Source organism: Medicago truncatula, chromosome 1 (assembly GCF_003473485.1).
Source record: "Medicago truncatula cultivar Jemalong A17 chromosome 1, MtrunA17r5.0-ANR, whole genome shotgun sequence".
Taxonomy (NCBI): Eukaryota; Viridiplantae; Streptophyta; class Magnoliopsida; order Fabales; family Fabaceae; genus Medicago; species Medicago truncatula.
Genome location: NC_053042.1, coordinates 29,110,066 through 29,254,244, shown reverse-complemented (window position 1 = coordinate 29,254,244; position 144,179 = coordinate 29,110,066). Strand labels below are relative to the sequence as shown.

Here is a 144,179-nt window from a genome sequence, read left to right as displayed (position 1 = left end):
CTGAACCATACAAAAAGTGAATTATAGACGGTGTTTTAAAAAACAGAACAATAGGTTGCCAACACAGTGTTAAGATATAAATCAACAAAATATCATGCAATAAACTTCAAGATGGCTCTTTAAATTTGCTGCACTCAATTCTTCTTCGTCGGAAGAGGAGCTGTCATCAGAATCAGATTCCTCTGAAGTGGTCTCTAGCTGGGTTTTCTTCACATTCCCATTTTTAGCTGGGGTCTTCTTTGAAGGAGCGGGAGCTTTTGCAAAAGGTTTCTGAGCCCACGTAAAATTAACATGACATAAATCAATAATAAAGCATATGTAGTGAAATATAATACCTCATCTTCAGATTCATCAGAGGATTCCTCCGAACTACTTTCCTCCTTCTTGACTACCTTCAAGGCTTTTTGCTTGGCGGCAACCTCTTCTACTTTTTGCTTATTTGTACTCACTGCCTTAACTTCTTCCTCAGCCCGCCTCTTGCCTGTATCAAAGTCAAAATAGTCAAAATAGTTCAGAGAAAACAGATGAAAGGGTAAATAAAAGATGGACTTGAATAGATGACAGATCAATTCTGCTTTGTTGAAAAATGAAGAAAAGTAACGTGGGAGACAAAATGGTAAATGCTTATAGATGAGAGTAAATGCATGTTATTTCCGATGCAAACAATAAGTTAAGGGAATTTGAAATTCAAATTTGGAAGAGGGAGGGTGCCATATTTTTAGGGTTAGAGGGTATGCATTATGTACCTTTGGATTAGATATAAAGATTAACTCAGAGGGTTGAGGATTGGAGTATTGCAATTTGCAAGAATTATTTTGGTTACGTTTCTACATAAAATGTTAGATATAAACAAACCTCATTTTCAGCTATGAGATTCTGACAAAAACATCACATAAATAGAGGTTTCGTCCTAAAATAGAGAAACTCTTGTGTGGTCACAAGAATTTTGAACACAATTTGAAAACACTCACAAAAATGGAAAAAGATAAAAAGAGAAGAAAAATTCAATTGAAAGTAATTTTTTAATCATTAAATGATATGTATTTTATATGAGTGTGTCTAAATGCTTGTGTCCATTCAAATATTTCCCGAACTTGTTCTTTATATTTCTAGTGACTTTGGAAGTGCTACCTGTGCTCAATACTTTTCTAGCAGTTCATTAGTAAAGAAATGCATCTTATAACTTTTTCATCATTTCTTCTCAAATTTTAGTCTAGATTCTATCTAGAAGCGTTTTTTATATTGAATTGCTAGTCATCAATATTGGAAAATGTTGGACAAAGGATGTAGATGCAGCTTAAGCTCAATCTAATTGTATATTGTATTGTCCAGTACCAAGTACCATTTGGATCCTCTCTATTTAGCAGTGTTTCCATTTGGAACGATAAATACACACTAATTGGAACGATAAAGACACACTAAAGTTGAAAAAATATAAATACGTAATTAATAATAGTGGAACTGACTTAATAGTTAGATTTGCTGTCTATTTTTTTGTATGAATCTCTCACCAAACTACATTCCCCATTTATTTTAAGCAAAAGGAGAAGATCTTTACTCGTGCAGTGCAACTCCTCTTGAGCCGTAGGGATATATATATATATATATATATATATATATATATATATATATATATATATATATATGCATTGATAATATTTTTGGGTTACTTTTAGTCGCATATGTGGGTGGCAATTTGAACTATCAATCTACCATCCAATCCATCCACTCATTCATCCATCCAATTCATCCGACCAACAAACAACAAGTTAATGGAATGGTCGTTTTAAACATTTTGAAGTTCCCTTAAGAAAAAAACATTTTGAAGTTCATATTCTAATTTTGGACGCCAAAATTAGTATATATGCAGGAGTTTCAACTTTTAAAAATTTGTGAATGTAGGATTTAGGACCTTTAAACACTTTATAGTCGTCGATATTTGAGATTAATTAATATAATGAAGTTCAAAACTTTAAATTTAATTAAAATCTGGACACTTTTTTTTTGAACAATAAAATCTGGACACTTAATTTCTATTTAATGTTTTTCGGGGCATTTGGACTCTCAAAATTTTAAAGCCCTGTGCAATGTTCCACCTCACCGTCCATGTTAATGGATTGAATTGAATATATCTATTTTATAATATAGTTGACTATTATTCTCTCCGTCCCAAATTATAAGTTGTTTTGTAAAAAAAAATTGTCTCAAATTATAAGTCGTTTTACAATATCAATAAAGTATTAATGTTACATTTTCTATTATACTTTTAACAATGTATTACTCCTTCTTCTTTGAATTCTTTATTTTATCTTTCCAATACCATAACAATTTTGTAAAATAACTCATAATATTCCTTTACCATACTAAATTAATTACATTTTTTTAATACGTGTGAAATTCCAAAAACATCTTATAATTTGGAACGGATGGAGTAGTAAATTATCCCTTCGACATAAAAGAATTTAATGTTGACTTTTCATATGTCATGACACATTGATAGTATTTTTTTTTCTTCTGAAAAATGCTAACAAGTGTTGTAACACCTTAACCCCAAAAGCATTTTTCTAAATTAAAAATACAATTAACATTTAATCATACAAGGGTGTCGCACATTCTCATACTTAAAAACACTTCAATTCAATTAAAAATGACTAATACCTCAAATTCGTCCTTGAATTTTCAAAAATCAGCCAAATTCGTTCCTAAATTTTGCGAAATATCTATTTAGTCCCTGAATTTTACAGACGTCCATAAGGACTTTGATGTCGTTAACGTTGCAGATCCGAAGAAATGACTAAATAGATATTTCGCAAAATTCAGGGACAAATTTGACTGATTTTTGAAAATTCAAGGATGAATTTGAGGTATTAGTCAATTAAAAATAGTGCAGCGGAATTAAATTCAAAAGATAAATCATACCATCTCAATAAATAAATCAATTTCAGATTGTTTAGGTGTTTGTTCGATTCAGATTGATATATCAACTTCGATTTGATGCAAATTCAATCAAGGACTTTGATGTCGTTAACGTTGCAGATCTGAAGACATGAGTATTCCAGAGACTTGAATGTAGTCATATTTGTAGGATTTTGTATTTAGCTATTTTATGCTATCAATATGTATGTTGTGAGTTTGTTCGCAGATTCATCCTTTTTGTTTTTAACAATTTGTATTTTATCGTTATAATCTATCAATTTGAATGAGTTAATATCGTTTATTCTTAGTAAAAATATTGACTAATACCTCAAATTCGTCCTTGAATTTTAAAAAATCGGTCAAATTCGTCCCTGAATTTTGCGAAATACCTATTTAGTCCTTGAATTTTACATACGTCCATCAAAATGGTCCCTCCGTCCAAAAGCTCCGTTAGTGGTGATGACGTGTCCTCTTGCATGATGTGCTGTCATGTACACGTGTCAACAAGGCAGCCACGTGTATAAGGACTAAATTGATGGAAATGGTAAAAATTCGAGATTTAACTTTTCATAGTAATTTTTTTGTGTTTCCAATTACACCCCTTTAAAATATGGATCGATTTGAGACTTACTGACATAATTTGAGGACTAATTTGATGGATTTTGTTATAATTTAAGGGCTGATATGATTGATTTTATTTGCAGAGAATGAGTACAAGGAGATATGGCATGAGAGGACCAGTGATTTCAAATGACATGCATAAACAAACACTACTGAGGGGGTCCTGCTGCACAAAATCCAACTGCCCCTAGAGTTATTAGAGTTTCAAATCCAAATTACGGGTCATCCGCTTCTACTCAAACCCCAATACATGGAGTTTATCCCAACTCCAGGATTTCCAAAGCATTGATGCTTGTTTAAATTATGATTTTGGACTAGTTTAATTAAAGCTTTTTGGACTTGTTTAGTTTATGCTTTTTTGGATATGTAATCATTTAAGAACATCAAATGATTTGATGACTTAATGACTATGTAATGTTTTTTTTTTTTTTTTTTGCTATGTAATGGCTTATGAATATCAAATATATGACTTATGATGGTATACAAAATGTCTATCTTTTACTTTTTACTTTGTTCAGCAAATGTATGCACCAAGGATCACAGTGATGTCTGTTGTGAAAATTCAAGGACCTATTTGATGGTATTTTCACTAATTTGAGGATCGATATGATGGATATGCATATAATTGAAGGACCAATTTGATTGAATTTTTTTGACATAAGGGTTTGGTTCAGTCATTGACAACCTCTTTTCATTACAACATTACAACATTACATGGACTTGACACAATACAATAGCATTTTAAACAACTCAATCAAACAAAATACTCATATCAATATCTTAATCAACCTAAGCTCACTTCCTACACAATCAACTTTATCCATCAACCTTGCCCTCCAAACCTCTTCTTTGCCCCTATCCTTTGGCTTCTCCATCAACCTTGCATTTCTTCCACCCATCATTTCTGAACACCGAATCTTCAACAATGACCACTGATTTTTGAATTTTGAATTGAATCAAACAATTAGGGTTCTAAGTTTTTTGAATTGGGGAAGAACATTGACATAGCCCTTAATGAGGAACAAATAGGGTTCTAAGTTTTTTGAATTGGGGAAGAAATAGCCCTTAATGAGGAAGAGGAGAAAGAGCTATTACTCACAAAGAAGGGAAAGAGCCGTTGCCAATTTTCTGAAAATCCATCAATTTGGTCCTTGGAAATTTTATGTAAATCCATCAATTTGGTCCTTGGAAATTTTGTGTAAATCAATCAGTTTGGTCCCTACTTGCGTGGCATCTGACGTGGTAAGCTTTGTCAGAGGTTAACATTACACGTCACCTCCGTTAACAGACCAACTTAACGGAGGGACTGATTTGATTGACATTTTGTAAATTCAGGGACTAATTTGATATTTCGCAAAATTCAAGGATGAAATTGGCCGATTTTTCAAAATTCAAGGACGAATTTGAGGTATTAGTCAAAAATATTACTAAAGATGTTATGGCTCCAAAATTTGGCCTTCTGGCTACTACTCACTACTGAGTTGGCAACTTGGAAAAACAAAGTAAATGCCAACATAAGACAATGGTTCTCCAATTGCACTCGTACGAAGCTTTTACTCCATCAAGTCACACATCACAAATACCCTTATAGAGAAAAACAGTTAAGTGTGTCACATATCCATGTAATGTCCAAGGGGTTGCACGTCATGATCATGCATGATATTCGGGCTCATATGGAGTATCAACACAGACACAGCTGTTTTTTTTTTTTTTTTTGGAAGAAGACAGACACAGCTGTTGAACATAAGATACTGATACATTAACATTTCTAGTAATTTAAATATACCTGTCAAACACTGACACGTGAGGTGTGGGATATTGGAAAAACCTTTGATATGAAGTGTCAGTTCTATATTCTTTTCGAAATTACGGGAGCCATTGGCACCCGGCTTATTATTGACGCCGAAACTCAGAAACGCACATTTGGCCATTACACGCAGGTGCTGGTGGATATTGATATTTCAAGGCGTCTCATCTACGAAGTCATGGTGGAAAGGGAAGGTTGGTTGATTATGAGTGGCTCCCGGATTTCTGTTCACACTGCAAAAATCCCCTTGGTATTGATTCCTCGCTCGCTTTTTACAAGTCATGGTTAACTCTGAAATTACGGCAACAGTTGCAGCTTAACATTCTGATGCGCCTACTCATGATGTTACTGCCAATACTTTTAGCTTTGCATTGCAAAATGTTTCAGACGCAATTCAACAGGGTTTGTTTCCTCAACCTGCCTCTCCCGTGTTGGAATTAGCTACTGTAGTGGCTCATAATGACGTGCATTCACTTGGAGTCGAGCAAACACATCCAGATGATCAGAACATGAGCGTTCCTACTTCTCCAGCTGCTACTCTGGTTCCATCTATTATAGAGCATGTTGACGTGCATGAGGATATTTTTTCGGCCACCGGAAGTGAGTAATTTGTCGGTTCAGCACACTGTAGCGCAAGAGCAAGTACCTTCTGCCTCTTCTGGGCAAGTTAAATGTCTATAGTCGAGCACAATAACAGCGTGGTACAAATGTTGGAATATTTTATTATATTTTATTATTTAATAATATTCCAATATCATTATGTGGGCAAATATCGTAATAATAATTATATTAGCTATTTATCAATTGTGAGCCTTAATTGATTAGTGATCAAATTAAGTAATAAGGCTAATTAGATTTCTATTTTGGATAATTAATTATTTAATTAGTTGATATGGACTCAACATGAGTGGATGTCCGGATGACCCATTAACGGAATAATGGGAAACCCTAATGGCCATCCAATATAAAAGAGGCTATGGTCCCCAATACACCGTACACGGCAAACTCTCTCTTCTCCCCATCTGAAGAGAACTTGAGGCATAAAGGTACCGGTTGAGGAAGAACCAAATCAGCCGCCGCTAACTCTATTGTGTGTTTCAGATCATCTCCTCTCTTTGGTTATCGTTGTTGATGAGAGGGCTGCCTTGAAAGCTTTATCCAGGTATTCCTAATAGCCTAATTCTTAATATCCTTGATAAATCAAACATGTCGTAGATCCGATCATAATCATGTTCAATGTTTTGTTTGCTTCCGCTATTGATTCATAATTGTTGAACATGTTTTATGAAATCTGTTTATATCAAGAGCTAAATTTCCAACAAGTGGTATCAGAGCCGTCTTCATGTTTGATTTATTAGGATTGATTGAGTTTTCCAAAATTGTTTATTCCGTACAATTCTTTTAATTTGGGGTTTGTTGGTTAATTTTCCATACCATGTTATTCGTATCATATATTTCATATATGATTTTTTTATTTTTTATTTTATTTTTTTAGATCATTTACGTAAACCTTTTGTGTTCCTTTTGTTTGGTTTACTAAATACTATTTTGTATGGCAACGATTGTTTATTGTCCGGTTGTACGTTCTCCTTTGTTTTTCCATGAGAACAATCGGTTTTCGAATCGTTTTATTTTTTATTTTCTCTTATTTCTGGTTTCCGATAACATCTAGTGTATTATTTGTTATTAGTTTTAATTTTGAGTCCAGAAGTAAAAGGTATGGAAATATTGTAGAATTATTTTTATATTCGGTTTTTCGTATTCTTTTGATTAAATATGATTAAATATTATATATGATTGAGAGAAGGTCTTTAGTTTACTTTTGAATTGTGTTTTTTGAACACATGACGTGATTTTCCTTCCTTCGTGAATTGTTTTATATTTTATGGTTCACATACTTATGTGTGATCAGATTTATTTGTTTCTAATGATTAAAATTTTCTTGTGGCCATAATCAATAAGGATCATCATTGTGTTTATGTTATAGATCCTAACACTATTATTTGTGTGTGTGCCAGTGTGGATAATATACGTGCTACATCCATTTTTTTTCCAGTAAAAGAGATGATCCTTTATATTTACACTTTCTGCTTACTCAAGGATTTCATAAAGAAAATCGTTTCAAATTCTGGATCATGTGTGACCTTTTGAAAATATATGAGCATATTTGGATTTTATTTTGTTTTTGTGTGATTTGCTTGGAAAATTGAAGGAGTTAGAATCAATTATTTACTTTTGGTTTATTTTTCAAACAATTTTATCATATCCTTCAATTTTGATTCAAGTAGATTTTGTGCTTAAAGTTTTATGTTTGAGAAGCAAGACACATATAAATTAGTATATATATTTGGCTGTTATATATAATTGTAGAAAATTTAGTGTCTTTATTCTTTGCGTATAATAACGCATCTCAAATATACACATAAGACAGGGATTTGATTCTTTAAATATTGAAAAAAATATTAATATTGATTCTCTAGTTTTCTTTGTTTGTTTGTTTATTTATAAACATAAAGTATATTTCCTTATTTAGGAAATAATTGAGTTTAGACTTATTCATTGTTTTATTTAAAGAATCAATTGGTATATGTGAATCTATTGTGGTATAAATATTTTGGTGTATATATGATTCAATTTTCTTTTGTTTTGAAATTGAATTATAGCATGATTATGGTGTTAGAGTTTATTATTATTAAGTTTTCTACAATGATATTTTATCTTATCATGCATTTTGAATATATTTCATGCTATGTTTGTTGATGCTTTCAAGCGATATCTGTAACTATGTTGTCATACATACATTGGTGTTATTTTTTGACTTACATCTTTTCAATTATTGTGAATTTGTCTTCACACTTAAGGGTTGTCGAGTGACCTTATAGTTACTTAGCAACATAATGGACTAATTCGGCCTACATTATGTCCGTAGTGCCTTGTAAATTTAGACATTTCCCATTTGCCTTGTAAAATTAAGACCATTCCTATTGAAATTCATTTATTGAATTGTCTAGTAATTTTGGTTGAGTTGGTTGAAACAACAAGTTGCAAAAGTAACCTCTATTGCGTAGATTTGATTCAGTTGGAATTACAAAAGATGTAGTACGTAATTATTCATGCGAGCTGTTTTAGTCGGCCAAAAGGAAGACACAGTTTGGCCGGATAATTACATACCTGCGATGGTAAATATGCGGTAATTATTTTTTCCATGTGGATAATGAGGATGTCAAAAGACACTCATTATCTGACCGGACTTCTTAAAATTTTATCCATGTGGACAATGAGGATGTCAAAAGGCACCCATTATCTGACAGGACTTATTACCATATTTGATCATTGCATTGAGATTACCGTTTGCAGTTAATTCTTAACAGTCAAAAGATTGTGTTTTAATGGTGCTTTGGTATCTTGTTTTTTGTCTTTTAATTTACAACTTGTGATGACAAATATGTGGTAATTCTTAAATTTTTCATGTGGGTAATGAGGATGTCAAAAGGCACTCATTATCTGACAAGACTTATTAAGTTTTTCCATGTGGGTAATGAGGATGTCAAAAGGCATCCATTATTTTGACAGGACTTATTACCAATATTTGATCATTGCACTAAGAGTACCGCTTGCAATTAATTCTTAGCAGTCAAAAGATTGTGTTTTAATGGTGCGCTTGGTATCTTGTTTTTTTTGTCTTTTAATTTACAAATAAAGATAAATTGTGCATGTCTTATAATTAATTAATTTTGACATGTCGACTAATGTTGTGTGAGTGTAAACTCATTTAAGTATTTAAGAGTTTACATCCACACATGTGATGGTAAACATTTGACAATTATAAGAATTTATTCTTTGTCAAAGTAAATTGTCATTGTTTGATCAGTGTTGTAAAATACCACTAGCAATTGATATTAATGTTTGAAGACTTGATATTGATGATGCACTAGGTATTTTGGTGAGTACTTTTACTTCTCCTATTCTCTTTAAACTAATATAGTTTATGTATCTGTTAATTTGAGTTAAATTTTAACTCTTAAAAGTTCTTTTAGGAATTAAAGAATAATATTAATATTGTTCTTGGATCTAGACCTTAGATAAGGGTGGTGAAACTCACATTCTCTCACAAATTCAGCACCTAATGTGAGAATCAAGTTTGACAAGTGAATATACACCAAATCTCTTAGGTCACGTAAGATCATAAAGCCAAAATATCATACGTATTAGAGGTGTTATTTAAAATGACAAAAAAAATTTGTCATATTTTCTTTGCTTAAACTAAGGTGTTTTTTAAAAGCAATATAGAGAAAGACAAGCTCTCATTGGAGAGTGGGTATTTCGTTAAGGTTATTAGGCAAAGAAAATGTTAGGAGCACATTATGTAAACATTTAATCTTGCTAAGACGCTAAAAATTCGACTATCATATGACTTGTTCGGAAATTCAGTAATTTCGACTATCATATGACTTGTTCGAGAATTCAGTATTTTGTATTATCTTTGCACAATTAAGTTTATAACTGTTATAGTTAGAAATGATCGTTTAAATGATCAATTTATAAAGTGTGCAAATAAGAAAGGCTGAAGCAAGAGAAAATAAAATAGTGCTCATTCGGAAAATAGCTCAAAAGATAAGGACAAATAAAGAAAGGTAGTCTTGATTGACTTATGTCCAATGATGTTGAAAGATATATCAATTTAGAATGGACAAAGTTGATAAAGATTGCTTTATTCATTTTTTGAACCAATTTTAGATTGTCCTCACTAGTTTTTTTTTTTTTTTTGTATTTAAAAGACAAGTTGGTGAATCATAGTTTGAATTTTATTTATTTATTTATTTTTCTTTGAATAAGTCAAGATATTTTGAGTTCTATTTTCAATTGATGATTCAATGTGTCTTTTAAGTTCAATTATTAGAGTCAATTCAGTTATGACTTGTGACATTCTATATTGTTTAAGGTTTTGAATACTATAAGTTTTTCGTCCCACAAATTAAGAAATTCTTTTTGAGACATAAATTGTTATGGTTTCTTGAGGATTTTGAGTTTGGGGGAGAGATATGGTTTTAGAACAAAATTGAACGAGGAAGAATTAATTCTAAACTAATTCATATAGTTACTATTATTATAGTATATTTGGATCCTCGTGAGGACATTATTGTTCTTTCTCTCAATCAAGTTAAGAAATGAATTCATATAGATCAAACTCAACACCCTCAAGAAATATGGCTTCTAGTGTCATTAAGAATTGACTGAAAAGAGAAGTTCTATTTAGTTTAATTGAAAGACTCTATTAGGACAGTCATGATACTAGTTTGCTGATTATAATTTTGGAGCTGCATAAGATGGATTATAATATAGTGTTTCTTAATGGTGACATTAACGATACAATATGGTGCATCTGAATAAAACTTTTGTGTCAATTGATACAAAGTAAATGGTTTGCAAAGTCATGAAATCCACTTATAAGTTAAGAAATTTGTCTCTTTAGTGTTACCAAAAATTCTCATAAAGTAATTGTCTTATTTGGTTTTGAGATAATATTATGGAGAATTGTGGATTTAACAAGTTCAGTGGGAGTAATTTTATATTTCTAGTTTAATATGTCAATTTTATTTTATTCAGTCAACGATGATATATGTTTGTTATGTGAAACCAAGGAAATCTCTAACAAAGTTAGTGATGAAAGATCCTAGGGACACCTCTTTTGTATTAGGCATTTCAATACTTAGAGATTCTTCTCAAGGTATTATTCGGATATCACAAAAGAGTTATATCAATAAAGTTGAAAATGAAATGACATAATTTTTGGATGACCTCAATCACCGAGAGAGACTTTTCAGTCTCAAATATTGCCCATTAGAAAATTTATGAATTCATAAATTTAAGTATTTTCCTACACTTTGTCTATAGGATTTTTATGAATAATATTATTATACGCATTTTGAAATAGTGTATATGATAAAATTGTTTGGCAGATATTTGAGCAATTCAAAGTTTGAATTGTTTAAAAAGCAACCATAAGGATTATTAAAGAGAACAAGAGAGCTTATGCTCACATCAGAAATCTGACAATTTGGAGATCATTAGTTTGTCAGACTATGGTTTTTTGGATGTAAGTAGATAATAGACATTCTAACTCAAGAAATGACTATAAGTATTTATGTCACTTGGTTGCATATAGTAAAAGGTATTGAAAGACAACTTAAGATATATAGTGACATAATTTAGTCTTGTTAACAAAGTTTATAAGGTTCATTACCTTATAGATTTGTTAAATGATAGAACATGTAGAGATAAACTTATGCTAGCTATACCACTAATCAAAGACATGACACCTAAAGGTCTTTCATATGGTTGTTGTCATTAAGGATGTTTTGGATTAGTGGGAGTCTCTTTTATTTTATATTCTATATTTTGTTTTAGAATCGATACAGACTTTATGGTATGATTTTCTGCAGAAATAAAGTTCATAAGGTTTTTTGTTATAACCATTTCTGTATCATTTTGTGCAAATATTGAATTTGCAAACTTCAGTTTGATCTCACTAAAATTTTCAGTTGGACCAGTTGGAAATAGACATGATTTAGAGATCACATTACATGAAATTTCCATGTCACTCATCCATATCGATCTATGTCATCAAGTGCATTGATATGGTGGTCGTCGGGGTTCCATCACGTTATATGTCAGTGACGACAACCGCGGTGGTCCCATTATTAATGTATGAGGTGGACCAGATTGTAAAGTTGAAATCTAAAGATAAATAGCATTCAGTTGCGCGCCTAAAGAATTCTGATATAATTATTAAGATATGTAACCCAAGTGGGAGATTGTTGGAATATTTTATTATATTTTATTATTTAATAATATTCCAATATCATTATGTGGGCAAATATCGTAATAATAATTATATTAGCTATTTATCAATTGTGAGCCTTAATTGATTAGTGATCAAATTAAGTAATAAGGCTAATTAGATTTCTATTTTGGATAATTAATTATTTAATTAGTTGATATGGACTCAACATGAGTGGATGTCCGGATGGCCCATTAACGGAATAATGGGAAACCCTAATGGCCATCCAATATAAAAGAGGCTATGGTTCCCAATACACCGTACACGGCAAACTCTCTCTTCTCCCCATCTGAAGAGAACTTGAGGCATAAAGGTACCGGTTGAGGAAGAACCAAATCAGCCGCCGCTAACTCTATTGTGTGTTTCAGATCATCTCCTCTCTTTGGTTATCGTTGTTGATGAGAGGGCTGCCTTGAAAGCTTTATCCAGGTATTCCTAATAGCCTAATTCTTAATATCCTTGATAAATCAAACATGTCGTAGATCCGATCATAATCATGTTCAATGTTTTGTTTGCTTCCGCTATTGATTCATAATTGTTGAACATGTTTTATGAAATCTGTTTATATCAAGAGCTAAATTTCCAACAACAAATACAGTATGATCATGGCCAGGTATAACATCGGTATGTTGCAGGAGAAAATCAAGAGGTTGTCCTTGTTGAGCGTGAAGTTCGAAATTCAGACCTAGCCACTGATGACAATAACACAATACGACATGGCGATGGTCTAGTACAGCATATTAATCCTAACATACAACATGATATGGACCTTTGGCAAAGAATATGTGAGTATGATAAAGGAACAGCGGAGGTTTCTTTCACTCCAGTTCTTTCAAATAAACAACAACAAAAATTGAAACAAGCATAGGTTCTTGGGAAGCCGCTACATCAAACCCGTTATAGGGGGACTCCACTTCAACTGCTCAATAAATATTTTTTATTGGAATGTGCGAGGTATTGGTAACTCGGATTCTAGAGTTGCTTTAAATAATTTTCCATGTGTGATGGATCTTACATCGATTGATTCTCTTCTTTCTTGTATTCCGCAAGGTGTTGCGCTGACAAGTTAGCTAGTATGAGTCATTTAGTTAAGGGCTCTGTTTGGTTGACTGAATTACTGCCTGTTTTACACTTTGATTTCTAGAAACATATGTGGTGCCTACTTACAGATTCCCTTAATATGTTGTTTCTCTTTTCTTTTTTCTTTCTTGTTTTGAAGGTTTTTGACCTAATCCCCCCTTCTTGTATATACATTTTCTCCCTTTTTTATTTTTATTTTTTTGAGATTGGCGGCATAAGATGGAGGTTAATCGGGGTGCCAACCTAATTGAAATGTCGTTTCTTCCTCTTGATGCTTGTCCTTTCTTTTGGCTTATAAAAAAAGTGTCAGTCTTATATCAAAAATAGTGTTTCTATTGTCACTATTTTTTTTTTTTAAAGAAAAATAGAGGAACATTTTTGTAACAAAAAATTTGAGTTATGTGGTTAACCATTTTACAATCTCATTAAGCATACAAATGAATGTTGTTAAGTGTTAACAATTATTTTAACATGAATTTCACTAACCACTTTAAATATTTCATTAACCATGAAAATGTAAAGCATTTACCACTTATTTTATATAAATATATGCATTCGGTCATTGTGAAAGAAAAATAATAAATTATGTTTTCCTTCAAAAATAATAAATTATGTTTGGTATATTAAAAAAAATATAATTATGTTTGCAACTGTTGAAATATTTAAAAATTTACCCTTGTTTCAAAAAAAAAATTATTTAACCTATAAGAATTATTAAAAAAATTGAAGATCAATACGTTAATATGGGATCTCATCTCATATATACTTTAGATGAAAAAAATATATTAAGTGATAATATATTTATTAAATAATTAAGACTAAGTTCAGTTTCATATGGTTTCAAAAAATAATTCAATTTCTGATTGCTTTTAACAACATTAAGAATATAAAAATACATTCATTGAAACTTGGTTTTGTGTAATTTCTAATATATTTAGACTTATTTTAAATTTGTATTTGGATATATTAGAATGTACAATCCTACTATTAATTGAATGCACCTATAAAAGTACTCCATTTGGTCTCATATATAAGCAAAAATTCTTTTTTTTCTTTCTTTCAAAATCATCGAATAATTAATGTATATGATTTATAATATCAACTAAATACATAAGTTATTGAATGAACCTGAAAAAACTATATTTCCTTATATATGAATAAAGTAGTATACTATTCAAACAATCAATATTATAATAATCGTATTTAATTACCGGTCTATATATGTAATTAGGAAATTTTAATTAATTTAATAATCCTTTAAAAAAAAATTAATTTAAGAATATCATTTTTAAATTAAATTTTATTTAATAAAATTTAATGCTTTGTAACTTTTTTATTTTAGTGGAAAAATTTCCAATGAATGTCACTTTGAAAATACAATTGTTTTTGTGGTCAAAATATTCACTCTATTATTCTCACAATAAATGTCACATTTGACTATTTTATTGATATTAATATTATAAATGAAGGAAATTCAATTGTGATCATACCAATTATTCATATTTTTTGCTGCCTAAACAAATAATAAATTGATATAATCAAAATGAAAAACTAAAACTTGAGTTAATTTGATGCATTAATTAAATGGTACAATTGAAAGAAATAAATAAAACTATATTGCAAATTAAAAGTGACACTCTTTTTTAAGACCATTTTTTTCTTCCAAATATGACTGTTAGTATATTAGTTTAATTCAGACTCCCTCAGTCAGCTGAGTGCGTGGCCCGTTTAAAAAAAAAAAATATATCGTGTTAATGGTCGACCATTTTGATTTTTAAGGTTATATTATGATAATGGTGATCAGAAAATAAATGATATTTAGTAAAAATATTATAATCACTCATCTATTTATACATTTTTTTAATCTGTATGAAAGTATCAAATGAGTCACTCATTTTAAGACGGAGGGAGTAAGTCTTTTAATTTTACAACACAATTTCCTACGAACATGAACTTGTGAAAAGCACACTTGTTTTTAAGTGTGATATACATTTTTTAATCAATATAAAGTAGACTATTTTACTTGGGTAAAAAATAAACGAAAAAAATATTCATAAAAAAAAGAAAAGGAAAGAGAAGGAGTGATATGATATATTGATGATAAAAATCTTTTTGGCGGTCGATCCATTCACCTACTTTAAAATCCTTTTCAATTCTTATGAATGTTCACTTCATATCTTTTTTTGTGCCCGTACGCGGGTTCGTTGGGTTACGTCCGTGTGTAATTGTTTGTTTTGTTAGGATTGTCCAAGGTTGATCGAATAGTCTATATTATCATGTTGTATCCCCGTTTTGGTTGTACCTGGGTCATGTCTAATGTCCCCCATTCTCTGTATCATTCTACTTTTATTTATAAAAATGTTTGCTTAAAAAAAAAAAGAAATTATACCAAAAAAAAAGATATTAAATGAATATTAAAAAATTTGAGGTGTCCAGTTGTATAATTCACTTAACCTCACACACACACTCACACTTTTATACACCCCTCTACCTCTTTATATAACACTTATAACTTCATATCTTCACAATACATTCAAACACTAGTAGCATAACCATGACTTCATTTATCAATGCAACATGCATTTCAATCATAATTGACAAACTTAACTTTCGTCGCCTTAGTTATTCCGACTTGAAGTGCATTGCCTTCACTATCTCTACCATGATCATATACATATCCTTCTTGGTTTCAAGCCTAATTATTTTCAGCTTCTTCATAGCCAACTTCAAACCTCAAATTCCAACCGTTGATCTTGATTCCGTTAACATCACCAACCTTAATACCAAAGCCGTTAATTTAACGGCCACGTTTGATTTATCGTTTATTTTTGAAACTCCTGACAACCATAAACGAAACGTTTCTTTCAGTGACCTCGAGGTTAGGGTTTTGTGGTCTGGAAAAGATAAAATTACACTTGCCAAGAAGATCTTGCTCCCGTTTTCCCAAGTGGAAAACAACGTGACTAAGATCCGAGCTGAGTTAACGGTGATTGAAGTGTTTACTAACAGCAGTGATGTTTCAACTGGAATTGGTGCTGAAAGAGATAGTGGATCGTTGCATATTGGAGTGAGTTTGACGGGTTCGTTTATGTTGAGGGATGGTTTTTCGGAAGCTTTGAGACACGATTTCGATCGAATTGTTGTGAAGTTTCCACCTGGTAGCAACAATGGTACCTATGTGCTGGTTCCTCGCCCCATATTCCCAAATTTATGGTCTAATGTTATGTAATAGGATGTCATTTCTATGGATCTTCAAATTTATTAGATGATTTGTTACAAGATTTAGGATTTATTGTAGTACTATATATCTTTGTAACGAAAACTTGAGTGTGCTGAAATCTAGCATGTTTCTGTAACATTGAGTGATTAATTACAAAGTTGCAATTGATATTAATTAGCAAATTTATTCGGTGGATTTATAATCTCTTATACAACAAACAGTATCAAGCTTGACTTTATAGCTAAATTACTAGACTCATTGGCTGTGTTTTTTTTCCTCTTTCTTATAAACACCAAAATATTGAAATGTTACTGAGACACACAATTTAACATGAACATTTGTATTTTTATACAATTTTAGTTTTTTTAATAATTTTTTCTCTCCTGTAGTCCAACTTCAAAACTTATCTTAAATGTATTTTATCCATGTTTTTTTTTTTTTTACGATTCCCATCTATCTATGTTAGACAAGAATAATTCAATAGAAATTTTATTATTGTTTTTTTTTAAATGCCAAAGAATATATATATATATTGAACAGCAAAATTTTATTAATAAACAAGTCCCTACACAAGATGATCAGGGACCGATAAGACAAAAACTACAAAACAAAGAGACCCAAAAATAATATGCATACACCGTACATCTTAAATACAAATAAAAAGCAAACCTCCAAACCAAATCAACACCAAAACCATGTAAAACCCCCACAAACCAACATAAATCAAAAGTTGAGCTAAAATCTCACCCAACCGTGAATGGGCACATAAACAAAATCCAAACATCTGTCGCCCACTACTCACACCAAAGCCACTCCAAAAAATCATCACACCCGGTGAACCCCCCTAACAACAGCACCTCACCTTCTCATCACCAAAAACCTCAACTCACCTTCTCATCTCCTCAACTGAGCTAAATTTATGAACTCATTTGGATTCCACCACCAATCAATCCTCGGTTTGTTAGAGAAGACACCAAAACAAGCCAAACAACTTGAGTCAAGAAACTGACTCTCGATCTCGAATCAAAACCAATAACCAGAAATAAATCTTTGAGTGTCTTGTTCATTTGTGAGATTGGAAAAAAAGATATAAATTAGGGTTTGTTCTTTGTGAGCTCTTGTGCTAATTTATTGTAACCATTTTGTATCTCTTTGTAAGAACTCGTTGATAGTGGATTGAAGAGATCAATCTCTCCTCCAGAGTAGGTCAAGTTGGACCGAACTGGGTAAACATTTCTTGGTGTTGTTATCTTTCCTCTACTCTCTTTTATCTTGTTTATTCTTTGATTAGATTGTAGTTTTACTATACACTTGATTTCTAGATTAAATCTAGATTGTTGTTGTTGCTTGTGGTTATTTTCTTTTGGTTATCGGTTGTCATTGATACTTTCTCCACAAATCTAAATTTCATTGATGTGAGGTTTGAAATTGACCGAATTCACAACAATTAGAAACAACACTACTACAATGGGAATTTAATTCATTAATTAAAAAATAGTTAAATCTCATTGAAATAGAAACAACATCAATTTAATAGAACAATATTTGATAATTTATTTTAAAGCAGATAGACGGACACACACATCAGTGCTTATCTTTCTACTAGTTAATAATAAATACAATATTTAAATTATGGTTAAATTAATTTAAATACTAATAAAAAGTTAAATAGCATTTTATTAAAATAGAATGAAATTATTGTTTTACTTGAAAAATAGTTTTTTATAGTATGAAAAACCTATTTTTTAATAAATATAAAATATACTTTATGAAAAAAAAACTACATTTTTGTATTAAAAAATGGTTGGTCCCTTAACTATTTAGGTAGTATTGCTTTCGTCCCTTAATTAAAATTCGATTTATTTTGGTCCCTTAACTTCTCTCTGTTACACATTTTGGTCCTTTCCGTTAGTTTTAATTCAAAAACGTTAGGTTTTCTTCATTTTCTTCTGGAATTATTCTGGGATTCTTGTTGTTGAAGGTTGATGGAGATGATATGAAGATGAAAAAAGAGGAGAATAAGATGAAGAAAACCTAACGTTTTTGAATTAAAACTAATGGAAAGGACCAAAATGTGTAACAGAGAGAAGTTAAGGGACCAAAATAAATTGAATTTTAATTAAGGGACCAAAGCGATACTACCTAAATAGTTAAGGGATAAAAAATGCAATTTAGCCTTTTTTTAATAATAAATAATTTTTTTTAAAACTAATAAATTAAAATTAGTTTAAGAAATAATAAAATTATTATTATTGTATAATATAATTAATTAGAATGCTCAAAAATAGAAAATTGCATGGATTGGATTGATATCCATCCATTTAGAATATGATAATGAATGAATTGAATTGTATTTTACGTTTAAATTTTTGAGTTGGATTTGATATTTTTACTATATTTAGTGGATCTTAACAAATTAATGGATTTTTGCAGTTCATCCATCTATTTTACCACTCATGATGATCCAAAGTTCTCATGCTCCAACTTGTATTGTATATCTATACGGAGGTAGGCTAGAGAAGTGATGCTTCCATAGGCCTATTGTAGAATTTATTTATATGAAATATGAAATAAAAACTTAATTATGTTTAGGAGAATATTCATATTCGATCTGAATTAAACAGTACACAAATTTTATATAAAGAGCATGTAAAAAAGGCATGCAAATGCAGAATGAGACTCAAGAACGACTAACTCGAGACTATAAAAGGCATGCAAAGGCAACTTGTATAAGTATGAGCTTATATGTTTAGTAAGAATGTTGGCCAGAATATGATGAGTTGGCTCAAGCTATACCAATGAAGAGTTGTTTCCTTATACCAATGAAGATTTGTAACCAAATGGAAATGATTATTTGCAGATTCTGGTGGGGGTCAGAGAATGGATTAAAAGAAATTGCACTGGACAAAGTGGACCACTTTGTGTACATCCAAGAAGGAGGGGGGCATGGGGTTCAAAACTTTTAGAGACTTCATTGAAGTTATGTTTGCCAAATAGTCTTGGAGGTTGATCAATTATCCAAATTCTCCTATTGCTATGTGTTTTAAAGAAAAATATTATCCTAATTGTCATTTCCTCAAAGCTCACAATGGGCACAAGCCTTGCTACACTTAGATAAGCATAAATCATGCTAAATGGATTATTGAAATGGACAGTTGCTCGACTATAGGCAATGGTGAATCCGTTAATATGAAAACTGACAACTGGATTATTTATCATAAAGGGTTTAAACTCAATGGATTTGAATCCTCTCCAGTCAAAATTTCACTGGATACTCTGCAGTGTAGATCTGAACCTTTAATTACCCTTTTAATAATTATAAATGTTTGAAATGAAAAAAATTAAATGGAGAGGATCTCATTGGATTCTCTAGTCACACGAGAGAATCCCCTCCCAAACTCTTAAACCCAGAATCATCTGGAAACAGGGGTTCTCTTGGCTAGGGACCTTTTGGATAAAGATAACAAGCATTGGAACATGGATATTATTCACATAAATTTCAACTCTTTAATTTTGATAAAGAACCTATGCCTCTTATGAACTTAAATGAGAATTATGCCTCTTATGAACTTAAATGAGAATGATAAACTTTGCTTGATGGAATCTATACTATTAGGTCAGGTTACTACATGATCAAAGAATGGGAGAAATACCAATATGAAGGCACTTCTGACGTAAATAACTACAACTAGGTAAAATTATGGAAAAATCATGTATGATCTTTAGGGTGATCGAGGAGCAACTTGATATCTAGAGGGACGTTAGATCCCACCAAACTAACCTCTTAAATAGAACTCTTAATTTATAAGTGATAATTGTTTGCATTAATCCAAAAAAGAAACAGAGAGGATTCAAAGAATCTTAATCGCCGCTAAAATTTGCAATCAAAACCCTTTAATTTTCCACAAGGAAACGTACCCAGACCACTATACGTTCAAACTTGGCATTTGGTGAAGCAAACTCTGGAGACCATTTAGAGACTGCTAGATAATGATAAAAAGTCAACCAATGTCCTCCAGTCATGATTTTTTCTTTATCTGATGCTTTGTCGAGTTTCACCATATAAAACGTGTCGAATTCCACCAAACTCGAGAGACCATTGAGAGACTGCTAGACTCTTGAAACCATTAATATTAAACCTAATCACATCTGACCAAGAAGGTGATCAAACAAAAATTTAGAGTCTCGTTACATAAAACGCTTTAAATACCTCATGGTCGACTATAATCCTCGTTATTCATTAGAGTATGTTTGACCATCTTTCTATATACTCCATCCGTTTCTAATATAAGTAAAATTGACTTTTTAGATTCATTCAATTAATGATGTATGTGGTCCATATTATGACCACATACATCATTAAATGAATGAATTTAAAAAATCATTTTACTTATATTTAGAAATCGGAGGGAGTAATGAATAGAGTATGAACAACGTTGGTATAAAGAAATCATGAAGCCTCTTTGACCACTCATATAGATATAATTTCATATAATGAATATGTGTTAGAAAGATGGTTGAAAATAGTATTTTTTTTATTAAGATGGTTGAAAATAGATATAATTTCATATAATTAATAAGTATTAAGAGCTTTTTTTTAAGCCCGTGGCCACTACTCAGAACTAAGTTTGGCGACTTGGGAATTAAAGGTAAATAAATGCCAAAATAAGACAAACATGACTTGCTTATATGAAGCTTTCACTATAGTACAAAATCCCTTATAAAGACAAACATTTTTGTCTGTCACCAATCCATGCAAGGGGTTGTTCTTCATGAAATCCTTGATTTCTATGCAAAAAGTCAAAATTAGTATTTCCTCCGTTCCTTTTTAATTGTCACTTTTGAGTCTTTTACAGAAATCAAGACAACAAATAATTTTTACTACTTTTGATGCAATAATTTATTTTTTTCCTATAATAACCTTCATCATTTAATATCTCATTTCATTTACTTCTCTCTCTACAATAAATAATCAAGGGTAATAAAGACAAAACAACATTTAATGTTGTATTGAACTTTGAAAATGACGCTTAATTAGAAATAAAAAAATTATGCAAAAGTGACAATTTAAAAGGAACGGAGGGATTAATAATTTAAAATATACTTCAACCGTCCCAATATATAAACAAAAATTAATCAATCAAAGTTAATGTATTTGATTTAAAATTTATATTAAATACATGAACCTGGTTGACTCATTTTTGCTTATATTTTGAGACGATAAAGAAGTACTTTTTTAACGTAACAACGTGTGTCGGTGTTAGTGTCATCTCAAGGTCCGATAGTCAAACGTAACATAACAACAAAGTCCCTCTCAATAATTACTTTTCCATTTAACTCATCTTACCTCTTCTACCTCTCTTTGTATTTGCAATTTGCAATTGCAATGGCACCTCTATTGAACTCAAAAACAGCATCCATGATTGATGAACTACTTAAAATCTTTCGATTATGCTTCCGTGAAATTCCTTCTGATGTAAGAGGAATTGTTTACTTTCTTTGCAGCTTCATCTTTGCCATAATTTTTGTCAATTGTTCTGCCTTCATTTTCTTTTTCATACTAAGTCCCATCCTACCTCACTACCATCCCACCATCAAACTAAACTCTATCAACGTTACATCACTTGATACTCATGCTGTTAATTTAACGGGAACATTTGACATAACCTTTGATTTCAACACTTCCAAATGCAATGATCGTAGTATTGTTTCATATCATGACATTGAGGTCAAGGTTTGGTGGAATGGAAATAAGGATATTACCCTCGCCACAACCCGGCTGTCTCCTTTTAGTCAAAGAACCAATAGTGTGACTAAAGTCGGAGCTATTTTAAAGGTGGTTGATGGATTCAATAACGACGGTGATGTGGTGAAGGGGATTGCTTCTGAATTGGCTTGTGGATCGGTTAATTTTGGAGTAAGTTTGTTTGGTTTGGTTCGGTTTGAGGATGATTCATCGGAGTCACTAAAATATGTGTGCAATCAAGTTGTAATCGTGTTTCCACATGGTAGCAACAATGGTATTTGGAAGACTTTAGGGTTTCCTTGCCCCAAATTGTATCGTAAATTAGTAATTTAGTCTAAATTTGACTGTATTATTCATTAAAAGTGTGATTTGTCTGTTGTTTTTGCTCTCCTATTTTCAATAATAAAAATAAAAAAATTTAAAAAAGTTTGTTTATGCATGGATAAAATAAAGTTTATGTATCTAGTTGATAATTTGGACTAAATACATCAATTTTTTTGACATATATTTCATTACTTTTTTTTTGAGAGAATATATTTCATTAATTAGTAAGTTTATTAGTTGGTAAAATTGTGCATTATAGTAGATCTAGCTATCCAAAGAGTTTTTAGTGACCTGAAAAAGAAAATATCTTAGAATATATTTTGATTAAAATGCACTTTTGACACTTCCGGTTTCCAAAATTAGCAAGTGGCCTCCTAGTTCGAAAAAAATGCGTCACGTCATCATTAACCGAGTCAAAATCAAGGGAATTATAGTTTTGCAAAGGAGGCAAAACATAAAGGGTCAAAAATGCATTTTAGCCTATATTTTTCTATAGTTATGTGTAGCACTAACTCCTTCAAAACTTTTGTGTTTGTTTGCTATTCTAAAAAGCCTTTTTTTTTAAATAAGTTTTTAATCTTTATAAATATTTTAAATATTGTTTTTTTATCCATTTACTGAAGTGGGGTTGTTCTTGGGTGTCTTTGAACGTCGTTTTGAGTTTGTTTTTGAATCTATTTGCCGTCGCTCGTAAGGCAATAGGCTTGGTCCATGTATAATGTAGGAGGGTTTCCTTGGTAATATTATTTCATCCCAATTTTAATAATTTTTGGTTTGTTTTCTGTTTTGGATTTTCGGTCCATTAGGGTTTTCCTTAGTATTTAAACATTTCGGTTGTTGCCAGAGAGACAATTTTTCACTCAATAATAGTTTAGAGTTTTCTCGATTTTCGATTGATTCGGGAACTCTATTTTCTCAAGTTTGTCGCTTGCAAACTCATTTTTTTTAATCTAGGTTTAGTGTTTACTAACCTACGCTTTCGACTACGTCAAAGTACTAGGGGGTTGTCTTCTTTGGATGGTTTCCAGGCAATTGATTGTTGGGGGGTTGGTGTTTCCTCTCGGTGGCCTTTCTTTTCATTGGGTGTTTTGTGTGTTTTTCATCTTTTTAGTTTTCTGGTTGGTTGAAGGGTACACTTTTTTTTTTTTTTTTGACAAAATGGGTACCCTTGGTTGTAGGGTACATTTGACTTTTTTGATTCATTGCATAAAATATGTATTTGGTCTATATTCTAGACAAGATACATCAATTACTCAATGAATTTAAAGTCAATTTTTCTTATAAATAGGACCGGAGGGAGTATTTCAATTAGGAAATTTTAAGGAACTAACTCCAACTTGATTATAATCTACTTTTTTAAAATATATCACACCTTGACATAAGTCACGTTATAACATTTGAATAACCGTTTAGAGCTGAGATCATTTTTTCCTAAAATAAATGGCAATGTTCATTTGTATAGTTTTGTAGTAAATGCATCATATAAATGCACACTTTTCTATGAGTTACACATTTATACACCAAATTTATACAGCAAACATATAGTAATAAGATGTCTATTTCTATTAATAAATGGAGAAGATCTCTGCTCGTTTAGAATTGATTCAAATTCATAGCAAGATACAATCACATGACTACTAAATTGTGACAAATGTCTTGACCAGTTCAATGATTTTAGAAGATACATACATGTGCCTTGAAATTGAATATTGTTGAGTGTTTAAGCATCTTCTTAATTGTGACAAATGTCTTGACCAATCCAACACTTCTAATTATTTTTATTCCTTAGCTCAAATCAGATGAGCTATTCCATCATTCACCGTTATTAGTAATAACCAAAATGCTACTTAGTTATTACTTATTATAATTTTTAAAATAAGTATAAAGATGCTAACACATATGGTATTAAAAGAGGACAGAGTTTATGGGAAAATGGTACAGTCATTATATCTCCAATTGTTTTAATAGTACTATCTCCGTCCCTAATTATAAGATCCTTTTGAAAAAATAATTTGTCCCTTTTTATAAGACCCTTTTGGTATTTCCAAGTACATTAATTATTTCTTTACTAACATACCCTTATTTATTTTGCATTTTTTTCTTCAATCAACAATAAATATTATATTGAAAATATAAATTAACTCTCTCTCTTAAGGATAAAATTGTAAAAACAATAGTAATTATATACAAATTTAATACTACAATCAACTTTCTTAATCTCCGCAATTTTGGCAAAATGCTCCTATATTTAAGGACGGAGGTAGTACCTTCAAAACTAAGTTTTATTTTATGGGTTGCTTCCAGGACACTGGTTAAGGAAGACAAAAAAAAAGTTTTAATTTTAAAAATACAACTTTTTAAACTTTTGAGGAGTTGATTACACAAATTCGAATATTATAGTACTATATTTACTTCTTTAACCAGTACTCCGAGGACACCGGTTAATATTTTCCTTATTTTATTACCACCTAATTAAGCAAATGCTTTAATGGCACTTATTAACAAGACATTTTAAAAAAGAAAAAAAAAACATAAAACAAGACCCGAAGTAAACGATACTCCCTCCATTTCACATTTTTACACATATTACAAAAGATGTATAATGAATTAGAGAAAATGATAAACTACCTTTTATTAGGTATTAGTGTAATCACCATTACCATACTTATATAGTGAAATGTATTCTTTGTGAGTGGTAAAATTAGAATTATGTAGAGAATATAAAAAAAAATAAAAAGAGAAGTTAATATTGTCTTACAAATCAAAATTGTCGTTCATTTTAGAACATTTTGTTTTACAAATGAAACACTCATTATGAGATGGTGGAAGTATTACAAAATAAAATATAAGCAAACAAAATAGTTGAAATATTGATGAATCTGAACTAAATTTGTGACCATGTTTGTTGACATTTCAACTTTCATTTTTGTTTATATTTCATTCCAAATGAAATACATCATAACTCAATTAATTATTAATTCAAAGATAATTTATACCTAAACTATAGTCTTTTTGTTATAAAATAAAGATTAATTTATACCGAAAACACTGATTTTTGTACATATATCTCGTCTTATCTTTAAGTAACTCTTTTATATTTTTTGGCACTATTTCCCATGTATGTTACTTTTCAAAATGCATTTCTTTTTTTGTGTGGTCAATTTTTTTTTTTCTTTTTATATAATGAATTAGTTTTTTTAAAAGGAAACTGAAATTTGATATGATTGTAAAGTAAACCGTTTCTACTTTTAAAAATGAAATAGATTTCTTTCAATTTGAAATTCTTCATTAGTCACAACTCACAAGCTTAAACGAAAATTACTCTCTCTGTTGTCTTTTAAGTGTTGTTTAAGTATTACTTTTGTGTTTCTATTTAACTGTCATAATTTACCAATTATATTTTGGTCAATTACTCCTACTTACTCATGATCAATAAAACTATTTAATGATATCTATTTGAAAAATTCATATATTATTTAAACAAATATCTTTTTTTTTATTGTTATTTAAACTTCTTTTAAACATATATTTGTTACATAGAACAATAGTTCCATGAAGAATTTAAATTCTATAAACAAGATGATAAACATTGTTAAAATATCAAGTGCAAAATTAAAAAAAATTAAAAAAACAACTTTGATGAAAAAAAATAAAAGACTTCTTGAAGAAGGAATATATTTTAATTTAGTTTGCTTTACAAACAATATTTAGATTATTCACAATTGTTTATTATGGAGGATAGAAAAAGGTGCGTGTGCCTGCAAAAAGATAGAAATATGTTTGAGAGAGTGAGAGTAAATTGAATACCTTGTACAGAAAAACATGAAATATATTGGAAAGAGATATTGTGTGCAAAAAAAAAAAAAATATTGATTGATTAAAATGAGTATAATAGAAATAAAAAACCCCAAAATTTCTTTTCTTTAATTTGAATGGTCTATTCTACATTTAAAAAAATTGTTCCTTAGAAAGAAAGAAAAACTTAAAAGAGAACAAAGATTGCAAGAGTACATTTAATTTGATTTTTTTTTTATTAAAAAAATCATTACTCCGGATAAGGATTCATTTGATGTGCCCTCGGATAAATTAAGTAATTATTCTTTAAAAATGTTAAAGTTTTCAATTTTTAATATATCGATTACACAAATTTTCATAAAAAGTTATCATTTAAGGTCTTTAACTAGTGCCCCAGGCACTAGTTAACATTTTTCAAAGTTAAATACCGAATAAAACAAAGAACAACACATGTGAGAACAACCCAACAAAAGACAAAACATCATACACAAACTTTTATGATACTAAATAATTTTTTGTCTTGTACGATTTTTTGCGTACAAAAAACTATTTTTGAATTTTAGACAATTTTTTTTTTGAAGAAGTTAAAATGAATTATATTACCATCTCAAAAGAGTGTTTCCTAGCACAAGACGTATCCAGGAAAGGACATCAGAGTCAAGAACAATATTTACAATAGTTGCCTGAACAGAGCATAAAAACAGAAAAGAAACTCTTAGTCTATGCCAATATGGTAAACTTGTGTGATTTAATGAGGGACAAAAATTTCAGCCCCTGTCTTGTCTCTTGCCTCCACGTTTATCAGTTTTACAATAAAACAAAATAAACAGTTGTTTTACCCCTCCCCCTTAGAACACTTATTAAGAAGACTAGAGAAGAAATTTTGTCTTGGAAATGATACATTCAATATATTGAAACTTTAAAAAATAACTTTTTCTACTTAAAATTTATCAACTATTTTCATTTTTGTAGTAGCTTAATACTCCCTCCGTCCCAAATTGTATGCCGCTTTGGAAAAAAAAAATTATCCCAAATTATATGTCGCTTTACAATACCAATAAAATATTAATGTTACTTTTTCTATTATATCCTTACTATTAACTACTCTCTTTTCTTTCAATTATTTCATTTATCTTTTCCATACCATTTATTAAGGATAATTTTGTAAAACAACTCATAATTTCTCTTCCTCACACAATATTAATTACATTTCTTAATACGTGTGAAATGGCCAAAACGTCATACTCGTCAGCAATACCCTTTATTTTTTGTAGCAAATCAAACGGGTGAATAATATTTGGGGTTGTGAGGTGCAACCTCACACACTCTACTAACAACAAAAACACGCACTTTCATGCATTCTTCTCCCTCTATTTATAACAACACTTTTAGTTCATTTCTTCACATCACCTTCAAGTAACAACAGTATCACATCCATGGCATCCTTCATTGCAAAATCCATATCCATCATGTCTGACACCGTTTCTTCACTCACTTCCGATGTGAAGGCCATTTTCTTCACTCTCTGCACCATGTTCCTTTGCCTTTTCATTGGCATTACAAACCTTGCTTTTCTTAGCCTATTTATAACCCCCCTTAAACTCAACACCCCCCTTGTTCATCTCGACTCTATCACCGTAACATCCCTCAATACTCAAGCCGTTGATTTAACGGCCACATTGAATTTAACATTATTTTTCCATGCTCCCAACTACGATGAAAAAATCGTTTGTTACAAAAACGTTGAAGTCATCGTTTGGTGGTCAGGAAAAGATGATATTTTTCTTGGCAGAACAATCTTGTCACCATTTACCCAAGCGCCCGGTAGTGTGACTATGATTAGGGCTGGGGTAACGGTACCCCCCGGTATCAGTAACGACCGTGATATTGCTATCGGACTTGGTGCTGAGAGAGATCGAGGATCGGTGCAAATTGGGGTGATTTTGTTGGGGTATATGGTGACGGATAGTGCTTCAGTATCAATGACGTTCAAGTTTGGCCCAAATGCTGTAAAATTTCCAGCTGGTAGCAGAAATGGTGCCTGGTCTTGGGCGATTCCTCGCCCAATATTGATGCATAATTTCATGGTGTAGTGTTATCTAGTGGCAGGGTGTATCATCTTTGTAATCTTTTTTGTTCACCTTGTTTCATGAATTAATTGATATAATAAAGTTCGTATTTTGAGTTAAATATTGGTGCTCTTATTCGCTGTGTTGCATTGAAGTTTATTTATTTGATCTGCTATATATGCTATGTTCAATGGAGACTTAATTGGCTTATAAATCATAGCATATGCAAATCAATTTTAATCGATCTCTTCTGGCAATTATGGTGATTAATTGATAACAAAATTAGTCTTATAATTATAGATACCAAATCGCTAATCATCACTCAAGATCATGTTTTTCTTAACCCATCATTATCCGATTCAAGATCTAATGTCATTGTTGGTGATTTTATGATTTCCTTGTTATTTTGCTTTGCTTTATTTTAGTAGTTTGTATCGGGTGTGTTTGGTATTTGAAAGTGATTTGGTTTACTAGTATTTTGAGTAATTGGATTATAGCGGCTTTAGCTAAATTCACCATCCTCTTGGCCTTACAAGTAAAATTTCAAACAATAAAAATAACTGAACCCTAGTCTTTCTCAATCTCTGATCTTCCATTTTCTACGACATCTAGTGTACGTTAGTGCCTTTTCAAGTTGCCATTCCATGTGCACGACACTTCTCTATGTGCTATCTAATCTCTGACACGACTCTTCTTTTTCTGCAATTCATAGTCCAACGGCTAGACCCCTTCTCTTTGTGTCTCTGTGTGTGTGGGTGGGTGAGGGGTGGGGGAGGGGTAGCGTTCTTGCTTGACTTAAATGATGGATTAAATAAAGGAATGAAAGAGTTAAGAAATTAAAGCGATTAACTTAGTAACATTTTATACTAAAAAAGAAAGACCGCTTTTCTATGCAGAACAACGTGACTTGGCACGACCGAATCTCCTACAAATGCAACCCTTATCTAAGATAATCTTATAATCTTTTTGCTCGATTACCTTGTTAAAGTTTGTTTTTAAATTGTTTCTAGTTTGTTGCTAGTCCCACATCGCTTAGGTTCCCGGGATGTTCAGTGTATAAATATGCTTGAGTACCTTCATCCTTTGAATTAGCTTTTGGGATGAGAACCAAGCGTATATAACATACATTTTATCCCTGAAGTTATATTTTTATGAAAATTTATTCTTTTATGATACGCTATTTAAACAAATTCTCATTTAATTAGAATTTTTCTTTAAAGTAAATCTGTGTTAAAATAAATAAAGCAAATAATATATACTATAAAAATCTTTTATAATTGATAATTTAAGATACACGAACGCATAGACAATTATTTCACATACTTGATAATCAATTTTGTTCTTAATTCTTATTACAACATGGATTTTTTCTTTATATATTATAGTTTCCCATATGAATTTTCTTTTTCTGGCTCTGCCACCAAGCCTACTCATTTGTGAAAAGAAAAAAAAAATTAGGCTTAATTGCACTTTTGGCCCCTTATCTTTCCAAAAGTTGCGATTTTGGCCCCCCAACTAATTAAAATACAAAACAACCCCCTATGTATTGGATCTTTGCCAGTTTTGGCCCCCAAGGCCACTTTTGACTTAGTCTTCGCTGACGTGGCACCCACATCCCTTTAGTGAGGTGCCACATGTCAACCATTATGGATGCCACATCAGCGAAGACTAAGTCAAAAGTGACCTTGGGGGTCAAAACTGGCAAAGATCCGGTACATAGGGATTTGTTTTGTATTTTAATTAGTTGAGGGGCCAAAATCGCAACTTTTGAAAAGATAGAGGACCAAAAGTGCAATTAAGCCAAAAAACCAATATGGCTATTCAAATTCAATGTGAATCATGATCATTTACTATTAAGAATTTATGCAGTATAACAATATATCTTAAGTTCAATATATGTATCAACCACACAATTTTTGAGACTTCATCATCTTTATCTCCACAAAGCCATTAATCCTTACTTAACTCTTCAACTGCAGGTCCATAAGCCCAACTGCAAACTAGATAATAGAGTATATTAAGGGCACTAATTCCAGCTATAAGCCAAGAGTACTTGTCAAAATGACCCTTGTTTATATCATCAGAAATCCACCCATCTTTTCCTCCTCTTGAAGTAGTGTTTTCTACAATGCTGAACAATAAAGAAGATACCAAGCTTCCTGCAGCCATTCCCAATCCAGAAAGCGAAGCAGCGACACTAGACATAGTACTTGGAAACTCTGTGTAATAAAACTCATTTTGGCCTATGAATTTGACTGCTTCAGATATACCAGCCAGACAGAGTTGAGGTGCAAGCCACAATGCCGAAATTTCCAAAACTCCATCATTCGCATTTCTTCTCCTTATAGTCTCAAAAATTGCTGCATTTACTAAGTGGAGAAAAGATAAAAACAAACCAATTCCCATTCTTTTCTTTGCACCGATCTTAACTGGTTTCCCTCTTATCTTTGATGCTAAAGGAATAAGAACGTGGTCATAGAGAACTATCCATATAATTATTGTAACTATACTAATAACGCTCAAAGATCCCGCTGGAACTTCAAAGTTGGAGGTGATATGTCTGTTCAAGGTTTTAGCTTGAAGCAATCCAAATGAACCTCCCACGCTAAGGGTCATCATGATCCCACTAGACCATAATGGAATAACTCTAACAATGGCTTTTAGTTCTTCTACTTGATCTACTGTGCATAGATTCCAGGGGTTTATTCTTGAACCATCACATGCTATATCTTGTTCAAATTCCTTAATAACACAAGCTTTGTTCAGAAACCTGAGATATAAAAGTTTGTTACAAATATTTCACCAAAATTTATGGAATATTCAAAAGATAAAAAGAAAAGTCTACCTTAGTTTATCAGTTGGAACCACAAGATTTGAGTCCTTGTTGTGATGGTAAAATTGAGGTGAATTTTTAGGCGGTAATGTAAGTTTTCTGTTGTTACAGGAAGCAACAGTTACTTGCGCAAAACTAGCGAACAAGTTGGTTCTTTTTTGAATCTTTACATAAAGAGGAGAAGCAAGAAAGAATAACAATGTGGATAAAAACATGAGTGCTGCTGGAACTCCAAAACCAATTTTCCAACCAAGATGATCTTGGATATATACTATTACAGTGAGAGCTATTATGGCAGAGATACTTGCAAAAGCATAATACCAGCTGAAAAACATTTCCAAGACCCTATTGTTATTAGGGTTATCTTTTATATTTACTTGGTCTGCACCAAATGCCATGGAACATGAAACACCACCACTTGCAATTGAAATGAGAATAAAGGCAGATATTAACATTGCCATTTCCCATGATGTTGGTGTTTGAACGCCTTCCGTTGGTTTGATCATTGCTGTTAACCACAACAATGCCATTCCCTATAACCACAAAAAAGGATAATTTGTTACCAACTTTTCTCATTACATCATGAAGTTCAGAGCATACTTTTTTTTTAAGAAGTTAAACTAGGCCATCCAAATTGGCTCCAGGGACAATCGAATCTGAGACCTTGAGGAGGAGCAAACTCCAAGGCCCCAAGTCAACACCACCAGGCCAACCCAAGTTCAGAGCATATAGTTTCAACTCTCAAATTGCGGTCTCCATCCGCAATTGCTGTTGAAATATTGCCGATGCGTTAGCCTCTACGATGGCATCACACCGCAACTACGGTGTGAACTTTAATTACGTACGTGTATAGCCACACCGTAACTGCATTGCTTCACGATTTGCATCACACAATTTCGGCCATGTTCGTTTAAATCTTTCCAAAATTAAAAACTAAAGCACCCCTCAATCCGTATTTACAAGGTTAATTAAGACCGCTATGGTGGGTAAATAGTGTATTGAAACCAGTTCCACATTATATGGTTTGTGAAAATTTTAAATTATTTAACGCCGCAGCAGTTGAAATGCAAGTCACAGCAAGCATAATGACCACAATTGCAACGATTGCAACTGTAATTTAAAACCACGGTTCAAAGTATTGATTGAATATTGAACAAGTTTGACACATATCAGGATAGGCTCTGATCTAGACGTCTGTTTATGTTGGTCTAAATTATCTGTTTGGATTTATTCATGTTGGAGGTTTACCCATTTGTCGGGACTTGGAGAACATTTATGTTGATGTATTTTTGATATCATGCCATGTATGCTTCGAAGTATTTGGTTTATATCCGCTGCGACTGTTGAGATTTTTATGCATGCATGTTGAATTTGAATTTTGTATGATGATGTAGCGTCTATTTCTTGAATATATGTATTATTCGCATGTTTTACCGCTTTAATAGAAATAAGGCGTTACATAAAGCACCCTTCAATCCCTATTTACGAGGTCAACTAAGATTTTTGTGGGTAAATAGCTATGAAGCACGTGCACTCTTCGGATTACACGTGTCCTGACTCCCGATGTCAGACACACGACACCGACACTTATAATTACACTAAATTATGTGATTTTCTCTAATTATTAACCGTGTCAACGTGTGTGTTGGCACCCGTGTCACTTTATATGGTTTGTAAAAAATTTAAATTATCTAAAGCAGCAGCAGTTGCAATGCAGGTCCAGCAACCGTAATGATCAAAATCGCAACGACCGCAACTGTAATTTAAAACCAAGGTTCACAGTATTGATTGAATAATTAACAAGTTTGAATTTCAATATATATATATATATATATATATATATATATATATATATATATAGACATACCAGGAAACTGACAGCAGAACCTAATCCAACACTTAAGAATCGACCCAAATAAGAATCTGCAATAAAAGCACCAACCACAGGCATGAACTTGCTGGCTGCAGCAAATAAGAGGAGTATCTGGTTAGCTTGGCCAAGATGAAGGTTGTAAGGTCCCATCAAATACAATATCATGTTGGGCAAAATTCCTATGCTTGCTGTATTGCTAAGTGCCTCATTTGCTGTAAACAATCACATCAACAAAACCTTATTATTACTCAACAAAATGCAGCTCATTAAATGTAAGCAAAAATTCAAGTATTCTCTTTGATGTGAATGAGAAAAATAAGTATAACTAGTAAAGATTCTTGTGCAATATATAGTGCATTATTTTATTTTATTTTAAGCAAAATAGAAAGCATATTAAAAAAAGAGAACAATACAATAGTCGTAAACTATCTTAACTTTGGGATGTCATTTGATCTTTTCATTTTGTCTGGTGTAAATATTGGCAAAAATCCCTTTTTGGTTAGTCTTTGAAACTTGTAATATCTTTTATAAACCTAAGTATTATGTAGCGTTAATCTGCACATTGTTGATTCTTTCATTGATTCCAATTAGTATCATGTTAATTGTAATGTTGTTTTCCTAATCTCTTGAACAAAATAAAACATGCTCTTTTCCTACGGTAAATCTTTATAATGCTTTGCTAAATATTTTAGAAATGTACATATATATAACTTCTAATTAACGCTTGTCGCGTCATTTTTTCGGAGATCAAGGCTATTTGATTAGCTTTTGACTCACTAATTTATTTCACGACCGAACATTTAATTTTTAAGGAAAAGGGGAAAAAAGTTCAAAACACCCCATATTGAAAAGATTTAGGGTTCGGGGGTTAGTTACATAAAGGGAAGGTATTAGCACCCTTTACGTCCATAGTACTCTACGGGAACCTCTTGGTTTTATTTAATTCAATGTGCTATAACTTGCTTGCTTATTTTGAAAAGAAGGAATTAATATGATGAAAAAGAAAATAGAAAGTGAGACCTAATTTATCTACATTTTTTATTGTTTGAAAGGACATGGTCCTCTGCCTACGTACCCGTGAGGGATCAAAACCTCGTAGTTCGGGGTAGAAAACAACGTTTGATTGGTTTTGTGTTTTTTTATTAGTTTTTTTGAAAAAGGTTTTAAAGATAAAAGCCAAGTGGCAAATAAGAATTTGTTTGTGTTTTTTATTAAAAAAAAAAGATAACTCGAAGTATGATTAAATTGATTGATATTTGATTGAGAAAATAAAATGAAAAAAAGGACGATCACTTGATTTAGGATCAAGGTTTATTATGGAAAAATGTTTTTTTTGTGATTTTTTGGTTATTTGCATGTTTTTGTGATTTTTGAATAAACATATAAACTAACGGAGCATAAAGAATAAAAGCGCGGCTACCCTAAGTTAGAAATATAAAATCTATGACTATTACATAAAAAGCCTATTTACATTCTAAGGTCTGCAATAAAATTAAAATGCTAAGAAAAATAAATAAATGCGAAAAAGAATAAAAAAAAGGTCCAAACACATGGTGGGGTGCAGAAAGCAAAAAAAAAAAAATTGGGCTTTAAGGAAACGAAACGGGTCGCGGGTCATGGGTCATGGGCGACCCGGTTTGAAGAGTATATAAGGGTTGTAAACCCTAAATTTCTCATTTCCTTCCCCTCCTTCTCTCTCTTCCGTCTCCTTCTCTCTCTAAATCCCTATCCTCTCTCTTCTCTCTTCTTCTCCGGTGGAGGTGAGGGGCGGCCGGCGCGGCGGTGGGCCGGCCTAGGCGGCGGCGCCGCCGTGCCGGAGCTAGAAGCTCCTATTTTTTTTTGCTGTTTTCACTCGACTCTCTCTCCTCTATTCATTTACAAACTTGAAATTTCCAGAATCAAAACCAACAACCCTAGATCTAAAAGAAAGAGATACTACTACCTTTATTCGTTTGGTTCTGTGATGTTTGTTTCTGGATCGGCCGCTTTGAGTGAGGTTTGCGATCTGTTTGACGAAACCTGTTGTGTAATAGCCCGAAATTGTGCTGCGATGCCGTGTTGCGTACGTGTGTGTGTACGTGTGTGTACGTGTGTACGTGTGTGTGTTGTGCTGCGATGCCGTGTTGCGATTCCGTTTCCTCTGTTGTTCCTCGTGTTTTGCTGTATTTCCCGTGTTCTGTTGTTCTCTGTTTTTTTTCGTGTTTTTCTTTGTTGTGCAGGTCTCTACTTATAGAGTGAGTTTGAGGCTAGGATTTGTTACTGATGAGCAAAAAATCAGTAGTTTGTGGAGGAGAAAAAGGGAAATGCGTTTGTTTTTTTACTGGATTTGTTTCAGATGAGGCAGTGTGAACTGGATTTGGACTGGAACAGCATACGCGTGATGCTGTTATTCTGCACCTGGACCTTTTTTGGATTTTGGACTTTTTGGACTTAAAAAGAAAAAAATAATTAAAAGGATAATATCTAAAAAATAAAAATTTAAAATGGGAATAAAAGAAATTTAATCTAATCTTGGACTAAAATTAAAATTAGAGTTCTAAATTAAAAGATGGAAATAAATAATTAAAGGCTGAGAGAAGAGGGCCCGATTCGGAATTTTATGAGGTATTTCAAAATACCTCCCTGCCGAATTTTTCACTGAAATGCGAGTCTGGTCCGAGTTCGGAGACGTGTGTCAGTGGGATCTTAGGTCAAAATTTGGGGTATGACAGATGCCCCTATTTAAGTTTTCTTCGCTCAGAGGTTCGAAGGTAAAATCTTTGACTCGACGAGCCGAAGAGACTTAAATACAAAAGTGCACCAATTTTGACCTAAGAGGTTTATGAATGCTCATGATTTAATTATGAATGCATGATGACAGTGACGGCTCGACTGGAATAAAAAGACACTAGGATACCCGAATTCTTCGAAGAAAGGGATCCGACTTTACTGGGGAATCTGGTTTCACTGGGGAAGATGATTGTTCCTCATTGTCTCGACATCTCGAAACAAAGTGCAATGGTTCAGACTTTAATGTCCATTTGTGGACTTGGTTTTGAAAATGAAATAAAAGAAGGATACAAGCTATTTGTTGGTTGAAATTGGCCACTTGTTACAGGCTGTTCGTTGGTTGGAACTGGTCGCTGAGCATAAAGATAAAAGATTGACATGAGTTGTTCGTTTGTTGGAACTAGTTGCTCGGAAGGTAAAAAACATTGGCATAGGCTATTCGTTTGTTGGAATCGGTCGCTGGGCATAAAGATAAAAGATTGACATGAGTTGTTCGTTTGTTGGAACTAGTTGCTCGGAAGGTAAAAAACATTGGCATAGACTATTCGTTTGTTGGAATCGGTCGCTTGAAAAGTTTGGATTGGTGACATCTCTAGAACAGCTACGCTGGGGATGATACCTGGAGTTTGAAGTTGACATCGAGTTTAACTAGCGTTGTGACTAGTACGGCTTTCCGCCGGGGATGATACTTCGAAACTAAAGTTGAAATTGGCATTGATTAGTGACATGACTTAGCACGGCTTTTCACCGGGCATGACACCTTTGAAATATGGAAGATAAAACGGAAGATGTTTTACTCGTAGAAACTTGCGGCTTGACGCAATGGTGAGCTTTGACTGATGCAATTATGTGTGAATTGATGTTATGCATATGTCGTGTACGCGTAAACGTATGATTATGTGAAAATATTGGTGAATGCATGATTGCATGAATGTATGGATATATGAATGTACATGACACGTGAATCGATGAACTGAGACAAGACAGGTAAGATGGGAGTCGGACCGACATTGCATTACAAACACTCGGCAACCTTCCTTGGAGATGATATTATTGTGAGCAAATCGAGCCGTTGATAGTGTAAGAACCTGGCACTAGGTAGCCACCGGTGCCTCCTGGGGGGTGAGCCCATTGTCGATGAAAGAAGTCTGGAAGAAGTCGCCATTTGTAAACCGGCATAGAGTGTCCTTCCATTGGTATGCTTCAGCAGTCATACCTTTTGTTTTATTTGAAAAAATCCCTAATTTTTGCCTGGACCGCCCTTTCGGGTTTTCAGTCCACCGGGAATATTTTTGCCCCTAATTTTTGCCTGGACCGCCCTTTCGGGTTTTCAGTCCACCGGGACGCTCTTTGTTGCCTAAGTCGCCTTTTCAGGTTTTCAACTTAGCGAGCTTCTTTGTATTATTTTTGTATTTGTTTATTCAGAGACTTTCCTTAGTGTCGAGCCACGCTTTTAGCAGGATCTAACCTCTCTTGAGTTGATATACGCCTCTTTTACTCCCGAGTGCCAAGCTGTATCTATTTGTTTATGCTTCTTTTTTTTTTTTTTTTTTTTTTTTTTTATTTTTTTTATATAATGTTTTAGAAATCTGTTTCAAAATATTATCATCAATAAAAGAGGAAAAAAAAAAAAAAAATCGAGAAACAAAACAAGTAGGAGTCAAAAGAGAGGTAAAAGCTCAAAGTTTATTAATCGAATGACGCTATGCCAATGGCATGACTTCATGGAGTTCTTTACAAAGTTTGAAAAGAAATGGTAATTTAAAATGGAAAGGTACGTTGAACTTCATAACTCTATCGTTCTTAGGGATGGCAATTGGACCCAGACCCAATGGATACCCGCAAAAAATACCCACAATAGGTAGGGTAAAACCCCGCTTTTATGGATCTGGGCACGGGTACGGGTAATACCCACAAAATTAAATGGGTATGGGCACGGGTAAGGGTACTATACTGCCCAGACCCGCATACCCGCATATACATATTTATATAATATCATAAATTATTTATTTATTTTTTATGTATAATTAATTAATTTATTTAGCTATTTAAGCCTAAACCTAAACTTAAACCAAACAACTACTTAATACAATAACAACTCCATCATGCCGGTGTATAATTTTTTAGGAATATTTCGGATGTTTTCTATTTGACTAAATACCACGGTTCATATTATTTTATGAGTTAATTTTAAAAAATTGGGATCGTAGTTTTATTTCATTTGTGATGTTTTTTTTGTTTTTCCATAGTTAAAGTGCGGGTAATGGGTGTGGGTATGGGTACTTAAGTACCCATAGGGTATGGGGAAGGGGACTAAAGTTGTTGCCCACGAGGGTACGAACACGGGTACGGATATTTTTTGTAAATGCGGGTATGGGGACGGGCATTGTAGTACCCTACCCATTGGATACCCATTGCCATCCCTAATCGTTCTCTAACAACTTTGAAATCCGTTATCTTGTGGCTCGAATACTTTTGATATCAGGTATGCCCCAAGTGTATCTGTGTTCGACTGGATGCAGTTACTTTGTCTCTTTTTTATTTTTTTATTTTTTTTTTATTTTTTATTTTATTTTTTTTTCTTTTTAAATCCTTAATTTTTGCATAGACTGCCCTTTCGGGTTTTCACTCTATCAGGATAATGATCTCTGTTTATTGTCTCTAATTTTTGCCTGGACCGCCCTTTTCGGGTTTTCAGTCCACCGAGACGCTCATTTTTGCCTAAGTCGCCCTTTTCGGGTTTTCGACTTACCGAGCTGTTCTTTAAAAATTTTTTTTTTTAGACAAAGTATTTCTTGACTGCATCCGTGTTCACAGGTCGTGGAAGTTCTTCACCGTCCATGGTTTGTAGAGTCATGGCACCACCTGAGAAGGCCTTTTTAACAACATACGGTCCTTCATAATTAGGAGCCCACTTGCCTCGGGAGTCTGGTTGGAAAGAGAAAATCTTTTTGAGCACGAGATCACCTTCTTTAAACTCACGGGGACGAACTTTCTTGTCAAAAGCCTGTTTCATCCTTTTTTGATATAACTGTCCGTGACATAGGGCTGTCATGCGCTTTTCTTCGATTAGATTCAACTGGTCGTATCTATTCTGAACCCATTCAGCTTCTGATAAGTCAGCCTCCATTAGGACTCTCAATGATGGAATTTCGACTTCTACAGGAAGTACTGCCTCCATACCATATACCAGGGAGAAAGGGGTTGCCCCTGTTGATGTGCGTATAGAAGTACGATATCCATGTAATGCAAAGGGAAGCATTTCATGCCAATCTTTATAAGTCACCACCATCTTCTGGACAATCCTCTTTATATTCTTATTTGCAGCTTCGACAGCACCATTCATTTGGGGTCTGTAAGGTGAAGAGTTATGGTGCTCGATCTTGAAATCATCACACAATTCTTTCATCATCTTGTTGTTTAGATTTGTTCCGTTGTCGGTGATGATCCGGTTGGGGATGCCATAGCGACAAATGATATGATTCTTGATAAATTTGACCACTACTTGCTTGGTCACATTGGCATATGATGCGGCCTCAACCCACTTAGTGAAGTAGTCAATAGCCACTAAGATGAAACGGTGTCCATTCGAAGCTTTGGGCTCAATCCTTCCGATCATGTCAATGCCCCACATAGAGAAAGGCCACGGAGAGGAAAGTAAATTGAGTGTAGTCGGCGGCATATGAATCTTGTCGGCGTATATCTGACACTTGTGACACTTTCTGGTATGCTTGTAGCAATCTGATTCCATTGTCATCCAGTAGTAGCCTGCTCGCAATATCTTTTTAGCCATTGTGTGCCCATTAGGATGAATTCCGAAGGATCCTTCGTGTATTTCATGTATCAATAAATCAGCTTCATATTTGTCTACACATCTGAGCAAGACCGTGTCAAAGTTTCTTTTGTACAAGATATCTCCATTCAAGAAGAAATTACTAGATAATCTTCTGAGAGTCTTCTTATCTTTGTTGGATGCTCCAGGAGGATACTCTCGAGTTTGGAGAAACACCTTAATATCATGAAACCAAGGTTTATCGTCGAAAACTGCTTCAGCGGCAAACACATAAGCGGGTCTATCAAGGAATTTGACGCTGATTAGTGGCACGTCATTGTGATGATTCACCTTGATCATTGAAGACAAAGTAGCCAAGGCATCAGCCATCTGATTCTCATCTCGAGGGATATGATGTAATTCCACTTTGTTGAAGAAGGTCAATAAACGTCTTGCATAGTCTCGATAAGGTATTAGTCCTGCATGAAGAGTTTCCCATTTTCCTTTGATCTGGTTGATTACGAGAGCTGAATCTCCATATATTTCGATGTTCTTGATTCTCAGATCAATGGCTTCTTCAATACCCATGATGCAGGCTTCATATTCAGCGATGTTGTTTGTGCAGTCAAACCGGAGTCTTGCTGTGAAAGGGATGTGAGTACCCTTAGGAGTAAGGAGTACTGCTCCTATGCCGTTGCCGTATACATTGACAGCCCCATCAAATATCAAACCCCACACTGAATCTGGATCAGGACCTTCTCCGAATAGTGGCTCGTCACAATCTTTCATCTTTAGATACATAATCTCTTCATCAGGAAAGTCAAACTTGATAGGTCGATAGTCTTCGAGTGGTTGGTGAGCCAAGTGATCAGCAAGAATACTGCCTTTGATTGCCTTCTGGGAACGGTACTCGATATCATATTCAGATAGTAGCATCTGCCACCGTGCAATCCTTCCTGTCAAAGCGGGCTTCTCAAATATGTACTTGATTGGATCCATTTTAGATACCAGCCAAGTAGTGTGATTAATCATATAATGACGGAGGCGTTTGGCAGCCCAGGCTAGAGCACAACACGTCTTCTCGAGCATGGAGTAGCGAGATTCACATTCAGTAAACTTCTTGCTTAAATAATAAATGGCGTGCTCTTTTCTTCCGGTTTCATCTTGTTGTCCGAGCACACAACCCATGGAATTTTCTAGCACTGTTAGGTACATGATCAAAGGTCTTCCTTCAACTGGAGGGATGAGAATCGGTGGTTCTAGCAAGTACTTCTTTATGCTGTCAAAAGCCTTCTGGCAATCCTCGGTCCACACAATACCTTGTTCTTTGCGGAGTAGTTTGAATATCGGCCCACAAGTTGCAGTCATATGAGAAATGAACCGGGAGATGTAATTTAGTCGTCCAAGAAAACCTCTTACTTCTTTTTCTGTTCTCGGAGCAGGCATCTCTCTGATGGCTTTGACTTTGTCAGGATCTACTTCGATGCCTTTCTGGCTGACAATGAAGCCTAGAAGCTTTCCGGATCTGACACCAAAAGTGCATTTGTTGGGATTTAGACGAAGTTTGTACTTCCTCAGGCGCTGGAACATCCTATGTAGATACTTGACATGGTCTTCTTCAGTAATCGACTTGACTATCATGTCATCCACATAGACCTCAATCTCTTTATGTATCATATCGTGGAAAAGAGTAGTCATACCCCTCTGATAAGTAGCTCCTGCATTGATTAAACCGAACGGCATTACTTTGTAACAGAAAGTGCCCCAAGGTGTAATAAATGATGTTTTCTCTCTATCTTCGGGTGCCATCTTGATTTGATTATAACCGGAGAATCCATCCATGAATGAGAAGACTTTAGACTTTGCAGTACTGTCAACCAACACGTCAATATGAGGTAAAGGAAAGTCGTCTTTCGGGCTAGCTTTGTTTAAATCACGGTAGTCAACACACATTCTGACCTTACCATCTTTCTTTGGAACAGGCACTATGTTAGCTAACCACTGGGGGTAATTTGATGTGATGAGGAAACCAGCGTCGATCTGTTTCTGTACCTCTTCTTTGATTTTGAGAGCCATGTCAGGACGTGTTCTTCTCAACTTTTGTTTGACTGGCGGACACTCAGGTTTCAAAGGTAGGTGATGTACCACAATATCAGTGTCTAGACCCGGCATATCTTGGTAGGACCAGGCAAACACATCAACATATTCTTTGAGGAGCTCTATCACTTGCTTTTTAACACTTGTTCCGAGCGATGCCCCAACCTTGATTTCTTTCTTGTCTTCTTTGGTGCCCAAGTTAATCACTTCTAGTTCGTCCCCATAAGGCTGAATGGTCTTCCTCTCTTGTTCGAGTAGTCGAGAGATTTCGTCAGGGATCTCTTCATTCTCTTCTTCCTCCGCCTCATACACAGGGAGCTCAAAGTTGGGAGAGATCATAGGGTTATGTTGTTCAACGGGTTCGTCGATTTCTAATCTGCACATGTGATGGATGATTTTTAGAAAGAAGATACATGCAGATTTTTTTTGAAAATTCATGTTGGGTTTTTTGTATTACCATTTTTCAGAAAAGCATAAAAGAAAATGGGACAAAACATCGGAAAAAAAACGACGTTTTTATTTTATTGATGATAATTTCTTGAAATGAAAAGCCCTAGATAAGCTCACTTTCGCTTGGGGCGGGGCGAAAGGATTTTTTTTGAAAAAAAAGCATAAACTAGACAAATGCATTACTTGGACAAGTGAGCAACAAAAGGAACATCTATGGCAACCCAATTGTGGCTGGATACTCCTGGTGTTATAAAACCTCGTGGCACACTTTCAGGATCATCTTCAATGATTGCATGGATAAAGCCCGAACTGTGGAAAGTGCCCTTCTTTGCTGTGGACAAACTAGTAGATGGGAAGAAACCCAAACCTTCTCGGTGCTTGTTTTCTGGAAGCTCTATCAGCTTTCCCCAGCTTGTGGACCCCCCTGCTTGTATGACCTTCTGAGCATCTCTCAGAGACGAGATAGAGGCTTCATTCCTCTTGGTATTCTTATCTTCGATAGTAAACCCTTGAAAAGGTGTCCCTTCGACATCGTCTGCCCCAATGAAAGAGAAAGACGACAAATGACTCACCAATAAAGCCTCTTCACCGTTTACAGTTACTAGCTTCCCATTCTTCACAAACTTCAGCTTTTGATGCAGCGTGGATGTGACAGCCCCTGCCTCGTGAATCCAGGGTCGACCCAGCAGGCAACTATACGAAGCTTGAATGTCCATGACTTGAAAATTAACTTGGAAAACTTGTGGCCCAACTGTGATGGGTAGAACCACCTCTCCAAGGACATCCTTCCTCGAGCCATCAAAAGCTTTCACCATTACCCCACTTCGTCTCAAAGGTGCGTTTTGGTAAGCGAGTTGGGTATAAGTTGTTTTGGACAATACATTCAAAGATGATCCAGTATCCACCAGCACTTTTGACAAAGCATCGGTTTTACAATTCACAGATATATGCAGCGCCCGATTATGGTTCCTTCCTTCTGCTGGGAGCTCTTCATCACTGAAACTCAAGTTGTTGCATGCAGTGATGTTCCCTACTATTCCGCCAAACTGACCCACCGTTACATCATAATCCACAAAAGCTTGTTCTAAAACCTTCATTAATGCATCTTTATGGGCCTCAGAATTTAGTAATAAAGACATTATGGATATTTTGGATGGAGTCTGCATCAGTTGGTCAACAACCTTGTACTCGCTCTTCTTTATTAACTTGAGAATCTCATCAAACTCTGCACTTGTACCATCCCCATTGGGTTGATCCACTTCTTTGGCGATACCAGCATCTTTAGTCCGAACCTCCTTGTTTATTGTAGCATCAATCTTCTTTGGGAACACTATGGGAACAACGCGCCCATTTCTCAGAACTCTACTGTCTTCAACAATATTATCCACACTAGACAAAGGCGGTATTGGAACCTCACGACCCTCTTCAATCATGGTGGCATTGTATTTGTATGGAATGGCTTTTTCAGAAGCATATGGCAGTGGACCCGGTAAGCAGATCACCAGAGGGGTGATAGTTGACTTTCGACTGTCATAAAATACCTCCAAAGGTCCTTCGGGAGTTATTACACACACATCATCACACTTCCTTTCGACCACAAGCTCTCCTCGGTCTAGAAGCCCTTGAATATCATTTCTTACTTTCTGACATCCTCCGGAGTTCATAAGGCATATTTCACAGAGATCATGATCATGCTCAAAAAGGTCGACTTTGCATAACTTGGCATGTAACGGAACCAAGGGTGTTTTGATATGTTGAACATTCTGAATGGGACGAGTCTTTTGACAATCTTCGATCATGTTGACTGTTGCGGCACCATGATTCGGCAATGGGTTTGTTTGAACATTTGGCGCCGAGTCTGTGAAAGTTATTTTTCCATCATTGATCAACCTCTGCACTGTGCTTTTAAAGGCATAACAAGTTTCAATGTTATGGCCACGGCCCCCTTCATGGAAGTCACAAGTCTGGTCAAGTCTATACCAAGATGGTAGTTTTTCTGGGATAGGAGGAGCTGTTCTAGTTTGGACAAGGTTTTTCTTGAGTAAGCCGGGAAGTAATTCTGCATAGGTGACTGGTATTGGGTTAATCGGCATTCTTGGTGGTCGCGGTTGTTGTGGGCGTTGTTGATAAGGTTGTTGTTGGAAATTTTGTTGAGGGTATTGTTGATATGGGTATTGTTGGTATGGTTGTTGTTGGAAATTTTGTTGTTGGAAATTTTGTTGTTGGACATTTTGTGGTGAAGGATTTTGTGGGAATTGAGGATATTGTGGTATTTGAGGATATTGTGGTATTTGAGGATGGTTATTTGTTTGTTGAAAAGGGTGAGAGGTGGGTGTGATGGCAGCAATGTGTTGATAGGCTGGATAAGTTTGTTGAGGCCCTCCATGAGTCACCATACCGACTTCTTGTTCTTTCTTCCTCGGGAAATGGTTCCCGGTCTTCTTGGTCCCACTGGCAGGAGTTGTATTCTTTACTAAGCGTCCTTCTCGGACTCCTTCTTCTAACTGTACTCCCATACCAACCATCTCCGCGAAGCTCTTTGGTGTACTCCCGACCATCTTTTTGTAATAAAAATGATTCAAAGTTTTTAGGAAGAGCTTGGTCATCTCTTTCTCCTCAATTCGTGGGCTGACTTGGGCAGCGGTGTCTCTCCACCGTTGGGCATACTCTTTGAACGTCTCTTTATCTCCCTGAGTCATGGCTTGGAGATCACTTCGGTCCGGAGTCATGTCTACATTGTAACTGTACTGTTCCACGAAAGCTTCGCAAAGGTCACGGAAAGTTTGAACCCTTGTTTTGTCTAGGTTTGTGTACCACTTTGAAGCAGGGCCGGTCAAGCTTTCTTGGAAGTAGTAAATAAGAATCTGATCATCTTGGGCATACGCAGGCATCCTTCTCACATACATTTTTAGATGTTCCTCAGGGCAAGAACTCCCTTTGTATTTCTCGAAGTCTGGAATCTTGAATTTGTGAGGTACCTGCACACTCGGTACCAAACAGAGATCGTACGCAGTCTTCCCAAATTTCCCTTTTTCACGGAGGGCTTTCATGTCTCGGCGTAGTTCATCATACTTTTCTCGTAGGTCGCTTACTTCCTCGTAAGCCTCTACATTCCCTGAATGAAAGATAGGTTCTTCAGTTTGCGGGATTGTATGTATCACAGGTGCTGAGTAGGTCATGGTGGCTGGAGTGACCCTCATGGCAGGTAGGGGTACTTGAGCCGTGTACTGGTGAGTGGGCATCTGAGCTTCACAAGTGATAGGACGAAATATCTCCCCAGCAGTGAAAGGTGGAAACCAAGGCGTGGAACGTTGCGGAGCGGACTGCGTTGGAGTGTCAGCACATAGTGTCCAAGAAGAAGATGCCTCGGCCTGAGTTCTGATAGGAGGAGGGGGAGGTGCTTGTGATCGGGCCTGCGCTTCTGTTATGGCCTGAGCTTGAGTTTGCGCTTGTGCCAATGCTTGCGCTTGTGCTTGAATCTGTGCTTGAGCTTGAGTCTGAGCTTCCGCCATTGTTTTTATTAATTCAGCCATCTCGTCCATCCTAGTCTGCATGGCTGTCATTTCTTCACGAAGTACCCGATTTTCCTGCTCAAGATAATCCATCTTCTTCTTTACGTTTGCTCGAGTGTAGTGAGTACGGGTTGACTTGTAGATGATACGTGGGGCCACCGTATGAAACGAGTTGACCCTTTTTCTGGAAAAGGAAGTTTGTGTGAGACTTTGATTTGAGACTATGAAATGCAGGATGATGCATGATGTTTATGCAAAAATAGACGTATATTTTTTTTATCGAAGGACTTATGAAAGTATTTTTGTAAATATCATAGTTGAGAGTTCCATTGAATAATTCGCATACTATAAGATAATTCCCTTTCTAAACAACGAAGCCAAGGGATAGACTTTGCAAAAAAATAAGATAAATATCTAACTTAAAGCTAAAAACAAAAATAAAAGAAAAACTGGGAACTCTCAAGCTCTTTGAAGTAGACTATTCATCAGAATCTGAATGTGCATCTTTGAAGAACTCCCAACGCTCCCCTGCGCTGATAAATTGTGATAGCCTTGTGCTCTGAGCTCGGATCTGAACATTCTTTTTTACTATTTGTCGTCTCAACTTGTGAACCTCATGCTCTCGTTGCTCTATCTCACCACTCATAGTCTCCATCTTGAGCATAGCTTCATCATACTTCCTCTTCCAAGTAGCACCCACATATTCCGATCGGGCCAACTTCTCTTGACATTCCTCCACAGTTGCGGGGGCCAAGGGTAAAGCCGGAGCTGGGGTTGTTGAAGATAGGTATCTTGGCAAATGATATGGTAAGACCAGATCGGAAGCTCTATTGATGACCCATTGAGTGTAAGACCCCTGTAAAGAGTCTGATCTCCTCGCCAACTGGCTTCTATTGAGTGTGCGAATGGCATGCCATGCTTGGACAAATCTCCCTCTTTTGTTTGAGGGATCTTCATGGTTGAAGTAGAATTCACCCTGTAAGTAGATGTTATCTGGCTTAGCTTCCATTGGACATCCGAACTGACGTTTGGCAAGGATAGGATTGTAGCTGATTCCTCCTTGCGTACCGAGAAGGGGTACATTTGAGTATTCTCCACAACTGACAATGATGTTCGTGAAGTTACAAGTGGCACGGTACCAGGTTATGTCGGATGGGGTAAGGGACATGATTCTTTTGGGCCAGGAGAGATTTTCTGGGTTGGCTTGAAAGGAGTGGGTCTGAGGTAAGTGAGAGGTAAACCATTTGTATAGTAAGGGTGCGCAACCAAGGATAGTTCCACGACCTACTTGGGTTCGATCGTGAATGGAATGATATATATCAGCTAACAATGTGGGGACTGGGTTCTTTGTGAGGAAAATTTGGATGGCATGGATGTCAACATAGTTATCAATATTTGGGAATAATACTAGGCCATAGATGAGTAAAGCTAGGATAGAGTAGAAGGCCTCAACATTGTTTGTTTTGGAGAAATCGGAGGCTTGTTGGTAAAGAAATTTAGTAGGTAAGCTTGGGAGATTCCCTTTTAGGGTAAGTTTTTCTTTTATGAGGGAGGTTTTGAGATGGAGGGCATTTGCAATGGTGGCAGCTTTGGGAAAGGGTTCTAAGCCAGTGAAAGGTACCTTATCAAGTACGGGTAGGCCAATTAAGTGAGAGTATTCTTCGAGGGTAGGCATAAGCTGGTAGTCGGGAAAGGTGAAACAGTGGTAAGCAGGGTCATAGAACTGGACCAAGGTCTCCAAGCACCCCTTATCGATATTTGTCCAGAGGACACCAAGCAACTTCCCATGACGATCACAAAAATTCTCCAAGCTAGTTACTTCAAATGCAAGCTTCTTTAAGTTCTCTAGATCCAATTTCCTGAATGTAAACTTCCTAGTATTTCTTCTTTCCATGCCTATGATATTTACAAAAACAAGTATAAGCCCTTCGATATTTTTTGATGAAAAAAGATAAAATTATGAATGAATGCATGTATGCATGATTATGCGTAGGTTAAGCTCATCATGTTGGAGTTTAAAGGTAATAACCCCCATTTGGTAAGGACTATGGTTTCATTTGTACCTGTATCACGGGTTCTATCCAGTTCCCAAAGTCATCAACTACCTCCGAATGTTATCAGGTTACAAGACTACTCTTGATCCAATAATATCCGTAGGAAAGTTTCATTTGAGTGTAGTATCGCGTATCAACTAATTCAAGACTACTCTTGATTAGCCACCGCACTACGTCCTAAAAAGGCCAAGATGGGTTAAGGGTAACTAAAGGTCCTCAACTTCGACGGTCACTTGAAAATATAATGCCAACACGACTATTCATGCCAACATAGTTACTTTCAAGATTCCTCCATTGAGTGGGGTTGTACCACATGAACCTAAACACGAGACTTGACTCTCGGAAAGGCACTTTGGTTATACCACCGTCCTATCTTATGTTTCTCTCAAGCCCGGGTGTAGGGCTTTATCTCACCACTCATATTTAAAAGAAAGGAAGAAAGAGAGAAGGTAAAAGATATATACAATTATTTCCATCTTTATTTTTTTGTTTTAAGCAAGTTATAGCACAAAGAATTAAATAAAGCCAAGTTAGGCTCAACCCTCTTAGGGGGGGTCCCCAGTGAAGTCGCCATTTCTGTCGCGTCATTTTTTCGGAGATCAAGGCTATTTGATTAGCTTTTGACTCACTAATTTATTTCACGACCGAACATTTAATTTTTAAGGAAAAGGGGAAAAAAGTTCAAAACACCCCATATTGAAAAGATTTAGGGTTCGGGGGTTAGTTACATAAAGGGAAGGTATTAGCACCCTTTACGTCCATAGTACTCTACGGGAACCTCTTGGTTTTATTTAATTCAATGTGCTATAACTTGCTTGCTTATTTTGAAAAGAAGGAATTAATATGATGAAAAAGAAAATAGAAAGTGAGACCTAATTTATCTACATTTTTTATTGTTTGAAAGGACATGGTCCTCTGCCTACGTACCCGTGAGGGATCAAAACCTCGTAGTTCGGGGTAGAAAACAACGTTTGATTGGTTTTGTGTTTTTTTATTAGTTTTTTTGAAAAAGGTTTTAAAGATAAAAGCCAAGTGGCAAATAAGAATTTGTTTGTGTTTTTTATTAAAAAAAAAAGATAACTCGAAGTATGATTAAATTGATTGATATTTGATTGAGAAAATAAAATGAAAAAAAGGACGATCACTTGATTTAGGATCAAGGTTTATTATGGAAAAATGTTTTTTTTGTGATTTTTTGGTTATTTGCATGTTTTTGTGATTTTTGAATAAACATATAAACTAACGGAGCATAAAGAATAAAAGCGCGGCTACCCTAAGTTAGAAATATAAAATCTATGACTATTACATAAAAAGCCTATTTACATTCTAAGGTCTGCAATAAAATTAAAATGCTAAGAAAAATAAATAAATGCGAAAAAGAATAAAAAAAAGGTCCAAACACATGGTGGGGTGCAGAAAGCAAAAAAAAAAAAATTGGGCTTTAAGGAAACGAAACGGGTCGCGGGTCATGGGTCATGGGCGACCCGGTTTGAAGAGTATATAAGGGTTGTAAACCCTAAATTTCTCATTTCCTTCCCCTCCTTCTCTCTCTTCCGTCTCCTTCTCTCTCTAAATCCCTATCCTCTCTCTTCTCTCTTCTTCTCCGGTGGAGGTGAGGGGCGGCCGGCGCGGCGGTGGGCCGGCCTAGGCGGCGGCGCCGCCGTGCCGGAGCTAGAAGCTCCTATTTTTTTTTGCTGTTTTCACTCGACTCTCTCTCCTCTATTCATTTACAAACTTGAAATTTCCAGAATCAAAACCAACAACCCTAGATCTAAAAGAAAGAGATACTACTACCTTTATTCGTTTGGTTCTGTGATGTTTGTTTCTGGATCGGCCGCTTTGAGTGAGGTTTGCGATCTGTTTGACGAAACCTGTTGTGTAATAGCCCGAAATTGTGCTGCGATGCCGTGTTGCGTACGTGTGTGTGTACGTGTGTACGTGTGTGTGTTGTGCTGCGATGCCGTGTTGCGATTCCGTTTCCTCTGTTGTTCCTCGTGTTTTGCTGTATTTCCCGTGTTCTGTTGTTCTCTGTTTTTTTTCGTGTTTTTCTTTGTTGTGCAGGTCTCTACTTATAGAGTGAGTTTGAGGCTAGGATTTGTTACTGATGAGCAAAAAATCAGTAGTTTGTGGAGGAGAAAAAGGGAAATGCGTTTGTTTTTTTACTGGATTTGTTTCAGATGAGGCAGTGTGAACTGGATTTGGACTGGAACAGCATACGCGTGATGCTGTTATTCTGCACCTGGACCTTTTTTGGATTTTGGACTTTTTGGACTTAAAAAGAAAAAAATAATTAAAAGGATAATATCTAAAAAATAAAAATTTAAAATGGGAATAAAAGAAATTTAATCTAATCTTGGACTAAAATTAAAATTAGAGTTCTAAATTAAAAGATGGAAATAAATAATTAAAGGCTGAGAGAAGAGGGTCCGATTCGGAATTTTATGAGGTATTTCAAAATACCTCCCTGCCGAATTTTTCACTGAAATGCGAGTCTGGTCCGAGTTCGGAGACGTGTGTCAGTGGGATCTTAGGTCAAAATTTGGGGTATGACAACGCTGCAATTTGTTTTATACCTAGCACTTCTCAAATGAGATATCAATGACATTTCTAAAAGGAACACGAAAAACAATCACACTCATCGACAAACAAGCTAAAAAAAGGTATAAGTGTCGTTTGATAACGGCAAAGAGAGCAAGTTACAAAAAATACTTAGGCGGCCAATGGTTCAAATTTTGCCAAGAACATATGTTAGAGGTAAGTGATAAGTTAATTTTTGATCTAGAGTAGCCACTTAAAAATATGACGTTCAAGTCGTTTCCAAATAAAGATTTGGTGTTCATGATCCGCACTTTCAACAGATCACCTTAACTCTAATGCTAGACTAGATTATCTTCACTCACAGATGCTACTTCTTTGCTTGATTTCATTTGATGTAAATATGGGTATCAATCATTTTTTGGTAACTCTATAACAACAACACTCTTTTTTATAATTTTACATAATATGTAAATTCACACATCATTGGTTCCTTTATTGGTTCCAATTGTTTTCATCCTAAATATTATGTCAATTCCTAATCTCATAAACTGATTATATGCTCTCTTAATCAGCCCATACATATTTTATGATGAATCACAATATTCCATCGTGTTAACATCTCTTCTTTCGAAGATTTTTTTTATCGAATACATTATTGAACTCGTGTGAAGCACGGGTTTGGTAGTTAGTTAATTAAAAATAAACAATAATAAAAAAAAAGTATTTGCATCAAATAAATATAATGTTGGATTAATTATTTAATTAATTAATTATGGATTGACAATAATCAATTATTATAAATTAATGTTATAATTTATAATATGGTCTATTGTATTAAGCACTCATTAGTTGATGAATATGTATGATTGGACTATTCTTTCTAAATGGATCGTGATGGGTTGGACCATTTAGCTAAGCCAAATGAGAGGTCCCTGCCCTCAGCCGTTTAACTATTTAAACGTCATCCCATCAGACGATTAAACTATTGTGAATTCTTCTGGTGCTACACGGAATGAGGTTAGTCATCCTCTCATCCTTCCGACAACAGTTATCCTTCATGAACCTAAACATACAAGGTACACAAATTCTTCTTCCTTCTTTATTACTTCTATGTTATACCTTGTATCTACTGATTTATGGCTGAATTCTAGAACTTTTATCAATTGGTATGTGAGCCAAGTAGATACATGTATGGCTATTTGTTGTTTAAATCACAACCGTATTATAAGTTGCTGTAGAATTTCGAGCCCTAAAATATGGCATTAATTCTTAATCCGTATGCCAGAATTGTTTCAAGGGTTTTGTGAATAACATGTTATTGTAAGCAACTGATTTTCATGTACCAAATTGTTTTCGTTGAGAACGTACAAGTAGGAACCGAACTTATTTATAGGTTTATGGCTATTGTTTAATTACATAAATCATATTTTATTATTATGTAAAAGTCGGTTGAACAATATATACACCATCTTGATTCACGAGTCTGGTATTCTGTGTTTTGCCATATGACCCCAAATCCGTTTTTCTCATATGAAATGTACGGCACGACTACTGTGTTTCCCAGAAAGCGAATCGATAAGAATAATATGAGAAATAAACTGTTCTAATTTTGGATTTTGTGATGAACCCTATTTCTTTACATCTGTCGATTAAGTCGATAATTCTCAAAATTGATATATGGGTTCTTTTCTTCTCTCAAAATCGACTAGATCCGTACTAAAACCGACGCGTTTCACTGTGAAAATCGCAGAAACAACCGAGTCGCTCCGTGGGTCAATATCGACCCATTTACAGTTATGCGGGCGAAGGTGACCCGCTCCAAAACCAAACAAAATGGGTTAAACCAGATTACATTTCTAGTGACCCGGTTCAGTTTTTTTTCTTAAACTTGGCCATTTAAAAATAAATAAATAAAACTGAGACTAAGGCTAAGCACATATGAGGTGATTGGGATACTATCAAAAATTCCAGGGTTTATTTTATGACAACTAATTATTATTTATTATATTCTGGTCATTTTGGAATTTGTTTTGACACTAGATATTTTATACGGGGACAATTAAAATATATTCTAAAGCAATTATATTCTCACATATTTATTGTGAAAATTTTATGAACATTCTTTACTCTTATATGACACTTGAGAAATAATCTCACTCTTTTAAATTTGAGTTTAATGTGTCAATGAGGAATTTTTTTTCATCCCCAATTATCTAGTAAATATTAGTATATTATTTTACACCCAAAATATATTTAACAAGATTTGATTTATTCAGTACCCTTAGTTTGGGATTTAAATTACCTTATAAAATTTCTATATATTTGATGTAAATTAATATGATAATCATATACTCTTTTAAATCATATATTCTCTATATTTGAGTCTAAAATATTCTATGTGAAAATATTTTTTATAGTAATAACACTTATGAAAAAATATTCTTTTAAAGTGTTATGATTATGAAAATTCTTAGACTCTCTTATATATTCTTGCATCAAATATTCTATATAAATTACTATATTTTGGGATTTGTTGATACCCTCAACTATTTATTAAGTAAAGAAAATTTGACTATTATAGCATATATATTATTGATTTATGGGTTTCAAAATTTTGTTAAATCTTGAAAGGATCGTATCAATTAAACTGAGAATATTTCTTTCAAAATCATATATTCTCAATATTTGCGCCTACACTATTTTAAAATTTCTCTCTTACATTAGTAACACTAACTATCTTGTTAATTTATAGAAGGCTCAATTTTATTAATTCTTATGCCAAATATATTGAATTTAATATTTATTCTTTCTTTCATATTGTTTTAGCATAAAGATCCAAAATATTATTCATTCTACTCTTTGCTGTGCAATTGTAATATCCTATATAAAAGTGAAATCCTTTTTCCATAATATTCTAAATAGAACTCTATAATTATTATATAGTATTACTATAATACTCCATGTTGTATTTATATTCTAATTCTAATTTAAATTAGAGGGAGTGTTGAAAAATTTATTCTAAGAGTTCTACTCTCGATAAAATAGAAAACTAATTGACACACGTGTATTCTAAATAATAGCTCTTGGTATTATACTATTTCATATAGATAAATTCTAAAGTCATATTTATGATGTGCTAATTTAAAATATTGTTAAGCACATTTTTCTATTATTTGAATATGACCAAAGTTGAGTAAATTAAGTACAATTGTTTATGCATGATATTATTGTATCATATTCTCTTAAGCATAAACATTATTGATTTGTATAATTGCAATCTCATCTATCGTGGATACAATTATGCGAATTTTGTTAAATAGATTAGCATTATATTGGTAATAGTCATACCCTATCGGTGTGTTGTTATTAATATAATTGTTATTATTCAATGTACCTAAAATGTGTATACTTATGTCAATTATAATTAGAATACTCTATCAATGTTTAAATTTTTAAGACATAAGAATCGTACATTGTGATGATATAGTTCTTACATATTATTCTTAAGATCTCGAATTGGATTAGAATAAGTAAGTTACTCTATTAAAAGACATGTAGCAAACTATATAAATTTTGCAATCCAATATTATTCTAATTTTTGAATTAAATTTCTATTTAAATGTTATTTTTGTATATATATATATATATATATATATATATATTTTGGATTGCTATTATCCCTTTGTTGTGTGAATGACGGACATACCCTATCGGTGTGACGTTACTTAACATATCATTATGTGATAGAGAAATAATTGAATATTTTATTCAAAATATCTTTCAAACTTTTTAATTCATCTATCATATTCTATTCTCTATCAAGTGGGAGAATCTTTGCTATGTATTATGTAACGTGATGGATATACCCTATCGGTATGACATTACTAAACATAATCATCCTTTTATGGGTAAGAAAAATACCTTATTAGTTTAACTATTATTCTCATCAAGTGGAGAACATATAATTCTTCAACAAGCGAGGAAAATTCTACATGTCAATTAACTATATCTTATAAACAAATATATTATTTGTTTCATAACTCTAGATATAAAATTATTGTAGGGACTTATATTGAGGATATTAATTATAGTCTTTTCTTATAAATTATTATATACTTCCATATCCTTTTATATTATTGTAAACTTATTTTGTAAAAGCCATATGTCAAAATCCTAAAATTCTTAACAACTTTGTTGAGAAAAATTTATTTATTCCACTATTCTAAATAATTATAAATGGTATATTTGGGATATTTAATTTTACTATATTTTGACATATTTTATATTATTGTTATTCTTTAATATTTATGGAAGCTTGTGACTATTTTCTATTATATCCTCAATAATAATAAAATATAAGTCTTATGTATTTCCGCTGCGTGTAACCTAATTTTTTTCTCAAATGTGTGTAACTATAATTGTAGCATTTGAGTTTTGAGTGAGCTGCTAAAATTGTGAATAGAGTCTCATATCCTATTTTATTATAATACTAGAAACTTATCTCACTCATATGATGATAAACCTTTTACATAAGCATCATACTCTGTCATATTAAGGTTACTATATTTATAAAATTCTTTGAAATTTTAATTGTGAAAAGGAGATCTTGTGTTATAAAATTCTTAAATGAAAATTTACATTCTCCTTAATTCTAAATGCATAATATGTGGTTAACTACGAAACTCAATTCTTGATAATATCTGTCATTGATAAAATATGTATTTATGGGGGTTTCATACTATCCTTGAGTTACCACTTGTGTTAATAATTCTGCTATGTTCATGTACAAAATATGTGGTTGAGTTCATGAAACTTTATTAGTTAAAATTATGTAACCACTTATGTTAATAATCTTGCACTAGTAATCAAGTATCCCACTGTTGAATATTACATTATAATATTTATATCAGTGATCACTAATGAGAATCTCACTTACTCTTATTTGTATATATGTGGGATCAGTGGGAGTGTGTACACAACACTATGTATTATGAGCTCAAATGGAAAATCTCACTCTTGTTTATACATATGTGAGATCAAGATAAATGTGTACACAATATTATTCTCATCGTTGTCATATACTCTTGTGCACACTATAAAATATGGCATAGCCTAAGAAACTGTAAACTTTAGTCTGATTCTATTATATTGAGATATATATTAAAATTCTTTTAATATCTCAATAAGCATCATAATTGAATGCTAAAGTCAATTTTGTTGGAATATGCACAATAACCTCTCAGCATGCAAATATATATTGTGCTTCTCTTTACCAACGTTCCACATTTTATGAGGTTATAAATAATAAGTACAATGTATAATATCAATACTCCTATCGAGTATGATATTGTGTTCTTGTAGTACTTACAATTTGAGATAATCATAAATGTTCGTTCATTATTGACATTTTAGTGGCCACATTAATCCACATCTTTTCTTTAAACTAAGTGTCTATGTTAATCCATTTTGAAGATTCTTGAATTTTCGATTTCTTTATGGATTTTCATAGTCACATTTTTTCTAAAACGTGGATTAATTGAATGTCGTAGAACATTTATCGATTTAGACTAAATGTAATTACTCTCTCTTTATAGGCTATCCCTATAAGTAATTACTATTCTTATACCTTTGTGGATATATGACTTTTATAGAATTAAAAACTCATTGGCAGAACCACTAACCACATACTTATATAAATGAGTATTGTAACTCATAATGATTTGATTAAGTCTATGATATTTTGGGTTAGTGGGAGTTTGTTATAGCATTTTTAAAATGCTTGAGCCATTCTTTATTGACACATTCTTTTAATTCAAGTGTCTCACAATAAATTCATCATTTGTTAGAAAAGGGAGTCTTTGACCTGTATGATTTGTTTTCCCTATCGGATTCAATTTCTGCAGTATTAAAGTTTACTTCTATTTCGAATTAGTGCTTTGACCATACATATATTTTAAAGTTAAAACTTTATATTCTTTTAGTAATTGAGTATTGTCATCCAAGTGGGAGATTGTTGGATTAATTATTTAATTAATCAATTATGGATTGACAATAATCAATTATTATAAATTAATGTTATAATTTATAATATGGTCTATTGTATTAAACACTCATTAGTTGATGAATATGTATGATTGAGCTATTCTTTCTAAATGGACCGTGATGGGTTGGACCATTTAGCTAAGCCCAATGAGAGGTCCCTGCCCTCAGCCGTTTAGCTATTTAAACGTCATCCCATCATACGGTTAAACTATTGTGAATTCTTCTGGTGCTACACGGAATGAGGGTAGTCGTCTCTCTCATCCTTCCGACAACAGTTATCCTTCATGAACCTAAACATACAAGGTACACAAATTTTTCTTCCTTCTTTATTACTTATATGTTATACCTTGTATCTACTGATCTATGGCTGAATTCTAAAACTTTTATCATATAATTCTCATAAAAAAAAAAGTATATGTATGTTTTTTTTTTTTTACTAAAGAGGAGATATAATTCCCACAACTAACACTATCCATGTTATAACACTACACATACACAATCCATCCATGATTTAATAATATAACTCACTCTCACTCTCTCTCAAGCATTCAACACTCGAAAATCATTGATAAAGATATATACCAACCGGAAAATTTCAATAGTTAATTAACCAGATATAAAAGAACACGTATATCAAACAATTAATAAAAATGTTATTATAACTTTTAAAATAAACATGAAATAAAACATAGAATATTTTGTCGGTCTGGTTGGAATTTTATTTTTTATTTTAGAATAGATAGATAACATACCAATGATGAAAGGCATAGTGATAAGACCACCCTTGCTCCTTTGTGGTTGAGAAACCATTTCATCAGCATCACCTGAACATTGAACTTCCTTGTCCACTTTTTGGTTGGTATATTCATCATCTGGATCTTCTTCTTGTTGCAATGGAACATATATAGACATAGTCATAGTAGAAATGGAAGATGAAGATTTATTAGACTGAAGTTATATGAGTGCTTGTGAAATGCAATAGTTTGGAGTTTGGACAATCACTTTGTGTGTTCAAATGGTATCACATCTTAGCTAAAAGTGCATATATATGGCGTGCATTCTGTTACGTACTCTCTCAGTCAAATTTAATACTCTCCCTATCAAATTAAATGTCTTTTAACTCTTTATAAAATATCTCTGCATTTTTGGTGAATTTATGATTTCCTTGTTATTTTGCTTTGCTTTATTTTAGTAGTTTGTATCGGGTGTGTTTGGTATTTGAAAGTGACTTGGTTTAGTAGTACAGTATTTTGAGTAATTGGATTATAGCGGCTTTAGCTAAATTCAGCATCCTCTTGGCCTTACAAGTAAAATTTCAAACAATAAAAATAACCGAACCCTATCCTCTCTCAATCTCTGCTCTTCCATTCTCTTTGACATCTAGTGTACGTTGGCGCCTTTTCAAGTTGCCATTCCATGTATACGACACTTCTCTATGCGCGATTTCATCTCTGACAAGACTCTTCTTTGTGTGCGATTCCTTGTCCAACGGCTAGACCTCTTCTCGAGGGTGGCTCACTTGCTTGAGCTAAATGATGGATTAAATAAGGGATTGAAAGAGTTAAGAAATTAAAGCAATTAATTTATTAGCATTTTATATTAAAAAAAAAAAAAAAAAGACCCCTTCTCTATGCACAGCAACGTCATTTGGCGCGGTCCAATCTCCAACACAATGCAACTTTTACCTAAGATAATCTTATAATGTTTTCGCTCGATTACATTGTTGAAGTTGTTTGTAGTTTGTTGTTAGTCTCATATCGCTCAGGATCATAGGTTGTTGAATGTATAAATATGTTTGAGTATCCTCATCCTTTGAGTGAGCTTTTGGGATGAGATTTAAGTCTATTTAACATAAATCACATCCTCTTGAAGCTGCATTTTGAGAAGAGATTTAAGTACCATAAATCACCTCCTCCTTGAAGTTGCATTTTTATTAAAAACTATTCAAAACAACTTCTCATTTTAATCATGTTTTTAAATTTTATTATCCTAAAAATGTCGTGTTCAAAGTTAAAAATGATTTTTTATGATACGATATTGAAACAAACTAATTCTCATATGAACATTTCTTTGAAGTAAATCTGTGTTAAAATAATTATAGCAAAGAAATGATACACTATAAAAAATCTGATATAATTTATAATTTAATGCACTCGGAGTGTTAAAATAATTAGGCTTAATTACACTTTTGATCCTCGCATTTTGACGAGCTCACGAAAATGGTCTTGCCTCTTTCAAATCGAACAAAACAGTCTCTAAACTATATGTTTTTTGCAGTTTTGGTCCTTACCCCCTATTTGGCCTCCTAAAACGCTGATGTGTCCAATTTTTTAATGATGTGGCCAAAATTTCCAACATGGAAAATGACATTAGCTTTTTCATCAAAATGAGTTTAAAAATTTGAAAAAACATTTTAACATTTCAAAAATTAAAATTTCTTCAATTTTTTCTTCAGAAATTAAAAGTAATAGAAATAAAAATTGAAATTATATAAAGTGGGTTAACGGATAAAAACCCTAGTTTTCCAAAATTCCCAAATTGATTTATCTCCTCCTCCTTCTTCTTGCTTCATTCGATCCTTCCGTTCCTCTAAACTATGGGTGGCAAAGTGGATGGATTGGATGGATATGGATTTGGATCCTAATGGATTGATCAAAAAAGGTCCATTAGTCCATTACAATCCACTATTATTTTTTCTTAAAAAAAACCATCCAGTCCATCCAATTAGAATAAAGTTCATCCAATCCATCCATTATTAGATTTTAATGGATGGATAATCCATCCGATCCATAAATCAAAGTGTATAATTTTTTAAAGTGTATTATTTTTTTTATAGGTGAATTATTTTTTTTAAAGTGTATTATTTTTTTTTGATAGGTGTATTATCAAAAAAACTTATCTTATACAAAAAAACTTATTACGATCTCTTTTTAAAAAAACAGCTTATTTATGCAAAACAACTTATTAGGATCTCTTTTGAAAAACAGCTTATTTATGCAAAACAACTTATTTATGCAAAACAACTTATTATGATCTCATTTTCAAAAACAGCTTATTCAAAACAGCTCATTTAAGCAAAACAACTTATTTTGATCTCATTTTCAAAAACAGCTTATTCAAAACAGCTTATTTATGCAAAACAGATTATTTCGATCTCATTTTCAGAAACAGCTTATTCAAAACAGCTTATTTATTAAAAATTGCTTATTATGATCTCATTTTCAAAAACAGCTTATTCATGCAAAACAACTTATTTATGCAAAATAACTTATTTCGATCTCATTTTCAATAACAGCTTATTCAAAACAGCTTAATTATGCAAAATAGCTTATTATGATCTCATTTTCAAAAACAGCTTATTCAAAACAACTTATTTATGCAAAACACCTTATTTCGATCTCATTTTCAGAAACAACTTATTCAAAACAGCTTATTCATGCAAAATAGCTTATTATGATCTCATTTTCTAAAACTGCTTCTGCAAAACAGCTTAATTATGCAAAACAGTTTATTATGATCTCATTTTCAAAAACAACTTATTCAAAACAACTTATTTATGCAAAACAGCTTATTTCGATCTCATTTTCAGAAACAACTTATTCAAAACAGCTTATTTATGCAAAATAGCTTATTATACGATGTTTCGAATAAGCTGTTTTTAAAAATGAGATCGTAATAAACTGTTTTTCATAAATAAGTTGTTTTTAAAATGAGATCGTAATAAGCTGTTTTGCATAAATAAGTTGTTTTGAATAAGCTATTTTTGAAAATGAGATCATAATAAGCTATTTTGCATAAATAAGCTGTTTTGAATAAGCTGTTTCTGAAAATGAGATCGTAATAAGTTGTTTTGCACAAATAATTTGTTTTGAATAAGTTGTTTTTGAAAATGAGATCATAATAAGCTGTTTTGCATAATTAAGCTGTTTTTGAAAATGAGATCATAAGAAGTTGTTTTGCATAATTAAGTTGTTTTGAATAAGCTGTTTTTGAAAATGAGATCATAATAAGTTGTTTTGCATAAATAAGTTGTTTTGAATAAGCTGTTTTTGAAAATGAGATATTAATAAGCTGTTTTGCATGAATAAGCTATTTTTGAAAATGAGATCATAATAAGTTGTTTTGCATAATTAAGTTATTTTGAATATGTCGTTTTTGAAAATGAGATCGTAATAAGCTGTTTTGCATAAATAAGCTGTTTTGAATAAGCTGTTTTTGAAAATGAGATCATAATAAGCTATTTTGCATAATTAAGCTGTTTTGAATAAGCTGTTACTGAAAATGAGATCGAAATAAGCTGTTTTGCATAAATAAGTTGTTTTTGAAAATGAGATATTAATAAGCTGTTTTGCATAAATAAGTTGTTTTGAATAAGTTGTTTTTGAAAATGAGATCATACTAAGCTGTTTTGCATAAATAAGCTGTTTTGCATGAATAAACTATTTTTGAAAATGAGATCATAATAAGCTGTTTTTCATAAATAAGTTGTTTTGAGAATGAGATCGTAATAAGTTGTTTTGCATAAATAAGTTGTTTTTGAAAATGAGATATTAATAAGCTGTTTTGCATAAATAAGCTTTTTTATTTAAATAGTTTAGTTAAAAAAAATAAGGTGATAATCAAAAATATAATTATTTAAATAAAAAAGATTAATATTTTTTGAAGATATCCATTGGACTTTTTTTAATTTAAAGAGGTGATCCATTGGATTTTTAAAATAAGGTGGATGGATCAAATCCAATCCATTAACAAATTTTTTTGTTTGATGGATGGATTGGATGGATTTTGTAGTGGATGGATTGGATGGATATGAATCTCATGGATCATATTGCCACCCCTACTCTAAACAGTTCACCAGCAACACATGAAGCCGGAAAGAATTGCCAAGCAACAATAGAATTCATAAACTTTAAACATAAGAAAAAAAAAAGAAAAAAATCCAGATTTGCAATGTTTCTTCTTCTTCTTATTTCCATGATTTTTTCTCGCATTTCAATAGAATTGAAAGAAGAAAAAATTGGACACATCAGCATTTTTGGAGGCCAAATAGGGGTAAGGACCAAAAATGCAAAAAACATGTAGTTTAGGAACGGTTTTGTTCGATTTGAAAGAGGCATGACCATTTTCGTGAGCTGGTCAAAATGCGAGGACCAAAAGTGCAATTATGCCAAAGAAATGATACACTATAAAAATCTGATATAATTTATAATTTAATACAGTTGGAATGCGTAGAGAATCATTTCGATGATCAATTTTGTACTTAATTCTTATTACAACATGGATTTTATCTTTATATATAATAGTGTCCCATATGATTTCTCTTTTTCTGGCTCTCCCACCAAGCCTACACATTTGTGACAAAAACTAATATGGCTATTCAATTTCAATGTGAATCATGATCATTTCCTATTAAGAATTTTTGCAGTATAACAATATGTCTGAAGTTCAATAAATGCATCAACCACACAATTTTTTAGACTTAATCATCTTTATCTCCACAAAGCCATTAATCCTTACTTAACTCTTCAACTGCAGGTCCATAAGCCCAACTGCAAATTATATAATAGAGTATATTAAAGGCACTAATTCCAGCTATAAGCCAAGAGTACTTGTCAAAATGACCCTTGTTTATATCATCAGAAATCCACCCATCTTTTCCTCCTCTTGAAGTAGTGTTTTCTACAATGCTGAACAATAAAGAAGATACCAAGCTTCCTGCAGCCATTCCCAATCCAGAAAGCGAAGCGGCGACACTAGACATAGTACTTGGAAACTCTGTGTAATAAAACTCATTTTGGCCTATGAAATTGACTGCTTCAGATATACCAGCTAGACAAAGTTGAGGTGCAAGCCACAATGCCGACATTTCCAACACTCCATTGTTTGCATTTCTTCTCCTTATAGTCTCAAAAATCGCTGCATTTACCGAGTAGAGAAAAGATAAAAACAAACCAATTCCCATTCTTTTCTTTGCACTGATCTTAACTGGTTTCCCTCTTATCTTTGATGCTAAAGGAATAAGAACGCGATCATAGAAAACTATCCATATAATTACCGTACCTATATTGATAACACTCAAAGATCCCGCTGGAACTTCAAAGTTGGAGGTGATATGTCTGTTCAAGGTTTTAGCTTGAAGCAATCCAAATGAACTTCCCATGCTAAGGGTCATCATGATCCCACTAGACCATAATGGAATAACTCTAACAATGGCTTTAAATTCTTCTACCTGATCTACTGTGCATAGATTCCAGGGGTTTATTCTTGAACCATCACATGCTATATCTTGTTCAAATTCCTTAATAACACAAGCTTTGTTCAGAAACCTGAGATATAAAAGTTAGTTGCGAGTATTTCACCAAAATGTATGGAATATGCAAAAGATAAAAATAAATAAATAAATCTACCTTAGTTTATCTGTTGGAACTACAAGATCTGAGTCCTTGTTGTGATGGTAAAATTGAGGTGAATTTTTAGGCGGTAATGGAAGTTTTCGGTTGCTATAGGAAGCAACGATTACTTGCCCAAAACTAGCGAACAAGTTGGTTCTTTTTTGAATCTTTACATAAAGAGGAGAAGCAAGAAAGAATAACAGTGTGGACAAAAACATGAGTGCTGCTGGAACTCCAAAACCAATTTTCCAACCAAGATGATCTTGGATATATACTATTACAGTGAGAGCTATTATGGCAGAGATACTTGCAAAAGCATAATACCAGCTGAAAAACATTTCCAAGACCCTATTGTTATTAGGGTTATCTTTTATATTTACTTGGTCTGCACCAAATGCCATGGAACATGAAACACCACCACTTGCAATTGAAATGAGAATAAAGGCAGATATTAACATTGCCATTTCCCATGATGTTGGTGTTTGAACGCCTTCCGTTGGTTTGATCATTGCTGTTAACCACAACAATGCCATTCCCTATAACCACAAAAAAGGATAATTTGTTACCAACTTTTCTCATTACATCATGAAGTTCAGAGCATACTTTTTTTTTAAGAAGTTAAACTAGGCCATCCAAATTGGCTCCAGGGACAATCGAATCTGAGACCTTGAGGAGGAGCAAACTCCAAGGCCCCAAGTCAACACCACCAGGCCAACCCAAGTTCAGAGCATATAGTTTCAACTCTCAAATTGCGGTCTCCATCCGCAATTGCTGTTGAAATATTGCCGATGCGTTAGCCTCTACGATGGCATCACACCGCAACTACGGTGTGAACTTTAATTACGTACGTGTATAGCCACACCGTAACTGCATTGCTTCACGATTTGCATCACACAATTTCGGCCATGTTCGTTTAAATCTTTCCAAAATTAAAAACTAAAGCACCCCTCAATCCGTATTTACAAGGTTAATTAAGACCGCTATGGTGGGTAAATAGTGTATTGAAACCAGTTCCACATTATATGGTTTGTGAAAATTTTAAATTATTTAACGCCGCAGCAGTTGAAATGCAAGTCACAGCAAGCATAATGACCACAATTGCAACGATTGCAACTGTAATTTAAAACCACGGTTCAAAGTATTGATTGAATATTGAACAAGTTTGACACATATCAGGATAGGCTCTGATCTAGACGTCTGTTTATGTTGGTCTAAATTATCTGTTTGGATTTATTCATGTTGGAGGTTTACCCATTTGTCGGGACTTGGAGAACATTTATGTTGATGTATTTTTGATATCATGCCATGTATGCTTCGAAGTATTTGGTTTATATCCGCTGCGACTGTTGAGATTTTTATGCATGCATGTTGAATTTGAATTTTGTATGATGATGTAGCGTCTATTTCTTGAATATATGTATTATTCGCATGTTTTACCGCTTTAATAGAAATAAGGCGTTACATAAAGCACCCTTCAATCCCTATTTACGAGGTCAACTAAGATTTTTGTGGGTAAATAGCTATGAAGCACGTGCACTCTTCGGATTACACGTGTCCTGACTCCCGATGTCAGACACACGACACCGACACTTATAATTACACTAAATTATGTGATTTTCTCTAATTATTAACCGTGTCAACGTGTGTGTTGGCACCCGTGTCACTTTATATGGTTTGTAAAAAATTTAAATTATCTAAAGCAGCAGCAGTTGCAATGCAGGTCCAGCAACCGTAATGATCAAAATCGCAACGACCGCAACTGTAATTTAAAACCAAGGTTCACAGTATTGATTGAATAATTAACAAGTTTGAATTTCAATATATATATATATATATATATATATATATATAGACATACCAGGAAACTGACAGCAGAACCTAATCCAACACTTAAGAATCGACCCAAATAAGAATCTGCAATAAAAGCACCAACCACAGGCATGAACTTGCTGGCTGCAGCAAATAAGAGGAGTATCTGGTTAGCTTGGCCAAGATGAAGGTTGTAAGGTCCCATCAAATACAATATCATGTTGGGCAAAATTCCTATGCTTGCTGTATTGCTAAGTGCCTCATTTGCTGTAAACAATCACATCAACAAAACCTTATTATTACTCAACAAAATGCAGCTCATTAAATGTAAGCAAAAATTCAAGTATTCTCTTTGATGTGAATGAGAAAAATAAGTATAACTAGTAAAGATTCTTGTGCAATATATAGTGCATTATTTTATTTTATTTTAAGCAAAATAGAAAGCATATTAAAAAAAGAGAACAATACAATAGTCGTAAACTATCTTAACTTTGGGATGTCATTTGATCTTTTCATTTTGTCTGGTGTAAATATTGGCAAAAATCCCTTTTTGGTTAGTCTTTGAAACTTGTAATATCTTTTATAAACCTAAGTATTATGTAGCGTTAATCTGCACATTGTTGATTCTTTCATTGATTCCAATTAGTATCATGTTAATTGTAATGTTGTTTTCCTAATCTCTTGAACAAAATAAAACATGCTCTTTTCCTACGGTAAATCTTTATAATGCTTTGCTAAATATTTTAGAAATGTACATATATATAACTTCTAATTAACGCTTGTCGCGTCATTTTTTCGGAGATCAAGGCTATTTGATTAGCTTTTGACTCACTAATTTATTTCACGACCGAACATTTAATTTTTAAGGAAAAGGGGAAAAAAGTTCAAAACACCCCATATTGAAAAGATTTAGGGTTCGGGGGTTAGTTACATAAAGGGAAGGTATTAGCACCCTTTACGTCCATAGTACTCTACGGGAACCTCTTGGTTTTATTTAATTCAATGTGCTATAACTTGCTTGCTTATTTTGAAAAGAAGGAATTAATATGATGAAAAAGAAAATAGAAAGTGAGACCTAATTTATCTACATTTTTTATTGTTTGAAAGGACATGGTCCTCTGCCTACGTACCCGTGAGGGATCAAAACCTCGTAGTTCGGGGTAGAAAACAACGTTTGATTGGTTTTGTGTTTTTTTATTAGTTTTTTTGAAAAAGGTTTTAAAGATAAAAGCCAAGTGGCAAATAAGAATTTGTTTGTGTTTTTTATTAAAAAAAAAAGATAACTCGAAGTATGATTAAATTGATTGATATTTGATTGAGAAAATAAAATGAAAAAAAGGACGATCACTTGATTTAGGATCAAGGTTTATTATGGAAAAATGTTTTTTTTGTGATTTTTTGGTTATTTGCATGTTTTTGTGATTTTTGAATAAACATATAAACTAACGGAGCATAAAGAATAAAAGCGCGGCTACCCTAAGTTAGAAATATAAAATCTATGACTATTACATAAAAAGCCTATTTACATTCTAAGGTCTGCAATAAAATTAAAATGCTAAGAAAAATAAATAAATGCGAAAAAGAATAAAAAAAAGGTCCAAACACATGGTGGGGTGCAGAAAGCAAAAAAAAAAAAATTGGGCTTTAAGGAAACGAAACGGGTCGCGGGTCATGGGTCATGGGCGACCCGGTTTGAAGAGTATATAAGGGTTGTAAACCCTAAATTTCTCATTTCCTTCCCCTCCTTCTCTCTCTTCCGTCTCCTTCTCTCTCTAAATCCCTATCCTCTCTCTTCTCTCTTCTTCTCCGGTGGAGGTGAGGGGCGGCCGGCGCGGCGGTGGGCCGGCCTAGGCGGCGGCGCCGCCGTGCCGGAGCTAGAAGCTCCTATTTTTTTTTGCTGTTTTCACTCGACTCTCTCTCCTCTATTCATTTACAAACTTGAAATTTCCAGAATCAAAACCAACAACCCTAGATCTAAAAGAAAGAGATACTACTACCTTTATTCGTTTGGTTCTGTGATGTTTGTTTCTGGATCGGCCGCTTTGAGTGAGGTTTGCGATCTGTTTGACGAAACCTGTTGTGTAATAGCCCGAAATTGTGCTGCGATGCCGTGTTGCGTACGTGTGTGTGTACGTGTGTACGTGTGTGTGTTGTGCTGCGATGCCGTGTTGCGATTCCGTTTCCTCTGTTGTTCCTCGTGTTTTGCTGTATTTCCCGTGTTCTGTTGTTCTCTGTTTTTTTTCGTGTTTTTCTTTGTTGTGCAGGTCTCTACTTATAGAGTGAGTTTGAGGCTAGGATTTGTTACTGATGAGCAAAAAATCAGTAGTTTGTGGAGGAGAAAAAGGGAAATGCGTTTGTTTTTTTACTGGATTTGTTTCAGATGAGGCAGTGTGAACTGGATTTGGACTGGAACAGCATACGCGTGATGCTGTTATTCTGCACCTGGACCTTTTTTGGATTTTGGACTTTTTGGACTTAAAAAGAAAAAAATAATTAAAAGGATAATATCTAAAAAATAAAAATTTAAAATGGGAATAAAAGAAATTTAATCTAATCTTGGACTAAAATTAAAATTAGAGTTCTAAATTAAAAGATGGAAATAAATAATTAAAGGCTGAGAGAAGAGGGCCCGATTCGGAATTTTATGAGGTATTTCAAAATACCTCCCTGCCGAATTTTTCACTGAAATGCGAGTCTGGTCCGAGTTCGGAGACGTGTGTCAGTGGGATCTTAGGTCAAAATTTGGGGTATGACAGATGCCCCTATTTAAGTTTTCTTCGCTCAGAGGTTCGAAGGTAAAATCTTTGACTCGACGAGCCGAAGAGACTTAAATACAAAAGTGCACCAATTTTGACCTAAGAGGTTTATGAATGCTCATGATTTAATTATGAATGCATGATGACAGTGACGGCTCGACTGGAATAAAAAGACACTAGGATACCCGAATTCTTCGAAGAAAGGGATCCGACTTTACTGGGGAATCTGGTTTCACTGGGGAAGATGATTGTTCCTCATTGTCTCGACATCTCGAAACAAAGTGCAATGGTTCAGACTTTAATGTCCATTTGTGGACTTGGTTTTGAAAATGAAATAAAAGAAGGATACAAGCTATTTGTTGGTTGAAATTGGCCACTTGTTACAGGCTGTTCGTTGGTTGGAACTGGTCGCTGAGCATAAAGATAAAAGATTGACATGAGTTGTTCGTTTGTTGGAACTAGTTGCTCGGAAGGTAAAAAACATTGGCATAGGCTATTCGTTTGTTGGAATCGGTCGCTGGGCATAAAGATAAAAGATTGACATGAGTTGTTCGTTTGTTGGAACTAGTTGCTCGGAAGGTAAAAAACATTGGCATAGACTATTCGTTTGTTGGAATCGGTCGCTTGAAAAGTTTGGATTGGTGACATCTCTAGAACAGCTACGCTGGGGATGATACCTGGAGTTTGAAGTTGACATCGAGTTTAACTAGCGTTGTGACTAGTACGGCTTTCCGCCGGGGATGATACTTCGAAACTAAAGTTGAAATTGGCATTGATTAGTGACATGACTTAGCACGGCTTTTCACCGGGCATGACACCTTTGAAATATGGAAGATAAAACGGAAGATGTTTTACTCGTAGAAACTTGCGGCTTGACGCAATGGTGAGCTTTGACTGATGCAATTATGTGTGAATTGATGTTATGCATATGTCGTGTACGCGTAAACGTATGATTATGTGAAAATATTGGTGAATGCATGATTGCATGAATGTATGGATATATGAATGTACATGACACGTGAATCGATGAACTGAGACAAGACAGGTAAGATGGGAGTCGGACCGACATTGCATTACAAACACTCGGCAACCTTCCTTGGAGATGATATTATTGTGAGCAAATCGAGCCGTTGATAGTGTAAGAACCTGGCACTAGGTAGCCACCGGTGCCTCCTGGGGGGTGAGCCCATTGTCGATGAAAGAAGTCTGGAAGAAGTCGCCATTTGTAAACCGGCATAGAGTGTCCTTCCATTGGTATGCTTCAGCAGTCATACCTTTTGTTTTATTTGAAAAAATCCCTAATTTTTGCCTGGACCGCCCTTTCGGGTTTTCAGTCCACCGGGAATATTTTTGCCCCTAATTTTTGCCTGGACCGCCCTTTCGGGTTTTCAGTCCACCGGGACGCTCTTTGTTGCCTAAGTCGCCTTTTCAGGTTTTCAACTTAGCGAGCTTCTTTGTATTATTTTTGTATTTGTTTATTCAGAGACTTTCCTTAGTGTCGAGCCACGCTTTTAGCAGGATCTAACCTCTCTTGAGTTGATATACGCCTCTTTTACTCCCGAGTGCCAAGCTGTATCTATTTGTTTATGCTTCTTTTTTTTTTTTTATTTTTTTTTATTTTTTTTTATATAATGTTTTAGAAATCTGTTTCAAAATATTATCATCAATAAAAGAGGAAAAAAAAAAAAAAAATCGAGAAACAAAACAAGTAGGAGTCAAAAGAGAGGTAAAAGCTCAAAGTTTATTAATCGAATGACGCTATGCCAATGGCATGACTTCATGGAGTTCTTTACAAAGTTTGAAAAGAAATGGTAATTTAAAATGGAAAGGTACGTTGAACTTCATAACTCTATCGTTCTCTAACAACTTTGAAATCCGTTATCTTGTGGCTCGAATACTTTTGATATCAGGTATGCCCCAAGTGTATCTGTGTTCGACTGGATGCAGTTACTTTGTCTCTTTTTTTTTTTTATTTTTTTTTTTTATTTTTTATTTTATTTTTTTTCTTTTTAAATCCTTAATTTTTGCATAGACTGCCCTTTCGGGTTTTCACTCTATCAGGATAATGATCTCTGTTTATTGTCTCTAATTTTTGCCTGGACCGCCCTTTTCGGGTTTTCAGTCCACCGAGACGCTCATTTTTGCCTAAGTCGCCCTTTTCGGGTTTTCGACTTACCGAGCTGTTCTTTAAAATTTTTTTTTTTTAGACAAAGTATTTCTTGACTGCATCCGTGTTCACAGGTCGTGGAAGTTCTTCACCGTCCATGGTTTGTAGAGTCATGGCACCACCTGAGAAGGCCTTTTTAACAACATACGGTCCTTCATAATTAGGAGCCCACTTGCCTCGGGAGTCTGGTTGGAAAGAGAAAATCTTTTTGAGCACGAGATCACCTTCTTTAAACTCACGGGGACGAACTTTCTTGTCAAAAGCCTGTTTCATCCTTTTTTGATATAACTGTCCGTGACATAGGGCTGTCATGCGCTTTTCTTCGATTAGATTCAACTGGTCGTATCTATTCTGAACCCATTCAGCTTCTGATAAGTCAGCCTCCATTAGGACTCTCAATGATGGAATTTCGACTTCTACAGGAAGTACTGCCTCCATACCATATACCAGGGAGAAAGGGGTTGCCCCTGTTGATGTGCGTATAGAAGTACGATATCCATGTAATGCAAAGGGAAGCATTTCATGCCAATCTTTATAAGTCACCACCATCTTCTGGACAATCCTCTTTATATTCTTATTTGCAGCTTCGACAGCACCATTCATTTGGGGTCTGTAAGGTGAAGAGTTATGGTGCTCGATCTTGAAATCATCACACAATTCTTTCATCATCTTGTTGTTTAGATTTGTTCCGTTGTCGGTGATGATCCGGTTGGGGATGCCATAGCGACAAATGATATGATTCTTGATAAATTTGACCACTACTTGCTTGGTCACATTGGCATATGATGCGGCCTCAACCCACTTAGTGAAGTAGTCAATAGCCACTAAGATGAAACGGTGTCCATTCGAAGCTTTGGGCTCAATCCTTCCGATCATGTCAATGCCCCACATAGAGAAAGGCCACGGAGAGGAAAGTAAATTGAGTGTAGTCGGCGGCATATGAATCTTGTCGGCGTATATCTGACACTTGTGACACTTTCTTGTATGCTTGTAGCAATCTGATTCCATTGTCATCCAGTAGTAGCCTGCTCGCAATATCTTTTTAGCCATTGTGTGCCCATTAGGATGAATTCCGAAGGATCCTTCGTGTATTTCATGTATCAATAAATCAGCTTCATATTTGTCTACACATCTGAGCAAGACCGTGTCAAAGTTTCTTTTGTACAAGATATCTCCATTCAAGAAGAAATTACTAGATAATCTTCTGAGAGTCTTCTTATCTTTGTTGGATGCTCCAGGAGGATACTCTCGAGTTTGGAGAAACACCTTAATATCATGAAACCAAGGTTTATCGTCGAAAACTGCTTCAGCGGCAAACACATAAGCGGGTCTATCAAGGAATTTGACGCTGATTAGTGGCACGTCATTGTGATGATTCACCTTGATCATTGAAGACAAAGTAGCCAAGGCATCAGCCATCTGATTCTCATCTCGAGGGATATGATGTAATTCCACTTTGTTGAAGAAGGTCAATAAACGTCTTGCATAGTCTCGATAAGGTATTAGTCCTGCATGAAGAGTTTCCCATTTTCCTTTGATCTGGTTGATTACGAGAGCTGAATCTCCATATATTTCGATGTTCTTGATTCTCAGATCAATGGCTTCTTCAATACCCATGATGCAGGCTTCATATTCAGCGATGTTGTTTGTGCAGTCAAACCGGAGTCTTGCTGTGAAAGGGATGTGAGTACCCTTAGGAGTAAGGAGTACTGCTCCTATGCCGTTGCCGTATACATTGACAGCCCCATCAAATATCAAACCCCACACTGAATCTGGATCAGGACCTTCTCCGAATAGTGGCTCGTCACAATCTTTCATCTTTAGATACATAATCTCTTCATCAGGAAAGTCAAACTTGATAGGTCGATAGTCTTCGAGTGGTTGGTGAGCCAAGTGATCAGCAAGAATACTGCCTTTGATTGCCTTCTGGGAACGGTACTCGATATCATATTCAGATAGTAGCATCTGCCACCGTGCAATCCTTCCTGTCAAAGCGGGCTTCTCAAATATGTACTTGATTGGATCCATTTTAGATACCAGCCAAGTAGTGTGATTAATCATATAATGACGGAGACGTTTGGCAGCCCAGGCTAGAGCACAACACGTCTTCTCGAGCATGGAGTAGCGAGATTCACATTCAGTAAACTTCTTGCTTAAATAATAAATGGCGTGCTCTTTTCTTCCGGTTTCATCTTGTTGTCCGAGCACACAACCCATGGAATTTTCTAGCACTGTTAGGTACATGATCAAAGGTCTTCCTTCAACTGGAGGGATGAGAATCGGTGGTTCTAGCAAGTACTTCTTTATGCTGTCAAAAGCCTTCTGGCAATCCTCGGTCCACACAATACCTTGTTCTTTGCGGAGTAGTTTGAATATCGGCCCACAAGTTGCAGTCATATGAGAAATGAACCGGGAGATGTAATTTAGTCGTCCAAGAAAACCTCTTACTTCTTTTTCTGTTCTCGGAGCAGGCATCTCTCTGATGGCTTTGACTTTGTCAGGATCTACTTCGATGCCTTTCTGGCTGACAATGAAGCCTAGAAGCTTTCCGGATCTGACACCAAAAGTGCATTTGTTGGGATTTAGACGAAGTTTGTACTTCCTCAGGCGCTGGAACATCCTATGTAGATACTTGACATGGTCTTCTTCAGTAATCGACTTGACTATCATGTCATCCACATAGACCTCAATCTCTTTATGTATCATATCGTGGAAAAGAGTAGTCATACCCCTCTGATAAGTAGCTCCTGCATTGATTAAACCGAACGGCATTACTTTGTAACAGAAAGTGCCCCAAGGTGTAATAAATGATGTTTTCTCTCTATCTTCGGGTGCCATCTTGATTTGATTATAACCGGAGAATCCATCCATGAATGAGAAGACTTTAGACTTTGCAGTACTGTCAACCAACACGTCAATATGAGGTAAAGGAAAGTCGTCTTTCGGGCTAGCTTTGTTTAAATCACGGTAGTCAACACACATTCTGACCTTACCATCTTTCTTTGGAACAGGCACTATGTTAGCTAACCACTGGGGGTAATTTGATGTGATGAGGAAACCAGCGTCGATCTGTTTCTGTACCTCTTCTTTGATTTTGAGAGCCATGTCAGGACGTGTTCTTCTCAACTTTTGTTTGACTGGCGGACACTCAGGTTTCAAAGGTAGGTGATGTACCACAATATCAGTGTCTAGACCCGGCATATCTTGGTAGGACCAGGCAAACACATCAACATATTCTTTGAGGAGCTCTATCACTTGCTTTTTAACACTTGTTCCGAGCGATGCCCCAACCTTGATTTCTTTCTTGTCTTCTTTGGTGCCCAAGTTAATCACTTCTAGTTCGTCCCCATAAGGCTGAATGGTCTTCCTCTCTTGTTCGAGTAGTCGAGAGATTTCGTCAGGGATCTCTTCATTCTCTTCTTCCTCCGCCTCATACACAGGGAGCTCAAAGTTGGGAGAGATCATAGGGTTATGTTGTTCAACGGGTTCGTCGATTTCTAATCTGCACATGTGATGGATGATTTTTAGAAAGAAGATACATGCAGATTTTTTTTGAAAATTCATGTTGGGTTTTTTGTATTACCATTTTTCAGAAAAGCATAAAAGAAAATGAGACAAAACATCGGAAAAAAAACGACGTTTTTATTTTATTGATGATAATTTCTTGAAATGAAAAGCCCTAGATAAGCTCACTTTCGCTTGGGGCGGGGCGAAAGGATTTTTTTTGAAAAAAAAGCATAAACTAGACAAATGCATTACTTGGACAAGTGAGCAACAAAAGGAACATCTATGGCAACCCAATTGTGGCTGGATACTCCTGGTGTTATAAAACCTCGTGGCACACTTTCAGGATCATCTTCAATGATTGCATGGATAAAGCCCGAACTGTGGAAAGTGCCCTTCTTTGCTGTGGACAAACTAGTAGATGGGAAGAAACCCAAACCTTCTCGGTGCTTGTTTTCTGGAAGCTCTATCAGCTTTCCCCAGCTTGTGGACCCCCCTGCTTGTATGACCTTCTGAGCATCTCTCAGAGACGAGATAGAGGCTTCATTCCTCTTGGTATTCTTATCTTCGATAGTAAACCCTTGAAAAGGTGTCCCTTCGACATCGTCTGCCCCAATGAAAGAGAAAGACGACAAATGACTCACCAATAAAGCCTCTTCACCGTTTACAGTTACTAGCTTCCCATTCTTCACAAACTTCAGCTTTTGATGCAGCGTGGATGTGACAGCCCCTGCCTCGTGAATCCAGGGTCGACCCAGCAGGCAACTATACGAAGCTTGAATGTCCATGACTTGAAAATTAACTTGGAAAACTTGTGGCCCAACTGTGATGGGTAGAACCACCTCTCCAAGGACATCCTTCCTCGAGCCATCAAAAGCTTTCACCATTACCCCACTTCGTCTCAAAGGTGCGTTTTGGTAAGCGAGTTGGGTATAAGTTGTTTTGGACAATACATTCAAAGATGATCCAGTATCCACCAGCACTTTTGACAAAGCATCGGTTTTACAATTCACAGATATATGCAGCGCCCGATTATGGTTCCTTCCTTCTGCTGGGAGCTCTTCATCACTGAAACTCAAGTTGTTGCATGCAGTGATGTTCCCTACTATTCCGCCAAACTGACCCACCGTTACATCATAATCCACAAAAGCTTGTTCTAAAACCTTCATTAATGCATCTTTATGGGCCTCAGAATTTAGTAATAAAGACATTATGGATATTTTGGATGGAGTCTGCATCAGTTGGTCAACAACCTTGTACTCGCTCTTCTTTATTAACTTGAGAATCTCATCAAACTCTGCACTTGTACCATCCCCATTGGGTTGATCCACTTCTTTGGCGATACCAGCATCTTTAGTCCGAACCTCCTTGTTTATTGTAGCATCAATCTTCTTTGGGAACACTATGGGAACAACGCGCCCATTTCTCAGAACTCTACTGTCTTCAACAATATTATCCACACTAGACAAAGGCGGTATTGGAACCTCACGACCCTCTTCAATCATGGTGGCATTGTATTTGTATGGAATGGCTTTTTCAGAAGCATATGGCAGTGGACCCGGTAAGCAGATCACCAGAGGGGTGATAGTTGACTTTCGACTGTCATAAAATACCTCCAAAGGTCCTTCGGGAGTTATTACACACACATCATCACACTTCCTTTCGACCACAAGCTCTCCTCGGTCTAGAAGCCCTTGAATATCATTTCTTACTTTCTGACATCCTCCGGAGTTCATAAGGCATATTTCACAGAGATCATGATCATGCTCAAAAAGGTCGACTTTGCATAACTTGGCATGTAACGGAACCAAGGGTGTTTTGATATGTTGAACATTCTGAATGGGACGAGTCTTTTGACAATCTTCGATCATGTTGACTGTTGCGGCACCATGATTCGGCAATGGGTTTGTTTGAACATTTGGCGCCGAGTCTGTGAAAGTTATTTTTCCATCATTGATCAACCTCTGCACTGTGCTTTTAAAGGCATAACAAGTTTCAATGTTATGGCCACGGCCCCCTTCATGGAAGTCACAAGTCTGGTCAAGTCTATACCAAGATGGTAGTTTTTCTGGGATAGGAGGAGCTGTTCTAGTTTGGACAAGGTTTTTCTTGAGTAAGCCGGGAAGTAATTCTGCATAGGTGACTGGTATTGGGTTAATCGGCATTCTTGGTGGTCGCGGTTGTTGTGGGCGTTGTTGATAAGGTTGTTGTTGGAAATTTTGTTGAGGGTATTGTTGATATGGGTATTGTTGGTATGGTTGTTGTTGGTATGGTTGTTGTTGGAAATTTTGTTGTTGGAAATTTTGTTGTTGGACATTTTGTGGTGAAGGATTTTGTGGGAATTGAGGATATTGTGGTATTTGAGGATATTGTGGTATTTGAGGATGGTTATTTGTTTGTTGAAAAGGGTGAGAGGTGGGTGTGATGGCAGCAATGTGTTGATAGGCTGGATAAGTTTGTTGAGGCCCTCCATGAGTCACCATACCGACTTCTTGTTCTTTCTTCCTCGGGAAATGGTTCCCGGTCTTCTTGGTCCCACTGGCAGGAGTTGTATTCTTTACTAAGCGTCCTTCTCGGACTCCTTCTTCTAACTGTACTCCCATACCAACCATCTCCGCGAAGCTCTTTGGTGTACTCCCGACCATCTTTTTGTAATAAAAATGATTCAAAGTTTTTAGGAAGAGCTTGGTCATCTCTTTCTCCTCAATTCGTGGGCTGACTTGGGCAGCGGTGTCTCTCCACCGTTGGGCATACTCTTTGAACGTCTCTTTATCTCCCTGAGTCATGGCTTGGAGATCACTTCGGTCCGGAGTCATGTCTACATTGTAACTGTACTGTTCCACGAAAGCTTCGCAAAGGTCACGGAAAGTTTGAACCCTTGTTTTGTCTAGGTTTGTGTACCACTTTGAAGCAGGGCCGGTCAAGCTTTCTTGGAAGTAGTAAATAAGAATCTGATCATCTTGGGCATACGCAGGCATCCTTCTCACATACATTTTTAGATGTTCCTCAGGGCAAGAACTCCCTTTGTATTTCTCGAAGTCTGGAATCTTGAATTTGTGAGGTACCTGCACACTCGGTACCAAACAGAGATCGTACGCAGTCTTCCCAAATTTCCCTTTTTCACGGAGGGCTTTCATGTCTCGGCGTAGTTCATCATACTTTTCTCGTAGGTCGCTTACTTCCTCGTAAGCCTCTACATTCCCTGAATGAAAGATAGGTTCTTCAGTTTGCGGGATTGTATGTATCACAGGTGCTGAGTAGGTCATGGTGGCTGGAGTGACCCTCATGGCAGGTAGGGGTACTTGAGCCGTGTACTGGTGAGTGGGCATCTGAGCTTCACAAGTGATAGGACGAAATATCTCCCCAGCAGTGAAAGGTGGAAACCAAGGCGTGGAACGTTGCGGAGCGGACTGCGTTGGAGTGTCAGCACATAGTGTCCAAGAAGAAGATGCCTCGGCCTGAGTTCTGATAGGAGGAGGGGGAGGTGCTTGTGATCGGGCCTGCGCTTCTGTTATGGCCTGAGCTTGAGTTTGCGCTTGTGCCAATGCTTGCGCTTGTGCTTGAATCTGTGCTTGAGCTTGAGTCTGAGCTTCCGCCATTGTTTTTATTAATTCAGCCATCTCGTCCATCCTAGTCTGCATGGCTGTCATTTCTTCACGAAGTACCCGATTTTCCTGCTCAAGATAATCCATCTTCTTCTTTACGTTTGCTCGAGTGTAGTGAGTACGGGTTGACTTGTAGATGATACGTGGGGCCACCGTATGAAACGAGTTGACCCTTTTTCTGGAAAAGGAAGTTTGTGTGAGACTTTGATTTGAGACTATGAAATGCAGGATGATGCATGATGTTTATGCAAAAATAGACGTATATTTTTTTTATCGAAGGACTTATGAAAGTATTTTTGTAAATATCATAGTTGAGAGTTCCATTGAATAATTCGCATACTATAAGATAATTCCCTTTCTAAACAACGAAGCCAAGGGATAGACTTTGCAAAAAAATAAGATAAATATCTAACTTAAAGCTAAAAACAAAAATAAAAGAAAAACTGGGAACTCTCAAGCTCTTTGAAGTAGACTATTCATCAGAATCTGAATGTGCATCTTTGAAGAACTCCCAACGCTCCCCTGCGCTGATAAATTGTGATAGCCTTGTGCTCTGAGCTCGGATCTGAACATTCTTTTTTACTATTTGTCGTCTCAACTTGTGAACCTCATGCTCTCGTTGCTCTATCTCACCACTCATAGTCTCCATCTTGAGCATAGCTTCATCATACTTCCTCTTCCAAGTAGCACCCACATATTCCGATCGGGCCAACTTCTCTTGACATTCCTCCACAGTTGCGGGGGCCAAGGGTAAAGCCGGAGCTGGGGTTGTTGAAGATAGGTATCTTGGCAAATGATATGGTAAGACCAGATCGGAAGCTCTATTGATGACCCATTGAGTGTAAGACCCCTGTAAAGAGTCTGATCTCCTCGCCAACTGGCTTCTATTGAGTGTGCGAATGGCATGCCATGCTTGGACAAATCTCCCTCTTTTGTTTGAGGGATCTTCATGGTTGAAGTAGAATTCACCCTGTAAGTAGATGTTATCTGGCTTAGCTTCCATTGGACATCCGAACTGACGTTTGGCAAGGATAGGATTGTAGCTGATTCCTCCTTGCGTACCGAGAAGGGGTACATTTGAGTATTCTCCACAACTGACAATGATGTTCGTGAAGTTACAAGTGGCACGGTACCAGGTTATGTCGGATGGGGTAAGGGACATGATTCTTTTGGGCCAGGAGAGATTTTCTGGGTTGGCTTGAAAGGAGTGGGTCTGAGGTAAGTGAGAGGTAAACCATTTGTATAGTAAGGGTGCGCAACCAAGGATAGTTCCACGACCTACTTGGGTTCGATCGTGAATGGAATGATATATATCAGCTAACAATGTGGGGACTGGGTTCTTTGTGAGGAAAATTTGGATGGCATGGATGTCAACATAGTTATCAATATTTGGGAATAATACTAGGCCATAGATGAGTAAAGCTAGGATAGAGTAGAAGGCCTCAACATTGTTTGTTTTGGAGAAATCGGAGGCTTGTTGGTAAAGAAATTTAGTAGGTAAGCTTGGGAGATTCCCTTTTAGGGTAAGTTTTTCTTTTATGAGGGAGGTTTTGAGATGGAGGGCATTTGCAATGGTGGCAGCTTTGGGAAAGGGTTCTAAGCCAGTGAAAGGTACCTTATCAAGTACGGGTAGGCCAATTAAGTGAGAGTATTCTTCGAGGGTAGGCATAAGCTGGTAGTCGGGAAAGGTGAAACAGTGGTAAGCAGGGTCATAGAACTGGACCAAGGTCTCCAAGCACCCCTTATCGATATTTGTCCAGAGGACACCAAGCAACTTCCCATGACGATCACAAAAATTCTCCAAGCTAGTTACTTCAAATGCAAGCTTCTTTAAGTTCTCTAGATCCAATTTCCTGAATGTAAACTTCCTAGTATTTCTTCTTTCCATGCCTATGATATTTACAAAAACAAGTATAAGCCCTTCGATATTTTTTGATGAAAAAAGATAAAATTATGAATGAATGCATGTATGCATGATTATGCGTAGGTTAAGCTCATCATGTTGGAGTTTAAAGGTAATAACCCCCATTTGGTAAGGACTATGGTTTCATTTGTACCTGTATCACGGGTTCTATCCAGTTCCCAAAGTCATCAACTACCTCCGAATGTTATCAGGTTACAAGACTACTCTTGATCCAATAATATCCGTAGGAAAGTTTCATTTGAGTGTAGTATCGCGTATCAACTAATTCAAGACTACTCTTGATTAGCCACCGCACTACGTCCTAAAAAGGCCAAGATGGGTTAAGGGTAACTAAAGGTCCTCAACTTCGACGGTCACTTGAAAATATAATGCCAACACGACTATTCATGCCAACATAGTTACTTTCAAGATTCCTCCATTGAGTGGGGTTGTACCACATGAACCTAAACACGAGACTTGACTCTCGGAAAGGCACTTTGGTTATACCACCGTCCTATCTTATGTTTCTCTCAAGCCCGGGTGTAGGGCTTTATCTCACCACTCATATTTAAAAGAAAGGAAGAAAGAGAGAAGGTAAAAGATATATACAATTATTTCCATCTTTATTTTTTTGTTTTAAGCAAGTTATAGCACAAAGAATTAAATAAAGCCAAGTTAGGCTCAACCCTCTTAGGGGGGTCCCCAGTGAAGTCGCCATTTCTGTCGCGTCATTTTTTCGGAGATCAAGGCTATTTGATTAGCTTTTGACTCACTAATTTATTTCACGACCGAACATTTAATTTTTAAGGAAAAGGGGAAAAAAGTTCAAAACACCCCATATTGAAAAGATTTAGGGTTCGGGGGTTAGTTACATAAAGGGAAGGTATTAGCACCCTTTACGTCCATAGTACTCTACGGGAACCTCTTGGTTTTATTTAATTCAATGTGCTATAACTTGCTTGCTTATTTTGAAAAGAAGGAATTAATATGATGAAAAAGAAAATAGAAAGTGAGACCTAATTTATCTACATTTTTTATTGTTTGAAAGGACATGGTCCTCTGCCTACGTACCCGTGAGGGATCAAAACCTCGTAGTTCGGGGTAGAAAACAACGTTTGATTGGTTTTGTGTTTTTTTATTAGTTTTTTTGAAAAAGGTTTTAAAGATAAAAGCCAAGTGGCAAATAAGAATTTGTTTGTGTTTTTTATTAAAAAAAAAAGATAACTCGAAGTATGATTAAATTGATTGATATTTGATTGAGAAAATAAAATGAAAAAAAGGACGATCACTTGATTTAGGATCAAGGTTTATTATGGAAAAATGTTTTTTTTGTGATTTTTTGGTTATTTGCATGTTTTTGTGATTTTTGAATAAACATATAAACTAACGGAGCATAAAGAATAAAAGCGCGGCTACCCTAAGTTAGAAATATAAAATCTATGACTATTACATAAAAAGCCTATTTACATTCTAAGGTCTGCAATAAAATTAAAATGCTAAGAAAAATAAATAAATGCGAAAAAGAATAAAAAAAAGGTCCAAACACATGGTGGGGTGCAGAAAGCAAAAAAAAATAAATTGGGCTTTAAGGAAACGAAACGGGTCGCGGGTCATGGGTCATGGGCGACCCGGTTTGAAGAGTATATAAGGGTTGTAAACCCTAAATTTCTCATTTCCTTCCCCTCCTTCTCTCTCTTCCGTCTCCTTCTCTCTCTAAATCCCTATCCTCTCTCTTCTCTCTTCTTCTCCGGTGGAGGTGAGGGGCGGCCGGCGCGGCGGTGGGCCGGCCTAGGCGGCGGCGGCGCCGTGCCGGAGCTAGAAGCTCCTATTTTTTTTTGCTGTTTTCACTCGACTCTCTCTCCTCTATTCATTTACAAACTTGAAATTTCCAGAATCAAAACCAACAACCCTAGATCTAAAAGAAAGAGATACTACTACCTTTATTCGTTTGGTTCTGTGATGTTTGTTTCTGGATCGGCCGCTTTGAGTGAGGTTTGCGATCTGTTTGACGAAACCTGTTGTGTAATAGCCCGAAATTGTGCTGCGATGCCGTGTTGCGTACGTGTGTGTGTACGTGTGTACGTGTGTGTGTTGTGCTGCGATGCCGTGTTGCGATTCCGTTTCCTCTGTTGTTCCTCGTGTTTTGCTGTATTTCCCGTGTTCTGTTGTTCTCTGTTTTTTTTCGTGTTTTTCTTTGTTGTGCAGGTCTCTACTTATAGAGTGAGTTTGAGGCTAGGATTTGTTACTGATGAGCAAAAAATCAGTAGTTTGTGGAGGAGAAAAAGGGAAATGCGTTTGTTTTTTTACTGGATTTGTTTCAGATGAGGCAGTGTGAACTGGATTTGGACTGGAACAGCATACGCGTGATGCTGTTATTCTGCACCTGGACCTTTTTTGGATTTTGGACTTTTTGGACTTAAAAAGAAAAAAATAATTAAAAGGATAATATCTAAAAAATAAAAATTTAAAATGGGAATAAAAGAAATTTAATCTAATCTTGGACTAAAATTAAAATTAGAGTTCTAAATTAAAAGATGGAAATAAATAATTAAAGGCTGAGAGAAGAGGGCCCGATTCGGAATTTTATGAGGTATTTCAAAATACCTCCCTGCCGAATTTTTCACTGAAATGCGAGTCTGGTCCGAGTTCGGAGACGTGTGTCAGTGGGATCTTAGGTCAAAATTTGGGGTATGACAACGCTGCAATTTGTTTTATACCTAGCACTTCTCAAATGAGATATCAATGACATTTCTAAAAGGAACACGAAAAACAATCACACTCATCGACAAACAAGCTAAAAAAAGGTATAAGTGTCGTTTGATAACGGCAAAGAGAGCAAGTTACAAAAAATACTTAGGCGGCCAATGGTTCAAATTTTGCCAAGAACATATGTTAGAGGTAAGTGATAAGTTAATTTTTGATCTAGAGTAGCCACTTAAAAATATGACGTTCAAGTCGTTTCCAAATAAAGATTTGGTGTTCATGATCCGCACTTTCAACAGATCACCTTAACTCTAATGCTAGACTAGATTATCTTCACTCACAGATGCTACTTCTTTGCTTGATTTCATTTGATGTAAATATGGGTATCAATCATTTTTTGGTAACTCTATAACAACAACACTCTTTTTTATAATTTTACATAATATGTAAATTCACACATCATTGGTTCCTTTATTGGTTCCAATTGTTTTCATCCTAAATATTATGTCAATTCCTAATCTCATAAACTGATTATATGCTCTCTTAATCAGCCCATACATATTTTATGATGAATCACAATATTCCATCGTGTTAACATCTCTTCTTTCGAAGATTTTTTTTATCGAATACATTATTGAACTCGTGTGAAGCACGGGTTTGGTAGTTAGTTAATTAAAAATAAACAATAATAAAAAAAAAGTATTTGCATCAAATAAATATAATGTTGGATTAATTATTTAATTAATTAATTATGGATTGACAATAATCAATTATTATAAATTAATGTTATAATTTATAATATGGTCTATTGTATTAAGCACTCATTAGTTGATGAATATGTATGATTGGACTATTCTTTCTAAATGGATCGTGATGGGTTGGACCATTTAGCTAAGCCAAATGAGAGGTCCCTGCCCTCAGCCGTTTAACTATTTAAACGTCATCCCATCAGACGATTAAACTATTGTGAATTCTTCTGGTGCTACACGGAATGAGGTTAGTCATCCTCTCATCCTTCCGACAACAGTTATCCTTCATGAACCTAAACATACAAGGTACACAAATTCTTCTTCCTTCTTTATTACTTCTATGTTATACCTTGTATCTACTGATTTATGGCTGAATTCTAGAACTTTTATCAATTGGTATGTGAGCCAAGTAGATACATGTATGGCTATTTGTTGTTTAAATCACAACCGTATTATAAGTTGCTGTAGAATTTCGAGCCCTAAAATATGGCATTAATTCTTAATCCGTATGCCAGAATTGTTTCAAGGGTTTTGTGAATAACATGTTATTGTAAGCAACTGATTTTCATGTACCAAATTGTTTTCGTTGAGAACGTACAAGTAGGAACCGAACTTATTTATAGGTTTATGGCTATTGTTTAATTACATAAATCATATTTTATTATTATGTAAAAGTCGGTTGAACAATATATACACCATCTTGATTCACGAGTCTGGTATTCTGTGTTTTGCCATATGACCCCAAATCCGTTTTTCTCATATGAAATGTACGGCACGACTACTGTGTTTCCCAGAAAGCGAATCGATAAGAATAATATGAGAAATAAACTGTTCTAATTTTGGATTTTGTGATGAACCCTATTTCTTTACATCTGTCGATTAAGTCGATAATTCTCAAAATTGATATATGGGTTCTTTTCTTCTCTCAAAATCGACTAGATCCGTACTAAAACCGACGCGTTTCACTGTGAAAATCGCAGAAACAACCGAGTCGCTCCGTGGGTCAATATCGACCCATTTACAGTTATGCGGGCGAAGGTGACCCGCTCCAAAACCAAACAAAATGGGTTAAACCAGATTACATTTCTAGTGACCCGGTTCAGTTTTTTTTCTTAAACTTGGCCATTTAAAAATAAATAAATAAAACTGAGACTAAGGCTAAGCACATATGAGGTGATTGGGATACTATCAAAAATTCCAGGGTTTATTTTATGACAACTAATTATTATTTATTATATTCTGGTCATTTTGGAATTTGTTTTGACACTAGATATTTTATACGGGGACAATTAAAATATATTCTAAAGCAATTATATTCTCACATATTTATTGTGAAAATTTTATGAACATTCTTTACTCTTATATGACACTTGAGAAATAATCTCACTCTTTTAAATTTGAGTTTAATGTGTCAATGAGGAATTTTTTTTCATCCCCAATTATCTAGTAAATATTAGTATATTATTTTACACCCAAAATATATTTAACAAGATTTGATTTATTCAGTACCCTTAGTTTGGGATTTAAATTACCTTATAAAATTTCTATATATTTGATGTAAATTAATATGATAATCATATACTCTTTTAAATCATATATTCTCTATATTTGAGTCTAAAATATTCTATGTGAAAATATTTTTTATAGTAATAACACTTATGAAAAAATATTCTTTTAAAGTGTTATGATTATGAAAATTCTTAGACTCTCTTATATATTCTTGCATCAAATATTCTATATAAATTACTATATTTTGGGATTTGTTGATACCCTCAACTATTTATTAAGTAAAGAAAATTTGACTATTATAGCATATATATTATTGATTTATGGGTTTCAAAATTTTGTTAAATCTTGAAAGGATCGTATCAATTAAACTGAGAATATTTCTTTCAAAATCATATATTCTCAATATTTGCGCCTACACTATTTTAAAATTTCTCTCTTACATTAGTAACACTAACTATCTTGTTAATTTATAGAAGGCTCAATTTTATTAATTCTTATGCCAAATATATTGAATTTAATATTTATTCTTTCTTTCATATTGTTTTAGCATAAAGATCCAAAATATTATTCATTCTACTCTTTGCTGTGCAATTGTAATATCCTATATAAAAGTGAAATCCTTTTTCCATAATATTCTAAATAGAACTCTATAATTATTATATAGTATTACTATAATACTCCATGTTGTATTTATATTCTAATTCTAATTTAAATTAGAGGGAGTGTTGAAAAATTTATTCTAAGAGTTCTACTCTCGATAAAATAGAAAACTAATTGACACACGTGTATTCTAAATAATAGCTCTTGGTATTATACTATTTCATATAGATAAATTCTAAAGTCATATTTATGATGTGCTAATTTAAAATATTGTTAAGCACATTTTTCTATTATTTGAATATGACCAAAGTTGAGTAAATTAAGTACAATTGTTTATGCATGATATTATTGTATCATATTCTCTTAAGCATAAACATTATTGATTTGTATAATTGCAATCTCATCTATCGTGGATACAATTATGCGAATTTTGTTAAATAGATTAGCATTATATTGGTAATAGTCATACCCTATCGGTGTGTTGTTATTAATATAATTGTTATTATTCAATGTACCTAAAATGTGTATACTTATGTCAATTATAATTAGAATACTCTATCAATGTTTAAATTTTTAAGACATAAGAATCGTACATTGTGATGATATAGTTCTTACATATTATTCTTAAGATCTCGAATTGGATTAGAATAAGTAAGTTACTCTATTAAAAGACATGTAGCAAACTATATAAATTTTGCAATCCAATATTATTCTAATTTTTGAATTAAATTTCTATTTAAATGTTATTTTTGTATATATATATATATATATATATATATATATATATTTTGGATTGCTATTATCCCTTTGTTGTGTGAATGACGGACATACCCTATCGGTGTGACGTTACTTAACATATCATTATGTGATAGAGAAATAATTGAATATTTTATTCAAAATATCTTTCAAACTTTTTAATTCATCTATCATATTCTATTCTCTATCAAGTGGGAGAATCCTTGCTATGTATTATGTAACGTGATGGATATACCCTATCGGTATGACATTACTGAACATAATCATCCTTTTATGGGTAAGAAAAATACCTTATTAGTTTAACTATTATTCTCATCAAGTGGAGAACATATAATTCTTCAACAAGCGAGGAAAATTCTACATGTCAATTAACTATATCTTATAAACAAATATATTATTTGTTTCATAACTCTAGATATAAAATTATTGTAGGGACTTATATTGAGGATATTAATTATAGTCTTTTCTTATAAATTATTATATACTTCCATATCCTTTTATATTATTGTAAACTTATTTTGTAAAAGCCATATGTCAAAATCCTAAAATTCTTAACAACTTTGTTGAGAAAAATTTATTTATTCCACTATTCTAAATAATTATAAATGGTATATTTGGGATATTTAATTTTACTATATTTTGACATATTTTATATTATTGTTATTCTTTAATATTTATGGAAGCTTGTGACTATTTTCTATTATATCCTCAATAATAATAAAATATAAGTCTTATGTATTTCCGCTGCGTGTAACCTAATTTTTTTCTCAAATGTGTGTAACTATAATTGTAGCATTTGAGTTTTGAGTGAGCTGCTAAAATTGTGAATAGAGTCTCATATCCTATTTTATTATAATACTAGAAACTTATCTCACTCATATGATGATAAACCTTTTACATAAGCATCATACTCTGTCATATTAAGGTTACTATATTTATAAAATTCTTTGAAATTTTAATTGTGAAAAGGAGATCTTGTGTTATAAAATTCTTAAATGAAAATTTACATTCTCCTTAATTCTAAATGCATAATATGTGGTTAACTACGAAACTCAATTCTTGATAATATCTGTCATTGATAAAATATGTATTTATGGGGGTTTCATACTATCCTTGAGTTACCACTTGTGTTAATAATTCTGCTATGTTCATGTACAAAATATGTGGTTGAGTTCATGAAACTTTATTAGTTAAAATTATGTAACCACTTATGTTAATAATCTTGCACTAGTAATCAAGTATCCCACTGTTGAATATTACATTATAATATTTTATATCAGTGATCACTAATGAGAATCTCACTTACTCTTATTTGTATATATGTGGGATCAGTGGGAGTGTGTACACAACACTATGTATTATGAGCTCAAATGGAAAATCTCACTCTTGTTTATACATATGTGAGATCAAGATAAATGTGTACACAATATTATTCTCATCGTTGTCATATACTCTTGTGCACACTATAAAATATGGCATAGCCTAAGAAACTGTAAACTTTAGTCTGATTCTATTATATTGAGATATATATTAAAATTCTTTTAATATCTCAATAAGCATCATAATTGAATGCTAAAGTCAATTTTGTTGGAATATGCACAATAACCTCTCAGCATGCAAATATATATTGTGCTTCTCTTTACCAACGTTCCACATTTTATGAGGTTATAAATAATAAGTACAATGTATAATATCAATACTCCTATCGAGTATGATATTGTGTTCTTGTAGTACTTACAATTTGAGATAATCATAAATGTTCGTTCATTATTGACATTTTAGTGGCCACATTAATCCACATCTTTTCTTTAAACTAAGTGTCTATGTTAATCCATTTTGAAGATTCTTGAATTTTCGATTTCTTTATGGATTTTCATAGTCACATTTTTTCTAAAACGTGGATTAATTGAATGTCGTAGAACATTTATCGATTTAGACTAAATGTAATTACTCTCTCTTTATAGGCTATCCCTATAAGTAATTACTATTCTTATACCTTTGTGGATATATGACTTTTATAGAATTAAAAACTCATTGGCAGAACCACTAACCACATACTTATATAAATGAGTATTGTAACTCATAATGATTTGATTAAGTCTATGATATTTTGGGTTAGTGGGAGTTTGTTATAGCATTTTTAAAATGCTTGAGCCATTCTTTATTGACACATTCTTTTAATTCAAGTGTCTCACAATAAATTCATCATTTGTTAGAAAAGGGAGTCTTTGACCTGTATGATTTGTTTTCCCTATCGGATTCAATTTCTGCAGTATTAAAGTTTACTTCTATTTCGAATTAGTGCTTTGACCATACATATATTTTAAAGTTAAAACTTTATATTCTTTTAGTAATTGAGTATTGTCATCCAAGTGGGAGATTGTTGGATTAATTATTTAATTAATCAATTATGGATTGACAATAATCAATTATTATAAATTAATGTTATAATTTATAATATGGTCTATTGTATTAAACACTCATTAGTTGATGAATATGTATGATTGAGCTATTCTTTCTAAATGGACCGTGATGGGTTGGACCATTTAGCTAAGCCCAATGAGAGGTCCCTGCCCTCAGCCGTTTAGCTATTTAAACGTCATCCCATCATACGGTTAAACTATTGTGAATTCTTCTGGTGCTACACGGAATGAGGGTAGTCGTCTCTCTCATCCTTCCGACAACAGTTATCCTTCATGAACCTAAACATACAAGGTACACAAATTTTTCTTCCTTCTTTATTACTTATATGTTATACCTTGTATCTACTGATCTATGGCTGAATTCTAAAACTTTTATCATATAATTCTCATAAAAAAAAAAGTATATGTATGTTTTTTTTTTTTTACTAAAGAGGAGATATAATTCCCACAACTAACACTATCCATGTTATAACACTACACATACACAATCCATCCATGATTTAATAATATAACTCACTCTCACTCTCTCTCAAGCATTCAACACTCGAAAATCATTGATAAAGATATATACCAACCGGAAAATTTCAATAGTTAATTAACCAGATATAAAAGAACACGTATATCAAACAATTAATAAAAATGTTATTATAACTTTTAAAATAAACATGAAATAAAACATAGAATATTTTGTCGGTCTGGTTGGAATTTTATTTTTTATTTTAGAATAGATAGATAACATACCAATGATGAAAGGCATAGTGATAAGACCACCCTTGCTCCTTTGTGGTTGAGAAACCATTTCATCAGCATCACCTGAACATTGAACTTCCTTGTCCACTTTTTGGTTGGTATATTCATCATCTGGATCTTCTTCTTGTTGCAATGGAACATATATAGACATAGTCATAGTAGAAATGGAAGATGAAGATTTATTAGACTGAAGTTATATGAGTGCTTGTGAAATGCAATAGTTTGGAGTTTGGACAATCACTTTGTGTGTTCAAATGGTATCACATCTTAGCTAAAAGTGCATATATATGGCGTGCATTCTGTTACGTACTCTCTCAGTCAAATTTAATACTCTCCCTATCAAATTAAATGTCTTTTAACTCTTTATAAAATATCTCTGCATTTTTGGTGAATTTATGATTTCCTTGTTATTTTGCTTTGCTTTATTTTAGTAGTTTGTATCGGGTGTGTTTGGTATTTGAAAGTGACTTGGTTTAGTAGTACAGTATTTTGAGTAATTGGATTATAGCGGCTTTAGCTAAATTCAGCATCCTCTTGGCCTTACAAGTAAAATTTCAAACAATAAAAATAACCGAACCCTATCCTCTCTCAATCTCTGCTCTTCCATTCTCTTTGACATCTAGTGTACGTTGGCGCCTTTTCAAGTTGCCATTCCATGTATACGACACTTCTCTATGCGCGATTTCATCTCTGACAAGACTCTTCTTTGTGTGCGATTCCTTGTCCAACGGCTAGACCTCTTCTCGAGGGTGGCTCACTTGCTTGAGCTAAATGATGGATTAAATAAGGGATTGAAAGAGTTAAGAAATTAAAGCAATTAATTTATTAGCATTTTATATTAAAAAAAAAAAAAAAAAGACCCCTTCTCTATGCACAGCAACGTCATTTGGCGCGGTCCAATCTCCAACACAATGCAACTTTTACCTAAGATAATCTTATAATGTTTTCGCTCGATTACATTGTTGAAGTTGTTTGTAGTTTGTTGTTAGTCTCATATCGCTCAGGATCATAGGTTGTTGAATGTATAAATATGTTTGAGTATCCTCATCCTTTGAGTGAGCTTTTGGGATGAGATTTAAGTCTATTTAACATAAATCACATCCTCTTGAAGCTGCATTTTGAGAAGAGATTTAAGTACCATAAATCACCTCCTCCTTGAAGTTGCATTTTTATTAAAAACTATTCAAAACAACTTCTCATTTTAATCATGTTTTTAAATTTTATTATCCTAAAAATGTCGTGTTCAAAGTTAAAAATGATTTTTTATGATACGATATTGAAACAAACTAATTCTCATATGAACATTTCTTTGAAGTAAATCTGTGTTAAAATAATTATAGCAAAGAAATGATACACTATAAAAAATCTGATATAATTTATAATTTAATGCACTCGGAGTGTTAAAATAATTAGGCTTAATTACACTTTTGATCCTCGCATTTTGACGAGCTCACGAAAATGGTCTTGCCTCTTTCAAATCGAACAAAACAGTCTCTAAACTATATGTTTTTTGCAGTTTTGGTCCTTACCCCCTATTTGGCCTCCTAAAACGCTGATGTGTCCAATTTTTTAATGATGTGGCCAAAATTTCCAACATGGAAAATGACATTAGCTTTTTCATCAAAATGAGTTTAAAAATTTGAAAAAACATTTTAACATTTCAAAAATTAAAATTTCTTCAATTTTTTCTTCAGAAATTAAAAGTAATAGAAATAAAAATTGAAATTATATAAAGTGGGTTAACGGATAAAAACCCTAGTTTTCCAAAATTCCCAAATTGATTTATCTCCTCCTCCTTCTTCTTGCTTCATTCGATCCTTCCGTTCCTCTAAACTATGGGTGGCAAAGTGGATGGATTGGATGGATATGGATTTGGATCCTAATGGATTGATCAAAAAAGGTCCATTAGTCCATTACAATCCACTATTATTTTTTCTTAAAAAAACCATCCAGTCCATCCAATTAGAATAAAGTTCATCCAATCCATCCATTATTAGATTTTAATGGATGGATAATCCATCCGATCCATAAATCAAAGTGTATAATTTTTTAAAGTGTATTATTTTTTTTATAGGTGAATTATTTTTTTTAAAGTGTATTATTTTTTTTTGATAGGTGTATTATCAAAAAAACTTATCTTATACAAAAAAACTTATTACGATCTCTTTTTAAAAAAACAGCTTATTTATGCAAAACAACTTATTAGGATCTCTTTTGAAAAACAGCTTATTTATGCAAAACAACTTATTTATGCAAAACAACTTATTATGATCTCATTTTCAAAAACAGCTTATTCAAAACAGCTCATTTAAGCAAAACAACTTATTTTGATCTCATTTTCAAAAACAGCTTATTCAAAACAGCTTATTTATGCAAAACAGATTATTTCGATCTCATTTTCAGAAACAGCTTATTCAAAACAGCTTATTTATTAAAAATTGCTTATTATGATCTCATTTTCAAAAACAGCTTATTCATGCAAAACAACTTATTTATGCAAAATAACTTATTTCGATCTCATTTTCAATAACAGCTTATTCAAAACAGCTTAATTATGCAAAATAGCTTATTATGATCTCATTTTCAAAAACAGCTTATTCAAAACAACTTATTTATGCAAAACACCTTATTTCGATCTCATTTTCAGAAACAACTTATTCAAAACAGCTTATTCATGCAAAATAGCTTATTATGATCTCATTTTCTAAAACTGCTTCTGCAAAACAGCTTAATTATGCAAAACAGTTTATTATGATCTCATTTTCAAAAACAACTTATTCAAAACAACTTATTTATGCAAAACAGCTTATTTCGATCTCATTTTCAGAAACAACTTATTCAAAACAGCTTATTTATGCAAAATAGCTTATTATACGATGTTTCGAATAAGCTGTTTTTAAAAATGAGATCGTAATAAACTGTTTTTCATAAATAAGTTGTTTTTAAAATGAGATCGTAATAAGCTGTTTTGCATAAATAAGTTGTTTTGAATAAGCTATTTTTGAAAATGAGATCATAATAAGCTATTTTGCATAAATAAGCTGTTTTGAATAAGCTGTTTCTGAAAATGAGATCGTAATAAGTTGTTTTGCACAAATAATTTGTTTTGAATAAGTTGTTTTTGAAAATGAGATCATAATAAGCTGTTTTGCATAATTAAGCTGTTTTTGAAAATGAGATCATAAGAAGTTGTTTTGCATAATTAAGTTGTTTTGAATAAGCTGTTTTTGAAAATGAGATCATAATAAGTTGTTTTGCATAAATAAGTTGTTTTGAATAAGCTGTTTTTGAAAATGAGATATTAATAAGCTGTTTTGCATGAATAAGCTATTTTTGAAAATGAGATCATAATAAGTTGTTTTGCATAATTAAGTTATTTTGAATATGTCGTTTTTGAAAATGAGATCGTAATAAGCTGTTTTGCATAAATAAGCTGTTTTGAATAAGCTGTTTTTGAAAATGAGATCATAATAAGCTATTTTGCATAATTAAGCTGTTTTGAATAAGCTGTTACTGAAAATGAGATCGAAATAAGCTGTTTTGCATAAATAAGTTGTTTTTGAAAATGAGATATTAATAAGCTGTTTTGCATAAATAAGTTGTTTTGAATAAGTTGTTTTTGAAAATGAGATCATACTAAGCTGTTTTGCATAAATAAGCTGTTTTGCATGAATAAACTATTTTTGAAAATGAGATCATAATAAGCTGTTTTTCATAAATAAGTTGTTTTGAGAATGAGATCGTAATAAGTTGTTTTGCATAAATAAGTTGTTTTTGAAAATGAGATATTAATAAGCTGTTTTGCATAAATAAGCTTTTTTATTTAAATAGTTTAGTTAAAAAAAATAAGGTGATAATCAAAAATATAATTATTTAAATAAAAAAGATTAATATTTTTTGAAGATATCCATTGGACTTTTTTTAATTTAAAGAGGTGATCCATTGGATTTTTAAAATAAGGTGGATGGATCAAATCCAATCCATTAACAAATTTTTTTGTTTGATGGATGGATTGGATGGATTTTGTAGTGGATGGATTGGATGGATATGAATCTCATGGATCATATTGCCACCCCTACTCTAAACAGTTCACCAGCAACACATGAAGCCGGAAAGAATTGCCAAGCAACAATAGAATTCATAAACTTTAAACATAAGAAAAAAAAAAGAAAAAAAATCCAGATTTGCAATGTTTCTTCTTCTTCTTATTTCCATGATTTTTTCTCGCATTTCAATAGAATTGAAAGAAGAAAAAATTGGACACATCAGCATTTTTGGAGGCCAAATAGGGGTAAGGACCAAAAATGCAAAAAACATGTAGTTTAGGAACGGTTTTGTTCGATTTGAAAGAGGCATGACCATTTTCGTGAGCTGGTCAAAATGCGAGGACCAAAAGTGCAATTATGCCAAAGAAATGATACACTATAAAAATCTGATATAATTTATAATTTAATACAGTTGGAATGCGTAGAGAATCATTTCGATGATCAATTTTGTACTTAATTCTTATTACAACATGGATTTTATCTTTATATATAATAGTGTCCCATATGATTTCTCTTTTTCTGGCTCTCCCACCAAGCCTACACATTTGTGACAAAAACTAATATGGCTATTCAATTTCAATGTGAATCATGATCATTTCCTATTAAGAATTTTTGCAGTATAACAATATGTCTGAAGTTCAATAAATGCATCAACCACACAATTTTTTAGACTTAATCATCTTTATCTCCACAAAGCCATTAATCCTTACTTAACTCTTCAACTGCAGGTCCATAAGCCCAACTGCAAATTATATAATAGAGTATATTAAAGGCACTAATTCCAGCTATAAGCCAAGAGTACTTGTCAAAATGACCCTTGTTTATATCATCAGAAATCCACCCATCTTTTCCTCCTCTTGAAGTAGTGTTTTCTACAATGCTGAACAATAAAGAAGATACCAAGCTTCCTGCAGCCATTCCCAATCCAGAAAGCGAAGCGGCGACACTAGACATAGTACTTGGAAACTCTGTGTAATAAAACTCATTTTGGCCTATGAAATTGACTGCTTCAGATATACCAGCTAGACAAAGTTGAGGTGCAAGCCACAATGCCGACATTTCCAACACTCCATTGTTTGCATTTCTTCTCCTTATAGTCTCAAAAATCGCTGCATTTACCGAGTAGAGAAAAGATAAAAACAAACCAATTCCCATTCTTTTCTTTGCACTGATCTTAACTGGTTTCCCTCTTATCTTTGATGCTAAAGGAATAAGAACGCGATCATAGAAAACTATCCATATAATTACCGTACCTATATTGATAACACTCAAAGATCCCGCTGGAACTTCAAAGTTGGAGGTGATATGTCTGTTCAAGGTTTTAGCTTGAAGCAATCCAAATGAACTTCCCATGCTAAGGGTCATCATGATCCCACTAGACCATAATGGAATAACTCTAACAATGGCTTTAAATTCTTCTACCTGATCTACTGTGCATAGATTCCAGGGGTTTATTCTTGAACCATCACATGCTATATCTTGTTCAAATTCCTTAATAACACAAGCTTTGTTCAGAAACCTGAGATATAAAAGTTAGTTGCGAGTATTTCACCAAAATGTATGGAATATGCAAAAGATAAAAATAAATAAATAAATCTACCTTAGTTTATCTGTTGGAACTACAAGATCTGAGTCCTTGTTGTGATGGTAAAATTGAGGTGAATTTTTAGGCGGTAATGGAAGTTTTCGGTTGCTATAGGAAGCAACGATTACTTGCCCAAAACTAGCGAACAAGTTGGTTCTTTTTTGAATCTTTACATAAAGAGGAGAAGCAAGAAAGAATAACAGTGTGGACAAAAACATGAGTGCTGCTGGAACTCCAAAACCAATTTTCCAACCAAGATGATCTTGGATATATACTATTACAGTGAGAGCTATTATGGCAGAGATACTTGCAAAAGCATAATACCAGCTGAAAAACATTTCCAAGACCCTATTGTTATTAGGGTTATCTTTTATATTTACTTGGTCTGCACCAAATGCCATGGAACATGAAACACCACCACTTGCAATTGAAATGAGAATAAAGGCAGATATTAACATTGCCATTTCCCATGATGTCGGTGATTGATCGCCTTCCGTTGGTTTGATCATTGCTGTTAACCACAACAATGCCATTCCCTGTATCAACGAAAAAGGATAATTTGTTACCAACTTTTCTCATTACATCATGAGGTTCAGGGAACATGGTTTCAAATTGCGGTCTGCATCCACAATTGTGGTTGAAATATTGCTGATACGCTACCCTCTGCAACGGCATCACACTGCAGCTGCGGTGTGGATTTGAATTACGTACGTGTATAGCCACACCGTAACTACATCAGGATAAGCATCACACAATTTCGGACATGTTTTCAAATCTTCCCAAAAATAAAAACTAAAACTTCAGACATCAAATCTCAATCTACTTATTATCCAATGAAAAAACTTATGGTTAGTAGTCTTTCAATTGTGTATCTAAAGCACTCTTCAATCCCTATTTACGAGGTAAACTAAGATTGCTATTGTGGGTAAATAGCTATGAAACACGTGCACTCTTCGGATTAGACGTGTCCTGACTCCCGATGTCAGACACACGACACCGACACTTATAATTACACTAAATTATGTGATTTTCTCAAATTGTTAACTGTGTCAAAGTGTCTGTGTTTGTGTCGTGTCTGATGTATATGTTTGTATCCATGCTTCATAGGTAAATAGTGTGTTGGCACCCGTGTCACTTTATATGGTTTGTAAAAAATTTAAATTATCTAAAGCCGCAGCAGTTGCAATGCAGGTCCAGCAACCGTAATGATCACAATCGCAACGACCGCAACTGTAATTTAAAACCAAGGTTCACAGTATTGATTGAATAATTAACAAGTTTGAATTTCAATATATATATATATATATATATATATATAGAGAGAGAGAGAGAGAGAGAGACAGACATACCAGGAAACTGACAGCAGAACCTAATCCAACACTTAAGAATCTACCCAAATAAGAATCTGCAACAAAAGCACCAACCACAGGCATGAACTTGCCGGCTGCAGCAGATAAGAGGAGTATCTGGTTAGCTTGGCCAAGATGAAGGTTGTAAGGTCCCATCAAATACAATATCATGTTGGGCAAAATTCCTAAGCTTGCTGTATTGCCAAGTGCCTCATTTGCTGCAAACAATCACATTAACAGAGCCTTATTATTATACAACAAAATTCAGCTCATTAAATGTAAACAAAAATTCAAGTATTCTCTTTGATGTGAATGAGAAAAATAAGTATAACCAGTGAAAATCTTGTGTAATATATAACGAGGTTAGTTCAGTTGGTAAGAACAATGCATAATATATGTAAGGTGGGTTTAGCAAATAGTTTTGTAAGTAAAGTAGCATGATAAACTTGATGTAAAATTAACATAGATTTAATAAATAACAATAATCAACAAATATATTCTTCTTCTTCGGGTACATCATATGCTTCTCCTTTTATGACGGTGATGGTTCTCCAAGTTAGATAGTTTGAAGTTATGTCAAAAACCTTGACATTTGAAGCATTTTGGTTGATCTATTGAAGTTATGTCAAAATAGTTTTGTAAGCATGTATTTTTCGGGTGCGAATGTTTCTACCATTGAATGGATAGATAAATAATACTAGCTCCGTCCCTAATTATATGATATTTTTGAAAAAATAACGGGAATTAAAATAGTGAATATTTGTATTAAATATATTTGTAATTACTATTGTTTTTACAATTTTATTTTAAGAGAGAGGAATGGTTTATGTTATCAACATGTTATTATTGCTGATTGAAGAAAAAGATGTATAATAAATAGGGGCATGTATGTAAAGAAACAATTAATGTAGTTGGAAATAGCAAAGAGATCTTAAAAAAAAAAAAATCTCAAAAGGATCTTATAATTAAGGACGGATGTAGTATCATCCAATGACCAGTATTATTGGATCTACACATGATGAGGAATATCATTGTTTAATTCACAAGAAAACTTTTAGGTGCTTGTATGTTACATGAATGTCACACTTTATCATCAACTTAACATATTATTGGATGTATTCTTCTACGAACAAGTTCTTTATTTTTACAAAGGGGAATGCTTCTTTTAGCGAAGCAAGTCCACGCGAAGGCATCACGATTATAGTAGCTGTTTTATAAATCCTACATGCTAATTTTTAGTTGGAATAGTAGCTGTAATTTATTTCTCGTCTGAAATAAAATAGTAGCACCAATTATGACATGAATGGAAATTGTCAAGCATACTGGCGTGGCTTAGATTCAATAATAGGTTATAAAAACAATTTCTAACAATATTTCTCACCCAATAAATTACCTGAAGATTCTAGGAAAATTGAGATAGAGTTAATTAAAATAAACAATAATAAAAAAATATTTGCATCAAAGAAATATAATTCTCAATCACAAAGAGGTGATGTATACTTTTTTTTTCCTACTAAAGAGGAGATGTAAACTTTTTTATTTTTTTAAGGAAGAGGAGATGTAAACTTGAGTCTTTTGTTGGCAATTAAGGATTTTGACACGTTTAGTTGCTTGTTGTAATGGTCCCACAACTAACACTATCCACGATACAACACCACACATAACACCACACATACACTATCCATCCATGATTTAACATTATAACTCACTCTCACTCTCTCTCAAGCATTCAACGATCGAAAATCATTGATAAAGATATATACCAACCGGAAAATTTCAATAGTTTATTAACCAGACGTGAAAGAACACGTATATCAAACAATTAATAAAAATGTTATTATAACTTTAAAATAAACATGAAATAAAACATAGAATATTTTGTCTGTCTGGTTGGAAAATTCTCTTTTTCAGAATAGATAGATAGATAACAGTCCTCGTGAGCATAATTCGGTTGACAAGGACATGCATTGTTATATGTAGGATCCGGGATTCGAACCTCGGACACCCCACTTATTTAATTTGAAAAAGATGAATTCTATCAAATAGACTACTTAACCAAAAAAAGATAGATAGATAACGTACCAATGATGAAAGGCATAGTGATAAGACCACCCTTGCGTCTTCGTGGTTGAGAAGCCATTTCATCAGCATCACCTGAATATTGAGCTTCCTTGTTCATTTTTTGATTGGTATATTCATCATCTGGATCTTCTTCTTGTTGCAATGGAACATATATAGACATAGTCATAGTAGAAATGGAAGATGAAGATTTATTAGACTGAAGTTATATGAGTGCTTGTGAAATGCAATAGTTTGGAGTTTGGACAATCACTTTGTGTGTTCAAATGGTATCACATCTTAGCTAAAAGTGCATATATATGGCGTGCATTTTGTTACGTACTCTTTCAGTCATATTTAATATTCTCTCTATCAAATTAAATGTCTTTATTAAATATATCTGCATATATATATGGCACCCCATTTCTTACTCCCTACGTTTAAAATTAGATGTATTTTTTACGATTATTAAGAAATGATTATTGGTGTTTATTTTGATGGTAAACTATATTTTACTCCCCCGTCTCTATATATAAATACCCATTTGATTTTACTTTTGTTCCTAAATATAAACCCCTTTTCAAATTACTAGATGCATTTATTACTTTTTCTTAAACATACCCCTAATTAATATCATTATCTTGCCTCGAAATATGAAAAGTCAAATTTAATACACATACAAACAAAGGAAAATTTCGTAATATTAACACATAAAACAGACACATTATTTACACTGACAACTTTTCTTAAAAAATGTGAAAAAGACAATGGATGGCAACATTAAGAGACGGAATGAGTAGTTATTAAAACAACCTTTGTTTGAGAGGTTATTAAAACATCTTTATTAATTATAATTAGTCAAGTAAAGTGATTCGGGAATTGAGATACAATAAATGAAAATACGATAGTTGAATTGTTTGGCGATGTTATGTTGTTGTGCGGTTATCTACGACGCATAGGTATGAGTACAATCCCCGATACAAGTACGGGTACTGGTACGTATTACGTTAAATCTAAAAAAATGAAAATATGTACGTTAATATAAAACATTAAAAAATTATTTTACAAGTAAATTACTACCATTGTTGTTGTAAATTTAGAAGAAAAAAAAATCAATTATAACAAAAATAGTATAAATTTATTCGTATATTTTTTTAAGAGATAAAAATGAGATATATATTACTTATCTTTCCAACACAAGATGTACCGGAGAAGAAAATCAAAATACAACAAACGTTCAACAATACTAAACAAACATTAGCCAATACCAAACTTAAAAAAGGATTTTGGCACCAATTATGAAACTTATAAGAAAAAATAACAAATTTAGCTTTAAACCACCAAAATGAAAGAAGCTTAATATTCTCCAAAAGCTTAAGAGGGGGATTTTTTTTTGGTCACAGAAAAACCTATCATTTCTTTCCTTCTAGATCATCCAAGAAGTAACAAACCAAATCAAACTCTATTCGTATTTTAATCATGTGTTAATCACATTTCTATCATTAAGTCGTTTCGTAGATTTATTTATTTTTGTTCATCTCCTACACTATTTTCTATCGTCGATACATTTTTGTCGTACCCACTATGATGAATCAACTAAGTAAAGATGAATATGTTTCGATACTTATGGTATATTTGGATGGAGGGTTTAGAAGGGGAAGTGAGGGGAGGGTTTACTTTCCTTTTTTAAATTACGGAAATTATAAAATGATTTTTAGAAAATTTAATCAACAACGTGATAAATGATCATATAATACTTCAAAAACACTTAATTTATTTTAAAAATACATTTTACATTGTTCAAAATTTAAAATATAAAAGTTAACTCTCACCTCCTAAATCCTCAATTCAAACACACCCTTATTCACTGCAAACACCTATTTCACTCTTTTAGTAGCAAGCTTTTTTTTAAGGAGTAGTAGCATACTTTAGAGGCGGTAATTGTTATGCTGTTAGGTGTTCTTTTTTTCTTCTCCTTGAGACCGTTTGTTGATTTGCTTGTGTGTGGCAGTTTGTGTGACATGGCTTTTTTGATGTATGTATTAGAAAAGTTTGTTCTCGTTGCTTTTGAGACTAGTGGTTGCACGTTTGTTTCTCTCTACCAGCCGTTTGGTTTTGAGCAACGTGTGTATCATGTACTCCCTCGGTTTCTAATTATAATTAAAATTAATTTTTTAAGTTTATTTTATTAATGATGTATAGGAACTATAATATGAACCACATGTATCATTAATTGAATGAACTTAAGAAATTAATTTTATTTAAAAAAACTCTTTTATATTTATAATTAAAAACGGAGGGAGTAGTCAATTGAATATGCGCTAAATTTACATATTTCTATTGTCCTCTAACATATCTTGTGTGGGTTCAAACTTCGAAAATAAATCTCCCGATTCAAAAAGAAGAAATACAGTAGTTGAAAAGAATAATAGATTTTGTATCAAGAGAATAAACAAAATAAATAATTTGAGATAGAGAAAAAAAAAATTATACTTAATTTGAGACGTATCGATATCATAGTTTACTAGTATTTTATTTTAATCAATAGGAAGATTAGTTTACTATTTTATAATGATAAATGAGTTTGACTTATTACCCTCTTCATCAAATTTATAATGATAAATGGGTTTTATTTAGGCAAAATTACGCAATCAGTCTCTTAACTTAATTTTAGATAACACTTTCATCCTTTATTTTATTTTTTTTTGTCATGATTTAATCCTTTATGTTATAAAATAACAACATAGTCATCTTATTTTTTATGAAAAATATAATAAAAACTACAAAAAAATTTCATCAAATTTCATTGAAAAAAACAAATTTCATTGAAAAAATCTCATTAAAAAATGATAAGATATTGTCATTTTACAAAATGACTAAATCGTAACAAAAAAAGATAAAGGACGAAAGTGTTATCTAAAATTAAATTAAGGGATTAATTATATAATTTTGCCGTTTTATTTATTACTCTCTTCATCAAACTTAAATGTCGTCTAATAAGGTCTGTTTTTCTTTTTCTTTTTTAGGGAACCTTATAAGGTCTGTTTGGTGGCTAAAACAATAGGCATATCGAATCTTTTATTATAAAAACTTGTAAAATTAAAACTTTGAAAGACAATGTCACATTGTTAATAGGCCGGTCCTTGATTTTATATATGTCGGCAAGAACCCTCCAAGTGAATAACTATATTAACCGTTAGATTGTCGTTTTTATCAACCTTGGCTCCATTCATTAATTAGCTCACGTTTTACGCAATGGCTCCATTCATTAATTAGCTCACGGGAGGAATATTTGTTTGTCAGCTATTCATATTTATTTAGCCATATTCTTAAAAAAAAATATTAGCCATATTTACATTCTGTAAAAAAAAAATTACATATTATTTTAAAGGTTTAATAGTTCAAATTAACTTTATATATACACAAAATCTAAAAAATAACATGACGGAATTACAACCGTTCCATCTTAAAAATGTTGGTTTTAAATTTCCAAACTATTATATCCGGATTTTCAAAGCCTATTTTAAAAAAGAAGTTTTTTTTATCTACTTAAGCTATAACTGGGTTGAGTCACGATCAGATCACTCTCTTTAAAACATTTCAAGGTACTGATGACATAGCATATGACATTTTTTGGTTATGTTTTTAGTACTTTTCTTTGCATTTGAAGACAGAAAGATAAGAGATAGAGAAGTTGTCAATGGTATGAAAAACATATTGTATTGTTTTCACTCGAGTCATTGTAATTCATTTTTATCTTGGATCATGGAACTTCATATGTGTTTTGAGTGTTTTGTAGTGAGAAAAGCATCCAAATCGACTAATCGTGACATCATTGTAATTCAATATTCTCTGCAACTCCTCTCTCTCTTTCTCTTTGATTTCGTGTTTCATCTTCTCTTCTCTATGCAACTCGCGAGTCACTACACACAAGGTAATGGATCTTAATTTTAGGGTTTTTTGAAATTTTCAATTGAGATTTTAGAATTTAGGGTTCAATAGTTTTGTTAATTTTGTTCTTACTTAGGGTTTAACTTCAATTGTTTTTGTTATTATTTAAATTTATGGAATTTGATTTTCATAGTGAAACTTCAGACCATAGTGAACGTATGCAATGTTCTTTACAATGTATTTATGCAATTTGATAGTCCTTATTTTGTTCTGTACATATGCAATGTTCGGTACAATTTATTTATGCAATTTTTTGGTTCTTATTTTTTGTTCTGTTCCTATGCAAATGTTTTGTACATAGTAACAAATTCACTAGATTCCCTCTTAATTATATGCCTCTGTTTTTGCTTGTTTTTTAGTCCAACCTTCAATAGCTTAGAAACTATTGTTCCAGACAGTCTCTCAAACATAACGAGACTCTAATCTCAACAGATGAAACTTTTGAAGCAGGATTCTTTAACTTTGAAGATTCAAATATTCAATATTTTGGTATATGGTACAAAGACATTTCACCAAAAACTCTTGTGTGGATAGCAAATAGAGACATTCCATTAGGAAACTCATCAGGAGTTTTGAATCTCACAAATAAATGAACTCTTGTTATTGTTGATTCCAAAGTGTAACATCCCAAATTTCTTGACCAGTTAGATTATTAGCAAAATGATATATGCTTTGATTATGAGTTAGTGTTAGAAGATCAGACCAAGTAGGATGTTAAAGTGACCCAAGCCCAGCTCTCAAGTAGTCCAAAACCAAGATTGGGACATAGGTGGAATTGCCAGATTTATTTAGGGATATTTTAGTAAATACTCACCTAATATTTTAGTAAAAACATTACCAGAAGGAAAATTCTATTCCAAGTCCCGAGACACGATATATGGATGAAAACACCCAACGGATGAAACATGCAATTATGCGTGAAAAATAACACTAGTGCGCCCCCCAGGTGTGATCTAGGTGCCCCAGGGTGTGCAAAAATATACTCATGCCCCTTTGGGTGTTTTCCATGTGCCCTCGGGTGCACAAAATTACACTTGTGCGGCTCCCAAGTGAGTCATTCACGCGCCCGTGTGTTCCATTTCGGAAAATAACTGCTTTTTGCTATTTTGTGGTGGAAAACTCAGTTTTAAGGTCCAAACTCAGGTAGAAACTTTGCCTATATTTACAACTCCTCTCATTCATAATTTTTCATACAGAACGAAGCGAATCAAGAGGAAGACAAGCACTAGGAGCTTCAAGGTAAGAGTTGCTCTCGTCATTCTAAGTCTCTAAGGTATGTTTTATTTCTTTTGTAAATTATCTTTAGTTACCATGAGTAACTAAACCCTATTAGGTTAGGGTTCGAAGATGAACCTCTATTTTATTTGTTGGATTATTTAATTTAAGTTCTTTATTTAGTTATTTTATGAATCTTATTTAATTTTATTATGCAAATTCTTTCATCTGAAGTGAACTAACACTCAAATAAAGATACTTAGGAAAGTGACATATCTAATATTTGTGAAAACCTACCCGAATCATGAAGTAACTAAGATAACAAAATAATGGTAATTAGGAAAATATTAGTAACAACGGAGAATAAATTAGCATAATAACTTTATTCTTCTTACATCCTTGATAAGGTAGACGAGATAGGGTTGCCTGTTTGTAGAACTACCGAAAGTGAGAGTATGTTGATGAACTTCTAATATTCATAGACGTGGAACCTTTAAGACCATTGAGAATTTAAGTACCCTAATTTAAGTCTTTGTTTCAAATACCTTTGGGAGAGTAAGAACTCCACGTACATCTACATGCAAAGGTGCATCCCATTATAGGATTGACGACCCTATACATTGACGCACGAAGAAACTTTGGTGTAAGGTTGCAACTCGACAGTTGGAGGGGAATAAAACTCATACCTCTGAGTGAGTAAGGCCCCATACGTACAAACTCATGTGATTAGTATAACACCCTGTTTTCCCAACTTGAATTTTTTTTTTTTTTTTTGCATAAATCAAAGTAAAACAATTAAACATGATGCTACACTTCTTAAGAATCATAAATGGAATAATTAACTAATTATCCTTCAAAATTTAATCAACATAATAATCATTACTTCGCAGCGGAATTTATTTCAACATCTAAAATAGTCTTGGCACAAAGGCCTCATCAAAACATCTTATAAAATCCAATTTAACAACTTAATCATGTATATTCATAAGCAATACGTAAGGAATAGAAAATAGCCACAAAGTTCCCATCCCGTTACGTATTAGAGCACCTAAAGACACAGTGAGAGATAGCCACTCACGACAGCAATCAACAGCTACTTATTCTCGATCACCTGCAAGTTACTCATACGAAGAGCAACATTTCCAAGCAGAAGGGGTGAGATTTCACAAACAATAATATTAAGTATATAATTAAACAATTAAATTTAACAACATAAACATTATTAATTAATAATAATAATAATAATAATTCTTCATATAGTGCTTCATTAATAGTCCAATCCACTTCTAATCATCATTAACTCATAACAAATATAAACAACATAATCATCATCTTATAATAACATAAGCAACAACTTATTTATCATCTTATAATAATATAAACACAACATAATCATTAATATTCCATGGTTTGTAATCAACAACAACTTCAACGATTCAACGACGACAACGTCAACCTGACAATACAGCTACGTGAGAGTACACCACCTCTTATAATATGACAACGTAAGAGTACACCACCTCTTATAGAACAACAACGTAAGAGTACACCACCTCTTATAATATGACAACGTAAGAGTACACCACCTCTTATAGAACAACAACGTAAGAGTACACCACCTCTTATAAACGACAACGTAAGAGTACACCACCTCTTATAATATGACAACGTAAGAGTACACCACCTCTTATAAACGACAACGAAAGAGTACACCACCTCTTATAGAACAATAACATAAGAGTACACCACATCTTATAAACAACAACATAAGAGTACACCACCTCTTACAAAACACCTGAACATAAACAGTCACCAACAACAGCTTCAACTACGACTTCAACAACTTAGACAACATTAACAACTTAAGACTCCAATACTTTGGAAAGACAACTTACAACTTTACAACTTTACAACTTTGACAACAACAACGGCAACGACAACAACGACGACTTTGCATCATAATATCATAATTCATCAATCAAAGATATTCATATAATAATTCATCAATCATGAACAACATCATATAACCTCATATTCGTCAACATATACATTCATATAATAATTCATCAAACACGAACCTATTATTTCAAATTCTTCATCTAAGAAATATTATTTCAATAGTAATAGTAACTTATTATTATAACCATCGATTTTATATAGTTTTAAACTTGACACCTAAAACAATTTATCATAAAGGCTGATGAAATAAATCATAGATACTTTAGGCATCTGAGAATCCGAAACCAAATAATGATAACAGTATTGAACCATTTTCTAACTAATTCACTCTTATGATATCCTAGTTTTAAAGGGCATCTATGACATGATTCCATATATTATAAAATCTACTTTATGCTAATTCCAAAATAATATCATGACAAAATCAACAATTGAATGAATTAAATTTCAAGCAGACAAAACTTAATCTTGTGTCTTATCGGAACTTAGGGACTGGAAGTATGATTCAAAATAAAATTAGCGATTACAAAACCATATATTAATTTGCATATTCAATAAGCTTGTAAAACGAACAGACACGTACGAATCGTATTCATATCATCACAGTATCAAACCAAATTTAATCAAACATGCATATAAGTACGATAAAATCCTCAATTTCTCACTTATTTAACCCTAATTCTCCAACTTCTCTAATTCAATCCTACACTTGTTAAATACAACTATCAGAATTATACAGATTAATAGAATTGAATGCTAGTCTCACCCTTATCTTAAGAAATCGATTGCAAGGTTCTCTTCTCGTTTCTCCTCTTCTCTAGGTTTTCTCCCTTTTTCTCCAAAAACTGGTTGTACTGAAAAACTATTCTGACTTCTCACTTTTCTCTTTTTATAACCTTAACCTACCTATTTTCTCTTAACTCCACTTATTCTCTTAAACTCTTCTAAATTCCCAAATCAGCCCCCAAAGTCTCAATATTCTATTTTAATATATATATCACTTATTCTCTTAAACTCTTCTAAATTCCCAAATCAGCCCCCAAAGTCTCAATATTCTATTTTAATATATATATATATATATATATATATATATATATATATATATATATATATATATATATAATACTTCTACACCAAATAACAAATATATTTCTACACTGGATAATATAATAAAATATACTACTAAAACACCAACCTATAACACAAAAAATAACACACATCATCATAAATCAAATAAATTATTCAAAAAGAGTCTAAACTCAATAAAATAATCAAATAAAACAAATAATTCAAAGAGTGCGTTACAATTAGTAGGTGCAATTCGACAGCTAGAGGGAAATAAAACCTCACGAACTTATCACTTAAATAGAAGATATAAACCCAATATCTAAATAATGTTTGACCATTAATTAATTCGAACAAATAAATAGAAGAGATTCGAAGAATCATAACCGTCGCTAACATTTTGCAATCAAAATAGGTTACTTCTAAACTCTTGCTCTGAGCAAATAGATCAAATTGCACAAACTCTCCCCTCTTATCTTTTGTTGTATTGTTTTTATATCATTTTATCTTCCTAAATAAATAAGAAGAATTGTCTAATGAGAACAACAATCCATGTTAATATAATACCCTATTTATACTTTATTACTTGATAAACGATCTACTATATTTGCCAAAATTCGACTGTCAATCACTACAAGAAACATTGCATTTTGCCAGGGGCAAAATCCCTGAGAAAATGACAGAATCCCTGGGAAAAGGGACGTTTGTGAGGGCATTTGCCAGGGGCGGAAACCCTGGCAAAACAGCTCGTCGCTAACATTTTGTGAGGGGTTACACCCCTGGGAAAAAAACTAGGGGCTAAACCCCTGGCATATGTCCTGGCTTTTTCCTTGTTTTAACCCCTGGCATATTCCCTCACTTTTTTTGCTGCAACTGTGCAGTCTGCTCTGACTACTGACTGACGCGCTGACTGATGGGAGGTCAAATCAGATCAGTATTTACCAGGGTCTTGCGAGGGGTTTAGCCCCTGGCAAATGGTATATTATTATTATTTTTAAAAAGTTTTATTTATCAAACCGAATTTTTAATTAATTAATTAAATATTTTAATAATAATTTTAATTAATAAAATGTATTTAAATTAATAAAAAAATCAATTTTTCTTTTAAAATTGTTTTTGAAATACAATTATTTGTTTAAAAAATCATTTTAATATATAAAATTTATATTAAATAATAAAAATATAAAAAAATTGTTTTTGAAATATAAATTAAAGGTTTAATCTTACTAACATTGAAGTTCAATTTAATTCATGACATTCTCTCTGGATCATGAGGCCTCTCTCCTTCTCCCAAATCTCTCTACGACCACACAAATTGCAGATTGAATAGAACATGATTATTGGTAGCTGCAATTAATCTACCAACTTTGTGACAACACCAGCATCAACTTCTTTAAAAGTGTGCAGATCAAGCACCTCACCACAATGGACTTGACATAGATTCAAATTTGAAGATACATAAAAAATTTCATCTTGAAGGTTTTTGTTTAGACCTTTTCTCTTCTCTTGTTTCATTTATTTTTCAATTCATTCTCCTCCTGTCCATACTTTCAGTAGTTCTCTCATTAATATGACACCAAAATATGCTTCCTCTCAAATAAAATAAAATAAAAAGATTCAATTGTGGTTATCAATTATTATTGTTGCTGCTATTGTGTAAAAAGGAAACACTAAAGAACAAACAATAGTGATAAAAAAAATTGATAAAAAAATAGAGAGAACAAACAATATAAACACTAAAAAAAAATTAGGGAAAGGGATTTTTAACTTCTATATATCAGGGAGAGAAGAGAAATTGGAAATAGGAGCCATCGGTGGTGACTTATCTGTTTGCTCACAGTGACTTAGTGAGAGACATTATTTGCTCACCCACGGTAGCAAGAAAGTAGAAGTGTAGAAGGAAGTTGAAGAGTATTAGAATTTTTTCTAAGTATGGAACACTACAAATGAACACGGTTTGAAAATATATAGGGGAAAAATAACACAGGGGTAAACCGAGGGGCTACCCCTCGCATAAGACAGTCAAATCCTAGCTAGTTATAGGTGGCAGAACAGTCACAATTGTAGACCAAAAAGCGAGGGAATGGTGAACATTACCGAGGGGTTAACTCCTGGCAGGTCAGCTTTACCTGCTGTTGGTTCAGTAGCTTGTCAAGTCAGCTGGGAATCTGACCAGAAAGCTGTAGCATGTCAGCATTTTTGAATTTCAATTTCGCGGTATTTACAAAGCCAGGGATTATGTATTTTTGCGAGGGGCAAACCCCTGTATAATTACAAGTGGTCCCTACTTTCTTAATATCGTTTTGTGAGGGGTTTTCCTTGGCATTTTCTCTGGCAAATTTGCCAGGGGTTTTATGTCCCTGTCAAAATCCTTGGCAAATATGCATTTTTCTTGTAGTGAATTATTTATTACGATTTGACGTGCATGTCAATTTTTCCATCAATGCTCAACCGATAGGCACTACGAAGAACACTCTCATTGTTCTGTTTCATCTTCCAAAGAAGACAGTCCTCGTGCACTGAGGGGTACAATAACGTGTTGACTATATGTTCAAAAATCTATTGATTCAAGATCAAGGGCAAAAGTGGAACATTTCATGCTTTATGCTCCGAAAACCATTTGGTTTAAAACTTTTAGGACAACCATAATTTATAAAGAAAAAATTGGTATTTGCATGAAAATCAAAACAATAGAGAAATAAAGTAAAAAATAATTTGAGTATAAGAGATAAAATTGTTGCAAAAATTATCATAAAATAAAATAAATGTTCAATATCATTTCTCAAAGGAAAAACACCATTGTTTTTATCAAATATAATCATCGATATTTTAAATTGTATTATTTTTAAATCGTGTTATCAAAATTTGATGTTAAGTTATTTTATCAAAATAAGCATAACTCGTTGTTTTTGTTGATGGATTGGAAAAGTTGGCCTTACATCACATCAATATGATTATCGTTTAATCATGAAATTGAGGCCTTCCATTTTATCAAACCTTTCATAAATGTTGTGAAGAAAAACCAAAAAGCAACGGAAAAATGGATGGTGACGGGTATAATTTAATCTAATTTGTAATGATAAGTGCTTTTTTAATGGGCTGTTTGTCATAAACATTGTTAGTGTTTGGACGATTTTAAAACCAAAATAAACCACAATGTTATGAATATTAAGGGATGTTCATCTTTTTAATCTTTCACATTTTATAACTTTCATCCGTGTGTATTGATTGTTAGTGGTTCTTAATTACTTTTGATCATTGATTTACTTATTTAATTTGTACCTTATATTTCTTCGGTTTTTATATTTAAGCAACCATTTAATTTTATTTTTGTTCTTAAATGTAAATTCATTTTCAAATTACAAGATGCATTTATTATTTTTTTCTAAACATACTCCTAATTAATACTACTAAATTGTTTTGAAACATGAAAAAGTTAAATTTAATACACATACAAACAAAGGACAATTTGGTAATATCAAGACATAAAATAGACACATTAATTGCACTAACAACTTTTCTTAAAAAATATGAAAAATGTAAAAGGTGCTTAAATATAAGGACAGAGGGAGTAAATAATAAGACTCAAATTTTGGTGTAAAGACATATTTATAAAGAGAATAATATTGAAACTCTCATCTTCTACATATTTGATCTTGTTCTTTTAATTTATTTTATAACACGTTATCAATCAATAAACTATTTAATATTCTACTTGCAAACAGGTTATATAGGGACAGAGGGATATGATATTCTACTTAGATTTTATTAATCAGTAAACTATTTAATACACTTGTCTAATCCAACCATCAACATACTAATGAATACTTGAAAAAAAAAAATGATAATGAGTAATGACATTGTTTAGGGTTGAAAAAAAATGATAATGAGTAATGGCCTCATTTAGCATTGTGCTTTAATATCTCTTTACAAAATTTAACATATATGAACGATTCTTTTACTGAAATATCTCTATTTACTTTAACGTTGAAAAACTTAAATTCATTTTCTCTCTATTATATTATTAATAATTATAAGGGTAAATATGTAAAACTAACACATATTTAAAAATATTTATTGCTCCAATAATTTTTTTTAATATTCATGAGTGATAATCTGTGAAGCCCGGATACGAGATATGATACGGATACGATACTGCACCGATACGCCGATATGGAAAAATTTCAAAAATCAAGATACGATACGGCTGGGATACGTTAATAAAAAAATCATATAATTAAATGTACAATATAATTATAACCATTTTTTAATATGCAAATATATTAACAAACACAAGAAACCAGGCTCGTAGCACATTAACATAAATATAAATAATATTGACGATTAAGAGAGTGGTTTAGTCAATTACATACGCAATATATACAAAAAGAGCACCATCAGTGCTATACATCAATGCTACACTATATCCAAAAGGAACTTGTTAGTGCTATACTATATCGATCCAAAAAAGAAGCACTATATCCAAAAAAGAACACATCAGTACTAAGAGTTAACACTAACAAGTAACTAACGTTTACATCTCTCTCTTCCATTCCCATCATCAAGATACAAATCAGCTTCCAAATCCGGTTCATCCAAAGACAACTCTTCTAACTCAATTCCAACATCATCAAGCGGTTCATGCGCATCTCCACTAATGTCCCACATTCCTGACTGTCCTTTCTTATATCCATTTTCTTTCCTTGACAAGAATCGAAGATTAGTATGCACATAAACCAAATCTTCTACCCTTTTTGGATCCATTTTATTTCTTTTCAAAGAATGGATAAAAGAGAAAGTACTGCAATTTCTCTCACAACATGAGGAATAACAAGGTTGCACAAGAAACTTTAAACCCTAATTTCTCGACGGTGACCAAAGTGGACGGCGACTACTTTGGAAGAAAAAGTTGAAACCCTAATTTCTTAGAAAGGGAAAGATGCAATTGTTTGTGTGGTGTGGTATGGGTCGTACTGGCACCAAAGAAAGATAAAGGAAATGTATATATATTATAGTAATATAATATTTTTATTCTTATTTTTTTTTAAAAAAAAAACAGAAATCAAAATAATATAAAAAAACACAAGTATCCGTGCGTATCGGAAAATATCTTATAATTATTTTAAAAAAAATAAAATTTAATATTTGAATACTCTCCGGATACGTATCGGGAAGTATCGGACAGGTATCGGTGCAGAATACGCAGAGGATACAGTACGTCATCCATTTTGAAATATCAGAGCTTCACAAGTGATAATGTAAAATAATTTATATTGTTAGTGGACATCAATTAAATATATCTTATTCTTTATTTTAATATTACGATGATAAAGTTAATATGTAGACAAATTGATCAAAAAGCAAAATGGGGAAGAATTGGTGAAGTTAAAAAATTTGAGACGTTCGAAGTAGAACGTGTGGGGACATTTTTAGTTCAAAACTATCACAAATAAAGAGTACAAGAAGATCATCCTAAATGTGAGTGCAGGACTGCAGGTATATCAACACAAACCAATAATTTTCTTTAAAAAAGAAATACAAACCAATATTATAAGGTTTCGTTATCGAGTGTCCGAGAAACACTCTTTAAAGATTTAAAAAAAGGAATTATTTTTCCTTAAAAAAAAAAAGAATTATTTTATAAAATAATCAAATATTTTGATTTTAAATGTATTGATCCATCAATTATCACTCAAATTTAAATAGGTAAATAGTCATTTTAATCCTAAAATATGTAATAAGTAATCATATTAATATTTTAATTTATAAAAAATTTAAAATAGTTAATGATTGTACACCATATTAGTCATATTATATTTTGAAATTAAATATTTCATTAATATTGTCATATCAATTCCCAATATACCTGTTTATTGTCAGATTAATCCATATAAATATGATGAACTATTTTGACATGCAAAATGCATAATCAAAAACTATTTTAAAATTTCGATAGACTAGTAAAGAACTATTATAATGACTTGTCCAATTTGAATTCATGCGATTCATCCATTTTGAAACCAACTGTTTCTCAATACCCCTTATCCCTTACCAGGTCGGTATGGCAGCTGAAAGCAGCTTCTGCTTTAAGTGGGGCTGGTTGTACGTACGTATGATGCAAACGTTTTGTAAGAAGCTTCTCTTCCAAATCATCACACATCAAATAATTAGGACCATATGTATTATTCACCCAAAAAAAAACCTACCGATTGAAATGGGAGAAATTGGTATTAACATCACTTGACCGTTCAATTAGTTGAAAAATCATCCGACAATTTCTTAAAGACAGATGCTAGTATGTGCTATGACACCCTTGTTAATGAACTTAATATAAAAATATTATATAGAAAGTCGTGTATTCAATTTTTAAGAGACTCAATTGATTCGTGGATATAAATGGTGGATGATTCGATAGATGAAACCTAATAGCATGTGATCTAGTAGATATTGAAGAGGATCTGATACATCTTAGAAATCGTGGTTGGGCCTAACACAACCCCACAAAACCGGCTTGTGAGGTGAGAATTGTCATCACTTTAAACACATTGTTTGACCATCTCTTATTCGATGTGAGACTCTTAACAACAATATTTTAAAATGATTTTTAAATAACTCAATTGAGTTATGTTCAAGGGAAGAAACAATAGGTAAATATATTTTTTTTGTCAATTAACCTAGTAATAAAAAATTCATCTTTTAAAATAAATTAGGGAAATGTTTGAGATTCAAATTCTGACCATTATATATTATGCAATGTTCTTCCTAAGGTAGATAAATTTTACTTTAACTAAATATAATACTATAAGATTACACTATAAATATGAAATAATGCATCTGTGAAATAACGTAGTATCATGGTAGTTGATTCATCCTTTTCAAAAGGTCACATTTTGAACTTTTTGTCTTTTTCCATGTTTGATTTATTGAAAAGTAAAGCATCCCCTTTCTTGACATGGCGAGCATCAGCATTGATGAAAACGGAGTCAGCATTGAAATGGACTAGTGACAAAGTGGGATGAAAAAATTCAGTATTGTGATCAGTAGAAGTAAAGAAGTTGATCCTAAGAAGTTGATCCATATTACTAAGAGAGACGTGAATTCAACTCTTAATGTTGAAGTAAAGATTTATTTGATGTGTGATCTACAAGTACTTTTATAGATTATTGCTATTTGAATTTTGAAGTTTTCTTTTACCTTTGGTAGTTTTGATTTCTAACTTACCTAAACCTTTTTATACCTAAACTTTCTTTAACAAGTGAAAGAGTATATGTATAACCTTCATGTTCTTAGTTATGACGAGTATATGTAGTTCTTTTAGCCATGATATAAGTGATTAATTATATTAATTAATTACTTTTTAGATAATAAAATAAAATATATATTATACATTATTTTAATTCTTTGATTCTCAATAAAAACCGCACTGATAATCCAAAGTTCAATCGTAAATTAAATAAAATTCGACAAAAAAATTTCAATCTTTATTTTGAACTCAGATTCTTCTAAACAATTTGTCTTTTAATTAAATTCAATCAAGGTTTTACAACTCGAGAGTTTACTTCAACTCGTTTTACCTAGGTAAACTCGACTCGAGAACTTGTACGAGTTTACCTAAATTAAAATTATATAAAATTTATTATATGCATGACATATATAAGCTGATATAATACTGTAAATAAGTCAATATTGCAAAATATGACTTAATTACAAAGGCACATTATACCAAACTACCAAAATGTTATGCTAATAAAATGTTATGCTCAACTTAGCATCAAAAAACAAAAATTAGCGCACAAAATCATAAGTTTCATAAGTCTCTAAGTTCAAGTCATTCATAAAACCATCAAAAATAACAAGTTTCTCAAGTTTCCAAAGTTGTTAATAAAACTATCTAAAAAATAATAAACTAGTTAATTTCTTCAAAAGGTCAACAAACACCACCACCGCAACCCTATTTGACGTCGCAATCACCGGCGTCGAAATATGAATTTCCACCGTTGGATTCGCAACCCTAACCGGTATGTACTCCCTTATTCAAGGTTTGAGAACTCGAAAAAGAAAGAAAAAGAAACGTTTTATTTCAGGAACAACGTGTTACTGGAAAGGTAACTATTCAGTAAAGATTTCAGTCTTTGGGTTTGTAGAAAAGACATTGGATTTTGAAAAAAATGAGCCTAAAAAAAGGCCAATTTTTTTAGATGTTAACTCGTAAAACTCGGTAAACTCGATCGAGTTTACAAGAGTTTACCGAATGTTAACTCAGTCAAACTCGTCAAATCTTCCGAGTTTACCAGAAACCGAATTTACCTCAGTATTAACACGATTTTGGTACCTAAAAACATAAACTCGGTAAACTCAGAGAATTAACACTCGATTTAGGAACATTGAATTCAATAACTAGAACAATCGTAAATTAACTCCCATACTATAATTGTATCACTTTTTTAATTTCTTTCTTTGGTTTATTGAAAAGAAAACTCACTTTATATTAGGAAAAAAAAACCACTTTAAATAAGTTTGTGACGAATTTCACTAATGCGGTCTATGTTTTATTCCTATATATGTACGACTACTTAGTGGACTCATCAATTATCTCTATTTCTCTTCACTTATGTTTTCGCAAATATTATATGGATGTGATGGAAAGGTAGGTAGATTGATGCTACTTTTATATTCTACTAAATTTCAATAAAATATTACATCTGCAATATGTTTTTTTTATTATAAAATTTATATTTTACTAGAAAAATAATGGTCTATTTTTAGAACAACATAAAATATGAAGGTACAAGTTAACAAGTGTGCATTTTTTTATTTGGACAAAAATATCTACTTACTGCTATTATAAACCATTATTAAACAAAGGGTAATTATCTAATTTTCCAAAATCATTTTGTCTTTTTTAAGTTTTTTTAAACAACGAAAAATGGATATTTAAAAAAAAAAACAAAGAGAATCCTTGGTAGCATAAGGTTTGTCAAGAAGAACCTCAAAAGTTTACAACCAAACAATAGTAACCAAAGGAAACAAAAATAAGTTAGTCGATGCTCATACAACAAAAGGGCTCGACCAACACATATGAAAGCTACAACTAAGATTGACATTATAAGCTTTCAGCCATAAAAAAGAATGTTATTTGACTTTTTCTAGCAACTGATGAATTGTATTTTCCTTATTCTTGAAAACTCTATTATTTCGCTCATTCCACAAAGCCCAAAAACACCATAACCAAATAATCTGCATCTAGAACGAGTGTTCGCAAGCCACCAGAGGAGTCAACAAACTGAAAAAATATGATCCTGAAGAGAGTCCGGATCGGCTGTTAAGATGCCCATCCAAGACCTAACCAAGCTCCAAAGGGGGCGAAACAAGGACATGATAGAAACCAATGTTGAGCCGTCTCTAAGCCTCCGCAACCAGTCACACATAATTGAGAGTCAAGAGAAATAATGCCACGCGTCACCAAATTATCTTTAGTCGGTAGCATGTTTTGAAAAAAAGTATTTACACCATTACAACCCTTCTCACAATACTCTCCTAAAAACACCCTCCCCCTCAACACCTACACCATCACAAATTTTCGCTATCTCCTGCCACCACAAAGAACCACTCTGCCCCCCAACCACTAACCTCCCTGCCTCTTCATCATAACGAGCTACCAACACCCTATACCACAAACCTATGTCTACTAATAACCTCCAACATCATTTACCTAACAAAGCAGTGTTAATAATAAAAGTGTTTAATTTTTGTCTTTTTTTTTTTTTTTTGGTTGGGTTGTTTAATGTTTGTAATTGTGACATAAATGTGTTCAGAACAAAAGTGGGTCTAAGTTAGCAAATTGATGCAAGTTAACAATTATTTTATAATGAAAATTATTAAAGTAACATTCAAGTTATTCATTTTAAATAAAGATGAATGATATTTTTATCTAAATAACAAGGTGTAACCTTGCTAACTTGGATCTTCATGTTTTTTTGTTGGTCTAACCATATATACACACACATAAAACAGAGTCTTATCATTTTTAATAATGAGTAAATTTTAGGTTGTGAAAGTGCCTCAAAATTGAAGAAATTGGAATTCTGGAAGCAGAAAATCGGTGGCCGATTTTGAGTGCTGTTTTTTTGTCTGTTGGTTCGGCAAAAATCGGTGGCCAATTTGGAGCATTTGGTGGCCGATTTTAACAGCAGAATATAAAAAAGAAACGTATTTTCGGGCCTAGATTTGTTCCAGTTTTATTGAAGATTTTTTTACTATAAATATAGACTTTGTATCAGAGTAAACCTTGAGATAGAGGGGGCTGAAACAAAGGTTTAGAAAGACAACAACAAAACTAGGGTTTGTATAACGTTTGTCTCTTCGAAACAAACACTAGGGTTTGAGGGTTGATTCACCTTAGGAAACACTATTAGGATTGAGTCTCTCGGTTACGGGAAGAGATTGGGACTTTGGGTAGAATTAGGCGGAAAACTTATTCTTGTAACCCATTGATATATCTTTTGTAAGGTTACTTATCATTATAGTGAAACAGAGGGTTGCTCTCTCCCCAATACTAGGTCAATTTGGACCGAACTGGGTCAACAAATTCTTTTGTGTTCTCTCTTCCTTTCTCTCTCGTTGTTTTCTACTTTTGGCTTGTGATTATAATTGTTTCATACACTTTGTTTTGGTTGCTTGACTATCCCTTGCTCCACACATCAAGTTTGTTATTGGTGTGATTTTTCATCGAATTCACAATAATTGGCGCTCACCTTGGGGCAAAGGTCAAAGGATAATCAAGTACCATGGGTTCGAAGTGGGATATTGAGAAGTTTATCGGAGATAACAATTTTGGATTATGGAAAGTAAAGATGGAAGCGGTGTTAATACAACAAAAGTGTGAGAAAGCTTTGAAGGATGAAGGTGTGTTACTGGTCACCGTGTCACGAGCGGAGAAGACCGAGATGGTGGGCAAGGCCAGAAGTGCCATTGTCTTGTGCCTCAAGAATAAAGTTTTGAGAGAAGTAGCAAAGGAAACAACCGCGGTATCGATGTGGTTAAAGTTCAAATATTTGTATATGGCAAAGTCTTTGGCTCTTCGGTAATTCCTAAAGCAACAACTCTACTCATTCAAGATGGTAGAGTCAAAGGCCATCATGGAGAAACTTACGGAGTTCAACAAAATCATTGATGATTTGGACAACATTAAGCTGCACCTTGAGGATGCGGGTGCTCTGATGGTGTGGTGTTGTTTGGAGGGTGAAGAATGTGATGTGTCTCACCTTGAGAATGATGCCTAGTGGAGCGGTGGTCATTGTAACGCCCTATTTATTATTTATTTATTTTATTGAGTTTAGATGTCTTTTTATAATTTAGTTGATTTGTTTTAATGATTGATATTTTTTTATGTTATATGTTGGTATTTATTAGTATAATATATATGTTATTTGGTGTAGAAATATATTTTATTTTGTGTAGAAATATTATGTTATTTGGTGTAGAAATATATGTTATTTGGTGTAGAAATATATGTTATTTTGTGTAGAAATATTATGCTATTTGGTGTAGAAATATATGTTATTTGGTGTTGAAATATTATGGTATTTGGTGTAGAAATATATGTTGTTTGGTGTAGAAATATATGTTATTTTGTGTAGAAATATTATATTATTTGGTGTAGAAATATATGTTATTTAACCTTGAGTTGTTGATGAAAGATATAATGCGATGAATATGAAGTTAATAATGATTATAAGTTGATTGAGTTATTAATGAAATAAATTCCACTGCGAAGTATGAATTATTATGCTATTGAATTTTGAAGGATAATTATTTAATTATTTCCGTTTATGATTTTTAAGAAGTGTGACATTCCGTTTTGTGATGATTACTTTGATTATTTGAATGAAATTTTTATGTTGGGAAAACGTGGTGTTACAGTCGTTTGGAGAGACGTTAAATACTAAACATCATTCTGGAGAGGTGGTGGTAAGAATACTAATGATCAGTCTGGAGAGGCGGAGGCAACAATACTCATGATCTACCTGTTGAGTTGGAGTTTTAAGGTGGAAGACATAGTGGGATGTACACATTTGCTAATTGAGGTAGAGTACACTCTACTTGAGGTGGAGTTGAACACACCGGAAATCGTATGACTATGGAGGACCTTGGGTGCTATGATCTAGTGGTGAGCAAGGGATTTCTTCATGAAGACAGAAGGCATTCTGGAGGTTGAATAATGTATAGCATGACTTGCGGGATTACCCTAAAAAAGGCCAAGGGTGATTGGATGCAAGATGATCTTCAAAGAAGCGGGAGATGTCCTGTGTTGAAGATGTTATGGTGAATGCTTGTGGAACTACCTAAAATTCCTAGCGTAGTTGGACTGCAACGACCTTCGAGAAGGTGAAAGACATTCCGAGGGCTGAAGGGTTTAAGGTGCGTACTTGTGGATTACTCTAAAAGCCAAGGGTGATTGGGCACAAGTAGATCGTCAAGGAAGCAGGAGATGTCCTGTGTTGAAGAAGTATGATATAGTCTTGTAGAACTACCTGAAATTCCTAGTGTAGTTTGGATACAAGGATCTTCAAGAAGACGGAAGACATTCCGATGGCTGAAGAGGTTAAGGTGTGTAATTGTGGAACTACCTAAAATTCCTTGAGTAGTTTGGACACAAGGATCTTCAAAAGGGCGGAAGGCATTCTGATGATTGAAGAGGTTAGGGTGTAAACTTGTGGAGCTACTTGGTGTACTGGGAAGCAAGGAAAAGAGTAGCAAGGTGGTCGATGGTTTGGCGTCATCACTAATTTAGGGTCAAGGAGGAGATTGTTGTGATAGTGCCTCAAAATTGAAGAAATTGGAATTCTGGAAGCAGAAAATCGGTGGCCGATTTTGAGTACTGTTTTTTTGTCAGTTGGTTCGGCAAAAATTGGTGGCCGATTTGGAGCATTCGGTAGCCGATTTTTGCAGCAGGAAATAAAACAGAAACATACTTTCGGGCCTAGATTTGTTCAAGTTTTATTGAGGATTTTTTTTCTAGAAATATAGACTTTGTATCAGAGTAAACCTTGAGATAGAGGGGGCTGAAACAAGGGTTTAGAAAGGCAACAACAAAACTAGGGTTTGAGGGTTGATTCACCTTGGAAAACACTATTAGGATTAAGTCTCTCGGTTACAGGAAGAGATTGAGACTTTTGGTAGAATTAGGCGGGAGACTTATTCTTGTAACCCATTGATATCTCTTTTGTAAGGTTACTCATAATTATAGTGAAACGGAGGACTGCTCCCTCCCCTAGACTAGGTCAATTTGGACCGAACTGGGTCAACAAATTCTTTTGTGTTTTATCTTCCGGTGTCTCTCGCTGTTTTCTACTTTTGACTTTTGTTTATAATTGTTTCATACACTTTGTTTTGGTTGCTTGACTATTCCTTACTCCACACATCAAGTTTGTTATTGTTGTGATTTTTCATCGAATTCACAACATTTTATGATAATAAAAAATGGAAAACAATTATTATATTCTATTAAAATTTACAACAAAAAAAAAATAGTAAACTCTATTTTTTTTGACCATGTTCATGTTACACCTACACAATAGTCTCAAAAACCAAAAGTCATTAGTTTACACCTAAGTGTAGTACGCACAAATATATCTATCAATACAGCAAAGCAGCCTCCACCATTATATACCTCCAAACTACCTATTACCATATATCATATAATCTTATCATATCTAGCCTCTTAATATTTTTATTTTTTTTAGAATATCTAGCCCTTTAATAAAAACACACAAACTTACAAATAAATTAATCAACATGCCAAACGCACACACAAAAAGCCTCAACCACACGAAACCTCCCCATAATTTCATCCTCTCACAAAAACCATTCTATATTTCCCTCACTTCTACTCTTCTTCCACTCTCACCAAATTAATATCTTAATTATTCTTCATCACTCTTTCATCTATCACACTCTTTACACTCTCAACATCATCATGTCGGTGAAGGAGTGTGATCACCACAAAGGAAGAAAAAGAATACTCTTCCAAAGAATATTTTGGGCCATCATGGTATTCCTCTTCTTAGTCCTACTAACAATTCTCCTCATATGGGCAATCCTAAGACCAACAAAACCTACTTTCATCCTCTTAGATGTAACCCTATATGCTTTCAACGCATCACAACCAAATTTCTTAACCTCAAACTTTCAAGTAACACTTTCGTCTCGAAATCCCAACGATAACATCGGTGTATACTACGATCGTCTCGATACTTACATGACCTACCGGAGCCAACAGATTACTCTCCGGACCGCCATACCGCCTTCTTACCAAGGTCACAATGAGTATGACGTTTGGTCTCCGTTTGTTTACGGCAATGATATACCTGTTGCTCCTTTTAACTCTGTGAGCCTTTCACAAGACGAAAATAACGGTAATATCTTTGTTACCGTTAGAGTTGACGGTAGAGTTCGTTTTAAGGTTGGTGCTTTTATTTCTGGTCGTTATCATATACATGTTCGTTGCCCTGCTTACATCTCACTTGGTAACAATGGTAAAGGTGTTGATATGGGAGAAAACGCCGTTAAGTATCAAGTGGATCAACGTTGCTCCGTTAACGTTTGAGTAAAAATTATATTACGTTAATTTGCGTATGTATTTATTTCTTTGTATTGTATTTTATACCTGCGTATATTTATCTTCCATAGTTCTTTATGTGTATCTTATCTTATGTATTTTAATGTTACAAAATATGAGACATATGAAAGATTCCGAGTATATAGATTAATTACACGTTGTACTTGTAATAACATACTCTATATGCCAATATAATTCAACCGCAAGGTTAATAAAAAATTATGGTGTTTCAATTTGGATATCAAATGAGTGTATGAGGAAGAGTTCAGTGTCATTTTCTTTCATTTTCATATTAAATAATGTCATTTTCTTTGTATTGTATTTTATACGTGCGTATATTTAACTTATTTTATTAATTCTTTTTCATCTTTTCTAATTCTATTTTTATTCTTCTCATCACATCATTCATTAAAATTCTCAAATTGCTCCTTTTTCCTTTATTATAATATTTGTATTTCTCTCCGGTGTGAAAAGCTACGAAAGAATCATTTTTATTTCCCGACCTCGGACACCTAGTTAATCACATTCAAAGTATGTTTAATTCTACTGAACAAATATTTAATTTAGGTCATGTGGAAAATTGTGGTTAAGCATGTAGTTGAATTAACCACAATTTGACCGTAAATAATTGAGTTAATTATATATTGCATGTGGTTAACCAGATGTCGTGCAGGTGTACGAAAAGAGTATGTATGCATCAATATTGTAGCTTAATGAACATCCAAAGGAGGATTGAGTCTAGTAGAAGAGATAATACTATCACAACATGATAAATCTAAATTTAAATCCAGGTCGAAGGAAATACTTAAATTTAGTGGTTAAAATGTCTCCTATAAGATTACCTCCAATAAAGACAACTTATAATAAACGAAAAAATATTGCATACAAACATTAAAATATTGGACTCATATTTTTTCTCTCTTCATGTTATATCATTCTTTTTAAAATACATTAGCAAAGTAGAATGGTGCAATAACATAATTTTTTTTATTGTTATTTGATATTATTGTAAAATTAATTTATATGAAAAACACATTATTTAAATTTTATAAAATATATGTATGGAACATTTACACGTCTTTTTTTTCGCATGGTCAAATTATATCTGTACGTATTGGACAAAATTGTTCTCAACTTTTACTCAAATGCTTTTAGAGATTCATTCACCTAAAGTTAAAAATATACCTGCACCTAACTAGTTCCAGGTTACTTCATGTATATACTAGAAAAAGGTTCTCTAGCAATATATTCCATTTGGAATATTATTATTGGTAGTAGAAGTTAACCATCCTAGCAATATTTTCTGTAATGAGAAAAAGTTTAGGGGTAAAGGTGAATTATTGAAGGTCTATTAGTGGGAATGGAGGTGTATCTATCTAGCTATTGTTCCATGTGGCAAGGTAGTGGTGGTCCTTTTGAATTCCCTCTCACCTACTTTGGCAACTATCGTGAAAGAAAGAAAGAAAGTTTTCCCTCCATTAATTATTAGTTAATAAACGAGTGGTCCTTATCTTCATTTTCTATTCCCTAATCAAATCAAAGCTATCATGGCCAATCTAACAAGAGAATTTGGATTTCTTGAAGTCGGTAGTCCTCGTGTTAACACAGTGAACATAGATGAAATTGAAACGATTCATTTAGTAATACAAATTTTGATTTTTTTCAATACCAAAATTAAAATCGTTCGGGCGGGTTCAATCAAAGATATGTTTCAAGTGACTCTTTAAATAAGGTCCATCGAGATATGGTATGGATCTTACATAGGATCATACAAAAATAATGACATGTGGTACTGGAAGTAATATTAAAACAGTTTTGTATGAATAAACTGTTTTTGAAAATGAGATCATAATAAACTGTTTTTCATAAATAAGTTGTTTTGAAAATGAGATCGTAATAAGCTATTTTGCATAAATAAGTTGTTTTTGAAAATGAGATATTAATAAGCTGTTTTGCATAAATAAACTTTTTTTTTATTTAAATAGTTTAGTTAAAAAAAATAAGGTGATAATAAAAAATATAATTATTTAAATAAAAAAGATTAATATTTTTTTAAGATATCCATTGGACTTTTTTTAATTTAAAGAGGTGATCCATTGGATTTTTAAAATAAGGTGGATGGATCAAATCCATCCATAGTTTTTAATGGACGGATCAAATCCAATCCATTAACAAATTTTTTTATTTGATGGATGGATTTGATGGATTTTGTAGTGGATGGATTGGATGGATATGGATCTCATGGATCATATTGCCACCCCTAGGAAGTATTGTGCACCCTCTAGTATGAATCCGAGACAACTTTCTTTTAATCTACACAGTGGCGGATCTTAACTTATTTTGTTGGGGGTGCCAAATATTTGTAGAATATATATTTAAGTTGTTTGATTAGATTGATGCAAATTGTTATGTGGTTTAGTGGTTCTTTGTACTTGAGTTCTACCTAATGAGCAACTGTTCGAGTCCTTGCAAGACCTTTTTCGTGAATAAAATAAAAAATGCAGCAAAATAAAAAGAAGAAGGTAAACTTGAGTTCTACCTAATGAAAAACTGTTCGAGTCCTTGCAAGACCTTTTTCGTGAATAAAATTAAAAATGCAGCAAAATAAAAAGAAGGAGCCCGAGGGATTAGAACTCACAACCACATGTTGTCAATCATCTATGTTTTCTAATAAATTACACTTAACATAGTATTTATACAATATCTGGGGGGAGCCATGGCTACCATGGGCTCCCATGAAGATCCGCCACTAAATCTACACACATATGTCCCTTGAGGACAAGTATCCATGTTTGTTTGGTATAGAATCTTTAGGTGGTTGGGGTGGTTTTAGGTTCTTCCGGGGGTTTGGTGGGTATAATGTCTAGTTTTTATGGGTTGGGTTATATGCATTGCGTTAAGTTAGGTTTGGCCTTCGTTTGACAATATGTTGTTTGGTCCATCCAAAGAGCTTAGAACGACCTCATATTTTATGGGGAAACATCCTCTTTTGTAGTAGGGTCCTACCCTAATTTCACACCCCATTTGGGGAGTCTTCACTTTTCAATACTTTGCAGGTTGTCAGGTGTTTAGTCATTGGAGGTTCATTGGGAGTGGATGGCCTTGTAGGATATGTCTCTTTGGTGACTTGGTTTTACCATTTGAAATACCACATTCATCACAAAAGATCTTGATGAATTTTCAAATCCACCTCTAAGATCACTTCTTACATAAATGATATTAGAACTTTTTTCAATTTGAACTTTTTACGAAAAATTTGAAATACTTCAAAAGAGCCATCTTTATTTTTAAAAATAGCACCTAATTAATCTGGATAAATCATCAACAACATCTTTATTTTTCCACTAAGACCAGCAATTTGATTTGGATCAAAAATATCAATATGAAGAAGCTCCAAAGGTTTCAGAGTTCAAATATATTTAATTGTTTTAAAACTACTTTTTACTTGTTTTCCTTTGACACAAGCTTCACATGTTTTATCTTTGTCAAAACTGACCTCAGGCAATCCTCTAATAATGTCTTTTAAAATATATTTTTTCTATTTTTTTTAAATACAAAATATTTATTTACATTAGTGTCCAGATGGGCACAAGTGCTCGTCATTTTCATTTTATTAATAACAATGAACAAATAAATGGTAAAACTGATTATGTGAAAGATAAAATTGAGAGAATCTTTATACACAACACACGACATTTTTTTTTTATATTAGAAGTTCAAATAAGGTATTTTTTTAATAATCTCCAATATTTCTTCCATTATTATGCATTATTCTTATTTTTAATTGATAATTTAAATAATAATATTATAAAACCTCCCGATTAAGTTTATAGAGTGAATCTCAATTAAATTTCTCATCGGTGGATCTAAATAAAAATATTGTTCTTTTAAGGGAGATTAAATTATTGCTAGATTTGATAAAAGGTTCCGATTTGTTGAATATAATTCAACACAATCATACCCGTCTTTTTTTATTTTGGTCTAAATGACCATATTGGGCAAACCTTTGCATTAATGTTTGTCTATTACTTTTTTTTTTTATTTTTTTATTTTTTTTATCATATTTGGTTATGGTTCTCCCTATTTTTTTCTTTCAAAATACTCTTTGCTCAAATTATAAATATGAACACCAGTTTTGGATTATATAATTTGAAACTTGTAAAACTCGTAGGTAACGATATAACTTTGCTCAGGTTTGTCCAAAACATGTAAATATACTATTTGGAAAGTACATTTCAAAAACTTTCGCAATATACTCCCGAAGATATCAGACCATATGAGGTCCGTATCCAAGCTATCTAGAGTAATGACTGATTTGCTTGAACGATCGTGTGTTACAGTGCTGGTGATACAAGTACTAGACAATAAAACTATGATCCATGTGATCTAGATATGATCTTGTAGGATCTGTGATAACCTGACTCTTCAGGGAAACAAACAGTATAGCACGTGGGTGCCGATCCTCCTTGAGTCCGTTTCAGAAATCCTTGGCCTTGACAGATTGAAAGTACTAAAATATCCAAGCCAACATAAAAAACAACATATACCTATCAATAGAAAGCACATGAACAAAAAACATGTTATACAAATTTCATTTGAATAAGCATGAGAATGTGTTCAACTAACTATGTGATGTAAGATTTTTACATGTTATATAACTATTTACACGTGAGTATAATATGATTGTTTCCGCAAGGATTAGCGTGTGTCATAAGCATTTAAAGCATAAATGGTAAAAAAATGCAACAATAGTAGCTTTTCCTTAGATAACTTGCAGAACAAGTCATTAAAATGCCTAAATTAACACATAGAATATGTTAGTTTTGAGCACTTATCACTATGAAAGTGAACAAGTGTCACATAGAACACAATTAATATCATTACATAATTCAATCATTATATGCTAAGCCACATAACCTATATCAATTTATATTCAAACTAATTTAAACAAGTGATAAAGCAATTTGAATAATCTCATTGGTGCAAAACTGAAACAAATTGAGTAAGCATCAACATAATCGAATTTGCATTAATAGAGACGAGATTGAGCAAGTATCAAATCAAATTAAAGAAATTGAGACAGAAAGCAATTGAAATGTAAACGAAATTCACATTAGAATCCAAACCTCAAGAATTCATAAATGAAGCACTCTTACACGAATGGATCAATTTAGGGTTTTGACTTCCATCACAATAAGTTTTCACAAAATTTTGATGATACGGCTGAATGGAAAAGAAAGAGTGTTTATGCTGTTTTCAGCTTTCTTTATAGGTACAAACATTAACCTAAAGTTATAGAACGAGCTACATCAATAGTTGGGCCAAAAGACGGCTAATCGACTCATTTACGGTAAAAACATTTGACCCAAATTTGTGGTCAACACAACTGCTTCAGAGAACGGTATTTTTTATCCGGAGGACGTCCAAAATGGTCTTCATGCTTAACATGAAAGTTGTAGATATTTTCCTTAGCTTTCTAACTCTTATTTTTACACCTCGTTCTAATAAACGTAGCCAAAATTATGGCCTGCACAATGAACAGGGGTCAAAACAAATTGAAAACAAAAATTAATCCACAAATTATATTAACGCTCAAATCAAACCCAAAATACGAAAAAAAAATGCAAAAATTATCATGTTAAGCATAAAAAGCTCTCAAAATATCAAAATGCAATGCTATAAAACATGTGCAAAAATGCATTGATCACACATGATACGCGCCACCAGGATATACATCCATCGATTGTGGCTCCACCTCCTAATGTGGTTTCTCATCATCATCCGTGTCCCCCCCATAAATTGTCAGAATCAACCTCTTCATACTTCGCATAATTTCGTTGTGGTTGGGGCTTAGACTCGTTCACTTGAGATGGTCTGACGCTATCAGCACGGCGGACCCTGCCCCTGCACACTCTCCCTACCACTACAATCTTCTCGATCTGCTCTTGCCTAGAAGAAGCAGTCATGGATGGTTTATCGTTTCTACTGCGGTCTATGCCGTCCATATGTGAAATATGCAAATCGCATATACATACAATTAATAAAAACCCACAAAATAACTAAAACAACATACAATGAATATGTCTAGATTATATAATCAGAAAAAGAAGAACCTAGTTTAGATCATATAATCCGAACATGTTCATTATCCAGAAGAAAAAAAATTGAACCAACTTAATCTAAATTAAAGCAATGTTACCTTAGCTTGTGTTTGGTAATTGAAAGACTTGAAATGTGATACTTTTGAGCAAAAAACTTTCAATCACACAATCTTGGGCTTTTGGATTTTTGGTGGTGAGAGGGAAGTATTTGGGGAAAACCTGACTGTTGGAAATGATGGAGGTTTCCTAATTTTTGAGTTATATATATATATATATATATATATATATATATGTAGGAAGTTTTCAGATTATCTAATCTGAAACAAACATTGAGATTATATAATCCGAGCAATAGGTATTTTTGAAAGAAAAAAATAGGACAAGTGAGAAACATATAGGGTGTAAAAAGTAACAGCTTAATTGCTTGTTGCAAAAAAACTTGTACTTTGTTAGGCCCAATGTCATCGTTGCAGAAAAGGCTGGTTACTTCTTGCTCCCCCACTTTTTTTTTCCTCCTTCTTTCTCTCCCCTAAACCTCAATCATGGTATGTTTTTCATCTCACTTTGCTGATTCATCGATCAATTTAGAACCCTCTCTTGTTTGCACAATAAATGATTAATTTGGTCATTAGAAACACATAGGGTGAATGAGAAACATAAAAGGTGGAAAAAGTAATAGTCTAAATGCTTGTTAAAAAACTTGTATTTTATTAGGTCCGATGTCATCATTGCACAAAAGGTATGTTACTTCTTGCTCCCTCACTACTCATTCCTCCTTCTTTCTCTCCCAAAAACCTCAATCATGGTATTTTTTCCCATCACTCAATTGATTCATCGATCAATTTAGAACCCTCTCTTGTTTGCCCAATAAACAGTTAATTCGGTCCATAAACTATCACTCTCTCGTCAATTTAATCCTTAAACTATTTAAATCAATTAAAAAGTCTCTAAACTATGAAAAATACATTAGTCCCTAAACTATATGATAAATAATAATTTTGTTAACAATGACTTCATAGTTGGATGAAAGAATAGAGAGATAGTTTCAGGACTAAATTGACGGTTTATTTTTTGTTTGTTGCTCCTTTATTCTACTTTTCTTAATCTTCATTTCAATGTCAATCTTGCCTTATAATTGCTTTCCAATTCGTTTTGTAGGCAAATATGCAGAATTTAGATGTGAAGATTGAGCGAATGCTGAACATAGGGAAGTATATGTGGTTCACCGATGATTAAAGTTTTTGACAGTTGTTCTTGGATGGAATGCCGAATTTTCAAAAAAAAAAAAGTTTATGAGGGATGCAAATATGTAAAAATCTTACATAAACTATTTTGACCGATAATTACTATTTTGAAGATCAATTTATATGTGTAGCAGTACCAACAACAATTATTCTAACACTTTATGTATACTCTTTTATTAAGTTAAATTCATTCACTTGTTTATAGATGAAATTTATGTGGATTATCTCAATATATTGAAAATGTGATCAATATGAAGCGGTGAAACTCATAACTTTCAACAATAAAAAAAGTTAATTATCAAAAAGAGAGTATTAGAATGAACGTTAGTATTTTATTTTTTTTTTGTCAATCTTTTTTAAAGAAGATTATTTTTTTGTCAATTAAATTGTCTAGTGGTTAAAATATCACATTAAAAATATCACATTAAAGCATGAGTAAGTGGAAAATCATGGGTTTAAATATACACTCCTAAAAATGATGTCGTTGAAGCTATCAACCGATGAGTGAATGTTAATTGCTTTTTACAATAGAGTGAATGCTTTTTTGTCTATGTGAGATAACTCAGTTGACAGGAATATGTATTATTAATTGAGAAATGATATTTGTACAATTATTTTTGTTCAACTTTTGCACAGCTTTCTCTCTTATACTCACGTTATCTTTTTATTCTCTCTCTTCCCTTTTCTCTCCATTGTTTTTGACCAATAAGAAGAGAGAAAAAAAAAAGTTATCATAAAGGTTGTACCCAATAGTTGTTCAAATATCATTGCTCTTATTAATTATATGTAGGGACCGAAGTTCGAATCACTAACTACTAAGCTACTTGACCAAAAAAAAAGTGAATGATTTTTTTTCTTTTACCAGTAATAGAGTGAATGTTATTAGTACTATTCTATAATATCTGAATAATGCAAGTTAAGTGCTTCAATTATTTTGGTTTATATTCAAACATGTATGGTTGGCACTATATATATATAACAATACTCTTAATATATATTAAATATTTATTTTTGCCCACTTACAGTTACATAGTTACATCACTCGTTCCACTTCTCCCAGATCTCCCATGCCCAATCATCAGACGCGTAAATTGAATAGTGGGTTTCGGGTAGACCTTCTTTGCTCATCATATGAACTGGCTGATGACAAAATCAAGTGAGCAATAAATTAGTTATACTCCCTCCTGTCCTTATTATAAAAAACAATTGACTTTTTAGGTTCATAGAATAATTAATGTATCTTGTTGTACCACTCTGAAAAATTTCAGTTAATCAAATATATGGTTTCTGTGACCACATTTTTTTAGTTATGTGACTACTAGTTTTTCAGAATTTATTTGGTTAACTAAGTGGAAAAATAGTGGTTACGCACATTTTATTACGTGACCACATTTTTTAGCTTCTAAATAGTGGTCACGCAACTGAAAAAATTTGATCATATAGACCATATATTTAGTTAACTTGCATTTTACGGAATGGTAGATAAGGGTACATTAAGGTCTAACAATCTTTATTCTTTATGATTTGCTTGTGCCTAAATCCAAATCATTCTTGTTATGACTAACATGCTTACTCCTTCTCTAACGCGTCCTTACCCTACAGGGTCAACACGTACATGTACAAGCCAATAGCAAGTGGAATAGGAGATATATATATAACAAAACAACTAAACAAGCACACCAATTCTGAACTTTTCAACAAATTTTCCAACGTCTTTTATCCTGAGGTACCTATATGTACCTCCTTAACACTCACCATAAAACACACTTCAATATTCATTTTCTTCCAAACTCTTCGATCAAAATTATAAACTTCAACAAAATTTCCTTCACTCAAGTACAGAAATTAAATGGCAGAAGCACAACCCCACAACCGGGGCAGAAGATGTTGTTGCTGCCTTTTCGGTATAATTTGGAAACTCCTCCTAGCAATCATCGTTCTCGCTGGTCTCATAATCCTTATTTTTTGGCTCGTTGTCCAACCTCGAACCTTCAAGTTCAGTGTCAAAGAAGCAAAACTCACCAAATTCAACTATAGCGACGACACCAACACCCTCCATTACAACCTCGTACTCAACTTCACGGCCCGTAATCCAAACAAAAAACTCAACATCTACTACGATGTAATCGAAGGACATGCGTCTTACGAAGGGACTAGGTTTGCTTCAACAAAGGTTATAACATGGTTAAATTCATTCCGACAATACACTAAGAGCACGAATCCTATGAGTGGTGTTTTCTCTGGGCAACGTGTTGTGGTTTTTGATCGTGATCAGGTTTCTAACTTCGAACGTGATGAGAAAGATGGAGTTTTTCATATTAATGTGAAATTAAACTTTGACATGAGGTTTAGACTTGGTGATTATATTGGTCCACATACTAAGGGTAACATTAAGTGTAGGCTTGATGTTCCTTTTGTTGCTAATGGAACTAAGGTCATGAAAGCATTTGAACCCACCACGTGTGATGTAAATTTCTAAGGGTTGTAATTTCAAGGGGATCATTTCATTCTTGGGTTTGTTGATAAATTTATTTTTCCCCACCTTTTGTTTTTGTAATATTTTGGATTTTATGAAAATATATAAATCATATTTGTTGCTGAGTCTTTAACCATGTGTTTGTAAGAGAAGAATCTTACTTTCCACAAGATCTTTTACCTTACTTTCCACAGAAGTTGATAGTTTGGAATGAGCTGCCATCATTTGCAACCCATTTAGAGTTGGCCTAATGGTTAGTTTGGGATCTTGGAGTTTGCTTCTCTCAAGGTCTCAGGTTCGATTCCCTCTAGTGCCAATTTCGGTGGGCAAGTCCATACAGAGTTTTGCTCTGACTTAGAATGGTGCCTCCGCAAGTGGACGGTGGAATTGGTCCTCTCATATTAGTCGGTCCTTTGATCGGATACGAGTTTTTTTTTTTAAAAAAAAAAGCTGCCAACATTTGCTTCATGATTGCTTGAAACTGATTAACCATCATGTTATGGCGTGCCATAAGAGCTCGGTGATTTTCAAGTTCAAGAGTTCCTTTCTTCTTTGCATTCTTCTCACCATGGTTCATGTACTTGTTATGTGTCATACTTTCCACAAGACCTTTTACGTTAGTTTCAGATTTAGTTTTCATAATTCCTCCAGTTGAGACATCTAAAAGCATTCTTGTTTAACCCTTCAGACCTTGAAATGCTCCAACACATCATAGAGAGATTTATCATCTCCTTGCTTGAATTTTGTGATCTCTGCACACTTGTCCATAAATTTCATGACTAGAAAGAACCGCTCGATAAATTTTTCTTCAAGCTCATTCAAAGTGGTAATTGTCGTCATACCCCATTTTTGACCTTTAAATCCCATTTTTATTCATCTGTTGGACCGAATTTTTTCGTTGTTTTAGACGAAATTTAGGCAGAGAGGTATTTTAAAATACCTCATTTTGTGGTTCCGAAGGCGACAATTTTTTAGCTTTTTTTATTTACTTTAATTTTTATTTTATTTTTCGTTTTTTTACTTTTACTTTTTTATTTTATTTGATTAATTTTCATTTTTTTATTTATTTATTTTTAATCATATTCTGTTTTATTTTTATTTTTATTATTTACTTTATTATTTTCCTTTTATTATTCATTTAGAATATCCTTTGTCTTGTTGTCCTAGTGAGGGGCATTTTTGTTTAACAGAATATCATCACAACCCTAATTTCACCCATATATATATATATATGAAATTTCAGAGATAGGGAGCAGAGATCAGAATTTGGCACACATCCCAATAAACCCCAAAAATTCATATTCTGCAAAATCACAAACATTCTCCTGGATTCACAATAACAACCTCAATATACAACAATCTAAACCCTAATTTTTATGAAGGGTTAATATATCTTTACCTCCTGTAATATAGTTCATTTTTAGTTTTTCTCCTGTAATTTTTTTTTTATTAAAAATTTGTTTTGATTTCCCCCCCTAATAGGCCAAACAAAAATCAATTTAAATTTTTTTTAAGAAATTTTCGTTTTTGTTTGGCTTATTAGGGGTAAATCAAAACAATTTTTTTTACAGGGGGTAAATAAAAAAAAAATTACAGGGGGAAAAAATGAAATTGACCTATATTACAGGGGGTAAAGACCTATTAACCCTTTCTTTGAATATCATTTTTTTTCCAGAAAAATAAACACACCAGGATACGAATTTCAGCAACAACAACCATTTTTCACACAAAAACATAAACCTCAAGAATACAAAAATCACAAACACGGTTTCAGCCTCAAAACCAAATCACGAAATCATCACCAACAATCAAAACTCCACAAACTAATAACCTCACAATCAAAGCAACAGACATAACCGAACCGCAATAAACCATCACCCAAGCCAAATATAACAAAACCGGTTCAAGAAAAAGAAAAAGAAGAGAAAAGGTAGTATTTTATTTTATTTTTCAGAAGTTCTCTTTCAAAATCATTTTCGAAAATGGAGAGAGGAGAAGGAGAAGAATAGAATACAAAAAAAAAAAAATAAAAAAAAAAAAAATTAAAAAAGGTGGTTTTATTTTGCTCTGGCACGGAGGTGCCGTCGCAGGAGGCCGGACAACCATCTATAAGTGTTCTTTTTGTGTTGTTTTGATGATTTAAATTTACATAACCATGTTTACATGGAATTGATTGAGATATGTTGTTTTGAGATTAACTTTGACAATATTTGAATGTGATTTTGAAATGGAATTGAAGTGAGGCTTTTCTCAATTGAAATAATGTTGCTATGTTTGGTCTATTGTAATCATGAACTTAGATGAAGCATGTAGGATTGATAAAGCCCTATAAGAGTATGTAACTTGGTTTTTGATGAAAAATTTAAAAATAGATGAACTTTGGAAAAATAGACGAACTTTAATGAATTGTTGAAATATGGCATAATAACTTGTAATGATTGTATACATATGATCATATGTTGAATGATGATTTACTAGGTGATTAATATGCTTGAGATATGTTGATTTTCTATGTGAAAATGGTTGTACGTCTAAAATGACAATGCTAAAAATGAGACTCTGTGTGGAAGATGTTTAATGATGGTTATTATGTTAATAATTTTGGTGAAGACGATTTATTATTGATAATAAAGTCATAATGGTGTATGGATGTGTTTAAATGATGATGAATGCATGTATATGCACTGGTGAAATTTTGATGGTGAATTATGAACGTATGTATTTGGTGAGTCATATGTTTATGCATTCATGAGTTTTGGTGATAACGTATTTTATATCTACCGGTGATTTAGGATATTTCTATATCTAGTGGTGATTAGGATATGTCTATATCTAGTGGTGAAGGGATTAATCGGTAAAATAACTCTGAAATCCTAAAATGGTAGCACATGCATATATCTACTTCCTCGTTTCTTGTTGATTTGGAGTCTAGTTAGGCTTTGATTAAGCTATGTCGGGAGTTTTGTTTATTTACTTTTGGATTATGTTGAGTACTTTGTTGATGATGTATTTTTGAGATTTGAAACTTGTTGAGATTATGGATTATCCGGAATGTTTTGAGATGTTGTTTTTATTGTGCTGCGAGATTTATGAAAAATGAATCCTGCATGTTTTTAAGTTTTAATGTCGTGGCATTTTGAATACTTTTGAATTACTTGTTTATTTGCTTTAAATATTGCATGTGGGGTTAAAGGGTGGTACAAACAGCAAAACCTGTTATGTGTTTTCAAGCCAATTTTCGACCTATTTATTACCTGTAATTCAACAACAACAATTCTAGAGGAAATACAACTCATACACCAATTATAATTAGTTATAAACAAGAACAATACATAATCTTTCACAATTGATCAAAATTAAATTAATTCAACATTTCGTTAAAATAACACGAATGTTTGAAATTCAACTAAACATAAAAAATGTTTGAAATTGAACAACACATTACATAACATTACATGAAATCTCTACTGACATTCTGCACAGATGCAGTTGGGCTGAGCACAAATATATAATATATTATTTTCAAACATATGCCTCAACATAAAACCTATGTCGCTATCGTCACGAACAACCCGAGGAAAATAGACTGTTTACCACATGCCTTATCTTTGTTTGCTCCCAGGTCTACACAAGGCATCTGAACAAATATGTGACATGTATAATGATTTTCACCAAGATACTCAAAGTATTTATTAAGTTGTGCCTTCAACTCATCAATAGTGTCGGTCGTAGTTATATTTAACTTAAGACTTTTATATCAAATGTGTAAACATTAATAACGAATAAAAATGTATTGTACTAGTTCCACCACATACAAGTCATACATACATACATACATATATATATATATATATATATATATATATATATATATATATATATAATGGCCACAAAAATTTGGCGTTACAATATCAACCAAAAAAAAAAGGATGAACATCGACAAAAAATGTATCATATCACATCAAGTGAAATTGAATCTTTTTCATCTTCCTCACTAACTTGAAATTCTTCCTTTGCTTTTTCAGGAGTGTTACAAATTCTTTTATTGGCTTGGTTTGATTCCTTTTTTGGTGGGGGCGGTTTCTCTCCTTTTTCAATCTTCATAAGCTATCAGATCCTACCTTGTGATCCAAATACTCAAATTCCCAAGTTGATGCCTCGTCACTCTTGTGATTGTTCTACTTCGTAGATGATGAAGGTATTGGACAACCATCTTTAAAAAAAATGATTGGGAATTAAGCTAAGTCACATGATGGGGTTTCACCTCTTGAATTGCCTACGAACCATGATATGACTTTCTTAGGTCAAACCCAAGAACTCGGCTATAGCCTAAAAACCACAGTTCTCATCGTCTTTAAAATCCACCATATTTTCAATAAATGGAACCATGAATTTTGGCATATAATCAATAAGGCTCAAAACATTATTAAGCGTTGGAACCGAAATAGACTTTGAAAACCGAGTAGGTGGTGGAAGTGAGGAAAGTGATGCTTTGCCAATACAAGCTCCTTTCTTATAGGAAATGATGACGTAGTGATGGTTGACTATCCAGAAATTGCGAATCAACACGTTCCCACGAAGAAAGGATTCGACTAGTCGATGCCACATTTGCTTTAGACCTTTCTATTTTCACCTTTTTTCTTTCTTCTTGGCTCCCTTGGTTGGTACTTTTCTTGGAGGTGGAGACAACATTGTGGCTTCTAGAAATGTCAATTGCCGCAAAACCTCTTTGATTTGTAGCTTCATTTGATAAGGGACTTTCTTGAGACGTTCTTGAATATCATTCCACTCCTCCACGACAGAAAAAACATCCTCATTACTTTCTTCACCCATACATAACATTTACCAATGACGACGTATCACATCCAATCGAATAGGCTTGTTGTCACGAATTTTCATAGCAATGATGCATGCACAAGCTAGGTATCCCATACGATCTCCTTATCACACAATTGCAACTTCCCTTGTCCATGCACAATGTTTCCTTGCAATGTTGTTCTTCCACAACAATGTTGCCCAGAGCATATCTAGACACATAACCCACCGACCCAAAGTACAAAATGACGTCTTTGAATATATGTTCTAATACAGTACAACTCCTCCCAAATGATGTTTGTATCTCAGTTAACTAGATCACCAACATATCATGTATTTTCTCCCAAGTACCCAAATCATCCACACTATTGCTCAAATATTTCTTCACTATACCTCACACCCTTTAAACTTTATTGGTGGTTTTGCAGCCAGGATGCAAGACACGGTCTGTCCATTCCCTCACTATTTTATCCTTGACAACATCCAATACGGTGCTCTTGACATAGCTAAGAAACTTTGAAAAATATTTACAATTATTTTGGAACTTCATTAATGCACTTGCAAACAATTCTTGTGTAGGTAATTTAACAATAACATCCAATGCTCTCATTATCTTCTTCACTATGTTACTTTGCTTCACCTCTTTCCCATTCTTTTTTACATCCTTCGGTTTCACTATACAGTCAGTGATGCAATCTACTCTAACATTTTTACCAACATGTACTTTCAGGGAGAACAGTTGCTACCGCATTCATCAAAGTCGTATCCCTGTCAGTTGCAGCCACCGTAGGCATATTAATTTGAGTTAAGAAGTTTAAGCAACGTTTCTAAAACCCAAACAAATTGTCCTCTTTTACAGCTATCAAAATTCCCAAACGAACATAATATGTCAAATCGGTCGAGGTGACCCTAACTATCTCAAACATTGGTATCCTGTACAACTTAACGTATGTTGGATGAACCCAAAATATGTCTTTAATTGTAGTACTTTCACTTTTTGTTATGGTGAAATAAACATAGTTGTGCTCCTCCAATTTTGAGATTAGATACTGCATCACCGTCATGTTACCTCTGTTTGACTTGAATAATTTTTTCCGTTAGTTGTATACTTGCTTGATATTTGTCATGCACTCTTATCTTTTTCTTTTCAAATTTAACAAAATATTTGTTAAAAGCACCAAACATTTGGTCAAGTCACGTACAATCTTCTTGGTATCCTCCCTTGATCTACCTGCAAGCATGTGTCCTTCCAAACTTGGCTTCGTCTCACGGTTGTGAACTCCATTGAAAATATTCAATCTCCAGTCATTTGTTTCCCTACTAATATATCCAGGAAGAATGACATACACCCACATTTTCTTGAGCCTATTGCCTCATGCTTTAATCTTTTTTTTGGCTATTTGTGATCGCCACTCCTTTCACACAATAGTTGCAACATTGGATTAATCAAATTGGATATATGTATAACAATTATAAATCCTGCCCTATTTGCTTGACGACGTACCCGATTAAGCAAGTCATCCATATCTTTCCATTTAACTTCTTCAGAAAAAATTAAGTTGTGTCAACTTTGTTAAAATCAAGTTGGACGACACCGGAGTCAACATGTAATGAAGCTTCAACATGGATGGAAGCTCCGTCAATATTAGGTTTGTCTACAACTCTAGACGGTGTGACATCTCCGAAATTATCGACAAAAATAAGTTTTTCCTTAACTGGATCATCATCCACGTTTTCAACCATAACTATAAATAAACAACACATAACTATGAATAAACAACTAACTAATTGTATAACATCAATTTCATAAGGAATTAAAACAAAACAAAAAACCAAAAAATTAAGCAGTAGTTGCCGGTTTTGAACTGCATCTGTAGTTAATTACCGAAAACCCATCGACATAAACTGTCGATGCTTCTAAACTTCGACATTTAACTGCCGATACGTCTGTGTTAGTATTTTTGCAATAAAAATAAACGGAATAAAAGATGCAATACCTGTTTTTTGACGTCAAAAGTGTGTTCAAACCTTCTAGGATTGATGCTTCAATGATTTTGGACAAAGAACGTGGATTTTTTTATTTATTTGGGGGTTTAGATTGAAGAGAGAGAAAAGGTTATGATGAAATTGTGAGTAGGAGTAGGTTGCTCTAATCAGCAATATCAGTACGTATCAGCGGTTAATTATCGAATATTTCAAAACCAACGACAATTGACTGCCGAGGAATATGAAACCGATGGCAGTTAACTGTTGAGAGACATTTAGGTCATTTCATAGTGTGTTTTAGCTCTCTTTCAAGTGTGAACAACAATTTTCGATCATGTATTATTAAAGATCAAAATATCATGAACTTAAGAAATTAAAATTTTAACTAGTTGTCAATGCTGATGAAGTTGTATTAGGCTAAAAAGGAGAATTATATATAATACTATGTGTGTTTGGTATGACGGTGGCGAGAATTGATTTTGATAGAACTGAGTTTGAGAGAATTGATTTTAGTTAAAAGTGAGTTGAATGTGAATTGATTATGTTTGGATACACTTTAATAGAAGTGATTCTTATTAGTTGATGTTGTTTGGATAGTTTGAATGAAAATTGATTTTGAGTGTGTAATGACCAAATTATCCTTTTAATTTTAATTATATTTAAAAAAAATATCTCGTTTTTGTTTTTGATAATTATTATTTCAACTTATGTAAAATCATAAATAGGTTTTTATTGGTTCACAAATTCATTTTAAAATAATATTTATTTATAAGAGTTATTTTGATATTATTTTGATCAATTGAGGTATTATTTCTAATACAATACAAGAACAAAAGGGTTGCGTAAGCTCACCTAGGCCATTTTGAAGAAAAACGTTTTTTTTTTTATTTTATTTTTTATTAAAAATAAAATCAGTTGGTCATTTAAATTAATGGGCCGGGTTGTGTTGGAAAATATAATAGAGCCCAGTTAATGTTTCATCTCTAACCTAAAAACCAATTGAAAACGGTTGTGAAACATGAAACTGAATAGCTGCAAATGAAAGGGGCAAAGCTGGTAAATAAAGTTTAGTTGTTGCAGATTTGATTCCAGGAAACGCAGAAGCTTGGAATTGCAGCTTCCGTGAAACTCACGTTTAACTCAGAAACGTGGTTTGCCTGAATTGCTTTTTGTTTTGTCCAAACATCTTTGCAAAGGGAAATCCCGTTTGGCAAATTAAACTCGGATTTGGATGGCACAAACGCCATACCAAACACACACTATATCTATGTAATTTTTTAACTGAATACTAATAGGTATTAATCAAACGAAGAATGAATTAGATATTTTATCCAAATTTTGTATGATACATTATTTTGTGATTAGAAAACATTAAACCTCTCGATTAGACATTGGTATTAAGAAGCATCGACAGATATACGACAATAGGTTCTTAATAACTCCAAGTACGGCATTTATTAAGATTGCAAATTTATTACATTAATAATTATTTATTCCAATGAAAACAAACATTACCCTCTTGAGATGTATTGCGACATGGTCCAGGATTTGTTATAGACCAATTGCAAGTATCACATCTTTTAGAATCTTCACTTGCTATGTATACATCAAAATAGTGAAACTCACCGGTCCACTGAAATGAACAGTAGAATTGTGTGTTGCCAATAATTTTATCTCGAAATGTAAAACCATAAGTATCACCATGATGAAGAAGATGAACTCCAAGATCATCATCTGCAGATTTGCAATGAACAGTTAAATCCAGATTATTATCCAAATTGTTAATAAGATTCACATGGTGCGTTCCAAATCCAATAACATTGTGCATCAATAGCAATGCCAACACACATAAGAAGAGCAGTTTTTGAGTCAATAGAGACATCACACCTTCAATTAATCTTTTCTAGGAAGTGAATAACTTTTGGTTTATGAAGGCTACAATAATAACTAAAAGAGAAGTACCCATTTATAGAAGAATTCTAGGAAATGAAAATATTAAAAAAGTTTAAATTTATTAACATATTTTATTATATGTATTTTACATAGTATAAAAATAAAGTCAAAGATTGACCAAAAAAATCAAATAGAGTATTAAATATTAATATAAAAATTTACATATTTATGTACTACCTCCGTCCTTAATTAAAAGGCCATTTTGAAAATATAACGGAAATTAAGATAGTGGATATTTGTATTAAATATGTTTGTAATTACTATTGTTTTTACAATTTTATCCTTTAAGAAAGAGGGTTGACTTATGTTTTCAACATTCTATTTATTGCTGATTGAAGAAAAAGATGTATAATAAATAGGGGCATGTATGTAAAGAAATAAGAGTAAATAGTCAATTTCCCCCTTGAAATTGTAAGTTTCATCAATTATCCCCCTGAAATTAAAAAAACTTCAATTACCCCCCCGAAATTTCACAACGTTAGTCAATTTACCCCCTCCGTCAAATTTTTCTGTTAGTGAACATGACGTTTTGCAAATACCCCCCTGAAGCTTTGCACTTATGTGCAAAATGCCCCCCAAACTTAAAAATTTATATTATTTTTTTCTTAAAAACAAACAATTAATAGTTAAATATTAAAGTTAGCTATTAATTTTGGAGTTTGGAAAAACTACATACATATATACATCAAAATAGGGAAAAATGTGTATTTTTAAAGTGACAATAATAGTTATTTCTAATAGACAAATTATTATTTTTAGAGGTTTATAAAAAAATTAATAATCAGATTTAAATTTATATTTTCTCCTTCACCATCTTAGTCTTTTAACTCCTCCAACTCCTTCAACAATTTGCTCAAACCATTTAAACTACACAACCCCCAATATTAATCCACAAATCATCCCATTATTGTCACTTTAAAAAATACATATTTTTCCCCATTTTGGAGCCTATTTTGATGTATATATGCATGTAGTTTTCCCAAATTCCAAGATCAATAGTTAGTTTTAATATTTAACTATTAATTGTTTGTTTTTAAGAAAAAAAATAATATAAATTTTTAAGTTTGGGGGGCATTTTGCACATAAGTGCAAAACTTCAGGGGGGTATTTGCAAAACGTCATGTTCACTAACAGAAAAATTTGACGAAGGGGGTAAATTGACTAACGTTGTGAAATTTCAGGGGGTAATTGAAGTTTTGTTAATTTCAGGAGGGTAATTGATGAAACTTACAATTTCATGGGGAAATTGACTATTTACTCAAAGAAATAATTAATATAGTTGGAAATAGAAAAGAGGTCTTATAAAAAGGCACAAAAAAAAATAATATCAAAAGGGTCTTATAATTAGGGACGGAGGTAGTACATTTTATGGTATAACAATCCAAGGTCGCTTAAATGAGATGACACATGTCTCTTCTAACTTGGTCAAAATCCTAGGTTTGAATCTCTAGACTCTGGGATGCAACAACATTAAAACTCTAAGGAAGAGTATGCCTTTCATATATGTCTCACAAGACTTGTAGAATTAGTTTCCGCAGTTGCCCACGAAAATACTCGTTTAAAAAAAATTAACTATGTAATAATATTTGATTTGAGAAAGTGTTGACTAAATTTATTAAACAAAGTAAATTCAAACAGAGTTACGGTTTTGTATAATTGATTAGTAATTAGGACTATTACCCGTGCTAACGCCCGGGACATTAAAAATGGAAAAGTTAAAAAAGTTCCGATATTATTCATTACATAAAAAATAAAATAAATAAACATAAAAAGTATTTAAGGGCATACAAAATATTGGGTCACACATTTTCGAATATCTCCTTATAAATTACATTTGAAGTGGTCCTTATACAATCCCCATTGTCATCCGTTAATAATATCTTCAGACCATCCCTTGATGTAACACGTGATATTGCAACATATAACTGCCCATGTGAGAAGACCGGTTGTGGAAGATAGATGCCAACTTGCTTAAGTGATTGTCCCTGACTTTTTTTTTATAGTCATTGCAAAACACAAAGCTATAGGAAACTGTCTACGTTGAAATTTGAAAGGAATTCTGGTATCAGATGGTGTCAATGACAATCTGGGTATGTAGACCTTCTCTCCAACATTGCTTCCTGATATTACCCTCCCTTCAATAACATATCTTCCCATCTTAGTGACTATTAGTCGAGTACCATTACACAAACCTGCTGTTATGTCCAAATTTCTCAACAACATAATAGGAACTCCAACTTTCAAAGTAATCTTGTGATTAGGAAGACCCGATGAATTGATTGTGTTCAAGAATTCTGGTGTGTGAATATCATCTGGCCTATTGACTGATGCGGTATCTGCTATTACAGAATCATAACTCAAATATGTCCTTTCTTCACCGGGAATGAGAGACAGAACATAGTTATTAACCTCATCAAAAATTGTATTTTTAGGAGTCAATATTGCTTTATCTTGAAAAAAAGAAAGATGTATCATGCATATTGAGTAATATTGATGGATAGATGCAGTCAACAATTGAAGCAATATGATCGCCTGCGCTATTAATGAGTAGATCATCTGGGATTTCCACCTGAATTCTATCATCTGAAACCTCTCCAATGCAACCATCTTCAATCCCTAATACCCATTTGGCGAAGTATGTTCTTTCTTGTACCTCATCTGGTGAACATCCATGCAAAAGTCTCATATTCGTTGTTAATGTTAATACCTCACAATGTCGCCAAAGTTTTGACGAATTAATACTTGCATAAACGACATCTGGTCTGGTGCCTTTAGGAACAACTGGTAGAATCTGTCGAAAATCTCCACCAAGAACCACAACTTTACCACCAAAAGGAATGTCTGTCCTCCCGTTATTATGATCTTTAAGGCATTCCCTTAAGGTGCGATCAACAGCTTCAAAGAAATGTTTGTGCATCATAGATGCTTCGTCCCAGATGATTAGTTTTGCCCGTATAATCAATTGTGCCAACGGACTTTTAGGCTTTATAGTGCAAGTCGAACATTCGTCCACATTGAAAGGAATGCAAAACCTTGAGTGTGTTGTTCTTCCGCCAGGGATAAGCAATGCGGCAATACCGCTGGATGCAACTGTCAACACAATTTCACCCTTCGAACGCAATGCTGATGACAAAGCTCTCCAAATAAATGTTTTACCTGCATTAAGGAACCTAATTAGATTAATATCATACACTTACCAATAAATATTTCTCACCGCAATTTAACAATATAATCATGAAAAGCAATCGTGAATTGTTATTAAAGAGGTGGATAAACATTAAGTTTCAATTAGATTGATACTCTCTCTACAATGAGCAATTTAAACACACTATGTTTTTCATAGAATCATTCTCCCTTAAAATAGGTTTCAACGAAAGGTCAGACATACCAGATAAACTGTGCAAAGCTTTGCGAGTATTCTCTGCAACATCATTATCCATTCTGTTTCGTTTGATCCACCTTGACTACTAATTAGCCGTAACAATAAGTTTTTTTGCAGAGAGAACAAATGTGTAAGTATGAGCCTCCAAATGATATGTAAACCGATGAATTACCGCATAAATAGACATTAATGCGATTTGGGTAACAACAATTCTAAATTAATGACATGACTTTGAAGCTGAACAGACACGTCCAAACATTGAATCAAAAAGATCGTGAAACAAAGCATGGGAAAACACTATATGAATCTCTTCCATAATGCAATCAAAGAGAAGTATATGACAATTAATACTAATCATATATCTTATCTGTAACATCAGCAGAAATGATGTTTTTTTTTTGTATATCTGAGCATCTTGATAACTAAAAATGGACGAACACCGTAATAAACCTACCCAATTATCATACTGCTGATGGATTGGCAATTTAAGGAAACACATCAATCTAAAAATATAATGAGATCATCTGATTATAAAGGTTGTTACAATTTTATTAGGTGCATTTGACTAATATCATTGCCGGTTCCATCATTATTATTTATCTATCAAGAAAACGTCGTTGCTACAAAGCAATATATTTTAATAACAACAACGCCGCGTGTAGCATTGTATTCGTCTGTACACAATAGGAGGTGAAGCCTGCGTGCCATAACCAATCTCTTCCAGCCACCTCCGATTATGAAAAGAGGTCCGCCATCAGTAGCAAACATCAAAGTACAGCCCCACACATTGTCATCCACAATTTTCAAAGATGTAGTCCCGGTATCCAACGTAGCCTCGCAAAATTCCCAGTAAGCAAGATCCTGGATAAAATGAAAGGTATGACATAAATTTTGTATTTATGATTATAAAAAGCAGAATGTCAACACCAACGAACTACAAAAAACTCACCACAATACCACCAGCATGCTCATCACCACTCAACCTCTTCTCATAGGAAAATTCAAAATTCAATTCATCATGCACAAAAGGAGAAGGCTGGGCGCCAAAATTATGGAAGGGAGTAGCCAATTTCTCAAGTTGAAACTTCATGGATGGGGTAAACTTAGGAGTGGAAATCTTTCTCCCAAACCTATCCTTCAAGTGTATACCAAACTTGCTATCTCCCACAAACATAATTGTCGCCCAAGATCCAAGGAAAACACCGTAAAAGTCCTTAAGTGCATGCCAACCGGTTGTCAAATAAATAAAACCATTGTTTCTCTCCACTAAAACATCAAATTCGTTGTAGTTTGAGTCCACCAGCTTCGCATATCATCCGATCTGGTCCCCAAAATCATGGACAAACATAGTGGGTAAAACTACGATGCCCTAGTATCCCAAAAAAAGATGAAACATGATGTTAAAAGCGAATAAAGTAAGTTTGTTTACTGTCAAATGCATATAAATATAATCACTCACGTTAATAAAGTTAAGCTCGACTGTGTAAGTTCTATACTTGATATGAAGATCATTGACAATCCTTTCCAATTCAGAATTCGGATTAGGGTTCAGAGGTGCTGTTATAAAAAAAACAACAAAAAAGAAACATAAGTGAGTTGTACAAAACTGGAAATAACAACATCAAATGATGGAAACTTATACCTATCAAAGCATGGTAGGAAAGCAGAGCCTGGATTCCATTGTTTGCCATGGGATTCGATTGAACTTGAAAAAGAATGAGATGTGATTTTTTTGATTCCATGGTAGGGTATATATACACGTTCAGATTCATTCACTATGATAAGGAGGTTATGATACCTATCCATTGTTATCATACCAAAGGCTTTGGAATCAATAACAACATTAAATGCAATCATGGAATGGGGGAAGCCACAACCAAAAGCGTTAAATGTAATTAGCATAGGGAATATACACGTTCAGATTCATTCAATATGATAAGGAGGTTATGATACCTATACATTGTTATCATAATAAAGGTTTTGGAATCAATAACAACATTAAATGCAATCATGGAATGGGGGAAGCCAAAACCAAAAACGTTTAATGTAATTCGCATGGGGAAACTGAAAGTGCCAAGTCAAATGAGATCAAAGGATGAGATGAATGCTTAGCTAGCTCATTTGATCAAACGGCTCTCCTTAATTGGCGCCCAAAATGGCTAGCTTTAGGGTTTTGCAAGGTAATTAGCATTGTTAACAAAGATTAGATATAAGTATGATTTGTGAGAGAAAAAAAAAAACATTATTTATTTAGATTAATTTAATTGTTTTGAAATAAATTGTAGTTTCAACTTTTGACTCAAGAATTAATTCTAGAAAAAAGTTTGACTTTTTTTTAAAGACCAATCATTATTAAAGGCATGTTTGGTTATGTCTGTGATCCTTTGAA

General features: G+C 33.3%; 4 protein-coding genes across 8 annotated transcripts; 2 read left to right on the top strand and 2 right to left on the bottom strand.

The window, feature by feature from the left end:
- Window positions 1-30,252: 30,252 nt before the first annotated feature.
- LOC25480702 (protein NRT1/ PTR FAMILY 1.1) lies at window positions 30,253-88,285 on the bottom strand. 4 transcript variants are annotated; one of them, XM_039827148.1, is made up of 4 exons: window positions 57,112-57,422; window positions 33,120-33,337; window positions 31,265-31,785; window positions 30,253-31,189 (listed from the first exon to the last, which is right to left on the bottom strand). In XM_039827148.1, exons 1-4 carry the CDS (start codon window positions 57,275-57,277, stop codon window positions 30,370-30,372), a joined length of 1,725 nt encoding a protein of 574 aa, XP_039683082.1. In that variant the 5' UTR covers window positions 57,278-57,422; the 3' UTR covers window positions 30,253-30,369. The 4 variants fall into 4 exon arrangements, with proteins under 4 accessions (XP_039683082.1, XP_039683087.1, XP_039683085.1 ...); XM_039827153.1 differs by lacking the exon at window positions 57,112-57,422 and adding an exon at window positions 35,068-35,558; XM_039827151.1 differs by lacking the exons at window positions 31,265-31,785; window positions 33,120-33,337; window positions 57,112-57,422 and adding exons at window positions 62,767-63,287; window positions 64,610-64,827; window positions 87,977-88,285 and having other exon boundaries at window positions 30,339-31,189.
- Window positions 88,286-92,453: 4,168 nt separating this feature from the next.
- LOC25483725 (protein NRT1/ PTR FAMILY 1.2) lies at window positions 92,454-97,365 on the bottom strand. Of its 2 annotated transcripts, none has more exons than XM_013612429.3 (4): window positions 97,048-97,365; window positions 94,966-95,183; window positions 93,632-94,152; window positions 92,454-93,550 (listed from the first exon to the last, which is right to left on the bottom strand). In XM_013612429.3, exons 1-4 carry the CDS (start codon window positions 97,211-97,213, stop codon window positions 92,731-92,733), a joined length of 1,725 nt encoding a protein of 574 aa, XP_013467883.2. In that variant the 5' UTR covers window positions 97,214-97,365; the 3' UTR covers window positions 92,454-92,730. The 2 variants fall into 2 exon arrangements, with proteins under 2 accessions (XP_013467883.2, XP_024633341.2); XM_024777573.2 differs by lacking the exon at window positions 97,048-97,365 and adding an exon at window positions 95,481-95,636.
- A 21,630-nt stretch (window positions 97,366-118,995) lies between these two features.
- On the top strand, window positions 118,996-120,107 carry LOC25483722 (NDR1/HIN1-like protein 1). The gene has a single exon (XM_013612425.3). The coding sequence runs from the start codon at window positions 119,192-119,194 to the stop codon at window positions 119,819-119,821; it is 630 nt and encodes a 209-aa protein (XP_013467879.1). The 5' UTR covers window positions 118,996-119,191; the 3' UTR covers window positions 119,822-120,107.
- Window positions 120,108-128,871: 8,764 nt separating this feature from the next.
- LOC25483720 (NDR1/HIN1-like protein 10) lies at window positions 128,872-129,824 on the top strand. Its single transcript, XM_013612423.3, has one exon. The coding sequence runs from the start codon at window positions 129,028-129,030 to the stop codon at window positions 129,655-129,657; it is 630 nt and encodes a 209-aa protein (XP_013467877.1). The 5' UTR covers window positions 128,872-129,027; the 3' UTR covers window positions 129,658-129,824.
- The last annotated feature ends 14,355 nt before the right edge of the window (window positions 129,825-144,179 follow it).

Coding starts and splice junctions, on each gene's coding strand:
- LOC25480702 (XM_039827151.1), bottom strand. CDS start 88,142: ATGACTATGTCTATATATGTTCCATTGCAACAAGAAGAAGATCCAGAT. Junction 64,828..87,976: donor CACTATGCCTTTCATCATTG/GTATGTTATCTA, acceptor GATTGTTTACAG/CAAATGAGGCACTTAGCAAT. Junction 31,190..62,766: donor GTTCCAACAGATAAACTAAG/GTAGATTTATTT, acceptor TTTATATCTCAG/GTTTCTGAACAAAGCTTGTG.
- LOC25483725 (XM_013612429.3), bottom strand. CDS start 97,213: ATGACTATGTCTATATATGTTCCATTGCAACAAGAAGAAGATCCAGAT. Junction 95,184..97,047: donor CACTATGCCTTTCATCATTG/GTACGTTATCTA, acceptor GATTGTTTGCAG/CAAATGAGGCACTTGGCAAT. Junction 93,551..93,631: donor GTTCCAACAGATAAACTAAG/GTAGATTTATTT, acceptor TTTATATCTCAG/GTTTCTGAACAAAGCTTGTG.
- LOC25483722 (XM_013612425.3), top strand. CDS start 119,192: ATGTCGGTGAAGGAGTGTGATCACCACAAAGGAAGAAAAAGAATACTC.
- LOC25483720 (XM_013612423.3), top strand. CDS start 129,028: ATGGCAGAAGCACAACCCCACAACCGGGGCAGAAGATGTTGTTGCTGC.